The 144,179-nt window shown below is 42.6% G+C and overlaps 3 protein-coding genes across 4 annotated transcripts; 2 read left to right on the top strand and 1 right to left on the bottom strand.

Annotated features, from left to right (window-relative positions):
- The first annotated feature begins 9,254 nt into the window (after positions 1 to 9,254).
- Positions 9,255 to 15,508, top strand: C21H2orf50 (chromosome 21 C2orf50 homolog). The gene is made up of 5 exons (XM_036171328.1): positions 9,255 to 9,334; positions 9,426 to 9,646; positions 12,438 to 12,477; positions 13,207 to 13,422; positions 14,676 to 15,508. The coding sequence occupies exons 2-4, from the start codon at positions 9,432 to 9,434 to the stop codon at positions 13,396 to 13,398; spliced, it is 447 nt and encodes a 148-aa protein (XP_036027221.1). The 5' UTR covers positions 9,255 to 9,334; positions 9,426 to 9,431; the 3' UTR covers positions 13,399 to 13,422; positions 14,676 to 15,508.
- Positions 15,509 to 20,412: 4,904 nt separating this feature from the next.
- Positions 20,413 to 30,822, top strand: Slc66a3 (solute carrier family 66 member 3). The gene is made up of 7 exons (XM_036171110.1): positions 20,413 to 20,718; positions 23,060 to 23,142; positions 23,228 to 23,297; positions 25,378 to 25,435; positions 27,388 to 27,508; positions 28,464 to 28,505; positions 30,407 to 30,822. Exons 1-7 carry the CDS (start codon positions 20,576 to 20,578, stop codon positions 30,496 to 30,498), a joined length of 609 nt encoding a protein of 202 aa, XP_036027003.1. The 5' UTR covers positions 20,413 to 20,575; the 3' UTR covers positions 30,499 to 30,822.
- Positions 30,823 to 35,528: 4,706 nt separating this feature from the next.
- Positions 35,529 to 134,062, bottom strand: Rock2 (Rho associated coiled-coil containing protein kinase 2). 2 transcript variants are annotated; one of them, XM_036170550.1, is made up of 33 exons: positions 133,697 to 134,062; positions 93,358 to 93,439; positions 91,360 to 91,460; positions 78,407 to 78,544; positions 76,325 to 76,585; positions 71,042 to 71,186; positions 69,029 to 69,167; positions 67,550 to 67,641; positions 66,705 to 66,864; positions 65,158 to 65,218; positions 64,311 to 64,322; positions 62,284 to 62,363; positions 62,115 to 62,163; positions 60,952 to 61,087; positions 60,771 to 60,862; positions 60,316 to 60,562; positions 59,492 to 59,598; positions 56,244 to 56,403; positions 52,952 to 53,112; positions 52,445 to 52,629; positions 51,456 to 51,525; positions 50,019 to 50,122; positions 49,578 to 49,764; positions 48,368 to 48,461; positions 48,193 to 48,287; positions 46,717 to 46,896; positions 46,322 to 46,490; positions 44,522 to 44,592; positions 43,842 to 43,930; positions 43,233 to 43,311; positions 41,600 to 41,861; positions 41,301 to 41,514; positions 35,529 to 35,648 (listed from the first exon to the last, which is right to left on the bottom strand). In XM_036170550.1, the coding sequence occupies exons 1-33, from the start codon at positions 133,835 to 133,837 to the stop codon at positions 35,645 to 35,647; spliced, it is 4,167 nt and encodes a 1,388-aa protein (XP_036026443.1). In that variant the 5' UTR covers positions 133,838 to 134,062; the 3' UTR covers positions 35,529 to 35,644. The 2 variants fall into 2 exon arrangements, with proteins under 2 accessions (XP_036026443.1, XP_036026445.1); XM_036170552.1 differs by lacking the exons at positions 91,360 to 91,460; positions 93,358 to 93,439.
- Positions 134,063 to 144,179: the final 10,117 nt, after the last annotated feature.

Genomic DNA, 144,179 nt, shown 5'->3' with positions numbered 1-144,179 from the left:
CCCCCCCCCCCCCCCCGGTCTCAGCATGCAGGCTGGAAAGGGCCTTGACCTGCACCAGCCTTAGACTCCAGCCTCCCTGTCCCCTGAACCTGAGAAAGTGAGCTTGTGTTCCCCAAACTGTGGCAACTCTGAAAACCAAGTATGCCCCCTTTTCTGAGCTCCTCCTCCCCCAGTTCCCATCCTTAAAGGTGACACCGTTCACGGTGGCTTTTGGGCACTGTCTCCTCTTGATTTGGAAAGATCAGGACTTAGCAGTTCACTGGGAGATGAACATGGCAGAGGGCTACCCCAGACCTGCCAGAGGACAGAATGTTTTCCCAGCGCGGAGGATTCCCTGGGCTCAGGATGGTGGAGTGGGGTGGGGGCGGGAGGGGGCGCAATAAGGAATTGGCTCAAGCGATCGTGGAGACTGAGAAACCCTCGCCCCAGATCCAAGGTTAGCAATCCCGAGGCCTGAGAAGGTCGGTGTGCAGCTCTAGTCTGAGTCATAACAAGCTCAATGTGGATGTGAACTGCATGTCAGAGTGGAACGGCCCCATCTCCTGCTTTCCAACCGGGGCAGGATCCTCAAATTACCCCCGCTAGCTCTCCCAGGAGTTAGCTCATCCCAGGCTGGGAGCAAACTGGAATGGAGCGGTCCTGAGAATTGGGCAGGGGCTCATTCATTCCCTTGACTGGAGCCAAAGTCACACTATCTCATCAGCAATCCCATGAGCCACCGGGAACCAGAAGGTGAACTAGAAGGAATCCTGCCAGCACCCAATGCAGGCAACCAGAGCCCTCACCCAGGCATTTGGCCTCTAAGTACCAATTCAGGTGTTAAAATCTTGACACCCCTCCATGTCAACTGATGAACAGCTGCTCCCCAGCCCGGCCCCTCGCACATGACGCTCCGGCATCCCTTAAGGGTAGCGGCTGGGCCTACCTGTCGGCAAATGTTTAGAATGCTTACTGATCCCCTGACAGCGAGGGCAATCCGTGACCCCCGCCCCCTGAAGTTAGTTCACCGCTGGCTCCATGTCCCCAGTCCTTCCCAGACACCTTCTCTGAACATTAAACCTGCGTGTTGTCTTGGATCAGAAATGGCCACAGTGGAATGGAAGAAAACAGTTAATTGCTCAAAGCCCCATGGAGGATACAAAGCCACCGGGCGCCCCCTGCTGCCCAAGGGATGAATTTGCAACCACTGCCTACTCAGCCATTCCCACTGATGGTCAGAAACATAATTTGGGGGAAATTAAAGAATAAAGGAAATGATGATGATAACCCAGGGTTTTTTTTTTTTCCAATGCGTAAAATGCCCTCAGTTCTTGCTAATAATCAAAGGAAAACTTCGGGTGCTCTTCCTCATCCGAGACAGAGATGAAGACGTGTGGATCTTGGCGACATCTTCCTTGACTGGAGTACCAAGATAGCGTGTGGTCTTCTGACCCCCAATGTCCACCCCAAAATGCCTATGTAACCAGCTGAACTTCACAAAGCAGTTAGCACAGTTTAGTGAGAAACACTAGCGAACACTCCCAACCTAGAGTATATTAAAACTGTTTGTTTTGTTTTGTTTTGTTTTGTTTTTGAGACAGGGTTTCTCTGTGTAGCACTGGCTATACTGGAACTCACTCTGTAGACCAGGCTGGCCTCGAACTCACAGAAATTCTCCTGCCTCTGCCTCCCGAGTGCTGGGATTAAAGGCGTGGGCCACCACTGCCCGGTAACCCTGGTGTAGTTAGAGTTTTCCTGCCTGGCCCAGTCAGGACAAATCTCTCTTACCCGCCAGTCCCACAGTCGCTCAGACCCAACCAAGAAAGCACACAGAAACTTACATTGTTTACAAACTGTATGGCTGTGGCAGGCTTCTTGTTATCTACTTTTTCTATCTTAAATTAACCCATTTCTGTTAGTCTATACTTTGCCACATGGCTTGTGGCTTACCGGTGTCTTTACATGTTGCTTTTCATGGCGGCGGCTGGCGGTGTCTCTCCCCAGCCTTCTACTTCCCAGAATTCTCTTCTCTCTCGTCCCGCCTATACTTCCTGCCTAGCCACTGGCCAAACAGCATTTTATTTGTACAGAGCGATATCCACAGCACCCTGGGGCCACCACTGCCCGGTAACCCTGAGCTTCTGATGCTCAGTCTCCGCCTCCCACGTGCTAAGTTTGCTGACTTGTGCCACCAAGTGCAGTTTATACACTGGGGACAGACCCTGGGCTTCATCCATGCTAGGATTCATCCACAGCTCTACCAACTGTTATTTTAATGTCATAGCTGTCGGGGAATTTTTTAACCATCTCCCAGATGTTTATTGGAATGAAATTGTACAATGTCCACTTGCTAAATGTGATCTGGGTGGTTCCTGGGGGGACATGACGGTTTTGGTTTAGTTTGTTTGATTTTGAAATGGTCTCCATAAATAGTCCAGGCTGGCTTAGACTCCACAATCCTCCTTCCTCGGCCTCCTAGGGCCTGGGATGAAATCTGAACCAAAGCAGACTAAGAGATGATCAAATTTATAATGGATCTCAGAAGTCTGACCAGAAAAGCAGGACAGCAAGTGGGATTCTATTACAGCAGGCTAGCAAACAGATTCATAACCCAAGAGAGATTTTAAGGGGTTATGTCTGCTATCTAGTAGTCCTTCACAATGGGCCTGATGGTTGTAGCCAAACCTAGGCTAACCCAGCTTTATGGACTCGCAATACCATGCTCTCTTCTACCCAATGAGGACCATTTTTCAGAAGTTAATTAAGATTCTCATGACGTGTTTAGCTTTAACTCATAGAGAAAAAGGCATCACAGTAGTTGGGTGAGGGGATTCATGCATGGGGGAGGGGTGTGCTGAGGCAGGGGGATCATGAATTGGAGGCCACCCTGAGGTATATAGCAAAAGCCTGTCTCTGAAAAAGAATAACATTAAGACTTGATTAAAATGTGTTGATCCAAACCAATTGTACCGAGAAGAAAAAACACAAGAGCGTATTTTGAATTATTAAATAATGTAGGTCTTGAAAAAATATTCGCATGCTTCACAGAAGCAGTGAAGGAAATGAGAGTCCTCCCACAATCCCAGTCCCTAGGGATACTCTCCAGATAAAGGCAGTCATAGATAAAGGCAGTCATAGATAAAGGCGGTCATCACTCCACCATCTCCCTGTACATTCAACATGTATGTATCAGAAACAAACACACATGTTAACAGAGACAGAGACATGGGAGCTGAAGAGGACCATTTTAATAAGTGAATGGAGTGTGTGGGCTGATTTTCTTTCTTGTGATGTTTTTATGTGCATGTGTGAGTGTTTAAATGAGTTTATGCATACCACATGTGTGTACGGGTACCCCAGGGACCAAAAGAAGGTTTGGATCCCCTGGAACTGGAGCTACAGGGTATGTGGGTTGCCTGATGTAAGTCTTGGGGACCAAACCTGAGTTCTCTGCAAGAACAGCAAATGCTCCTGACTGCTGAGCCGCCTCTCTGGCCCTTGCTTCCTTTTCTGCATTACTAATACAAATAACATTGCATAGAATGGTCTAAAAAGCTGCACATATGAATGAGTTTTTCTACAGAATAAATGCTTGAAAATACTAACACAAACAGAATCACTTGCCTGTGGTGGTTTTCAAGTATGTCTACAACTTACTTCACACTTGTCCCATCACAGGTGGATTATCAATATTATTAACTCTTCCTTGAATATTATGGTGTTTTGAATGAAAATGATCCCCATATGCACTCGGGGTGGGCTTTGAAGTTTCAGAAGCTCAAGCCAGGCCCAGTGGCTCGCAGTCTCTTCCTGCTGCCTACAGATGCAGATGCAGAACTCTCAGCTCCTTCTCCAGCAGCACATCTGCCTGCGTGCTGCCATGTCCCACCATGATGATAAAGGATGGAACCTCTGAAACCGTAAGCCAGCTCAACTAAATGTTTTCCTTTATGAGAGCAGCTGTGGTCATGGCATCTCTTCACAGAAATAGAAACCCTACCTGAGACAATTATGGTTTAAAGTACTGGTTTCCAAGGTATACAAGATGGTAGAAATGACCCAAAATGGCTGTTGTAGTTTAGTTAGAAAGGGTATATGTCTTCAGCTTGGCTCTTTCCTGCTCAAGTACTTGATGTCTTAATTGTCATCTTGACAGGTTCTGAGGTCACCTGGGAGAGACACCTCTGGCAATGTTGGTGAGGGCATTTCCAGAGAGGTTCTGGAGGGCAATGAGGAAGACACTTGTGCACTGAGCACAGTTCCCAGCAGCATGCTTAGTGCTAGGCTCCTCAGAACTCCATGACTTCCCTTCAATCACTGCACTTGGGAGGCACAGGCAGGGGATCCCTGTGAGTTCAAGGCCATCCTGGTCTACAGAGGGAGCTCCAGGACAGCCAGGACTGTTACACAGAGAAACTCTGTCTCGAAACAAACAAACAACTCCCTGATTCATTATTTACAATGACATGGATGGAACCAGAAGACACCCTGCTCAATGAGAAACACCAGGCACAAAAGACTAACACCACAGGATTTCACTTGTTTGTGGCATCAGAGAAGTGGAGAGCAGTGGGCAAGAGTTGCCAGGGGCTCAGGATGGGGAAAGCTGGGTGACATCAATCGAAGGTACCAAGGTGATTAGACAAAAAGAATTATTGTTGGTTTTGTGATCTATTATGTAACACAGGAAATAGCAAAATGTAAACTGTACATTTCAGAGTTGCAAACAGAGTAATTTTCAATGGTCTCATCACCAAAAAAAACGATGTGCTTGAAGCTCTGCTCTGATTCCTCATACCTACTCTGGCATGTGTGTGCTTACACCTCAAATAAATAATAAATAAATGTAGACTTTGTTAGTTATTTAGCGGTGCTCTTACCCCGCGAGGAACACGTCCCAAACACGACAAATCCACAGAAGAGCTGTTTATTAATAGAGGATAGAAGAGACGTGATAGGCCTGTGTGAAGCACACACATGAGTGAGGAGAGGAGAGAAGAGAAGAAGAGGAGAGAGAGGAGAGAGAGAAGAGAAGAGAGACCTGTGCAACATGGCGCCGGCTTTTTAAAGAGTGAGCCGCACATGCGTACAGGACCGCATATTGCTGTGGGATGTTCTGTATGTCAAATGTGTTGCTCTGATTGGTTAAAATAAATAAAGTGCTGATTGGCTAGTAGCCAGACAGGAAGGATAGGGTAGGCGGGACAAGGAGGAGGAAAAGGTGGGGAACAGAAAGGCTGGGAGGAGACGCTGCCAGCCACCGCCATGAGAAAAAAGACATAAGGTACTGGTAAGCCACGAGCTACGTGGCAAAGTATAGATTAATAAAAATGGGCTAAAAATAAGAGTAAAAGCTAGACAATGGTAGGCCTAAGCTAATGGCCAAGCAGTTTAAAAAATATAAGTGTCCATATGATTATTTTTTATGTGGCTTGTGGGACCACAGGGGCTTGGCGGCACCTGGAGAGAAGCTCTCCAACTACAGCATGTGGCTACTGCCATGGAGTCCTAGCCACGAGAGATGTTCTGACCTGGAAATGGCTATTTTGAACTGGAAATAACTAGGCGGTCCGCCGGGAAAGCCCAACCGTGTGGACATGTTGTGATTTTCTATCAGACTTAACAAAGAGCACCATTTGAGACGACGACGGACATGCTAATGTGTTCCCCATCCATGTAGAAGGCTTCAAGCCAGCTCTGGCCTGGCCTCAGCCCAGGCTCCCAGGAAGCTGTGGGTGTTTGCTCAGAGCTAACAAGCGTACATCTGGGAACTCTTCCAATAGACTTTAGAAATAGCTAAAACTCCCAAGTTGGGTTCATTCTGTGTGTCTTAGAGGAGACCCTAGCGAGCCCTCTTCACCTGGCCTTTGACTCTTCCTGACATGACCCTAGGATGAATTTTCCACAGCTGGCGCTGGGTGTCTCAGGGTAAGTGGCCTCCCGACTCCGCAGATCTCACCATGACCAGAGCTAATCACGGAAGACACGGTGCCCTTGGGTTCCGTGGGGCCACAATCAGCCATCAGGAAGCCAGGAACACAGAGCAAATCCATTCAGAAAGCAATCATGTTGAAAGTAGAGGAATTTGACTGTAAAATAGCTAGTATTCAGAGAAGAACCCATCAGCTGGCTTAAGAGCACATTCCTTGGCTTTAAACGTTAACTTCCATGGAAATAGCCTCCATACTCGCTAGCAATCTGGCCATGAGAGCTAATCTAACTGCCTGACCAGCCACTTTAGTGAGTACTGTTGCACTTCCTGTCGCTAGAGAACATGGACAAGGGACCAGAGCCGAAGCATCCAAGCAAACTCGCTGCCCCTAACTGCTGAGTGCCATGGCCCACGTCAGCCTGATAAGGACTTCCCTCAGCACACAGAAAGGACCTTCTAGGGGGCAACAGCTTCCATTCTCTTCAAGAAAGAAAAAAAAAATCCTTGGCCTCCAAGTTCAAGGCCAGCCTGGGCTGCAGAAGGAGTTCCAGGACAGCCAGGGCTACACAGAGAAACCTTGTCTCCACAGGAAAGAAAGAAAGAAAGAAAGAAAGAAAGAAAGAAAGAAAGAAAGAAAGAAAGGAAGGAAGGAAAGAAAGAAAGAAAGAAGGAAAGAAAGAAAGAAAGAAGGAAGGAAGGAAAGAAAGAAAGAAAGAAGGAAGGAAGGAAAGAAAGAAAGAAAGAAGGAAGGAAAGAAAAGAAAGAAAGAAAGAAGGAAAGAAAGAAAGAAGGAAAGAAAGAAAGAAGGAAAGAAAGAAAGAAGGAAAGAAAGAAAGAAGGAAAGAAAGAAAGAAGGAAAGAAAAAGAATGAAGGAAAGAAAGAAAGAACAAAGGAAAGAAAGAAGGAAGGAAGGAAAGAAAGAAAGAAAGAAGGAAAGAAGGTAAGAAAGAAAGAAAGAAGGAAAAAAGGTAAGAAAGAAAGAAAGAAAGAAAGAAGGAAAGAAAGAAAGAAAGAAGGAAAGAAGGAAGGAAGGAAGGAAGGAAGGAAGGAAGGAAGGAAGCAGAAAGCTCCCGGCTGCTATGGGAACATGCGGTTCCCAGATGCACTCTTGACATCTAACATGGTGAGGACCCATCTTCACAACACCGTGCAAGGACACAGCTGGCACCCCAGACTCAAGAGCATCCATGAAAACCTGCGCAGTTATGGGAGGAAAGACAAATGGCAAGTGTCATAAATCATCACTCTATTTAAACCCATGTGTAAGCATCACAGCTCTGAGAGGAAAGGGATCCTGGCGGTCCAGAGCCAAGAAATACCACAAAGCCCCACTGCACAACAAACCTCACACAAGGTTTATTGGGAAAAACACAGGAGGGTGGCTACCTCTGCTCAGGAGAGAAGCAGTAGAGAACTGAGTGGGAGGCAGGCTTATACAGGGTTTCTTGGGGGAGAATTTTTTCCAGGGTGGAGATTTCCAGGGTAGGAACTGGTGGGATTTCAAGTCCTGAGTCTGGGTTGAGCTCAGGGATTGGTTGGATTTTGAGCTCAGGGATTGGTGGGATTTCAAGTCCTGAGTCGGGGGAGCTCAGGGATTGGTTGGATTTTGAGCTCAGGGATTGGTGGGATTTCAAGCCCCAGAACTGAGCTCAGGCTTTTTACCCTACACCGTGCTCCCAAGAACACCACACTTGCCTCAGCCTCTTCCTCATACCAACACCAAAAGACAATGTGTAAGATCCTTCTGGAAAGGAAAAGTATCAGCCCAGGACCCCCAAGACCACATTCTCAGCACAAAGATTTATTTGTCCCAAAGGGACAGAGACAGGAGACAGAGGACAAGGGTGAACAGGAAGGGAAGAGGGGACAGAGGGGAATGGATATTTGTCTTTGTGGGACAAAGGACTGCCTCTGGATAGAGAGGAGACAGATGTGGCCCATAGGAAAACGGCAGTTTATAAGGGGAAAGGGGAAATCCAGTGTTAGGATGAGGGGTCTAATTTTAACTGTGCGTGTTAATTAGGTGAGCCAAAGGAGAGCTTTTGATTCCTGGACTTCAATAGTTTGATAGCTGATGTTGGTAGTCAGTCCCAGGAGGAAGTAGCCAAATAGGGAATCTAAGAGATTTTAGCAAGGCAGAGGGTATGCCGAGAAGGACAAAGCCTGCCAGAGCCATGCTTGCCTGCCCCAGTTGGCTAGAGTCCCTTCACTTCCTGGGTCTATCAACAAACCCTTCCAGGAAGCACCGTGCCGGTGAGGAAGAAGGGCACCATGTCTGGACCAGAAGAGACGGGAGTGGCTGAGCGTGGCTGAGTTGGGAAAAAAGCTGCTGGTGCCACTGGGGAAGCTGGACTTCTTAGAGTAAGAGGAGAAACTGAAGTGGGATCCACACCAGGACTCCTACCCTTAAGTCCTCAGTGTTCCCTTTATGACGAGCTAAACTCAAGGCCACCTGGACCGTCGCTGTTGGATTCTTACCTGCAGGCTGGGCTTTGGAAAGCCTTCCTTCTGGACTGGAGTGTGACTCTGTGGTAGAGCATATGCCTACAAGTGCTGCCCTGGGGTGGTTGGCCAGATCAATGATAAGGCTCCGTGGGCTCTCTGGGCTTTCAGAAGGAACATACATTGGTGTCCTGCCTAGTTTTATGTCAATTTGACACAAGCTAGAGTCATAGGAAAGGAGGGAACCTCTACTGAGAAAAATGTCACCATAAGATCCAGCTGTAAGGCATTTTCTAATTAGTGATTGATGGGGGAGGGCCAGCCCATGGTGGGTGGTGCCATCCCTAGGCTGCTGGTCCTGGGTTCTGTAAGAAAGCAGGCTGAGCAAGCCCCTCTCCATGGCCTCTGCATCAGCTCCCATCTACAAGTTTTGCGTTCCTATCCTGCCTTCCTTCAGTGATAGACTATCATATGGAAGTGTAAGCCAAATAAACCCTTTCCTCCTCAAGTTACTTTGGATATGGTGTTTAATCGCAGCAATAGAAATCCTAACTATGACAATTGAAAAGATGTCTTTCCCCCTCTCGCCTCACCTCCCTTGTCTGTCAGTCAAGGGGCCGCCTCCCCGGGAGCCTGCGGTGTCCACCAGGAGGCAGCACAGGATCGTGCTCCCGCTCACCTGCTGCACGCAGCTCTCTGGAGCACCGCCTACTGGGGGGGACCCAGCGACACGGTCCCGCCCTCCGGCCCAGGGGAGGAGCTGGACAAAAGCACAAGCCGGTCAACACCCCACCGAGGGGCTCAGATGTCCTCAGCAAGTACGCAGCGGGTCCGCCCCTTCCCGTGTGCACTCGGGAGCCGCCTGTTCCCTGGGCGACAGTCAACAACAGGCAGGAAGGACCGGAAAACACAGCTGGGCGCAGATGCTGCCCCAGCCTGGAGAGTTTCTGTCCCATCTGTCACTCTGAGCTCGGGACGAGGTAGGAGGACCTCGTGCAGGCTTTCCTGGGTTAAGACGAGAATCTCCACCAGTCCCTTTTCTCTCTTTTCTTCCTCTCCCGCTCATTCCAGTCCCCCATGGACAGCCAACACGCTGGGCTCCCCAAAACCACATCATCCGGGTACCGATTGCCCCCTACCAGGCCGCTTGCCTCAGTTTCCAGGGCCCGAGATGGCCCCACAGCAAGCAGGGGTCTTGCTGGTGGCTGCCAGGGTACCGCAGTCCTGGGTGTGCAGCAGGACCAGCTGTGGAGAGAGCTCGTGGAAGCCGAGGAGCGAGGCCAGCGGCGTTGGTGAGTGTCTTGCCCCGCCTCCCTTCTCCCCTTGCTTTCCACACCTCCACCTGCCTTGGAGTCTGAAAAGGTGCTGGGCAAAGGGAGAGTCACGCCCAGACTGGGTCTGAAGCAGCCGCAAGACCCCAGGGCCTCAGTCCCAGCAGGGGGCTGGGGATATAGCCGGTGAGAGGGCTCTGGTCCCACCTCCCATCTCACAGCAATCTCTCCAGCTGACATGGCAGGCTAGATGGGAGGGATGCTGGCCTGGGGGTGGGGGTGGAGGGCCTCCTTCATGCCTTCGGTCAAGGAAGGATACCCATGAGCCTTTGTGGGCAGCCAGGGGAAGCTGGGTAGGTTTGGCCAGGGTGCAAGGGGGCCCCCCTTCCAGGACTCCAAGAGAAGCAGGTAAGCTACACAAGGACGGCCTCTGAGCTGTATGCCCAGTGTGAGTTTGGAGTTCGGAAGACAAAGTATGTGGAAGGAAGATGGCCGAGAACGACCACCCGAGCAGCTGGGAAAATCTAGATGAAGGTTTTCCAAAGGCGCGCGCTGTCCTGAGCTTTGCACACGGTCGCTCTCCAGTTTCTTTTCTTCCCTCTTTTAGTCTGGCCATCAAACTCAAGGCTTTGTATAGGCAGCAGGCACTCTGCCACGGAATTCGTCCACATAAGCAAACGTCAGAATTCCCTTCTTCTTCGAGGCAGAGCAATATTCTATTGCATGGATATACCACATTTTTTAAAATCCATTTCGCCTCTCATGGTTTCCACATTTTGACTGTTGTTACATGTGTCCCAGCAAACATGGGAGAGCAGATTTCTCTTCAAGATCTGGCTTCCCGCCTGGCAGTGGTGGCGCACACCTTTAATCCCAGCACTCGGGAGGCAGAGGCAGGCGGATCTCTGTGAGTTCGAGGCCAGCCTGGGCTACAGAGTGAGTTCCAGGAAAGGCGCGAAGCTACACAGAGAAACCCTGTCTCGAAAACAACAACAACAACAACAAAAAGATCTGGCTTCCCATCTTTCAGATACATATTCAGAAAGTGGAATCAGAAAGCAGTTCTATTTTTGTCCAGAGGGACTACCACACTGTTTTTCAGAATGGCGGCACTACTTTGCATTTTCATTAACAGTGTGCCAGGATTCCAGTTTCTCCACAGCCCTGCTGATGCTCATTGGTTGTTTTTGGTGCCTCCCTGCACCCCTCATTAGGTGGTCAGAAGCACAGGCCTAGGCTGGCAACTGGCAGTAGTATTGGAGGTAGCTCCCCCAAAACTGTACAATCTGCCGCAGTCTCTAGGCAGATGGAAACGGGATTGGAGCGTGCTCAACTGTGCCTGACGTTACAGAGTTATAGAACTGCTTTCAGGCTACCCGGGGTTTCCCTGTGACTACCTGACATCACCTGTCTTCTGCATTGGTTGCTGTGTGGGAGCAGAGGAGAAGCACAGATACAGGCCATTCACCTCTCCACCTCCCCCAATGTGGCCTGAAAACAGGAAGTGAGGTAAAAGTCTGCGTGGAGCAGGCAACTTGAAAAAAACACTCCCCACCCCTCTGAACCCCCCAAAATGACTTCATTAAAATATATGTAGACTTAGCTGGGCAGTGTGATGCACACCTTTAATCCCAAAACTCGGGAGGCAGAGGCAGGCAGATCTCTGAGTTCAAAGACAGCCTGATCTACAGAGCGCATTCCAGGACAGCCAGGGCTACACAGAGAAACCCCATCTTGAAAAACCAAAAATGAATAAAGAAAAAGAAAGAAAAACAAAAATAAAAAGACAGAAGTAAACTTGATACTGGAGAGATGCCTCAATGGTTAGCATCACTTGGTCTTCTTGCAGAAGACCCAGGTTCAGTTCCCAGCACCCACGTGGTGACTCACAACCTCCTATAATGAGATCTGGTGCCCTCTTCTGGCCTGCAAGAACATGTGTGGGCAGAACACTGTATACACAATAAATAAATCTTTAAAAACAAAACAAAACACCATAACTAAGGCAGCTTATAAAAGAGTGTTTGATTTGGGGCTCATGGTTCCAGAGGGCTACAGTCTATGACCATCATGACAGAGAGCATGGCAACAGGCAGACAGGGATGGCATTGGAGTAGCAGCGGAGAGCTCACATCCACATTCAAAAGCCAACTGGGAATGGCATGAGTCTTTTAAGCCTCAACGCCTGACCCACTGACACACCTCCTCCAATGGGTCCATATGTCCTAATCCTTTCCAAAGAGTTCTACCAACTAGGAATCAGGTATTCAAATACATAAACCTATAGGGCCATTCTCATGCAGACCATCACAAATGGGGAAGGCTCAAGCCTGTGATCCCAGCGCTGGCAAGGTAGAGACAGGAGGATCAGAAGTTCAAGGTTGCCAAGGGTGGCAGTGTACAGCTTGAATCCCAGCACTCAGAGGCAAAGGCAGGCAGATCTCTGTGAGTTCAAAGCCAGCCTGGTCTACATAGAAAGTTCCAGGCCAAGGCAAGGTCATCTTCAGCTACATAATGAGTTCTAAACTAACCTGGACTAAAACAGACAAATAAGAAACTTGAAGTGTTAAACACATTTGCAGTAAGAAGAATTTGTGGAAATTACAAAAACAAGATAGAAAAGGCCACGGGTCACTCTGTGGACTGCTCCATAAATACAACAAGGGACTTGGCATGGATCATGGCTACATAGCATTTGAACTCCTCCATGGCAATATAAAGACTTAAAGAGATGGTGAAAGTCAATCTTCAGAATATTCCAGAAAAAAAAGAAAGAGAAAACTCACTCACATTCCTGTGTTTTCCTTTCCAGGGCTGAGAACTGGGGTTTCCTGAAAGACTACGACCCTTTGGTAAGGCAGCATCCGCCCTCCAGAAAACTGCTTGCAGCATGAATATCTTCCTTCATTTAACTGAATTTATTGAGTACCTACTCTTTGCTCTGTGCTGGAGTGAGGAGCAGAACAGAATTGTTTAAGTAATTCAAGGTCTAATGGAAAAGGAAATATTTATATAGAACATTTAGAAAAAACAATTGTATATGCAGTTGTAGGAGAGAAAGGGGAAGCTGGAGGGTTGGTTGTTCATGAAGTGGGAGCTGAGAACTGAATGCTTGATATTCAGAGGCTAAGCCACCTCTCCAGCCCTCCGAGTTTTACTAAAAATAAACCAGGAGCCGGCTGCTGCACACATTTACTCCCAGCACTCTGGAGTATCGTCCAGACCAGCCTGATCCTTACAGCAAGTAGTAGGCCAGCCAGGGCTTCAGAGTGAGGCCTTGTCTCAAAAACAAAGCAACAAGAACAAGTGACTTCTTGCCTAGTCGAGGAGTCTGCTCAACTTGGAGGGATGTGTGCCCCAAGTGCCCTGAGGAGAACAGACTTGAGTAAACGCTCTGAGTCAGCATCTCCAGTTGACCCTCCGCCCTGCCCGAAGGAGATGTTGTCAAGACCCTACCTAGCTCCCATTCTGGGTTCCAGCTCCAAACTGGGATGTGAGCATCCCAAGAACACCTCAAACACAGTGCACAGGTTCTTCATTTTCCCATGGCGCCTGTGACCTGCAATGTCTCCTCTCCTCAGGGAAATAAGAAGGAGCCTGAGGAGCTACCTGCAGATGTACCCTTCTTCTCAGACACGCTCCCCAGCTCCACGAGCCGGGAGGTGGGCAGCAGGGTGGACACGCCCCTGGGGAGAGCCCTTTCGCACATGAACTTCTTCTTCATGGAAGGCACTCGGAAGAAGAAGCCAGAGGATGAGCTGCAGCCAGTGTAGAGATCTCATTGTGGACTGCAGCAGGTGGGTATGGAGTGGATCAAGCCCAGGCAGCCCTCAGCGTGGGTACTCTTGGCTCAGTCCCACATGGGACAGGAGGAGCATTCCAGAAACATTCCAGGATCACAGAACCTCCAGCTTAGGACCCAGGGATTCTGGAAAGAGAACCCAGGTCAGACCATGTCTGGCAGGTTCAGTCTAACCTTATAACCATGAGGTTGCTCACAGCTTCTGCCTGCCTGCCTGCCTGTCTGTCTGTCTGTCTGGGGCAACTCCACCTGACTTCATGCATTGGAAGGAAGCAAGGTGAGCTGGTAGCACACAGCCTTGGGATCTGACCGGAAGGCTCCAGCCTTCTTTCTGGGAGTCTAAGGTCAAAGTGGGGTGTCCTGACCAATCTGAGATCACAGAGCTAGGCCCAAAAGTCACCAGTGAGTGCAGTCAGGAGTCAAGGTCATACTGTGGCAGTATCACATGACCTTGAGTTGGACGGGTACAGAAGGAAATATTAGGGGCTCAGTACAGGTGCAGCCTGTGTTTCTGGTATGAGCATGCTATATGTCACTCTACCCATCACCACCCACCTCCCAGAGAGATATTTCTGTCCAAGTGAGAGTCTAGGAGCGAGAAAGAGAAGTCAAGACTGGGCCTGGAGAGATGGCTCAGCCGCTGAAAGCACTCGCAGGGGACCTAGGTTCCATGCCCAGCACTCACGTGGCCACCTGTAACTCTAGCTCCAAGGAATCCAGTGCCCTCTCTGGTCTCCACAGGCACCTGAATGCATATATATGCAGACACATACACATAATTAAAACTAAAACCAAAAACTAAGTACAGCTGCAGGTGGCTTCACTTGTGCACACTGGAGAGACTCATAAAGACTCCTCTAACCTGTCTCCTGGGACATGGGACCGGGGGCCCTGAACTGGTCCCCAAGCCTACAAGCACAACCACTTACAGACGGTGCAGCATTGAAGCCCATACCCCCCCTCTTCGTGGGTATTTTTCTCGCTATCCAAGAAGCCTGAATGCCAAAGCAAACAGTTGGGGCAGCCTGGTCAATTCCCTGTAATGTCTGACTCAGGGCAGTGGTTCCTCTCCAAGCCTCCATCTCCACAGTTAGAGGATGGGCAGGAAATGGGGGGAGACAGATCTCAAGGCTATCACAGGGGGCTGTTCTCCAGAGCACACTGATCAGCAAGAATCATAAAGTACCAGAGTGTATTGGCCAGCAGGGACCATACAATGCACCTCACCAACTCCTTTCCCATCCACAGACCTTGGCTGGAACACCACACTGGAAAAAGATCTTGTCTACATATCGCTCAGTTTTTTGGACCAACAGGTTCCTGGGGTACAGGGGTCCCTCTGCTCATCTCCAGAGTGCCAAGGGCAGCTGAACCAAGAAAACCTGAAGGAGAGTATGGCATGCCGTGTCTGCATGACTCTGCAGGTCACAGCCAGCCCCTCCACCCCACGTACCACCACCCCCCCGGTCACATCTTTAGGCTCTTCAGGAAGGTGCCTGCTTTGGACCATCACTGTCTCACCCATGGGCTGAGGAAATGGAGATGGAGGATCCAGCCACCAGCATCTTCTCTCTTTGAGACCAGAACAAAGAAGGCTGGATGAGTCAGGCCGCCTCCAGACCTAGGCATGGAGAAGTGGCACCACTCCACGGCATCACTGGAACACCCCAGGGAGCTTTGTCTAGACAGCCACCCAGGGCATCTCAGAGCCCAAAGTCTGGGCAGCACCAGGGGTCCAGAAGGGATGAGGCTGGGGAGCTGAGGACCACAGCAGGGCAGCAGGAGCCCTTCACCCCGACCACTGCATCTCTGAGCATCTCTGCCTCCATCCGCTCCGTGGTAGAAGCTACCTCTACTTCCAGTGACAGGAATGGCCGCCAGCCGTGGAGGCACGGAGTGACCGTAGGGCATCTTCCTGTGCTAGACATGATGAGGTCATGTAAAGGGACACATGAGCCAGCCCGAGAGGTGCCAATCCACCAGTGTGGACACCAAACAATATGGTCACCAAAATGAAGGAGAGTAGAAGGCCAACCCTGGGTACACCCCTGACTCGTGTGTGTGTGTGTGTGTGTGTGTGTGTGTGTGTGTGTGTGTGTGTGCATACGCGCACGCGCGCGCGCGCGCACACACACACACACACACACACACACACACACACACATGTTATTACAAATAATTACATTTTTTTTTAAAGTACTGAACTCTTGAGGATTGTAGAATAAAGAATAGAAATAGACCTAACACTCAGAGCTAATTTAGGTATGAATTAATAAAGGCCATAGAAACCTTTAGTTAGAAATTCATAGTGAGCCCCATCAGTACAAGGGCAGCTGACACGATGCACCACCTCCCAAAATGACACTCTGGAGACACGAGCTGTGTCACCAAGTAGCCCTCCCTGGAGACAGAGGATGTGTGACGTGAGAGCTGCCAGGGAAGGACAGAGACATCCTTGTCAGTCTGTGACAGACCAAGGGAGCGGAGTACAGTCCAAAACCTCAGTCCATTCCTAGGTCTTTAGGGAATGCTATGGGGAGTAAATGCAGATGACAGACAGATGGACAGGGAGCTGCATCGGTGTCATAACCTGTCAATCACGCTGTGGTGGCGTAGAACCCAGAACCCAGCTCTGAAACTGAGCTGGGGTCCGGTAACTGCGTGTGAGGTCTACAAAAACCTGGTCACAGTATGTGTTTTGGACATGCAGTGACCAAAAATTAATTCAAAGTCCAACACAAAATGGACTCCAGATGTTTCTGGCAGTGCTGGCCAGTTGTTGTATCATGTGACTTCACCATAGCTGTGGCTCTGAACATACAGTGTATGTGATTTGTACTGAGCAGTCTGTCACACCACACGACTTTAAAGAAACTCACAGGCTCATGCACACATCTGTGCACACACACACACACACACACACACACACACACAAATTGCTGCTCTACTTGACTCAAGTTTCATTTAAAAAAAAAAAAGATTTTTGGCCTGCGGTTAGAACATTTTCCAACAATTTCTAAAATAGCCTTAAACAGACTGTGCCATTTGGTGTTAGTTATTTATATAAAGGGCAGTCTCTGTTTTGGCAGTTATAAAATCAAAATATCAGAGGGTTGCAGAGATGGCTCAGAGGTAAAGAGTACTGGTTGCTCTTCCAAAGGACCAGGGTTTGGTCCCTGGCACTCTCATGGCAGCTCCTGATTGTAACTCCAGTTCCAGGGGATCCAGTGTCCTCTTCTGGCCTCCATGGGCATCAGGTATGTTTGTGGTACACAGACATATATACAGGCAAAATACCCACAGACATAAAATAAAATAGAATTTTTTTGTAAAGATTTATTTATTTATTATGTATACAGAAGAGGGTGCCAGATCTCATTACAGATGGTTGTGAACCACCATGTGGTTGCTGGAAATTGAACTCAGGTCCTCTGGAAGAACAGTCAGTGCTCTTAACCACTGAACCATCTCTCCAGCCCCTCAAATTTTTTAAAAAGTTTAAAAATTAAATAAAAATATCAGTCAACTCTGAAAATGTTGAAAATGTTCTACTTTCTGTCCTATCAAATATTCAGCCAAGATTTAATTCTTTTTCTTTTTCTTTTTTTTTTTTGGTTTTTCGAGACAGGGTTTCTATGTAGCTTTGGTGCCTGTCCTGGAACTTGCTTTGGAGACCAGGCTGGCCTTGAACCCATAGAGATTCACCTACCTCTGCCTTTCCAGTGCTGGGATTACAGGTATGCGCCAACACCCCCCAGCAAGATTTAATTCTTTATGTAAAAATAAACACAATCACCTCAGTATGCAAATTGACTTTCATTTGTAATAAATTCTAAAATTATGTGTAAACCAAAGAATTATTTTAAAATAAATTTGATTTGCAATCAGCTTGTGTTTGATTTATACAGTTTTTTTTTTTTAATTCAAGGATGTTTTTTTATTAGAGATTGAGAAAAGCAGAGAGCAGGCAAACTGTAAATCTTGGTAAAAAGGAACCATGTCCTTTATTTAGTAAGTAGCCGCATGGCTGCCAAGCAGCCACGTGGTGCAAAAAGTGGGTGAGGGGTGGTGTCTGGGAAAGGGGGGACCCAGTGTCTGGGAAAGCATCCTTCAGAAGGAAAGAGAGGAAGAGATCCCAGTGTCTGGGGAAACATGCTTCAGATGGAGACAAAGGGAAGCTGCCCAGGCTGGCTCTGAACTTGGCTGCCTGATCACACACTGTACGTACATCCTCATCCAGGGTCACAGAGAGCTAGCTGTCTCAGGTGAGAGGGGCAGAGAATGGAAGGAGTTTAAGAAGCCCTGATGTAGACACCTCTGTTCCCAGGATCCACGCTGACCAGCTTAGCCACATGGCATGATGTCTACAGCACACTGGCCAGTAGCTTCTGTGTAGGACATAAATAAGCCACATGCAGATGGAAATGTCAGATATTGCTTAGCCTATGTGACATCCCCAAAAGGACTTAGAGGTCCTTTTGCCTTAGAGTTCACCCTCAAAATGGGACACACGGCTACTTTGTAAAATGGAGTTACTCAGGGTAAGGGCCGAGCTAGGAGGCTGTTTGCTTTACAGGATATGGAGTAACTCAGAGAAGAGCTGGCTGGATCGGATCTCCATCCTCCACTTTTCTTAGGAGCAGAGTTCTCTACTGACAAGCGATATAGTGGACAGACAGACAGACAGAAGACAGACACACACACACACACAGACACACCCTTCAAAGATCTCTCTCTTGGGAGAGAATCCAGAGAGCTTTTTGGCTTCTTCCACGGGAAGGGTGAGGGTTTTGGTGAGGTCTGAGGCAAGGCGGAAGGTATGGCTTACAGCACAAAATTACCATGGACGGAGTGTGTGTGTGTGTGTGTGTGTGTGTGTGTGTGTGTGTGTGTTCAGTCTTATAGCCTAGCGATCTCCAGAGGAGGGAAAATGACCCCCTCTTCCAATCTTGTACCTAAAGGGCGGTGTCCATATTCTCTCCCGTTATGTTCTTTCTCCTGGGGAGACACAGGGAGGCACCAACTCACCTCAGGCAGGTGACAGAGTAGGAATCTACCCCATCCAGGTCCACCTGGTCACTCAGTGAGTTTACTGGGATTGCTTACAGGAATATAATTGAAGCGAGCACCTGCCCCATGTAACATGGGTGCACCACGTAACTCAAGACAATGGCAGGGGCTGAAGAGGTGGCTCAGAGGTTAAGAGCACTGACTGCTCTTCCAGAGGTCCTGAGTTCAATTCCCAGCAACCACATGGTGGCTCACAACCATCTGTAATGAGATCTGGTGCCCTCTTCTGGCCTGCAGGCATATATTCAGACAGAACACTGTATACATAATAAATAAATCTACAAATCTACACAGAGAAACCCTGTCTCGAAAAGCAAAGAAAAAAAAAGAAAAAGACAATGACATCACTCGCTGGACTCAGGTTGTCCCTGCTCCCCCCATAAAACTTGGGGACAACTACTGTTTACAGTTTATAAACACTGGAGAGGAGGGGGTCCTTGTAACACCACCCATCCACCCCAACTTCCCAAGGGACTGCTCCAGCAGGCGATCTCCGTAGCCCTCACTCCAGAGAGCAGGGATCCAATCTGGAGGAAACAGCACGCACCATAACACCCCCTTCTCAAGAGTTACCTGTTAACTCTTTGGAGGACCCGAGTTAGATCCCAGGACCCACCTAAAAAAATTGGCCATGTGGGTTTGTATTCTCAGCGGTGGGGAGGTTGGAAAAAAAAAAAAAGAGGATTCCCTGGGGTCTCCTGGACAGTCAGCCTAGCCTGTTTGGTGAGTTCGAAACCAGTGAGGGTGGACAGTACTCGAGGAATGACAGGTGAGGTTGTCCATTGGCTTGCGGAAGCACAGGTTCAAGCGCGTGCTCACGCGCACACAACAACAAAGCCCTAAGAATCAAACTAAAAAGAGAAGGGAAGGAAGGGAAGAGCGGGCTCTCAGATGGTATGATGGAACAAGCTTGTAATCCCAGCGTTTGCCAATAGGCGGAGGGAGGGAAGGAGGGAGGGAGGGAGGGAGGGAGGGAGGGAGGGAGAGAGAGAGAGAGAGAGAGAGAGAGAGAGAGAGAGATTGATTCAAAGCCAGTCTGGGTCACGTGACCCCACCTCAACCCACACACTATGGTGCCTCGGCACACATTTGCAATCCTAGCCCTTGGAAAGCGGAAGCCGAGGGATCCGAAGTTGAAAGCTGGCTTAGGCTACACACTGAGTTCAAGGCCAGTCAGTCAGCATTGTATGAGACCTTGTTTCAACAAAACAAAACAGAAAAACCAGCCTCCGGGTTTAGGGAGCAAGCTCACTAAAGAGATTAGCCTCCTCCGCTGTGGACGTCTTTCGCCAACAGAAGGCTGGCTAGCTCCGTGTGACTGGGTTTCAGGGGCCTCGGCGCCCTCTGGCTTCTTCAGGCCTGTAAGACGGGGAGGATGCTGACAAGGTTGGCCCAAAGGCTTTAAAAGTTTTCATCTCTGAGAGGTTTAGAGCAAAAAGATAACTTGTAGAGAGTGGAAAACACACAGAATGGCCTATGGCCTGAGAAGTAGGCCCTGTGCCCGCCCACCCGACCCCTGGTGGGGCTGGTTTGTCCGGGCGTTTCCATTCCGCTAGGAAGAGCATCCGTGGGTGGAACCCGAAAAGTGAATCAGCAGCTGCCAGAACCCGGCAGGGCAGGGTAGAGCCACCACCCCAGGGACGGGAGCACCCGGAGCAGAGCAGACACGGGGCAGGGCGCACCCAGAGTGGAGCAGACACCGGGCAGGGAGCACCCTGAGTCGGAGCCGGCTCTGGGCGGAGTGCACCCGGAGTGGAGCAAACACAGGGCAGGGCGCACCCAGAGTGGAGCAGACTCAGGGCAGGGTGCACGGGGATCAGATCAGACCTGGGGTGGGAGTGTCCCCACAGCGCAATAAACCCAGGGCGGGGCGGGGCACACCCAGAGCAGTCTGGGCCGGGAGCATCCTGAGTCCAGCCGACATGGGGCGGGGCGCCCTCGGAGTGCAGCAGCTCGGGGCGTGGTCGGGGCGTGGCCCGGCCGGCGGGAAGGCGGAAGGACTCCTTTGGACCGTGAGCTCCTAGTTCTCACTTACAAGATCCCGCAGCCCCTGACCCCTGTACACCCGGGGCTGCAGCATGGAGGCCGGGCTGCTGTGGTTCTGCAACTGGAGCACGCTGGCCGTGTGCGCCGCACTCAAGCTGCCGCAGATCTACGCGCAGCTGGCGGCGCGCAGCGCGCGGGGCATCAGCCTCCCTAGTTTACTTTTGGAGCTGGCGGGGTAAGGCCCCGGGAGGCCTGCGAGTCCGGGAGGCCAAGGGTTAACTCGGGGGACGCGGGGCTGGGAGGCGCTTTCCCGGGCGCTCCCACACACCTCCCTTGCTTCTTCTCCCCAAATCCCGGGAGATACGAATTGCCTGTGAACGCCCATCTTGGAGATTCAGCGGAGTCACCCTCCACCCAGTCTTTATAGATAACCAGCAGGCCGCGGGCGAAGCCATTGGCACCTGCAGTCCCTTAACGTCCCTAACATCACCCGGCACCACCCACATTTTTTTTCTCCAGCCCCGAGACCCCCTGCCTGTAAACCAGTGGTTGGGCTGAGATCTGAGTTACAAGATTTGATGATTCCATGTAAGGGAGGAGGGAAGGGGAACTTGGGTCCGCGCTTGAAAGTTGGGCTGGGGTCCAGCACGCAGGATTGGGCAGTGACTGTTGCAGGAGCCAAGTTCTCTGTGCCCTTGGCTAAGTAGTTAAAGAGTAAGAAGTAAAGTTGTGAAACTTTGGTTGGGAAGAGCAAATAGGAAACACGTCCCTGAGTCGCGCGATCTTGCGCCAGGCAGAGCCCTCTCGGTTTGTCTCCAGCGCCACCCCGCTGGCACCCACCCGGAGGAGCGCGCCCATCTGATGGGGTGGGCTTCCAGGTGCACCTTTCCAGAGAGGCTCGGCGGGCGGGCAGGAGGGTCCCTGGTCCGATGGCCGCATAGAACTAGAGTATGTGTATTGTAGAGAGAGAGAGAGGCTGGCAGGGTGAGGGGTGAGGCACCAGACGGAAGGATGCAGAAATGACAACCTGGCTGGGGCCGAAGATGCGGGTGTTTGAAGTCCGGAGCGCTATTTGGCCTCTGGCTCGCGAAGTCTTTCGCGAGCATGAGGCGGAGGCTTCGGGGTGCAGACTGAAGAGAAAGTTCACGGGTGCCTACAGAGCGCCAAACCCACATTTCCTAACCTGCACGTAGCTCCCTCTTTGCAGCCTGGCTTTAAACACGCAAACCCAATCAGGAATCTTCTCAACCCCAACAGCTGACTCCAGCAGAAAACAGCTCTCTGGCCATGGAATGTTCCCTGGGACCCGGATGGGTCTTGCAGTCTTATCGCGATACAGATAAAGTAGGCTCTTTCTGGAAGTCTGAACCGCCTCTCTCCCTTCGGGGCAGTGGGCGGGCAGCCACGGCAGGTTTCTGGAATTAGGTTTGGCAGGGTTAAGACCAGCTCTGAGGCCAGAAGGCGCGGGTATGCTCCACCACTGAAATCCAATAGTTATTTATCCCTACTTCCGCCAGCCAGCAGTTGATTATAATAGTTCTCAGTTCGCGAGAACTTTCCGAAGGTCCTCCGGGGGCCCTCCACGCATTCCTTCTCTAATCCTCATTGCAGCTTTAGGTGAGAGTTGTTTGAATCCTGAGGTAGGAACAATAGGAACAGGCGAGCAACCCTGCCTGGTCCCTTCTGTTTACATTCTGGCTCCTCCCCCCGCCCCGCCCTCCTCCCGCTCCCTTCCTTCTCCCGGCTCGGTGGTCACTTCAATTCTGCTTTCCTCTGGGCCTTGCCTGGCTGCCTGCCTGACCCTCACCAGTCAGATAAGCTCTGAGGTTATCAGGAAGACCCTAAAGGCAGCGGCCACCAGACAGCCTGCATCCTCCAGGGCCTGGACTCCTGCCTCGGAGGCATGGACCCTCCTTGGATTTCGACCTCAGAGCTCAAACTCTAAAATTCTGATGTGAGGGGATTGGATCTTGGCCAGAGGCTATTTTAATGACACCAGAGACTCCATGCCTGGTTGATGACCGCTGTATACAGATTCCTGAGGCAAAGCCAGGCAGATCTCTCTGTGAGTTCGAGGCCAGCCTGGTCTACAGAGCGAGATCCAAGGCAGGCACCAAAATTACACAGAAAAACCCTGTCTTGAAAAACAAAAAAAAAGAAAAAAAAAAGAAAGAAAAGGAAAAGCACTCACATATCATCCCCAGGGCACAGGATGTGTGGGATGTTTGGGTCCCCCTAAAAATCACAGAAGCCAGATATAGGGCAACACCTCAGGGTGAGACCCTCCCTCTTATCCTTGAGTTCTCACATGGTCTTGTCTTCTTTGGATCTCAGTTCCCCCAAGTGATCTTTACGATGTGACAGGCAGTGTAGGTGACCCCTGAGGGTGTTTAGCAAAGTGCTGACTTCAAGGTCTCTTGGACCTGCCATATGGGTCTCTGATCACATTCCTGACCGTCTGTCCTCAGGTCGGTCACGAGTACGGTGAAGACCACATGCTCTACTGTTGGGTAAATGTGTCTGAGGTCTGGCGGGTCGCTGGGTGGGCTGTGAATATCTACATGTCCTGTCTCCAGGTTCCTGGTCTTCTTTCGCTACCAATGTTACTATGGGAACCCGCTGCTCACTTACCTGGAATACCCCATTCTCATCGCACAAGGTAACGGACACCGCCCTCTCTCCGCCCCATCCCCATTCCCAGCCTGCCCTCCTACAGCCCTGCCCATCTCAGCCTCTCCTTTCAGACATCCTACTCCTGTTATTTGTCTTTCACTTCAACGGAAACGTGAAGCAGGCCTTGCCCTACGCGGCCGTGTATCCTTCCTGCATCTGAGCTGGAGGTGGAGGTAGAGGGGCCAAGGAAGGGGGCTCAGTGGTGGCATGCAAGACGCTCTGGACTCTGTCCTCAGCACCAAAAACGGGGTGAGGGGTCTGGGGTGTTATTTGCCGATATTATGCATTGTGAAACAGGGTCATTTTTACCTAAACAAGGATCATACAATTCAAGTCTTTACACAAGCCGTAGGTTAGTGGTTGCTGCCAGTGGCATCCCTGTAACAGGGTGCCCCACTGACATCCAAGACCACGTGGGGTATAGATTTGCTGTGTTCCCACTGCACTTGTGAGGTGTGCAGTCACCCCGCTAAGAACAACACGCTCCACCTGTGCTTATCTCAGGCACTCCTTCCTTCGGTGAGCACGTCCCCAGGGGATTAATAACATGAGAGTGGCTGGCACCAAGTCCACGCAGGATGCACCTGGCAGGTGCCTGGCAATATAGGCATGGGCCAGATGGGGGCAGTTTTCCGCTGATCACACACCTATGCAAAACTGTAATTTAGAGGCTGAGCCTTGTCTGGGTGGCTGTTGTGGTTTGGAGGCTTACACAGTGGTATTTGCTCCTCCACTCATGACCTTGGGCTATATGGCCCAAAGGAGGTGGTGCTTCCTGCCATTGTGTGTGACCTCTTTTAAAAGGAAAGAGGCTTGTGACCCTTCTCCCTGCTTTTGCCTTTAAGGTGGATTCGCTCCCAGTCAGATCAGAGGACAACTTCTGCTGTACTCTGTTCTCTAATCGCGAGTTTTATTTCCTCAACTTACATCTTAATAAATTCTGTCATGTGGATTGTTGGTAATAATGGTCAGCCATCAGACTGCCCCATTTGGTGGCATCTTCTATGCAGAGGGTGAGATTTCATGTCAGCCTTTTTTCCCTATGGACCCGGTGTCCCTTTTCTTAAACTCCATGTGTCTTAAAAGGCCAAGAGAGTGTTTGCATGGAGGTAGCAGTCAGTTAATCCTGCTGCTTCCGTGACATGGCCACACACCCTTTTTACAGTGAGAGGCCCAAGGGTTTGGGTAAGTCTGGACCACACAACCCTGTCTCAGATTGCTGTTAGCATCCTGGCTCAAGTTCCCCTCTCCGTAGGAAGAGGAAGAGCATAGCTGTGGTTGCCTTCATCTTCCCATGTAGCCGAGGATGACTTGAACTTTGGATCCTCCATTCTCCACCTCCCAAATACTGAGATGACAGGCATGCAACACTACACTTTGCACAGAGAACGCTTTAGTAACAGTTCAGTGCAGCTGGATGCCCGCCACGGCTGTGACCCACACTATGGTCAGTTCTGCTGCCTCCTGGCATGGGACATCTCTAGTTTAATCCCTTACCTAGTTAACGTAAGCATATTTTTCGGCCACCTTTGGGGTTCTTCTGTATGCTGATGGCATGTGGGAGGTAGACAGTGCAGGGAAATGGCACCCATGACAAAACAGTGGGAAGTGACTTGTTCCTACCAGCCACTCCTGCCCTGACTATGACTCCCCTCAACCCTCATAACTTGATCTTTCTGCCCCGGTTGGGCTCTTTTGTTTCAAGTAGTCAGTCACTGAGCCCCTGAGTCCTGCACAAGAGAGACGGAAAATGGTTCCTCCTTGCCTACCACCGCACACCCCAACTTCTGTGCTTTTACAACAGAATTAGGGGGAAGGGGTGTGGATTCTCAAAAGTTCACACACAGCACACCAGGCTTGCGGAGCATCTCTCCTTGAACCTTTCTTGTAAGTGCTTAATTTTGAAGGATTAGAGATGTCTACATGGGTCAGGAAAGCAGCATGCAGCTACAGCCTCAGGTTACAGTCCGTGGACACGGATCTGTACCTTCTTCCATAATTTCCTTCCGTTCTTTTGAGCTCAGAGTTTATATTCATTTGCATGCAACCCCTAGCATCTTTTCCAAGCTGGGCATTGTCCAGAACAGTCCCCCCCCTCCTCCCACTTGGGCTTCTGTATCACCCTCTGGGGTGAGGTCTGGCTTGGTTTGCACAGAACAAGAAGGGAGGGGTGGGTGGGGCTGCCAGTGACTCACTGCCCAGTCCCTTAGCACGCGTCCAGATTTGTGTCTTCTTGGTTCGTCCTCAGCCTGCAGAAATGGATCATCGACCTGGCCATGGTGAGTGGTGCCCCTAACGGAGAGAGGCTGAAGAAAATGGATACCTTCCTTTTGCGCCTACATCGCTTTAGAGCAGTGGTTCTCATCCTTCCTAACGCTGCGACCCTTTAACAGTTCCTCACGTCGTGGTGACCTTCAATCATAAAATGATTTTCATTGCTACTTCGGAACTGGCACGTTGCTACTGTTACGAATTGTAAACATCTGTGTTTTCTGATGGTCTTAGGCGACCCCTGTGAAAGGGTCATTAGACACACCCTCTAAGGGGTCTAGACCCATAGGCTGAGAACCGCTGCTTTAGAGCCTGGGGTTTCATCCACCCTTTGCAGCTGTGCTGAGGAGGATGAAAAGGCACAGAGGCCAACTATTAAGACATTATTCTTGAAAGGTTTGGGGCTCAAAGGGAACACTAAGATGGGCTCCCCCCACCTTTGTGTATGGGGGTGGGGATACACACAGAGACTTGTGACAGTTATCTCCTCCCATCTTGTGGGTTTCAGGGATTGAACTTGGGTCCTCAGGCCCCTCAGCAATCTTCCCCACCCACCGATCCATCTTGCCATCTCCAACAGCGTAACTTTTAAAAGGTTAACTTTCCCATTTTCCTCCCTCTCTGTGACTCCTCCTCAGTCTCCCTACAAGCACTTAACTGCTCTCTGGCAGACTTGAGGACTGGTACTTTTCATGCCCACATTCAGCTCATTCACATCTCTGCTTGCCAGTCCCCTGCCTGCACTGGACCGTTTTGTGAGATAACAGGGTGCTCTCCCTTGAGTGTGTGTGGACACTACTGGAGTTCTCTTATGGCCTGGTCCCAGACTACCTCTTGATCTCAAAGTTGGCTTTTTCTGGAAAAGGAAACATGCTAATAACTTGTCCGTTTGGGCTATGCCATAACCCACTTTTGGCGTCCCCCCTTTTTTTGGCCCTCCCCACCACACTAAGCTGACCCTGCCACCTTCCTTTGCTTTATCCAGCACCCCAATTTCTCAAAAGCTTCTTTTCCCACCGGTTTCCTTACTTGGGTTCAGCCTTCCTGCGGGCCTTCTGTGCCTGACTTTTGTCTGTTTAAGTCATGGTACAGTTCCGTCCTCTGCCCAGACACACTCCCCAACACCCTTCGCTCCGGGATTCTTCCCTGGGGAGCCTCCTCTCTCACCCACAGGGACTTCTGGTGGCCAGCCAAGTGCCCCTGCCATGCAAGTCCTGTTGCCACAGCAGGAAGCAGAGCTTCTCAAGGGCCCTGTGACTGTCACTCAAGTGAAAGCCAGCTGTCAGTCCCCATCCCACTCATCACTGAAGTTTCACTACAGATCAGGATCTTGGTACCATACACTTGCTCCCCTCGGCTGACTTCCAAACACACCACTCTCTGTGGGCCTTTCTAACTTCATCTCCCTGACCATGCCATCCTGCTCAGCCTAGGTGACTGTAGTAGTCTCTCTCTGGTCTGAGCTTGGCAGCTGCTGTGGAGATAGAGCTTGATGGGTTGATAGCCAATCTGTAAGGTTTTCTTGTCTGAGAGATAACACAGGACAGTGCTCAGGATGAGGAATAGTTTGGAAGTTGATCAATTTAGTGACAGGCCACGGTACACCATCCCTACTCTGGGAGTGGGGGGAGCAGACAGGGTGGGTCTGCAGCAGGCCCTAGACTAGGTCTGGCCAGTTCACTCTCTACCACAGAGGCAGCTGAGGGTCATTCTTCACCACACTGAAGTTTCAAACCTTGGCAGGTTGGAGACTGTTAGACTCGAAAGTTTGGCTTAAACAAGCACTGTATCTGGGCTGACGCAATGACTCAGTGGTTAACGGTGCTTGCTTGCTGCTCAGACTGAGGACCCGAGTTCAATCCCGGAACCACTATTCTCCAGAGAATAATACGTAAAAGAAAAAAAAGCACTATATCCAGTCCTCGATCTTTCTAGACTGACTCTATTTTTTCCACCCCAGAACTTATGCACAGTCATCAGCGCAGCCAGTAAGTTTGCCCAGCTCCAGTATCTGTGGAAGTTAAAGGACTCAGAAACCGTGAGCGCATTGACCTGGGGCCTCTCTGCCTACACCTGTGCAAGTAAGGTCACCTCTGTCCAGGGACTGGGTTCCATCAATGTCAGGGGCTTCTCTTGCACACTAATACTTTCTAATTAACTACTCAACAGAACCTGCTAAGGAAGGGGACCCCTGTGTTCAAGGTTGTAATGCAGACTGTGGCTTCAGCTGTTACGCAGGGTCCTTTCACTACAGAGGGCTGTTAACTGAGACAGGGGCGAAATAACAGAACTCTAGTTAGACAGGAAGAGCATGTCTTCTCCTTGCCAAGTGTGGTGGCGCACACCTTTAATCCCAGTGCTCAGTAAACAGAGGCAGGTGGATCTCTGGGATTTCAAGGTCAGCTAGTGATACATAGTAAGACCCTGTCTCAAAAACATATAATTTTTAAAACATTATTTTTGTTTAATTTTATGTATATGGGTATTTTACCTAAATGTATGTATGTGCACTACTTGCATGCCTGGTGCCCTCAGAAGCCAAAGGAGGGGGTCAGATTCTCTGGGACTAGAGTTATGTGCTCTCATACAGGTGCTGGGAAGTGATCCCAGGTTCTTGAAAGAGCAGTCAGGGCTCTTAACCACTGAGCCATCTCTCTAGTTTGTCTATCCCCCACCCACTTTTTAATTAGTGAATTAGTGGGAGCCTTTCTTCAAATTAAATACTTAGAAGCTCAATATGCAAATGACTTTTTTCCCCTGAGGATGAGCACAGGGAGGGATGGAAGGCCTCCCCGGCAGTGCTGAGCCACTGTTAGAAACCACTTCTGCTTTCTCAAGCAGTTCCTGCATGCCTGGGCCAGGGTCAGGGTGCATGGCTGCACATTTGATGGTCACACAATCCAGCACTAACGAAGGTCCCATATCAAGGCCATTCAAGAAGCTAGCATATGTTACTATAGTAAAAGAGAAAGGCACGAGCTAAATACATATCACAATGTGTGAAAAGCTATTTATTCTATGAATTTCCTTTTCCAGCAAGGATAATAACAACTTTATTGACCACCAATGATCTGACAAGTAAGCAAAAACTTTTTTCACTTGCTGTTTGTGGGTTTGTTTTCTGTTTGTTTTTGTGGGACTTGGGTCTAACATGGAACCCATCATAAGGCATAACAGATTCATTTAGTTTGATTGGGCCATGGATTCACAGGACAAAAGAATGTAATTTAGTCTTCAACGGTGACAATCTCTATTTAGCATCCACTCCTTGCAGTCCGTGGGAGAAATACACCCAAGGGAGCCAATTCTCATCCTGGAGTTCCTACCTCAACAAGGAAATTGGACAGGAGTCCCACTATTTACTGTTGAAGTATGCCATGAAGGGGGTTTTCAGAGTAGGGCATACTTAATCCCGTATACTTAAGCAGTTAAGGCAAAAGAGCCAGTACAGTCTGGGAGACCAGCAGGGTGGGTAGCTGAGGTACCCTGCCTACTCTGTGGGAGCAGAGAGAGTAATCTGCAAAGTGAGGTCTTAAAAGCTGAATAAAGATTTGATCAGAGGAGCAACCCACATGACCAGGAGCAAAGAAAGCACCATGGCTGGCCACACTGAGTGCAGGTGCTGGAGGCAGGAGGCTGGGGGAGAGGAAAGGGGAGGAGGGAAGGGTGTATGTATGTGTGCGCGTGCACGTGCTGAGAGAAGAAAATACTTTGGGTTAACTGGACGAGAATTCATCCCTTACGCTGCTTTCAACTTCCAACACAGCTTCTTTGGAAAGTGGAAAAACAGAAACCTATCTGATGACAATTAGCACATGTCCTCAACACTAGACCTTTCATGGAGAAAGCAAGCTTCAGGAGTCCCTTTCGGGAGGCTGTATTTTTGTCAGCTCTGACTTTAGTGATGGGATGGAAAAGGAGACAGACCTAGCTCTCCTCCGTGGGACTTGAGTCCTCAGGAGGGAAAGGAATGTAATTAAACAGCAAAGAGCCCACATACAAAAAGCTTGTATTTAAAAGACCAAAAATGTTCCCACTGCAGTGTTTCCTATCTGTCACCACTGTTGTGACTGGCTAGCTTTTAAAAACAGTGCGACCAGCCTGGTGTGGTGGCGCACACCTGTGATCCCAGCACACAGGAGGCAGAGGCAGCCTGATCTCTGTGAGTTTGAGGCCAGCCTGATTACATAAAAAGTTCCAGGACAGCCAGGACTACATAAAGAGAACCTGTCCAAAATAAAGTGTGGCTAGTATGCTGTATGTGTTTTTACCACTACAAAGACATCTCAGAAGTCAGGTGGGACTGTAGTTCATTTGGTAAAGTGGCTCACCATGCATGTGAGGAGAGCTGGCTTCAATCCTCAACACTTCCTAAAATTGTAATCCCAGCACTTGGGAGGCAGAAGCAGGAGCATCAGGAGTTTAAAGTCACCCTCAGCTACACAGAGTGAGCCAGCAAAACCCTGTTATAAAACAAGCCTTCCTGTCTTACAGGGTAAGTTAGGTTGCTGTTCTCCTGGTCTACTGGTCACATCTTTTCATGGTCACTTTATGATACAACATGTACTGACACAGGGCTGATTGCTCAGAAATACTTTCGTGTGACATGGAGTCTTTGCTGTGCCGCCCAAGTTGGCTTTTCCCTTGGGCCTCAAGCCTTCCTCACGGGTTCACAGGCAGAGTCCACCACACTTGTCTTCGTAGACAGCAGCGTTCTGAGACACCCATGTCCTGAGACATAAGCAGAAGGGTCTTAGCTGCACCTCTTGACCAGAGCCACATCTCTTCAGTGATGCTAGAGGGTGCATGGCCAAGCTTCTACAGGGAAGTCCTTTCCCAGGAAATGTCTGAAAGCAATGCCGTGCTGAGTCTCATGATCTTGTTTTGTTTGGGGTTGGGGGGTGAAATCTCACGTAGGCTTCTACTAAAAGCAGGATAGTGTCCAGCTTTTGAATGTTGGAACTTTATGTTTATTTCAGTTCTTACACGTTTTGTGATCATGCTGGCTTTAAATATATGGGTAACAGCAACAGTACTGCACTACCGGAAGCCTGTCACCAAAGTGGAATGATGGATGTATTCTCTGTACACACAGTGGACTTCAATGACTGAACCAGGGGATGCAGCATTGCTTTCCATTGCTACATTTAAAGTCTTTTACTAGTCAATTATTTCAGAAACTGTAAATCAGGTTTGTTAGACTTGAAAAGCCTCTTAGCTGGATATGAAGGTGCAAACCTACAATTCCAGCACTTGGGAGTCTGAGGTAGCCTGGGCTACACAACAGACTCAGAGAAGGAAAAAGCCACTTGTTTAAAATTGCCCACTTCCTTCCCCCACTCCCATAGGTTGTGGTAGGGCCTTATACACTAGGGTTTTTTGGTGTGTGTGTGTGTGTGTGTGCACGCGCGTGCGTACGTGTGTGTGTGTGTGTGTGTGTGTGTGAGAGAGAGAGAGAGAGAGAGAGAGAGAGAGAGAGAGAGAGAGAGAGTCAGAGAGAGAGAGAGTCAGAGTCCAAGCTCTCCTTCCTTGGCCTTCTGAACCCTGGGAGTGCTGGACTAGAGTGCACCACCACACCTGGCTTGACACCTGCAACAATGGGAGCTGCCCAAGAAACCATTTTGACCCTTGAAGTCATGACTAATTCCTCTCTAAAGGGCCAGCTATGTCTGTACTGCAGCTTTCAGAACCTTAAGTAGTCTTCCCACAAGGAGTGGGGTCTGCTCAGTCACGCCCTGGGCAGTTTAGCCCTTCCCTGACCAAGGCCTTGAATGTCATAATGCAGCATAACATCTGCTCAAGGCTATCAGAGCACACACAGATGTTGCTGGGTCTACACACTAAGCAGTGCGCCAACACTTCACAGTATGCCTTATAGAGTTCCTAACTGAAGCCTGATCTGTTTAGATGAGGAAATCCTAACAGCCTTCCCAATTTAAGCACAATGCAGACTTTTTAAAAAAGGGCTGTACCTCAGATATACTGCTGGAACTCTGTAGGTTTTAGCTGCTGGAAGGTATGCAGTAAAGAGTATTGCTAAGTCCTACCCGACTCCTGGGGATTTTATTCTTATTAAATATCCTAAGCACTGTCCACAGTACTTCCTCTGATGTTTTATAACCCTAACACTTAAAAGCGCACTTGCTTCTTCTATGTGCATGCTATTATTCTGGCATATTGTAAGTAATAAATGATGTTTACTGGAAAATGTCTAGTTTCCTATATAAAATAAACTTTCACTTGCTGAACTCCACTGAGTCTTAACTGTCATGAATTTTCAGTTATGTAAGTACAGCCCCTTAGCAAGCTAGCCGATCTTGTTAGGACTGCCCTGGACCCAGGAGAGAGAACTGCTCCATCTAAACATAACCCATTCTATGGTTATTTCAACCGGTGCCAGAAAACAAAACCCAAGTTCATCTTTCCTCACATACACTGGCAATCAGACCATTAGTTTAATATAAATTATGCTCTTTATCCCAACAAGTGTTTTAGATTTATTCCATCAAGGACTTTTACTTTACCACTGCTTAGAGCACTAATTTGAAATAGAAAACTTCCCCTTTTGTAGCCCAAGCTGGCTTCAAACTCCTCTTTCTGCCTCCACCTCTTCAGCTAATTCTACCGGCATGCCTCACCACAACTGGCCATTCCCCCTTCTGGAGGGAACATCTGGGTGACTGCCACCATCACACATGCACTGCCATAGTTAAAACAACAGTCCCCGAAAGGCAGATACAGTCTCTACTTTACAGATGAATGTATTCAGAGAATACCCAACCCAAGAACAGAGGATGGCCACTGCTTACCAGTAAAGCACCTTCTAGAAGATAGCCATCACACTATTTTTCAGACAGAAAGGCACTCTGTGCCGTCTACCCTCCCCACCTGGAACCAGATGTGTAAGTCTGCAAGCCCCGAGTGACTTGGAGGCAGACTCCAGAACTTAAGGCAGAAGGGTTTCTCTATGTTCCCACCCTGCCTTCTGTCCGCCCCCTTTAGGGAGACAGGTTAAGAAGCTGCAGCACACTGCACAACTACTTCACAGGAAAAGATGCTTACATCTTAGGTTCTTTTATTTATTTTTCTTAAACAAAAAGCAGGCATAAAAATACAATTACATTACTACAAAGATGCAACAAAATAAAAAATCAATCAAGAGGGTGTGATTTCTTTTGTTCAGGGGGACAGCTGATCCAGGATGACTCTCTAAATCATGCAGTTTATAACTTATTACAGTTCCAAACAAAAGTCACCACAGGGAAGGGAACAAGGCGAGGCCCCAGGGCACAGCCCTCACACAGCGCTGTCACACAGCGCTGTCAAAGTGCTCTCTAACAGTGGCTGTGGCACCTCCACAGCCGGGGAGCTGAAGCCACCTTCAGGCAGGAAAGGAGAATCAGTAGCAGTCAAAGGGCCTGAGAAGCTCGGAAGCTACTTGCTCTATACTTGGGGTTTCAACGTGCTGCTCAAAACATCTCTGTGAGGTTAATTAGTGTCTGGGTTTCTCCATGTCACCCGGGATCCTAACAGACTGAGGGCAGCAGCATGGACATGAGCACTTTATCTAGATCTAACAGGAGCTGATGCAAAGCCTCCTCAGGGTCCACGGCCTCTCAAAGGCCGGCCAGAACCACCAGCCTTTCCTGGGGATTACTAGCTCACTTATCCTTTAGCTAGCTAGGGCATTTGAAACTTTCAACTCAACTTTTTTTAAACCTTGCTTTTCTAAAAGCAACACTGAAAGTTAACTTTACATTAATTTTCATCAGAACACCGGAACTTAGTTTTCCTTTTACTTCTGTCTTTTTTACTTCCACAAAGCAAAAGTATCCAACTAAGGAAACCCAGCATTCCTTCTAGGTCCCGATTGGAGGTAATTATGGCTCTGGTAATCTTTCATCTGAAGGTTGGGAGCGAGAAAAAGTGGAACTGGCAGAGATCAGGTTGCTCTTGTGATGACTGCTGGGTGGGAGTGATGCAGGTGTGTGTGTACATCGCATACAAGCAGGTGATGGGGAGAAGCAAATAATTCCTTTAGGTCAGTGTCTACTGGAAATTCTGTTAGTTGGACAAATGACCTTATAAATCCCTGTTAAACCATATGTGAAGAAGCTCCATGAGATTTTTCACCCCTCAGAATGTTTTACTCCCCTGAACCCTTCACATTAGTTGCCTCGTACAGTTGCAACACACCATGATTCTCCAAACTCTAATACATATATACACACACAGCATCCAAAATTTAAACTTTTGCCTTTTTTACTCAAATACTTCAATTATTTATGTGTAAACTTGACATTATTTCACCTTAATAAAATTTATTAAAAATATATATATATATATATACTCTCCAATTCAGAATAGGATAGAACCTCCCATAGTGTAACAAAATCTTTATATAAAATATTAATTCAGTCTCCTTTTAAACAACTCTAATGAATGGAAATAGTTCTTCTATATAAATCTTATATATTTTCATTTTTAAATCTGAAGGAAGGAGGGAGGGAGGGAAGGAAGGAAGCAAGCTGTGTTCTGAAGCAGAACTACAGAGCACAGCTGCTTCCGGGGAAATGGCATGCACATCTAGTCTTAACAGACACAATGAAAGATGCAGCCAGGCCATCTGAAGGTCGCAGGATTGGGATTTAGTATACCAGTAGGCCAAAGGCCACTATTTCCACAACAGAATCTATAATGAGGATCAGACTTTGTACAACATCTCTACACTGACCCCAGAGGGAAGCAATGAAAAATGTCTACTGGCTTCACTGAAATACTAGGCAAACATTTCAGCATCATATTAAACTTTGCATATGTACAGAGCCTGATGCTGCCCACTGCTGCACTCCACTGTGGGGTGGAGCACACTTACCCAGGATAGGTCCCGCCCATTCTCTAACCTCGGCAGCATTTAACAACGAGAATCAAAGTAAGCACTTCTGAGGCTGCCTCTTCCCAGATATCAAAGCTGATATTCCACCATACAGTTGTTTGTTTCAGGATCACATTTAAATATTAAAATATATCTACAGTACGTTAATTTTCTTTATATTTGAGATAATTTTTGAATCTTGAATGAAAACTGTGAAAAATTGCCTTTATCATAAATAAAAACACATCTAGGGTAACCAGCAAGTTCAAAGCAAAGGAAATATTTTGTAGTTACAGACTAGCTGACGTCTGTAAAAAGGGCTGAAGAACTAACAGAAGTCCATCACACACACTGGTTTCAATATAATCCGTTACTGTTCTATGGCCCAATACAATTTTACAGCTGTCCTACACCAAACAGGCTATCACTGACACACGCTGCAGGTAAAGAGCGCACTACCTTCCCCACAAAGCAAGCTGCATCCTAAGAGCTGGTAAACACTTGCTCTTTCTCTTCTTAAATACAGAAAAGGGTTGAGATTTGGGGGGAAAGAAAATTAAATTAAGGCATTCAAAATGGGTAAAGTTGGCTACCACAAGCATTAGGAACTGGAGTAATTAACTGCAAACTTCTTGTTACAGTTCCTGTTTACACAAACATGCATCTCCTGTCAGGTACATGAATGAAGGATATAAGCGCCAACACATGGCTTCATACAAGTGCATAGTTGCAACTGAAGTAATGATATCTTATTCATGTGTATAAAAATAAAACGGTAAGTTAAAAATACCTTCTTGCAATATTACAGTACACTGTGTTCTTATGTGTGGTGTGTGTATATATATGAGGCTCAACTCCTATGTACAGACATACATGGATACAACATCATGGTCACTTTTAAAGATGTAGTCAGCATCACTGCAGTGGGATCCACTCCCCATTCTTCTGGCTAATGTGCAGGTAGAAACGTTCTGTTGAAACCCAAATGTGATCTCTTTAAACTCTTCTCGGTTCTTCTGGTCAATGCAGGGTGACCGCCAAGGGCTCTAGGAAGGAAGTCTTGAAGAGTCGCACAACACCTTTACTCACCAATCACCGCTGTCCAACTTGTTTCAAAGCAGCCCAGAAAAATTCTCCATGATTTAAAATTATTTGAGGGGAAAGGAACCGTGTTTTTTTTTTTGTTTGTTTGTTTTTGTTTGTTTTTTTTTTTTTGTGTGTGTGTGTGTGTGTGTGTGTGTGTGTGTATGAGTCTCTCAGTAGAATACAGCTTTTTAGTTAAGTTTTGAAACATCATATTTCAGTCTTGTGGCTGAAGAATAACTGCTTTCACAGAAGGCAGTTAGCTAGAAAGGAAGGAGAATAATGTTAGTTGATACAGTCAAGTAAGAGACTGTTACATTCCCTGAAAAGGCATTTTACTTTTATCATTAAACTACATTTCCTCTGTATTCTAACACTCAATTCATGCATTAACATACTCAATTTTATTACTTTTCTTAGTTTGAGGTACATGCAATTTACATTCTTTCTAAATACAACAATGGACTTCCTAAGTCCCATACTGGCCAAAAATATTTAATGCGGTTAATCAGCTATATTAGGGGTAAATGATATGCTAAAGCAGCAGTTCTCAACTGTGGGTAATGACTCCTTTGGCAAACCTCTATCTCCGAAAACAGTTACATTTCTATTCATAACAGTAGCAAAACTACAGTTAGGAAGTAGCCAGGAAAATAACTTTATGATTGGGGGTCACCACAGCATGAGGAGCTGTATTAAAGGGCTGCATCATGAGAAGCTTGAGAACCACTGGGCTACAGGGTCTTTCTTGTTTGAGCACTGATCTACTAACTGCCTTATGTAGCCAAAACAGCAGGATTTATGGCTAGGTTTTATGTAGCCAGAGGAACTCAAGCCACGTTTTTCCTATCTATAAAATAGGAATAAAAGACTAGACTCTAGCCACTAGAGTATAGCTCAAGGCCCTGGGTTCCATCCTCCTTTACCATAAAATAAGACAAAGACACTAAAAGAGGTGTGTGTATATATATATATATATATATATATATATATATATATATATATATATATATAGACAGTCACAGCCTGTATAGAGGTCACAGTGTCACATGATAAAGTGTACGATGTCACAACATGCTCAGTTGATACAGATTACTTGAGTGTCTACTCTACATGAAGATTTAAAGTTGTGAGGCCTAACTTTCATTCAGTCTTGTTATTGAGCAAACCATTCTACACTCTTTTCTGTCCTTAGGGTCTCACTACCCAGGCTGCACTGGTATGGACCTCACAAGCCTCCTCTTGCCTGTTGTGTGGGAACTGCAGCCTTGCATGTTGCAATGACAGGGTCTCATGTAGCCTAGACTAGCCTCAAATTCACCATGGAGCTGGAAGATGACCTTGAACTCTCCATGTCTTTACCTCTTAAGTGCTGGGATTACAAGTATGCCACAAAGCCTGGCTTTACGTTTCTTAAAAGCACTGAACTGTTCATAGCATGTCACTCACAGTCTTTCTGGCAAGGGTAGCATCAAATTCTTGTAAAATTTCACTGCGTCACAGAAACAAATCAGAAAGATACTTCACTGAACTTAATAGATTCATAGTTTTTATGGCTTTAATTCTTGCAAGTTAGAAAGGACAAAGAATAGAGGGAGAAAGAAGTCCATGCTATGTTCACAAACTAGTCTGAGACAGAAAACACTTAAGTTTTAATTCTCTGTATACAGCTTCTCTGGAATGAAATCAAAAGTATCCAAGTTTTTTCCTTTTCTTATTTCTACATGTTTAATTTCTAAGATAAAATATTTTAATTTCAAAAACACTTAAAATTGATAGCCAATAAAGAATCTGAACATAGCATTTTACTTTTACATTTGCCACAGAAATTCTAGTTAGAAGTATTTCTGAAAACTACTCTTTAAACACATCCTATTAAAAACATTGTAAAATTTCAAAACTAGTCCAAAAAAGAGAAAAGAAAGTCCAAGTGCAAACCACATGCACTACATGGAAGAACTAAAAACTCATTCATTTTTTGATTTACCCATTTATTTCTTCAGAAATCAAAAACATCGTCATCATCCTCACCATCACCATCATCAAATGACCAATCCCAGTCTTTAAATGCCAAATCAAGCAATCTGTAACAGGAGGTTCGCAAGTTTATATACTCTGTTCTTTATAGACTGCAGAATGTAGAGAAGCACTATGGCTGGAAGGTGATGAGTGCTGTTACGTTTCCCTTCTGTGGTAGCAGCGCACACCCTTGATCCCAGCACTTGAGAGGCAGAGGCAGGAAAATCTCTGTGAGTTCCAGGACAGCCAGGGCTACACAGGGAAGCCCTGTCTTGGGTGGGAATGGGGTTCCCTTCAGGAGCAGCAACAAAAGCACCTAGTGAAGTTTCTTGGGGGTGTGCAGGTGTGACCACGCTGGCTGGACACAATGCAGAAAGGCTCTCTGGGGAACCCAAGACAGATGCTATCTGGGCTAAGAATATAAGTTGCTCCTCACACTCATTCCTACTGTCCAGATAAAGATTTAGCTACCCTGACTTTCAGTTTGAGAAGTACAAAAAGAACTACACTATCAATTTACAATTGTTTGTTGTTGTTAATAAATAACATCATAAAAGATACACTTTGAAGGAAGCAACAAGAGGAACCCAGATTTCTCAGTTTTTTTGTTTTTTTTTTTTTTAGCATGAGACTCTTTTTTTAAAAAATGTATTTATTATTCTTTTATACACATTGGTGTTTTGCCTGCATGTATGTCTGTGTGAGGGTGTCAGATCTTGGAGTTACAGACAGTTGTCAGCTGCCATGTGGGTGCTGGGAATTGAACACGTGTCCTCTGGAAGAGTAGTCAGTGTTCTTAACTGCTGAGCCATCTCTCCAGCCCCAAATAATTATTTATTTTGTTTTTGTTTTTCAGACAAAGTCTTACAGAGCTTGAACTCCTGGTCCTCTCGCCTCTGCTTCACAAACCCTAGGGCTATGGGCACGCACCTCCACACCCAGTTTTACTTGGTCCTCGTGCTTGTGCAAGTGCTCTTACCCACCGGGCATTTCCCTGCCCCAGTGTGGCAAACTTCTACTTAACTATAGACACTAGGTTATTAATGCAGATATTCAAGACTTCCTCCCTCCCCTTAAAGTCTCCCTCACTCTCTTCCACTTAGTCACCTGATTCTAGTTACTTCAACTGAAAATCTTTCTAAGTTCAGTTTTCTCTTTACTGTCAGTACTCATTGTACACGCTGGTAGGTCACTGAGAAACTGGTATTAAAACAATCAAGTCAAAGGTCTTTAAAACACCTCCCTATTCTTTTTAGTTGGCTTCAGGCTTCCTCTCCAGCACCACACTGCCACTGTCTACCAGCTGTCACTCTGCCTTTCCCAGTCTCAGCACAGCATAACACTACAAATGCAAAGTACACCTTTAATTCAACCTCAGTTAAACTCAGTAAGGCCAAGCCTTTGCTTGTTTGTTTGATAAAGACAGAGTCTCACTATGTAACCCTTGAACTTCAGAGATCTGCCTGCCTCTGCCTCCCAAGTGCTGGAATTAAAAATGTGTGCCACCTGACCAGGAAAACACTCTAGAAGTAGCACTTCCAAACCCATCTTTCATCTGTCAATTTCTGCTTACATCATTGTCAAACAGTGGAATTTACAGCTAAGAGCGCAGACTCTGAAACTAGATTATTTGGACCTAAACACCTAGTCCTTGGACACACAATCTCTCTATGCACTTAGGAGGTAGAAACAAGCTCTCTCTGGATCTGACCCCTAGATTTACTTGTTAGAAATTGAACCCCAGGTGGCAATGTTAAAGACCCTCAGGAGATAATTTCAGTCATTTCAGAGATAAGTGAGTTCCTTGGAGATAGTTCTGTATACAAGCAAGCTTTCTAGGGCAACCTTACTGTGTCTTAGCACAGAAAGCCTTCTGCCAAGGTATGGTGCAAGAAGCCTTCACTGGATGCCAGTGCCATGCTGTTTAGACGTCCTAGTCTCAAGGGCCAGGCGGTGATGGTGGTCTACACCTTTAGTGCCAGAACTTGGGAGGCAGAGGCAGGTGGATCTCTGTGAGTTCAAGGCCAGCCTGGTCTACAGAGTGAGTTCCGGGACAATGAAGGCTGTAGCACAGAGAAACCTTGTCTCAATTTAAAAAAAAAAAAAAAAAAGCTCCAAACACATAGATGTCCTAGCTTCCAGAACCATGAACTAAATAAACCTATACTTTTTAGTGATAGCTAATCTGACTATGAGCCACAGAAGACAGAGATCAAGTATTGAAACAGCATTTATGCATTAACAGTTGTACAATATTGATAATAGAAACTTAATTTTCAGACAATTTGCACAAGGCACACACAAAATGGCCTTCAGTGTTTGTCTCTCAATGAAGACTTTTTAAAAGATTCATTTTTTTTTTAAATTGTGTGTGTGTGTGTGTGTGTGTGTGTGTGTGTGTTTATTTGTGTACAGGTGAGTGTAGTTGTGCAAGTCCAGAAGAGGGTGTTGGATACCCTGGACTTAAGGTCATATGCAGTTGTAAGCCATCTGAAGCAGGTGCTACAGACTAACTGCATCCTCTCCAAGAGTAGTAGTAGATTAATAAACTTACTTTTAATGTTGTGCAACCTCTCTACCCTCCTTTGGAGACATTTTTTGGCCTCTTTTAATTGTTGTTACCTAACCTCCCCCGACTCTGTGTCTATATTCATATTCCTAATCCCAACCTGCTCCGTACATACCTTTTGAGAGCCTTTAGCTTAATTACTATCATGTAGTCACTATTTTACATTAATTTTACCATATTTCTTTTGTTTTGAGACAAGATCTTACTATATAGCTCTGGCTGTCCTGGAACTCAGTATATAGACTAGGCTGGCCTCAAACTCACAGAGATCCTCCTGCCTCTGCCTCCCCAGTGCTGGCATTAAAGAAGTGCACTACCACACCCGGCTACTTTTATCATATTTTGCACACGTAAAATATCCAACTATTTTGGTACTAAAACACCAAGTCTACCTTTGTCATTTTAAATTATTTCCTGGAGATATTACTTCCAGAAAGTTTCATATGATAAGTGTGTTGTCTGATAACACAGGCAAAGCATATTATCACTCATATACTAAAGGTCCTATCCATCAGCTAACCAAACCTTCACATTCAATGGAAAACAATGTTTATAAGTGTCTAGCACCTAATAAGCCAAGAAATGGCTCTTCTAAATCCAAACATATAATGAAATGATGTCACTGAAGCCATTGGCTTCAGCATTTCTCTATATCAAGATCACCCGACACTTCAGTTCCAAGCAATGCTCACATCACTCAGCATGTTCACCTCAAGCTGAACTGTATTGCTCTTTAAATCCCAAGCATTGTTTTGCACTTAGCGACATAAATTAAAACTGAAGCTGCTTTCAGTTCTGCCTCTCAGATCACCTAACTAAAAGAAGTTTGCAATATGTGTTTACACTTGACACGTGAACATCTGTTCTGTGTGTGATCTTCATGCCACCATCTTCCAAATCACTAATTAGTCCATGTGCTTACTAAAGATGAAAATAGTATGATTAAATTTTGGTTGAATTTCATGTGTAACTTCTAAAATACATTTTTTTACCCACATCAGAGAATAAGACTTGCATACCATAAATTCAAAATATTTGGTTTCCAATGACTCAATAAAATATCAAGCAAAGGAAAATCATAATTATCCAAGTTTTTAGTATGAATATAAAGCAACTTTCAAGAAAGCAGCTTTGGGCCAGGCAGTGGTGCACGCCTGTAATCCCAGCACTCGGGAGACAGAGGCAGGTGGATCTCTGTGAGTTTGAGGCCAGCCTGGTCTACAGAGCTAGTCCAGGACAGGCTCCAAAGCTACAGAGAAACCCTGTCTTGGGGGGGAGAGAAAGTAGCTTCAATTTTTTTGTTTGTTTACCATATTTTATTTATTACCTTGGTTTGTTTGGAGCAAGCTGTCTACTGGGCCGCCGGATGGACTGGTTTTGTTGTATTTTCATTGAGGTCCTAGGAGATGATCGGGCAAAAGGGTCCGGAGCCGGAGGCTTCTTAGGTATTTTTTTCACCAACCGACTAACCCACTTCTGCTGTTCTTCTGTTGAATTTGCTAATAATAATAGATTCTTTGCCGATGATATATCATAATAAACTACAAAAAGAATTATTTGAAATGAATTAATGTGCTTTAAATGCCCAAGCCCAGGAAAGAGCACAGCAAGCACTTCTCTGCTCACCTTTGCAAGGTGCTATGATCTCCTCCTTCTTGTCCATGTGATCTTTATGACATTTAATGTGGCACCGACGACACTCTAGAGCAGGAGGAGGTTTAAACATGTGCCACAATGGCTTCATACACGCCTCACAGTTAGTTGGGAAGTGATAAAGAGTAGGAATAAACTCATGTCCTTTGTGGCAAATATAATTAGATTTTTCTCCCACAGGCTCCACCGGAAATTCTGGCTCCTTCTTACTTTCTCCTTCATTGGCATACAGGATCTATAAACACCAAGAGGACAGGAGTGACTGCTACACTTTAAGGATTTATTTTATTAATATTTTGCCTACATGTATGTATGTGCACTGCATGTACGCCTAGTGCTTTCAGAGGTCAGAAGAGGGCATCAAATCCCCTAGAACTGGAATACAGATGGTTGTGAACACCACACAAGTGCTGGGAACTAAACCCAGGTCTTGTTCTTAACTTCGGAGTCATTTCTCCAGGCCCTGCATTATGCTATTTTTATATGGAAACATTTCTGATAAATTACTCTTGCTTCACACTAAAAAGAACTGATCTGTTTAAAGAGGACCTCCTTATTTTTGCTTTAGTATCTTACTTTGCTAGAGCAAAACTAGCAAAAGAACAGACCAACAAAAGGCAAATTTACGCTTCATTAGGTGGGTTTTTCCTTTCCTCTTCTGGGAGGGACATTTAGGGCTAAGAAGTACAATTCAGTGGAAGGTGCAAGCTCTGCACCCAGCCTCAGTATCCCTCCTCTACAAACAACGGAAGTCCAATATGACAACTACAGTAATGGCTTACATTTCTCAGTAACAAGAAAGTGGGTGAACTATAAGCACATTTTCATTTTGAAAGAGATTTGGAGAGTTGAGGGATAAAAGAAAAGAAGATATGCAAATAAATGCCCAAATAAAAGAGCATAAGCACAGGGACGGACGGACACACACACACACACACACACACACACACACACACACACACACACGACAACTCCCCTACAGTGGATCAGGCACAATGGTTTTTATAGAGCTTTAATACTTTTTTAAAAGGGGTGTGTGTGTGTGTGTGTGTGTGTGTGCGCGCGCGCGCGCGCACGCACATCAGAAGGGGACAATGGGTCCCATGGAGCTGGGGTAACAGGTGTTTGTGAGCTGTCTGCTGTGAACACTGTCCTCTGATGGAGCTGTAAGAGTTCTGAACCATCACGCCATCTCCCCAACCCTTACCGTTTAAAAACTTTTCAAAAGGAAGCAGGAAAGTAATGCTTGCCTCCATTTTAAATAAGAAGTCAAAGTGCCACAGCTTTCACTTGATAGTGACTTTTTAAAATTTCCAGAGTTGAGAATAAAACCAAAACAGGACTAAGTTCACACTCTAAAAACCAAGCACCACCACTGACCTGTCTTGTGAAAGGCCAACAAAGCCCAGAAGCATAGCAGAGACCAACAAACACAAGCCCCAGGGCGGAGCTGTCCTAAACAGAAGCAGCACACTGTAAGAGCCAGCTGTCTCCAGCCAGCGGAGACACAGGAGAGGGTGAAGCAGCCTCAGGCCAGGGAAGAAAGGGATCTAAAACATCGTGTCACAAAAGAACCTCTAAGGGTGAAAACAAACACTATGTTTACCTGGAATATCCTCGGAATTTCTTTAGCATCTGCTCTGTACACATCTGTCTGGGTAACAGGTCGGACATGAAACAGCTTGCTATAGAAGATTTTTAAATAAAAGAATAAATGAAATATTACCCAAGGATTACATTACATTGGTCATCTTATACCAGGAGTTAAAAATCAGCTATTTTATTGGTTCATGTTAGAAGCTCATAGACTAGCTTGGTTTTTATTGGTGGTGGTGGCTTGTTTTCGTTTTATTGAGACATGGTCAGTCTCACCATGGCTGTCCTGAAACTCACTATTGTAGACCAGGCTGCCCTCAGAGATCCTCCTGCCTTTGCCCTTCAAGGGCCAGGAGTAAAGGCATGCACCTAGTTGACTAGTTTGTTTTATTGTTTCAAAAATTTTTAAGATAGAGAAATTTCCAAGTTGAACTTTCTTCAGAAAATAGTGTATTAAGGAGCCATGAAATACAGATGTCTTCCACAGCACACACTGCCAACTTTCATTTCTAGGAAGGAAATCAAAGGGAAGTTGTTACACTGTGGAGAGTGCTGCACTGTGACTGTTGTGAGGGACAAGTCCTACTGCTCTCCACAGGCTTTAACGCCAGACACTTACTCTATATCGAGAACCATGTAAGGGTTAGACTGCTCTTTATCTTGTTCGCTGTCGTAGAAGAGGATCTTCTTACTGCTTACAATCACATACTGTTAAAAAGAGGAAAGGAAGAGACTGATCAATTACTATGCACTGAATTTTCTTTTACAAGAAATTCTGTATTTATGGTAGTCATATGCTATGAAAGTAAATACAAAGCAGTAATGCAGCATTAGGGATGTTTTCCGTAAGGTAACAACAGATCTCCCTATAGATTTTTATTTATTTGTTTGTAGATATTTTAACTAAGTAAATGAGGGGAAGAAACAAATGAAACTGAAAGCAGATCTATTTTAAACTTTGGATCTACACACAGAATGAATGTGCATCACCCTGATCAAAATGAACAGCCATGGTAACACAAGTGTCAAGGGTCTTCTATCACATCTGGAGTAGTTTCCCACAGGACACAAACGCACTGGAGGAACAGGCCTCTACTTAATGACCTCAGAACCCATTTTAGTAACAACCAGAGAGTAAAATTCTTCCACATAGATAGCAAGTCACATCAGTCCACCCAGAAAGCATAAGCAGGCTTTTTGTATCCAGACATGAAGGCATGCCCACCCTACAACTCCAGAAGAAAAATGGCTACAGTTAAACCAGAATCCAAAAGAACCACATTCAAAAGCACTTATTACCTTTTTAACCCATCCAAACTTTTTAGTGTTGTTCCGCACAGGCAATGACAACCATCCTTCCAATCTTGATTCTGTAAGTAATCATAATATATGCATATAAATACAATGATTCTCCCTGACAAGAGAGAACTTAAGGTGTAAGTCACAAACCAATCAAATCTGCCCTTTAGAATTTAGACCATCTAGTACCTGGGCTACTATAATAACACATAATCAGTAGAAGCACATTCCACGATGCAAAATAAAAATCAAGTTCACATCACATCAGAAATAAATACTCCAAATTATAACATCAAGTACCCCATTGATTAAATTCATGCACTGGCAGAATTCAGAGAAAGCCACACCAGCGCCCCGAGCTCTTTTCACGGCACGTCTACATCAAACCTTCACTCTTCCTGTGGAGAATGAGCTGTCTAGAGGTGTGGTGTGCACTGCTGAGTAGAAAGCACTTCAGAGGAGGATGTGTTCAGAAAACGGGCTTTTAGAATGGCTATTCTGTGTACAACAAGATCAAATCTGTCTACCAAGCAACAATAATATAATCAGGATTTCTAGGCTCTAAAATATTAAATCAATTAAACAATCAACAAAACAAAGTATCTTAAGCCCTTAGACTCTTCTTATCAATTTGGTCAGATTTTTCAAATGAAATTAGCAAGGGGGATGGCATTTTAAGAGAATATTCCAATAATACAAGTTGTTACAGATTTTAACTATTATGCACCAACTGTACTAGAAGACTTATATAAGTTCTCTATCTCCTCACTACTCCACATAACAGAACTCTATCCTTCATGTAGATAAAGAGACTGGAGTCTAGAGAAATCAGTGAGAACGTCTGTGAGTTTAAAAGATGCTCTTGGATTCTTCATTTCACCTGTGAGGCTTTTCAGGGTAAGACCAAGGCCAGATTGTTTCATGTGCTCTTTTAAGGCTTAGCATACCATGAACATGTATGTACTCAGTGCAAACCTGAACACAGTCTCTGAAACAGGTCTCATGATTTTGTTCTTTTCTGTACTGTCACTCTTGATACAGAACTACAGAAAAGTCTGAAAACAGAGGAGGCCATGCACTTTCAAGGATATAGAACACACTGTTTTGTTTCCAGAAAGTTGGCAAAAGTCAAACGATCTAGCAAACACAATCACGAGCTATTTGAAAAATGCCTTAAAATCGGAATTACAGTTCATGCAGCAATTCATTGTTTACTGCATCTACACAGCATGTTGGAGTGAGTGGTGTTAGTTAATGTTATGAAAAGTTTTTTTTTCAAAAGGTAAAATTAAGTAGCCGGGAAAACTCCAAAGACAAAGATTTTCAGGATGTCACCTGCACCATTAGGGTCCGATGAAATGGGTAAGTAAGGCAAAGAATCTTCTTCAGAATCAGAGTCAAGAAGCGTGTGAGAACTGGAGGGCTTAGTGGCAATATTGAGAGAAGTAGAGGAGCGCTGGTAGGTGAAGGACATGGACTCCATAGTGTGTGACTGAGTGATATGGACTAAAGGCCCACAAGTCAGGAGCAAGGCAGAGTGGAGAGAGAAAAAGGAAAGCTTAAAAGACAGACAGCCACTATATAACATAAGAGTTAAACACCTAAACATTTAGAATTTATGTGTCTGTTTTTAAAGAAACAAGTCCAAAATGTCATGTGAATCCCCACTCTAAAAAGTAGGTTTTCCCTTAAAGAAATGCCCAATATTTTTCTCAAGAGCAAAGTCAGTCATGGACCTGAAAGTACGCAGCTGACTTACATTTCAGGCAAATAAATACAAGGCTGACCAAAAATGTGTACCTGGAAAACCATCGTCAGGCTCAACCTCTCCTGGTCCACTGCCTATACTGGAACTGTCCATACCAATATGCAAGGCCTGGAGCTGTGACCGCAGCTGCTCAATGTCACTGTCTTTACTGTCCAGGGTCATCTGGAGTTCAATTCGAATCTGGCTCTCTTCAGCTATTTGCTGTAAGAGAACATATAACAGATGAGATGGACACTGTAACTATGGGTTGTGGCTCAGTAATAATTAGAATAGAAATGTTCTGTAAGAGAACATCTAACAGATGAGACAGACACTGTAACTGCAGGCCATGGTTCAGTAATAATTAGAATAGAAATCTCCTGCCACCATACCGACACGGAAATAACTGTCTTTAACAGAGGTTTTCAATGTAAAAGAGTATTCTTACAGCCTGCATTTCATTCAGTTCCCTCTGGTACTTGATCATCTGCTGCGTCAACTTTTCACGTTCAGACTTAAGCTCCATATGGAGTTTCCTGTTCTCCTTCTCTTTCCTTCGCACATCGGTGTCACTACCACGCTTGACAGGTTCTTTGCGATTCATGATCTCCGCCAACTTATTCACAGCCTTAAAAAATAAGAATAAATAATTATGTTGATGTCTTCTCAGAAACTCACTTATTACAAGCTCCATGATCACCAGCAATTCCTCTCCTACAGACAGGGCTATGAAGAAATCCCTTGGAGCTTGGGCAGAGGCTCAGTCAGTAAAGTGTCCACTGTACGAGCAGAGGGACCTGAGTTCAGATCCTGACACCCACGTGTAAAGCCAGGCACAGTGGTGCTTGCTCTAACCGCAGTGCTGGGGTGGGGTGGGGTTGGAGACAGAAGGATCCCCCAGGTTCAGCTAGTCCTGCCCAATCTGTGAGCTCCAGACTTGGTAAGAGATCTTGTCTCAAAATATATGGTGGAAAGGGGCTGGAGAGACGGCTCAATGATTCAAATGCTGTCCAGTTTCTGGAAGAACCGAGTTCAGTTCCCAGCACCCATGTCAGGTACTTACAACCACTTGTAAATCCAGCTCCACTGGACCCAACACCCTCTTCTGCTTCCGTGGGCACAAGCACATAAACAAATGAAGGTTAAGTCCCTTTTTTAAAGGGGGGTGGGGGGAAGCAGACAGTAATAGAGGAAGACACCAGAAGCAGTATCTGGTCTCCACACACCACACACATATGTACACACTTCACATGTACACACATATGCACATACACACACCTATGACAAGCATACACAGAACTTTTACTTTAAATAATGCACTTCTTTTTACTAATATTCATCCCGTATCCTAAATAGTATTTTATTCTCATGATTTTTGAGAATGAAAATTTAATGTGTTTGAAGGGCTGTGAGCATAGCTTGGGCAGGATGCTTGCCTAGCGTATGCCAGGCCCTGGATGTGTTCCCCACTAAATTACACGCTTCATCTGATGTAATTTTCTACTAACTCAACTTTTCCTATAAGAGGTTTTAATAGGCAATTGTCCTCCTCCTATCTGGAGGAGGTAAATTCTGCCCTGGCACTAAAATGTACTTTGTCCTACAACAGAGAACAGGACTAGCACCCACATGTTCCGGTACAAATCCAGCTGTGGGAGCTGGCAGAGGGTGTCAACAGTCATATATGCCCTTTCAGAGCACCTGACTCTTTTCAGGCTATTAGCAAATAAGAAAAAGCTGCAAGAGAATGTGGGCCATACGAAGTTTCTTCTAACTGGACAGAAGTAAACAAGGAAACTATCTAAACACTGGTATTGCGATGAGCACAGCTATTGCCCTGGAGAGCCAGAGTGACAGGCGACAGGCGACAGGCGACAGGGATGAAAACCAAGTTCAAAAGCGCATTTGCACTCTGGTGGCATACTTGAGTCTTGAGTGTTCTCTCAGTCAGCAGCTGCTTCTCAAACTGCGCTTTAATAGATGCTGCGCTGATCTCTTCATCTTTCAACTTGGAGAGTTCTGAAAAGAGAGAGACCAATTACACCCACAGATCCAGCTCCAGGTGTGTTCATAGCAAGCTCCTTCCTGCTCATACGTACGTTCTTGAGTGTCTTTCAGCTTGTTGTTCAGCTCTTCTTTCTCATTTGCAAGATTCGCAACATCACTAGTTAGTGTCCTATTGGTTTCTTCAAGCTAAGAAACAAGTGAGGGGTGGGGGGAGAGGAACCATGTATCAATCTACACAACTTTAGTTGTCAAACAGTAGTCCAAACTGAGACCCCAGAACACTTCTCACCTCCTCACTTCCCCTTGTGTTACCACACACACTTGTCCTTAATAAAACTGCTGCTCCCTCAAAACTTGTTACATATCTCAAAAAGCCAAAACTTTGCCCTCTTTTCACAACTCCTTAGCATTTTTAAATGAGAAAACTATTTAATAAATCAAGAAAAGGGAAAACAAAGGTGTTCCAATCATGCAGATTAAGTTTAAAAACTAGTATTTTCCTCCCAATGTTACTTTAAAATAAAAAATGAGATTGTATTGAAAAAGCTGACATCCTTTTTCTATTGAATTCTATAGTTCTTTTGAGATTATATTCCTATCCTTCCTTCCTCAAGTTTTATTATAATTTATACATTCAACTTTCCCACCAAATACTTCAAATTTCTACTATGAATAACATATGTGATTTATTTAATACATGATGGTAGGGCACACCCCTCACTAAACACTCAGTGAACAAATGCAGGAGAATGCCTATGAATTCAAGGCCAGTCTGGTCTGCAGAGTGAAGCCCAGGCAGCCAGAGATAGTGAGAATTAAGATACCATGTGGGAATGGCAGGTAATGTTTCTAATCCCAGCACTTGGGAGGGTGAGGCAGGAAGAAGATTGTAAATTCTGGGCCATTTTGAGATCAAAATAAAGAACAACAAAATGTATTACCCTGCTGGTGTGTGTGTATGTGTGTGTGTGTGTGTGTGTGTGTGTGTGTGTGTGTGTGTGTGTCACATAGATGTTTTAGGTTCTAATTGCTTCAAATTTTTATTTTTCACATTTGGTCCTTAAGCTAGGTACAATTTACTTAGTAAGGCTCTAACTTTATTCCATTTGCACAAAAATCCCATGATTCCAAAACCATTTATTGACTGAGTCCCTTCCTGCTGGCCTTATTACTATCTAGGTTCAAACACTCTGAAGTATTCCTTTAGTTAGATTCGGTCACAGCTGACACAGCCCCAGATGTTCTTGAGACTTGCTGACCCAGCACTGGGACTCCGAGCCAGAGCACACGACTTGTACTTACAGACGCAATTGTGGCATCCTTCTCAGTGAGTTCTTGTTTGTGTCTAGCCATCATTTCCTTTATCTCCAGCTCTTTCATGATCTTCTCTTTTTCCAAATCAGAATACTGTTCCTCAGCAATGGAACGAGCCAGCTGCTCAGAATCTGCTTTGGTCAGGGTGATCTCTAGCTGGGCAGCCAAAGAGTCTCTGTATTTGAGAGACATATCATGAAAATGGAAGAATATGGTAATGGGATTGAACCAAGGCTTCATGTGTTCTAAGCACACAGTCTACCTAAGCTGAGTCCCAGATCCCTCGGAGATGGCTTTTGAATGATCAATTTTCATTAGGAAGTCAAAAGTCTTTCTCCACTTGATTCCCCATCAGATTTTTTACTTGATGGAAAGGAGGCTGAGCACGTGGCACGTATCCATGGACAAGGGACCAGGTCCTGACCTTACCTTTCATCCTGTAAATCCTGCTTCTTCTGCTGTAATTCTTTACAAAGCTTAGTCTTCTCTTCACTTTCCTCCTTAAGTTCTCGAACTTGTGTCTTATAGAGGGTCTAAGCAGCAAAACAGAAATGTGACCTTATCACCAAGAATATGACTTACATTCAAAACCTAGCCAGGCAAAAAGCTCAATATATATAAATATTTACTCAATGTTGAGTAATTTGGGGCTCCTGAAATATCAATAGTTTTGTGGGTTTTCCCATTTTCCAGTCACCAATTAATAAACAAATATTTGGCTAGCAACCAAAGTGCATTGTAGATTATGTATCCTACATTCAGTTCCTAGGATACTCAACACCTAAAAAAAAGCCAGTTAACAATGTATAAAGTATGACTTTCAACTAAATATTATAGCAATAATTCCAATTAAATGTACAGGCTGGCAGTATAAATGAAGAGGTAATGAAAACCACTGCTGGCTAAAATACTTCATATTGCTAGGCAGTCGTGGCAGACACCTTTAATTCTGGCACTCAAGAGGCAGAGGCAGGTGGATCTCTTGAGTTCGAGGCCAGCCTGGTCTACAGAACGAGTTCCAGGACAGCCAGGGCTACACAGAGAAACCCTGTGTCGAAAAACCCTCCCTCGAAAAACAAGGGAGGGGAAATACTTCGTATTTTTAAAGTGGTCTCAAAAAAAAAAAAAAAAACCCCACAAATATCAAAATGACAATTTTATTCCTTTCATTACAAAAGCACAATTCCCAAAAGGTGATGCTTTTAACCAGCTTCACAGATTGGTAATAGTTTATGCTTAGAATTATGCTCCAGCAACAACAACTGATTTGTTGTTTTAAGACAGTTGTCTTCCCTTTGGTTGCCCAGATTGACTTCAATGTTGTGGGATCAAGTAATCTGCCCACCTCAGCCTGCCTGGTAGCTGCAACTGTAGGCACATACTACCAAGCCAGTCTGATAAAGGATTCCGATAAAACAGGCCACAGTCTTTTGCCCAGCACTTTTTTTTCTTTTTTTGTGATATAGTGGGTACTGAACTCAGGACCTCCATGTTAGGCAAGTATTTTACCACTGAGCTACATCCCCAATCCCTGTCTGTTTTTTATGAGTTGTGTAAGACTCCACCGAAATCTCTGTCTGGTATGATGGTAAACTACTATAATCCCAGTACTCAGGAGGTGAAAGTTTGCACATTGGAGCCCAGCCTGGGATATACAGCAGGACTGTTAAAAAACCTAAAACCAAAGTAAGCCGAGGCAAACAAACCAAAGTTGTGCATCTACCCTCTTCTGACCTCCCAGGGTACCAGGCATGCACATGGTACAGATGCATGCCCACACCCAAAATACGGAAACACATCAAGTGAAACAAGTATGTGTTTCAATCAAGAGACAATCATTCTCTGGTTCTGTAGGAAGTGCCTTACTGAGAAATACTGCTCTGCTTCAAGCTGGTCTTGCAATTCCTTCATCTGCCCGTCTGCATCCTGCCGCTCTCTGTGAACAAGAAGAGACCAAGTCTTTAGTAAAGTATACACATTTAAACTCAGCTATTCTGCAGAGAATCCCTGCAATCATGTCACTTTCATGCTAGCACCAACTTTACCACACTGCCTTCCAAACTCTTGTCCCTGCAGGCCTGGTGGCAGGGTCTGTAATCCCAGCAACTGGGAGGCTGGGGCAGGAAGGACTGTGAGTTCAAAGCCAGCCTGGAGAATTTCAAGAGACCATGTATCAAAAAACAAAACAAGAGCTGGAGAAATGGCTCAGCAGTAATGAACATTGGCTGTTCTTCCAGAGGTCCTGAGTTCAATTCCCAGTAACCACATGGTGGTTCACAACCATCTGTAATGAGATCTGTCGCCCTCTTTTAGCATGCAGGCAGAACACTGTATACATAATAAATAAATCTTTAAAAAAACAAAACAAAACAAAACAAAAAAAACCCAAGAATCCAAACAACTGAAAGCTAGATGTGGTGACTAGTATGTGGAGTCCTAGTACTCTGGAGGCTGAAGAAGGAACATCCCTAGAAGGCTGTGGCCAGCCAGGGCTACACAGTGAAGACTATAAAATAGTTACAACAACAAAATACCAAAAACAACCCAAGAAACCACACACACACAAAGAAAACCAACTCCTTCAGTACTGTGCACAGGCTTTTCCTGAGGCTATATGTCATTATCATGTCATTAATCCCACAGCTAATGCCATGTGTGCCTGTATTTTAAGTTTTATTTTACTTTCATATTTCTATATAAATTGGCTCTAGAATTCCAATCTGTTTTCACACTCGCAAATGTTGGGATTATAGGAATTATCACATCTGGCTTTCATTTTAAATAAATACCATTGTATATGTAACACAAAACCTCTCAGAAGCCATCAATCAAACTGTCTGAACCAGTTAACTTACTTTCGAAGTTCAGCATTTTGCTTTTCCAAGTTCATTTTCATTTCCATGAGATGATTATTTTCCTGCTTTATCTGCTTTTCTGACATTTTTAGGGTGTTGACTTGCTGGGTCTGCATCTTCAGGTCATTTTGCATAAGGCAACGCTTCTGAGTTTCCTGTTCTATTTTTAATGTCAAATTTCTAACCTAAAAAGGTAAATTGTATACTGTGTATTTAAGTAAATTATTTTTATTTTTCTCAAGAATAATGCTTTTCTTACTCATATCACATTAAAATACAGATAATATTTCTAATATTTTTAAAGAAAATGTAATCTTTAAGGTATAAGAAACTCAAAATTTTTCAGTAATGGCTGACTTACTCTATCACCAAAATCCATTCAACCCAACAGATTGTACAGACTACTACAAGAAAAAGTTAAATAATGCCGTCACCATTCAATGTCCCCAATACAGCTAGTTTCTTATTGGTTCGTTAACTTTCACTTGGTATATAATTCACACTCACATCCTCACTTAGCACATCTTTCTGCTCCAGCAGCTCGCTGAGTTTCTGCTGTGACTGTTTGAGATCACAGTCCAATAGAGAGCATCTTTTCTCAGCTTCCAGGAGCAGGTTCTCCACCTTCTGCTTTAAAGACCTTTCTTCCAACAGCTTCTTCTCCATTTCTAGTACAATGAAAGTGGACACAACTGTGAGTCTGAAATGTAAGTATTTTAATTAAGAGCAAGTGGTACTGTCCTACATTGTTATTTGTTTCTAAATGAACATTTTATCACTTCAAATATATTTGAAATATTATGAATTTTAGGCTACTTGTGATACTACATTTATTCTAGTGGAAAAAAGATAATCCTGTCTTTGTAGTTCTGTAAGACACTGGCATCTTTCAATGAAACAGTGTAACTATTTTTACCCGAAAGCATTCCATGCAGATTTCATCACTTCTCTTCCCATAGTAATATATTATTACAAAGGTGCTGAAATTATGTTTGGGGAGACAGACTCAGGAACCAAACTTTCTTAGCTTAAATCTTGGCTCTGCTGCTTACTAATTATTTGAGTAGGTAAATTAACTTCTTTGGCCTTAACTCCCTTCCATCTAGGGGGGTAATGGTATTTAATCTCCAGCATACGGCAAGGAAGTTTTTAAGTTAATTCATATATGGGACTTAAAATACTGTCAGGCATATGGCAGGCATTAGCAAGTAAATGCTCATAAACACTTATAATGTATTTTTTTATTAGTAAAATGGTAGGAGAAAATGGAGTAAATCTATGAAGTATTATGTTTACTTAGTAGGAATGCAGGTAATCTTTGCTTTTTTTTTTTTTTTTTGATTTATTTATTTATTATGTATACAGCATATGTGCCTGCAGGCCAGAAGAGGGCACCAGATCTCATTACAGATGGTTGTGAGCTACTATGTGGTTGCTGGGAATTGAACTCAGGACCTCTGGAAGAGCAGCCAATGCTCTTAACCTCTGAGCCATCTCTCCAGCCCAATCTTTTTTCAGTTCATTTCCAAGGAAGATTCCTCTGCCCTCTCACACCTAATGTTTAACATCCAACCATCATTTATAAAGTTTCATTAGGGAAGAATGAACTACATTAATTTTCAGGTCTTTTTTAAGTGTACACGTGTTCACATGTACATAAAGACCTTGTTTGCTCTCCACTATATCCTGTGGCAGGGCCTCTTGGTGGGTTAACGTGGAACCTACTAACTCTGGCTTCTCTAGCTAGTGAGCTTGCCCCAGGGATATCATCCTTCCCCCAACCCCCCATTTCCTAAGTGCTAGGATTCCAGTGGCTGCTATGCCTGCCTGGATCTTATAAGGGCCCATCCATGTACAACAAGTACATCCATCAAACCACCTCCCTCCCTGACCAGAACTGAAAATATGTAGTGAAGGGTCTTCAAAACTGTACAGATAGATGAAACATTCTCTACATGCTACAAATAGAAAGTATTTCTAATTATTTTATATGTACAACTGCACTTGATTTCCACAACCTAACACCACCGTCTGTTCAAGCCATATTCTTAATCTATGGAGGGGATAACATGTAGACGAAAGAGCAAGAATTTAGATCTAGGCTTGAAAGATATCTATAGTATTTATTGTCTGCCTATGTGTAAAATATAAGGAAGTTATCACGTATCATGTATTAGTGTTCCAAGTAACCACTGGAAACAATTAAGTTATATTGAATTGTTTCACTTTTGTCAGTTTGGAAAATAATCAAAAAATAAATGCATTTGTTTACTCAATAAATAAATTAAAATATTCATTTAAAAAAACCACATCATATTGGTATAGAGAACAGAAAGAACCACAAGAAAACTTCCTGAGGTGGAAAACATATTCTACAAACTTGCTTTGGTGGTAGCTATATGAGTGTAACACAAACATCAAAACTATTCAACTTTACTGCATATAAATTATAGCCCCAAACAACTTAATTCTCTTCTAGACCACAGACAAGGAAATACACAGTCCATTAACTTCATCTCTTCAGATTAGACCTTTCTAAATAAAGTACCTGCTTCAGTTCTCTATCTTTTTTTTTTTTTTTTCCTGAGACAGGGTCTCACTGTGTAGCCCCTGCTGAGACCTACCTGCTTTGTCCTCCTGAGTGCTGGGATTAAAGGCATGTGCCACCATTTCATTTCTTATCACCCTGAATTACTGCTTTAAACTAAGTTGGCTGTGATAAGAAAATCTAAATGTTAATTATATTTAAAGAGTGAAAGGCTATTTCTTCTAAGCTATTCATAATAGTCTGCCTCAGTAAGAAGTTCTAAGACTTGGACAAAAATATTCTTAAGTACTGATTATTTCTGGAATTCCAAGTCTATTTTAATAATAAATAGGAAACAAACTATCCTAAGGTAACTCTAATGCAAAGACTGGTGGTCTATGGAAGCTAACTTTGGGATATATTAATATGATACGGCTTTAATAAAATCTGACTGGCAACTTTAGTATGTCAGAGTCCAAAATACTCAGTGAGCTAAATAGTTGAGCACAGTGGTTCTCAATCTGAGGGTCATGACCTTTTGGGATCAAATAACCCTTTCACATGGGTTGCCTAAGACCATAGGAAAACAGATATTTACATTCTGATTTAACACAGTAGCAAAATTACAGTTATGCAGTAGCAATAAAAATAATTTTATGGTTAGGGGTCACCACAACATGAACTGTATTAAAGGGTCACAGCATCAGGAAGGTTGAGAACCACTCCTCTAGCTGGGCTATTATGCAAGTTTTGGTCTTACGTAACTATTAATACTTTTGTAACACAGCTAGAAATCTCAAACTACAGTAAATATTAGGACAAAGGACGTATTTCCCAATTATCAGTATAGAGGACCACATAATACACCTTATGCCATCGATGCCACTGATGGATGGGAGATAATTTTGTATTTGGGCTTTAGTTTCTTAGAAACTATTGTAATGATACAAAGGTTTTTTAAAATATATGAAGTTTCCCTGGTACTTTTCTTCCTTTTAGTTCAGAATACTTGGAAATATAAATACATATTTTACTTTGTAAAAGTGAAGACTAACTCTTGGACAATGTTGCTGGGAGCACACCTCACAGTGCACACCTTTCATGGACAGTGTTGTTGGGAGCACACCTCACAGTGCACACCTTTCATGGACAGTGTTGTTGGGAGCACACCTCACAGTGCACACCTTTCATGGACAGTGTTACTGGGAGCACACCTCACAGTGCACACCTTTCATGGACAGTGTTGTTGGGAGCACACCTCACAGTGCATACCTTTCATGGCTTCTGATTTAGCTTCTTCAATGGATTCATAGATCTTGTTTTTATCTGCTAGACGTGCTTTTGTGGTCTTGTGTTCGGCTTCTTCTTGCTCTAAACTCTGCTGTATCACTTTCAGTTGATATGTCATATCTATTTCCATGTTGCTCTTTTCCTATGAAACATCATCAATGGTGATTATTAACAGAATTTCAAAAACTTTTAAACAGTCTCAGTAGGAATGTTCAGTATCTTCCTTCCCTTCTTCTTCTAAGTTTCTTGTGACATAATGACTGGCCTCTGCCACCCATCCACTGTTCTGAGATTGGAACTGAGCCTGTTTGAAGTGACCAGAGTGACATTCTCACCATACAATACTATTGGGCTCTCCTACTCTGTTTCTCTATCTGCAGCCCTGACACTGCCCACTGCTGCTGCTGACAATGTATCCCCTGGCTCTCCCTAACCAGCTCTCACACTTCCTGTGACTCTGAAGGTTCCCCAGCTGCCTCTCAAATGCTAGTTTTACTTTTTACAATTATCTATTTTATTTTAAATGTGTGTGTGAGTGCTTTGCTTCTGTATATGTGTGTTTACCACACGTGTGCCTGGTGCCCATGTAAGTCTGAAGAAGGTGACAGATCCCCTAGAATTGGAATTACAGATGGCTATGAGCCACCTTGTGAGTGCTGGGAACCAAACTTGGGTCCTCTGCAAGAAGAACAAGGCTCTTAACTGCTGAACCATCTCTCCAGCTGCAGGACTCTGGTATTCTTTAGATACAAGGTCTCTCTTTCAAAAGCACTATTTTTCAAACTTTAAAAATGTTATCTAGCAGCCATGCATGGTGGTCAGACCTTTAATCCCAGCACTCAGGAGACAAAGGCAGGCAGATCTCTCAAGTTTGAAGCCAGCCTGGTCTACATAGTGAGACTCTGTCTCAAACAAACAAACAAAAGAAGACATGTTTGCTGGTTTGAGGGTGGCGGCACATGCCTTTGATCCCAGCACTCAGGAGGAAGAGGCAGGTGGATCTCTGTAAGAAACTTTGAGACCAGCCTGGTCTACAGAGTGATTTCCAGGACAGCCAGGGCTGTTACACAGAGAAACCTGTCTCAGAATAACAAAAAACAAAAGCACAGACATGTTCTAAGTTTGAAAGTCTTGAATAATACAAGTCAGTCTATTTTCCACATATGCCCCAGGATTTTCAACACAGTATATAGCCAACAAAACCTGAAGTATATACTATCTTACCCTTAAAGGATAAGTTTGATGACTGACACCATACTCCAGAAATACTGACTAACCAAGCAAATCACAGCGTAAGTTACTTTACCCTATCTTACCCTCCAGCTAGAGTCTGCCTCTTTACCTGCCCAGCTCTGACAAAGCATGTCAGGGCTCATTTTCTACACCCAAAAGGCATACTACGTCCAAACAGCTAGCATTTTGTTTGCATACAAAGCATTAGAATTATCTAGGACAGTGGTTCTCAACCTTCCTAATGCTGAGACACTTTAGTACAGTTCCTCATGTGTGGTGACCCCCAACCATACAGTTATTTTCATTGCTACTTCATAACTGTAATTTTGCCACTGTTATGAATCATAATGTAAACATCTGTGTTTCTGATGGTCTTAGGTACGTGAAAGTGTCTTTCTTTCTTTCTTTCTCTCTCTCTCTCTCTCTCTCTCTCTCTCTCTCTTTCTTTCTTTCTTTCTTTCTTTCTTTACTTATTTACTTACTTACTTACTTACTTACTTATTTAGAGCCTGGGACTCACCAGGTGGCCTTGAGCTCAAAGAGATTCACCTGCCTCTGTTTCCCCAGGCTGGTATCAAAGGTTTGTATCATCATGACCAACTTATTCTCACTTTTAAAATTATCTATCAGCCGGGCGGTGGTGGTGCACGCCTGTAATCCCAGCATTCAGAAGGCAGAGGCAGGTGGATCTCTGCATTCGAGGCCAGCCTGGTCTACAGAGCTAGTCCAGGACATGTTCCAAAGCTACAGAGAAACCTTGTCTCGAAAAACCAAAAAAAAAAGAAAGAAAGAAAGAAAGAAAGAAAGAAAGAAAGAAAGAAAGAAAGAAAAGAAAATTATCTATCAGACTGTGATACTATTAAAAGCAACACTGCATCTTAATCTTTCCTAAAGAAAACATTAAATACTCAGATCAATGCATAAACAAATGAAAATATTAACTAGTAGCTGGGAGGTGGTGGTGGTGCACGCCTTTAATCCCAGCACTCGGGAGGCAGAGCCAGACGGATCTGTGAGTTCAAGGCCAGCCTGGGCTACCAAGTGAGTTACAGGAAAAGGTGCAAAGCTATGTAGAGAAACCCTGTCTTGAAAAAACCAAAGGAAGAAAAAAAGGAAAATATTAACTAGAAATAATCTCTGGCTCCATAGTATTTTTTTTTTTTTAAAATCTCTGAATGTCAGAAGTCATATATTTCTGCTTGGGTTTTTCAGAAAAGGGTTTCTCTGTTTAACAGTCCTGGCTGACCTGAAACTTGCTTCATAGACCAGGCTGGCCTCGAACTCAAGAGTTCGATCCACCTGCCTCTGCTTCCCATGTGCTGAGATTAAAAAACGTGTGTCACCACTGTCCGGCACAAGTCATATTTTAATTTTGTTATTGTATTAATTTTAATATATCCCAGTCAAAACTTGAATTTTTTCAAAACTACATCGTATGAGATTCTCATATATAAATTTTAATATATCCCAGTCAAAACTTGAATTTTTTCGAAAACTACATCGTATGAGATTCTCAAAGAATAAAATATTTATCTTAAAAAGTCTGAATTTCTGGGGCTGGAGAGATAGCTCAGTGGTTAAGAACATTGGCTGCTCTTTAGAGGACCTGAGTTCAATTCCCAGCACCCACATAGTAGCTCACAACCACGTATAACAGGATCTGATGCCCTCTTCTGGCATGTAGGTATACATGCAGAACACTCATGCATAAAATATAAATAGATAAAAAAATTTTAATTGTCTGAATTTCCTCTGGGTCTCTAAAGAATCATCATTATATACAATGAGTCCCTTCCTTCATATAATCTGGCACACCAAGGGCTACCTGTATGGTATTAAAGTTATAGTCCTTGTTCACATAGTCAAGTCCAAATAGAAAAGTGCATGCCTATGTGACAATACTCTACCTATCACCTAGTGACTAACTATTCATTACTCCTCATGGGTCATTTTTCTTATCCTTGTCTCACACACAAAGGGCAGTGTGCCGTGGTTACCTTCTCCAAGTCAGTGAGCTTCTCCTGCAGCTGTCTCTTCTCCAGCTCTACTTTTGCTAGTGAGACTTTACCAGTCTTCAAGTCTTCTTCCAGCCCAGATATTCTTCCTGAGAATTGAAACATTGTTTAAAACAACATACTCTGCATGCATTCAATTAAGAATTAAGAATTAACTACCTCAAATTTTGAGTTATTTGTGAGCAAGAGTTTTATAACTTGTCAGAAGAGTACTTTAAAAGTTAATTTAGCTAGAACTCAATTGACCACCTAAACCTAATAAATAAATAAATAAATACTGTTTGAAAGTATATCTTTTGTTCACAAATTCTTTATCAGTATACTTGTAATGTTGTAGTTTTTTGTGATTTTTATGTTAATCATGTGTATATATGTCTGTGTCTGAGGATGGGTTTGTGCATGTGAGTGCAGTGTCCAAAGAGGCCAGAAGAGGGCCCTGGAGTCCCTGGAGCTGGAGTTGGAGCCAGTGGTGAGCCTCCTGGCAGAAATGCTAAGAACTGAACTTCTAGCAATATGTGCTCTCAAACTAACAGAATACTATGTTAAAAAATGAAACAAATTGGGAGTGATGGCCCGCATCTTTAACCCCAGGTAGAAGCATGCAGATCTCTGAGTTCAAGGGCAGCCTGGTCTACATAGCAAGTTCCAGGACATCTGGGTTGACACAGAGAAATTCTGTCTTGAAAAACAAACAATAAGACAAACAAATAAAAAAAACCCCAGGTTACTGCAAAGCATTACTCATCTAAAGTTATTTCAAAATCATGAATTATCAAAAATCAAGTCAAATGCAACCACTTTTATACCTTGTAAATCATGAATTATCTCTGATCCATGAGTCCGGTCCCTCCTTTCAGATTCTAGAGCTGATTGAAGATTGATAAATTCCTTTTCAAGCTTTAACTTGGCAGTCTCAAGTAGGCAGTTCTTATCCTGTAGATCTCTATTGTTAGATTCCAGCTGCTGAATCTGTTTGGAACTTTCTGCCTGGGTTTTTCTTAACCGTGCTGCAGTATCAGACTCTGTTCGCAGCAAAGCATTAGCTTCATCCAGCTGTTACCCAATTAGAAAGCAAGCAGATAACCACAGTTGTAACAGGATGAATAACATAGTACATCAATTTATTATCTTGTTACAAAGTACTTAAATAAAAAACTCAAAGTATCATCCCCTTGAGTATTAGAACCAAGGGCTTAGCAACACTGCAATCAGCATTAATAGGCATGGATAAACTCAGCACTTTACACATAGACCAACCTACTTGTTTCTGGAGCTGATTGACCTTCTCAGTGGATATCTGAGAGCTCTGGTTCCTTTTCTTCAAATCTTCAAGTTGATCTTTTAAGCTGTTAACTATGAAACAAAGCATTTTAGCAGCAGGCTTCAATACAACACACACATTCAATATTTTTCTTAAACGTGTATTGTTTTCTATCACAAACCATCATTTTCTAGATTCCGTTTCTTGTCAGCTTCATGATCAGCTTTCCGTTGATATTCTGCATTTTTGTGCTGAAGAAGGGCCTTTTCTCTTTCCAACTGTCTCAGTGCTGATTCCACATTTTTCCTAAAAGTAATCTGAAATAACAATTAACATTATTATCAAAAGGAAATAGGCAGAGAAATCAGATCAAAACCCATCAGTAATCCCAAACACATAAAAGAGACCTGAAAAGCTGTCATTGTTTTGTTAAAAATTATAATGCTCCCCATGTTTGCAAAGCAGCATACTACAACAAAGTAATCAAGACCTTTGTACTGGCTGGTTCTGTGTCAACTCGACACAAGCTAGAGTCATCAGAGGAAGGAGCCTCAGCTGAGGAAATGCCTCAGTGAGCTCCAGCTGTAAGGCATTTTCTCAAGTAGTGATCAATGGGAGAGGGCTTAGTCCACTGTGGGTGGAGCCATCCTAGGCTGGTGGTTCTGGGTTCTGTAAGAAGTGGGCTGAGCAAGCCAGGGGGAGGGAACAATGCAATAATGAGCATCCCTCCATGGCCTCTGCATCAGGGCCGCTTCCCGAACCACTCGGAGTTCCTATCCTGACTTCCTTCAGTGATGAGCAGCAATGCTGAAGTGTACCCTTTCCTCCTCAACTTGCTTTCTGGTCGTGATGTTTTCGTGACAGCAACAGAAACCCTAAGACAACCCTGAATATTTAATTTATTATACTGTTAGCAGTCAAGCTCTCGGAAACTTTCTACAACTAATGAACCATCACTATTTAATCCCGTGGACCTAAAATGTTACTAATATCAACACTTTTTAAAAATTAACTACATCCTGTTTTTAAAGCATACCTGCCATTTTAATAATCATATAAAAGCAAGTTTCTTAAATTAATCAAGTAATAGTTTCATTATGGCATTTACATACATATATACTATCATACTTTAAAAAAAAAAAAAAAATGAAATGCCTACACTGAATTAACTCAAATTGGCAAGGCAAGCCTAGGTAACGGAAGTCACCATGAAGTGATTTCCATCTTATGACACAGGTAAGCTTTACTAATATGTATTGTATGGCACTCTAAGAACTCTGTAGCTAAGAGGGTATCAAAGATTTTTAGTAACAAAAATGTTAATGAAGCATAGGAAATGTTTACCTCTTCTTCTAGCTCCTTTGCTGTTTTCTCTAGGCGAGTACTGATAGATCTAAGGAATTGTAGAAAGACACAGTAAATAAAATAACTCTAGTTTACAGTACAAGTACAGTCTGTTCACTGAGAAAGCATGTATATAATGCTCCGGTTTAAATGCACTGCTGGCGCATACTTGCACTTCTGCTCCAGCTCCTCCTTGGCTTGCAGCTCACTGCTAAGGTGTTCTTCTAGGGCTGATAATTTTTTCTGAATCTGTCAAAAAATTGTAAGAAATTATAAGTTTGGGTCACAAAGATGAGCGAGCAGCATAAGACAACAATGATCCCTATTTCGCCTTCCCTTACAGACCCTCTGTAAGAGCACAGGATTGGCACTGCTCATGGGGCTGACTTAGAGAGAAAGGGCCCTCGCCTCCTGCTCTCTCCTACAGCACACATACAGGCGTGAACACACTTATGGGAATAAATTCTTACGTCATCCTACACGGTGATAGGAACACCACTATGAAGAAGGATTTAATGAGTCCTGAGTAAATGATAGCTAATTCTATTTCAAATCTTCTTGTTTTTATTAGTTGTTTTAAAGCAAGTTAAAACGATAAAAAATACTAAATAACACATTTGAAATATTCCTTTATTTACTATTATCATCTTTTTACATATATGCATGTGCCTGCATGAATTTAAGTGTACCACATCCATGCAGGAGCTCTTGGGGCCAGAAGAGGGCATCGGGTGCTGGGAATAGAACAAAAGCACTCTTAACTACCAAGTCATCTTCCAGCTCCAAAGAGTTTTTCTCTTCATTTGTGTGAGACAGGATCCCACTGTGTAGCCCTGAGTAGCCTGGAACTGCTATGCAGCCAAGCTGGCCTTCAACTCACAGATCCACCTGCTTCTGCTTCTGAGTGATAGAATTAAAGGTATGTCCATCCATGCCTTCCTTCTGTTTTTTGTTTTGTTTACAGGACTTAACTTTTTGAGATCCTATGGTGCCTTGGGCGCAATATCAGGCACTTTATAAGTGTTGTCTCATTAACAGGAACAAAATACATTAGACAATGTCTCCCAAGTGAGGTGGCATGTATCTTTAAACTACTTAGGAGGCAAAGGAAGGAGCACTTCTGAGAGTTCAAGGCTAGCCTACTCTATATACTTAGTTCCAGGCCTCCAAAGAACAACAATGGTAGTGGTGTTATATCCATTTGATTAACTGAAATTCAAAAAAGATGAATATTCAGGCCAAGGCAGAAATGATACACCTAAGCCAGGGTTCTAATGAGTATGTTCCCTGGAGGTTTCTCAAATACTCCATTCATCTTAAAAACAACAACAAACCATCAAGCAACTCCTCTATTGTAGCAAAACAAGTAGAGGCTAAGAGCTGGGGAGTCGGCTCAGCCAGTGAGCTGCTTATTGCACAAGCATGAGGATCTCAGTCTGGATCTCTACCATACACATCAAAGTCAAGGCATGTTAGTCCCCGGCACTGGAGAGGCTGAGGCAGGCAGAGGCCAACCGGGTCTAGAGGATGAGCTCCAGGTCAGCCAAGGCTACAAAGTGAGACTCATTTCCAAAACAAAACATTAACAAAATCAAGTCATGGAGGCTTGAGTCTCTAACTCCAGTACTGAAGGAGGGGGAGTTTGGGAAACTGTGAAGGGACAGGCAGGTCTCTGGGGTTTGCTGGCCAGTTTGGCTTCATCTCTGAGCTCCAGGTATGCTGAGACCCTCTTATAAATAAATAAAAATAAAAAGTGTGCAGAGTATTAAGGAAGATACTGACTACTGGCCTTCACACAACTGTATACATATAAACACATCCAGTCATGTTCACACACACTAAGAATGTAAGTAAAGTCAACTATCTTTATCCTCTTCAGTACATGTACACCAAACCACTTTCCAAACAACATTTAAAAAAAAAAAGAAAAGAAAATACAGCTAATGACTGAGTCAAGATAAGTACTTCTGGCTGCTGTAATATTCTAAACATACTATTACATGTCCTTGATAAATAAAAACAAAAAATTACACAACTCATTTTAAACAAAAGATTTGTAAGAAAAACAATAAAGGATACTTGGTAGAAAAAAGGTTGGGAAGCCTCTTGGGTAGACGCAGTACTCCAAATGGGAAGCAGACTACGACTAGATTAAAACATGTATTTTTCTCCTTTTCAGTGTATTTGACAACGTACCTCCTGACTTTCCTATTCAGAAAAGAAAAGAAAGAAAACATTCAGTGCTTGTTATATTTTATAAAAGTCCTATAATGTATATCATTCCAAAATTATCCAACAGGCTTTTCTACCTCTCGTTAAATTTGAAGAAAAAATAGCATTGTAACTTGTATTTATATGATTTAGCTTTGTATGCAGTTACACATTAATAAACAGGAAGTCAGAATCTGAATCACTCCCTTATCTCTACACCCCACTGTATGTATGTATGTATGTATGTATGTATGTATACTCTTTTACAGTACTAAGAGCATACCATCTTCTAACTGTATTAGAGCTATTGATAAATCTATTATTCTTGCTACTGAATGAAGCTGAAAGCACAGATTCACATGAATGAATTACTTCAAAGTTGTGCTGCACACAGCACTTTACAAAGAATAGTAGCTCATGATTCATCATAGAATAGCAAGTGAACTTTGAAAAAAATCAGTGGTATGATGGGGCTAGAGAGATGGTCTACTAGAGTACTGGCTACTCTGCAGAGGATCTGAATTCAGAGCCCACTTGTTAGAACTCTAACTCCAATCTCAGGGGCTCCAACCCCCACTTCTGGCCTCCACTAACATTGTATACACATAGCGAACAGACATAAAACAGGCAAAACACTCATATACAAAAAATAGAGGGTTGGGGATTTAGCTCAGTGGTAGAGCGCTTGCCTAGCAAGCACAAGGCCCTGGGTTTGATTCTTAGCTAAAAAAAAAAAAAGAAAGAAAGAAAATAGAAATAAATGTTTAAAAAAAAGTGGTATGAGTATCTGAACCTAACTAAAGTACATAAGTCAGTAAAAATGAACACATACTTCACTTCTCCTTGTTTGTATTGCATCATTTTCTCTACAAGATGGAGAGTCACTTAATAACCTGGAAAGACAGAAGACAAGGTTTTTTTGCATTCCACCTGAATCCATTTTGTCTTCTATAGTCGAGCTGTTCTCAGATCTCACTTGAACATTCTAGGTGAAGCACGTATTCTAGCGCTGGGCAGTCCCACCTCTCTACTCTGCAGGACTTTGTTAGGACCAGAGGCACAACACGGGCCTCTTCATCCCACCTGCACTTCTACAATGATTATATTCTATCTCTTTTGTTTGTTTGTTTTGTTTTGTTTTTGAGACAGGGTTTCTCTGTGTAGTTTTTGTGCCTTTCCTGGGACTCACTTGGTAGCCCAGGCTGGCCTCAGATCTGCCTGGCTCTGCCTCCTGAGTGCTGGGATTAAAGGCGTGCGCCACCACCGCCCAGCTCTATCTCTTCTTTTAGAAAGGAACATCTCTTTTTTTTTTTTTGCAAAGATAACATAAGTGCTTCATGTTGTAACTTACACATCATCTTTTAAAAAACAACTTGTCACACTCATTTATTGTGTGTGTTCATGTACACAAATGCCAGGAGCCGCATGGAGAGGTCAGAGGACAGTTTGTGGAAGTCGGTTCTCTCTCCACCGCAGGGTGTCATCAGGCTTGGCAGCACTCCCGCCTACTGAGCCACCATCTTTCAATTGTGTCCTTCCCACCACCTCTAAACATGGCTAAGTCTCTGGTACCCCGGACACTCGTTTTTAAAACATGTCTTCTTTAGTTTTGTGTGTGTTTCTTCTGAATGTTTGTTTATCTGTGCACCACACGTGTGCCTGGTGCCCACAGAGGCCAGAGGAGGGCACTGGATCCCCTGGAACTGGAATTACAGATGGTAGTAAGCTGCCATGCGGGTACTCAGAATCAAACCCAGGTCCTCTGGAAGAGCAGTCAGTGCTCTTAACTATTGAGCCATCCCTCCAGTCCAATACCCTTATTTTGTTCAGAACTTGAAAAGGTTTTAAAACAGTATTACTAGGAAGGTGACCAACTCATCTTCCCTCGCCTGAGCTTTCCCTGGTTTTGTGATCTCCTCCTGGGAAACACCTCAAACTTGAGCCAACGGTGACAGCTGTCACTCTCCTCATCACATGCGGGGTATCAAGAAGTCTTTCAAACACTTTTAACATCGGATTCCAATATTGAACAGTTTTCAGTGACTCCTCCTTGCTTACCAGTCAAAAATTCCTCAGCAGAACATCCACTGGGATAATCTTTTTAAAGGTAAATATCACATTCTACCTTTCTTTATAATTCTGTGATTCTCTTATATCCTTCATGAGATAATAAACTCCATCAAAATCAAGTATTTGTTCTTACTGCATATCTTCAAAAGAATATAGGATAGTGCCTTTCAATCATTTATAAATGAATAAAATGTAACATTCAAACATCAAATGATGAAATAAAGTTAAAAATAGTTTAGACATTCCATTGGGCAAAAGCCTTACAGCTAGGCTATGATAATAATAAAGTTTAATAAATAAATCACATACAAATTTTCTCTAAAGTAGGTGAACCCTATAAAAGGCAGCTGGTTCCCCACAAAAGCTTTAGGGATTGGGAAGGTCTCTGCATCTCCTTTGTCGTCCTCAATATCATCGAAGTTGCTGCTGTCTATGTCACTGCTGAGCTCAGGCACCACTGGAGCTGCCGCTGGGGAAGAAAACATTATTTCACTCACAGCCAAAATAGAAGACGAACTGATTTTTATAATAGATCATATTTTATACAAAAATCTAGTAATGTATCTCCCATCTGATATTTCATAGAAGTAACACACTGTAATTTATTACTCTATTAGATCAGCTTTAATATAGGCTAATACATCAAACAAGAAAAGTCTATTTTATTATTCTAGGAGCTAAAAATTACAAGTAGCAATAACAAACATACACCGTAGAGGATCCTGTTTTCTACACTTTTTAAGCAGAAATATTTCTTACTCTTAAAATGAATCAATAGTATATGCATAAAATACAAGTAAATTACTATGTCTTCTCAGAGTATGGTCTTAACAAACAACTATGAATTTACCAACGTAAGCACTCAAGTTAAAGGACTACACTCCTTGACTGAGATCCACAAAACTGCCAAATTAAGAAGTGTTATAATGTATATTACAAAAAGAATTGGGAAATGTCATTTAAAAAATGCACACTAGTTTAATAGAAGAGTGAGGAACTATTTAGTTACAAATTTTGCCACAAAAAAAGGATAATCTCTCAATTTAAAACTGAGTTATTACATACTCTAACAAACATGTGCTATTTCAGAAGAGGAAATCAATTCATAATATTCAAACTGTGATAAAATGGAACACATGGATTGACTGACTTACTCTCTCTTATATTTTCCCAATTCCACTGATCATTCTTAAAGAAAGGATGCTGTTTGATTTCTTCTACCCCATTTCTTCCAAGTCGTACCTCCCTAAACAATGCAGTTAAAGATTATATTATGAAAAATAAGAATATTAATATTCTACATTTTCACCAAAGGGTCATAAATTGAAATATTTTTACTAAGTTTCAGCTTAAATGCTTCTCAAAAATAAGCGATGTGTCTGCTCTCTGGACAGTTAAAGGGGCATAATGATGAGTTGTGTACAGTCAACTCTACAGGAAGTCAACTCCAACCCCACTGGCAGTCTGCTCTAAGTTAAAAGTACATAAAACAGTTAAAAATTCCCTGTGCACATGCCAAACTGCACAGCCCACTTCCCTCAGCTCATGACGACTTTGGGGAAAGCATTACTCCAGGCTGCTCAGAGAAGCACCAATCTTTCCTCTTCAAAAGAAGTATCCATATTTACTACTAGAAGCACTCCCTCCCCATCAATATTAAAAGCATCATTCTGGATAAAAGGGAAAAGGTTATTAAGAATTTCTTTAACTCCCTTGAAGCATTCCTCAAAACTGGATGGAAAGAGAAATCATCAAATGCGAGTGTGTTTCTAGTGAACGTCCAGTTTGCACTCCATGTCACAATGGAATCCTTCCCAACCCCAGAAAACATTATTCAGGTTATATTTTATTTTATCAACACTGGTTGTTCATCAATCATATAACTAACAAAACCTATGGTTCTTTTCAACAAGTGATTAGAGAGACCAAGAGAAAATCAAATAGCTTTCTCAATCTTTCTAAGGAAGCTTTCACATCTTTGTTCATCTATTTGTTTTTTTTTTTTTTTTTTTTAATCATAGAATTTCCAGCACAGATCTGGTCATATACAAATGCAAAACTAAAGAGTCAGAAGGAAGCACTTCCATACTAAACCAACAGTTCTTTTTGTGGGTGGGAGAGAGACAGGGTCTCACTATGTGGCCCTGGCTGTTCTGGAACTCACTATGTAGACCAGGATGGCCTTGAACTCAGAGATCTGCCTGCCTCTGAATGCTGGGATTAAAGGCATGCACAACCACAACTACCTTTAAACAAACAGTTCTTAAGATTATAAACTACCAAGTATTTATCTATAGAAACGGCTATCCTCTCAAAGTTATACAATCAAGAGTAATATGGATTACTACATAAGAGGGTAAAATGTGAATGACAAATTATATTCATTTATACATCTTTATAGACACAAGGATTAAGATATAGATGAGATGATAACTAGTTTGTATTAACAAAATGATGAAGGTAACCCAACACCAGGCTTAAGGTGTGTGTGGTGGGGATGCTAAACTAGAATGAAATGCAACCAGGGTAACAAAAGAGGCTGACCTCAAATGTATAGAAAGCAAGCACACTTTCACTTCTGCAAATTGTATAAGTAAAAAGGATTCTCTACAAAGAAACACTGCATATATTACCTGTCTGTTAAGAAGGCACAGATGAGATTCTTTGCGTGTTTAGAAATTTCTGTATCTTCAGGGAAACACAGTGAATTTTTATGATCCATAATTTTGCTGTAGGTTCCTACAAGTGAATCTGCGTAAAATGGAGTGTCCCCTAAATTTTAAAGAAAGACAGCAATGAGTGGAATAAAGAATTCAGATTAAATACTTTTCATTTAATATATAAGGAACTTAAATTTAAGTCCATCTTCTTGTATGGAAGAACAAATGGCCTATATGCCAAGAATAACAATGGAAATGGACAGACATATATAAATACATTTAAAATGCAACCACACCAAAGATCTTTCTACTCTTGAAAAAATAAATTTGCCTCTGAGTTTCCTCTAATTGAAATATTATATCTTGGGATCAGGCATAGTGGCACACACCTTTATTCCCAGCACTTGGGAGGCAGAAGCAGGCATATCTCTGTGAGTTCCAGGACAGCCAGGGCTACACAGTAGACCCTGTCTCAAAAAACAAACAAATAAAACCAAAACAAACAAACAAAAATTATATATTAACAACCTAACTGAAAATAATTTTGTAATTCATCACACTGTGATAAAATTAATCACATAGTGATTATAGACACCTTTAATCCCAGAACTCCAGAGGAAGAGGCAGGTAGATGGATCTTTTATAAATTCCAGGCCAGCCTGGTCTACATGAAAGAGTGTCTCATCAAAAGAAGAAAGAAGAAGGAAGAGAAGGAAGAGGAGGAAGAAGAGGGAGAAGAGGAGGAGGGAGAGGAGAAAGAAGAAGAGTATGTATTTGTTTATGTACTGAGTTCCAGGGCAGCCAAAGCTACATAGAGAGATGGTTTCTCTAACAAACAAAAACCTGAAAACATATACAAATAGTAAATAAAATAGTTTGCCATTCAATGTCATAACAAGATTACATGAATTAAAGAATGCTTTTAGTTCTCTCTAACTATTGGAACAAATACTAACATTTACTTAAACATTTACTTAACCATTTAAAATACTTACAATAAAAGGATTAGTAAGATGGGACTAGATAGGACTAGCAAGATGGCTTAAGTGGTTAAGCATGCAATGCTCTTGCAATGGGCCAAAATTCAGTTCCCAGCCAGCTCCAGGGGATTCAATGCCCTTTTGTGTTCTAACCATTTGTCTGTCTGTCTGTCTCTCTCTCTCTCTCTCTCTCTCTCTCTCTCTCTCTCTCTCTCTCTCTCACACACACACACACACACACACACACACACACACACACACAGTAAATAAATCTTTACAAACAACATCCTACTACTACTCAAACTACTCAAACAACATCAAACTACTGGGGCTGGAGCGATGGCGTGGCAGTTAAGAGCATTTGCTTGCTGTTAACTCTTTCCAGAGTTTGGTTCCCAGCACCCACGCCACAGCTGCCCAGAACTCCAGCTCCAGAGGATGTGATTAAAAGACCAGTGGAAGCCTACAAAAGCTGTAAATTTGTTCTTGCTCTAATATTGCTTTAATTTAAATAAGATCTAGTAATGTGTAGTGGCTCATCTGCAATTCCAGCATACAAGAGGCAGCGGATTTTGAGTTTGAGGTCAGCATTAGCTACGGAAAAAAACTTTACAAAAACACAAAAAGGATCTACTGAAGAAACCTTCCTAACAACATACAGCATACTTCTAATGCCTTTCCACAGTGGACTTTTTTTCAACCACTCTGCCAATCCTGTATCAGTCTCTTCCTTTACTTATTTACTGGCATGTGCACATGTAAGCATGCGCATATATGAACATGTCACATTCACAGGTACTGGTTCTCTTCTGCCCTACCCGAGTCCTAGAGCTCATGCGCAGATCGTCGGGCTCGGAAGCCAGTGCTTTTACCCCTTAAGCCACCCCACCTGCTCTACACCAGGCTGTAACTCAGTTTTCAGAAACTCTAATCCCCTCCTTGAGTAACCCAATTCCTTGACATCCTCCAACTCTTGACTGAACTTAAGGTGTTAATAGTGACTTACCCACTAGCATCTCAAAAAGGAAAACACCTACAGACCACCAATCACACTCTCGCCCATAGTATCCATCACCACCTTGTGATTTCAGAACCTCAGGTGATATGTAATCAGGGGTTCCAACTGCTGTATCGCAATGCACCATGCCTGTCTGGGAAAATAGCACAATTAAAACACAAAGCTAAACAACCAGCTAAAGGTGAATACACACAGACAACTGATTTATTATAGACAGTGACACTTATCACTTCCAATAGAACGTCACTGTGGACCTGGCTTCAGGACTCAGGAGATTCATACACCACCAAATACATAGAAAAGTCTGGATGAGGGAGACCAGAGAGAAGTTTTCATATATAGAAAAAGGGAAAGACAGTGGGCTCTCAAGATGATGGAAACAGACAATTTTGTATTTATTACATTAAAGCAGGGGTACAACATGTCATCTTAATGACACAACCTGGGGAAAACAAAGAATCATTAAGAAAAAAGCAGCTAAGCCCTTAGGATGGCAAAGCACCCTTAAGATGGCAAAGTTGGACGTGGGGTTAAGAAGTGGTTCACAGTTATCAAGAGCAGACTGAAGAAACACATTAAACATTTAAACTAAAAGACCATAAAGGTTTGGCGATTCTTAGCTTTATGTATTTCTAATTATGTAGCTGTGTCATCAACATATTTGGCAAAGTGATTCGACACCTTTACCTGTGTTTGTTTTGTTGACAGTAAGATACTTTCTGTTGTGCGCCTTCTTTTTAAGATTGTGCATGTATATAATGTGTACATGCTCATGTTTGTGTGCTTGTGTGTGTGTAAGCCAGAGGCCAATGCTGGGCACCTTCCTCTGTCATCCTATTGAGAGTCTCCCACTGAACCTTGACCTCAGTCACTGGCTAGACCAGAGCCAACACAGTCAGGGATCCTTCTACCACATACCACATACAGGTATGTGCCTCCATATTTGGCCTTTTGTGGGAGGTGGGGATCTGAACTCAGATCCTCATGCTTGAGAAGTGAGTATCTTACCCACTGAGCCATCTCACCTAGTTGCTCAGGTATTTATTTATTTATTTTTTGACAAAGATAAGAATCATAAGGGAGAGCTGAGTTTGAATCTCAGTGACTCCTTACAAAATACACACTTTTGTGCGACTATGATGAATGGCATTCTCCCTTTGAAAATCATGGCTCTTATCCACAATTTTTGGCTGGCATACTGTTTTCTTTAAAAAATAAACATTTGAAAAGGGTACTTAGTATTTTTAAACTGTCCGATGGAGATGTATTCAATTAAGTGGATATAGAACCAACATTTATAACAAGTCTCTGGCTTTGTTTAAAGAACTACTAAAAGATAAATTAGAAATAAAAAAATTGACTCACTCACCTTTAGGGAGAAATGGGAAGAGGGTGATAGGGATACGAAGTGAGCTACCCTGCCTTGACCATACACTTCACATAGTTAGAGCTCTCAAAACCAGAGGAAATTTCACATACAAAAAAGTGAAAAACTGACTCCCACACTCTACAACCACAGTGAAATTAATCCAAGGAGCTTTGGAAAACTAGACAAATCTTAGCAGGAATCTTCAAGTCAAAAAGCAATGTTAGCAAATCTAGTCATTTCCGTAGTGGGATCTAGCAAAACCATTTTAAATGCACGCTAGGGTTAAACAAGTAAAAACAAAACAAAAAGCCTCTAACTACCTAGTAAGAGCCAGAGTTTTACAAGGAAAGAGGGAGACTATCTCTGTGGTGTTAGACTTCAAGCAGATATCAATGTGGCACTTGATATACTATCTATAGAGACAAAGACAGACTCAATTGTAAACATGTGGCTTAATGCTGGGTGTCTATGACCCTAACCCTCCTGGCTCTCCCCACTGACTAAGCCTGAAAGGCCATGACTCTGCAAGAGCAATGAGCCCATCAAGGTTAAGTACCATACTCTAATAAAAGGAATCAGAGCTTCTTGGAATGGCTCTGAGGCTAAGGGGGAAAAAATCAAAACAAAACAAAACAAAAAACCCCAAAACCAAACAAATGAAAACCAGGCAAGTTTTTAATAGTCTGTAGTGTCAAAATCAAAGCAAGTAAACCAAAAGGGGGCTGCTGAAAGGATATGGAGTCAACCTCAAGAGCCTTCATAAAGTAGCCATCTTGGAGCCAAGTTTCCATGTGTAAACAGAAAATGGCCTGGGTCCAGCATATATAAAGTACATGAATCATTAAATAACATAAAAAACACACAACTTTGGAGTTCAAAGTACTGTCAGGTGACACAAGAAGAGTGTCTTAAGAGATGTCGTATCACAAGCTAAGGAGCTTGGACTTCAGTCAATCTGCTGCATCTACTGAAGAGGTCTGGGCTGGGGAACAAGGTTACTAGGCATTTATTTTCAAAAGGTTACTCAAAAGTACACTGATTGGGGCTGGGGAGGTTGGTAAAAGTGATTGATGTGCACAAGTGAGGACCTGGATTTGGATTCCTAGCAACTAAGTCAAAAGCCAGCCTAAAACGCCAGGCTGAAGGAGGGAAGTATAGTGGTGGAGACAGGAAGACCCCAGGGACTTACTGGCCAGCCAGTCTTGCCAAAAACAGTGAGCACCAAGTATAATGAGAGACCCTGTTCCAAAAACTGAAACAACATGGAAGGCTAGGGAGACAGCTCCGTAGGTAGGAGTACTTGTAGAACAAGTATAATGACCTGAGTTCAAATCTTCAACATTAACAAAAAAAAAAAAAAAAAAAAAAAAAAACAACAACAAAAAAGCTAGGCATGGCTATATATACTTTTAATCTCAGCAACTGGGGGTGGGGGCAGATTCTGGGAGCTCACTGGCCAACCAGTCTAGCTGAAATGGTTCAGTGAGAGACCCTGTCTCAAAATAATAAAGTAGTGAGAGAGGACACCTGACCTCCACCACTGGGCTCCTCACGGAAATGCACAGGTGTACACACACATAGATGCATACACACATATGCACACGCACACACACACACACACACACACACACACACACACACTTAAATAAAATAAAATAGTGCAGAGAGATAGAGGAAGACACCTGACATCCACCTCCAGCTTTCCACACGTCCTCATGGGCAAGTACACTTGCACACACATGTATATGCCACACATACACCCAAAAGTTACTTAAATGTATTAAATTAAATATTTTCTAAATATATTTGATGTTTTGTCATTGACAAAATAAAGATCAAAAGAGTTTACTGAAAACTTAAAATTGATCAATCAGAAGTCTTGGGGTTGGTCTTATTCAAAATGCCTCCTATGAAGGTAGAAAAAAATTAAACAAAATTTTTCAATTTTAACAGTATGAAAGGTCCTAGACTGATTTAAATAGGCAGCAGGCCTTCCAGTCCCTTTTGAGAATTTCACTGAGCACTGTGCCCCTGCAAAGGGCACCTACCTTTCCTGAGTCTCATGGCCAGCACTGCACAGGTGTTACACCATCCTTGTGTTCCAACTACACAGTCCAGGTGTTGAGACTCAAACCTTCATCTGCCCCTAACTGCACAACCCTGCCTGGCTAGATTCCCTTAGTCATCCCTTAGGTACTAACTATTTTCTAATAGTTACCTAGGTTCTTTCTGTCTGTCACCTTTATGACTGACTGACTGACTGACTGACGAGGGGCGGGAGGTGCACACACAAGCAGACAACTTGCAGGGGTTGGTTTTCTCCTTTCGCCACGTGAGTCTCAAGTAATAACTTCAGGTTCTTGGGCTTGGTGGCAAGTGCCTTCACCCATCAAGCCATCCCACTGGCCCAAGCTATGTAGTTTCTTAACGACATACTAGCATGGCTCCTAAATGCAGCAGCTAACACCATTTTCATTTTTAAATGTACAATTTGAGGAAAAGAGAACTTTTCACAAACACACACAAGAAGAAACAGCAGATATTAAAAATGGAAGCCAGCTCTTCCAGAGGGTTCAATTTCCAGCACCCACATGATGGTTCACAACCATCTTCCACCTCAAGAGGGTCCAATGCCTTCTTCGGGCCTCTGCAGGCACCTGGCTTTCTCTGACAAAATGTCAATGATTTTAGCATCTCCATCTATACTGCTGACAGACTCTAAGAACATGAAGGGGTACACAGTTTTAAACAATCTCTGAAACAAAAGCCACTCTTTTAGATGCACACCTCCAAGCCAGAAGCTCGATTTGGCCACTAAGAGCTTTCGTCTGCCTCCGATGGAGGAACAATAACAAAGGAAAGGCCAACGGTGATGGAACTCAAACCTACAGCCCATTATTTATCTAACAATGACTAAGACATTAACAGTTCTGTGTAATTAAAAAAATGTGTGCCTGAGGACACAGACGTGTCTGCGTGCACACATGGTGGTGGTGCCTGAGGACACATGAGTGTTTGCATTCATGCATGGAGGTGGTGATGGTAAGCATTCTGGAAGGTCATGAAAACCTTATCAAAGGTGTGAGTCATTCTCCTAGAAGAACAGATTACTTGCTAAATGGCTTCTAAATACAAGCCACTTTCTAGACAGCCCTGCTCCATCAGGAATTAACAGTACAGACAGGTAAGGACAAAATGTAGAATTACATAATCAAAACAAACTGGTATCATAATGAACTATGAAGCTAATGTTACTAAGCCAATTAATCATAAACTATTTAACAGCAAAATACCACATTAAATGATGACTCCATATTTACCCTATACAGAAGAGGGAGGTGGGAAGCAATGACTCATTTTTCCTTATTTTATATCACCTCCTTTCTCAAAAGGAAAAAAAAAATACGGAAATAATGATGGTAGAAATACCCCTGAATTTTGTGACCCAATTCTACATACTTAGACCATTACTTACTAGCTTTGATTCATAATAGACTCTTGTCAACATTCTATGAAGATGATAAATGAACTGAGGAGTGATTTTCTTGCATTCGGCAGACCACTAATAAAGTATTTTACACCTAGAGGATGATTTTGTCTTGAAGTTGTTTACACCATTATCAAAACACGGGGTGGGGTGGGGGAACATGGATGGATGGACCACAGACAGAGACAGAGAGAGAGAGAGCAGAAAACCAGGACTAGCAGGAAGGCTCACCAGGCAAACCTGGTGATCGGAGCTCATCTCCAGAAGCCATGTAATGATGGAAGGAGAGAACTGACTCCACATGTACACCATTGCATGTGCATGTACATTTTCTCTCTTTCATATACACAAATACAATAAATATGGGGAAAAAAAAACCTCTGAAAACTAGCATTTTGTTTACTGGCTTACTTACTTCATCCATTTTCATACAGGTGCCAAAATCTGCTAATTTGAGATGTCCATGCTTATCCAAGAGCATGTTATCAGGCTTCACGTCTCTGTGTATTAAGCCCATGGAGTGTATGGCGTCCAGTGCAAGCACTACTTCAGCAGTGTAAAACTTGGCCCACTTCTCAGGCACATCGTAATTACTCATAAGGTTGACCAGGTCTCCGCCTGGCATGTACTCCATCACCATGTACAGGTACCTGTCATCTTGAAAGGCACAAGAGAGCTGGAAAGGAGAAGGAATACAATTACACTACAAACAAAGCCACGAACAAAACAAAACCCCCAACTTATTATGACTACTTTATAAATAAAACAGAGTTAACTGGTGGTGGTGGCACACCTTTAATCCCAGCACTCAGGAGGCAGAGGCAGGCAGATCTCTGTGAGTTTGAGGCCAGCCTGGTCTACAGAGTGAGTTCCAGGACAAGCTCCAAAGCTACATAGAGAAACCCTGTTGGGGGGGGGGGGGGGGGGAGGGAGGGCAGAGTTAAAATTTATGACATCTTTTACTTCTGGGTCAGGCCCATTTAATGAGAAAACAACCACAGACCAATTTGACATGGGTACTTTTCTAGGCATACTATAAAATATGCATAAATGAATGTTTTCTTCTCATGGAAAACAGAATATAAGAAACTAAAAACCATTTTTAAAAGACATAAATAAGAACAAAGAAGGTAACAGCTTCCTGAAAACTAAATAAACTATGTCTCATACCTGACACAGAAGAGAGCTGGAGGTAGGGGCAGCTTAGAAACATCTAACAGATACCAATTTAACAGACAGAGAAGAAATAAGGCCCATTTCAATGAAAAGATGAGTAATCAGTAGCCACACTTGGAAGAGAACCAAGTCCTCTTTTCTAGTCTCCATCCTCTTTTTGTTCACAATAAGCAGCAAACTGCACTGTCATCTGCTCCCAGGCTACAGTGTGTTGATCGTAGACCCCAGAAAGATAGCATAACCACAACTACCAAGAAAGGGTGTCTGCACAGCAGCCCCCCCCCCCCCCGGAAGCAAACAAATAGAAAAAGCAGCACCCAGAGATTATTTCAATAATCAAGAGCTCCTTTCTTCCTCAGGAAGAATCTGCTCGGCAGAATTAAAGATCAAAAGATACCAACAGATGGAATGGTTAACTAGAAAATGCCAATGAACACACTAACAGGGAAGCAATTTAGAGTTAAAGCTGACAATGCGCCACTTCAGTGTCCTTCTCTTTTCCCTTCTGTGGATCCAACAGAATCCAAACTTAGAAAGAGCCTTCTTGTCCAGCCTCTCAAGTGCTGGGATGCAGCTGAGTCCACCACAGCAGCATTACAGTCATTCTTGACTCAAGCAATTATCAAGGCTCAAAATAAACAACAAAATCTCCACTCCGCCTCTTTCAAGCAAGGTGTGAAACTGCAGCTCATTTAAGCTCTTTAGAGCTTACACTGGCATACGGGTAATCTTACTCATCATCCTTGCTCAAAATCATTTGTAGATTTGAATGCTGAAGTTAAACTTAACAAAAAAGGAAGCAAATATCAAGTCAATTCTCTAATCCAGTTATGAGGTGGAATCAGAAGCACTAATACCATTGTATATTACAGAAAAATAGATAAAGGACTGTTGAATGTTTAAGTTGTTTACTGTAGAAAGCTTTTCTCCCATTTAAGATAGGCTGAGAATGTCATGTGATGTCTAACTAACTTCAGTATGTACAAATCCACTCAATGGCAGGATGAATTCATTATGCTCCTACTGTGTGAATCTCAAGGAAAGGGTAGTAGAGACCGCCATATTGGCTGATCAAGTCAAATCTTCCTATCAAGCAATTAATTAAGAAGGAAATAGTTTCTATAACCAACTTAAGTAATCACTGCAGGCCACTACTCTGCAGATCCACCAGCGATGAACACTAAACAGCATACGCCACAAGATCTAATAAAACAGTATTGCATTTTTACTTTGTGAACAAAGCACAGAATGTTTAACACAAAAAACACCCTTCTAAATAGACAGTAAAAAAAAAAAAAAAAAAAAAAGTTAGCATGCTTACCTGAACCACCCAGGGACTGTTTGCAAAAGCCATAATATCTCTTTCTTCCCAGAAAAAAGCAGAATCTGATCGCTTTATCATTTCAAACTTACTAAGAAGCTTCATTGCATAAACCTTCTGTGATGCCTTATGACGAACCTGTGGATTTTATAAAGCCAAAAATGAGCAATACTTTAATTGATGAGGATGACACTGCTGCAATGCTGTTATTAACATTGACTAGCTACAGAACAAACTAACCCATAGCCAAGTAAATGCATGTAAACCCTGTCTCAAAAACCAGCCCTAAAAGTAGAAGTGTAACACTTATGAGCAAGAACATTTATAAGAGCCAAATATTTCAGGAAATATACTTTTTAAATCTAGTCAATTAAGCAACTATCTCATTTCAGCTAAATAAAGCTTAATCCATAAAGCTCCATTCCCTCAGATTAATTAATCATTTTTTTTAAAAAAGATACTATTTAACAGGTAGTTTCCAAGAAATGTTTACTGAAGGGAAAAATATTTCTTTTAGTTTGAAACATCAGAGTGTGTGTCTTTGTGTGTATGGCGTGCACATACACATCACTCATTAAGTGAACATTAATAATCTATTAGATTAGTTTGTAACCTGATTTTAAGAACTTATTCTCATTTTTTCTAAGTATCCTATTTAAGAATAATTTCCAAGAAAAAAAACAGCCAACAATATAGTTATTTGATCAATTTCTATTTTGTTTAAAAAATTTCTTCAGAGTAAGAATGGCATTTATTTATAATCACTATTAATTCTCAGAACATATAAAGTATCACAAAGCCAAGCATTACACAGTCTAAAATGTAACAGCTAACACATACTAGATAACAATGTCTATAAAACTGAAATGTGGGGTTGGGGATTTAGCTCAGTGGTAGAGTGCTTGTCTAGCAAGTGCAAGGCCCTGGGTTCGGTCCTCAGCTGGGAGGGGGACCTCTGAAATCCCCAAGATTTATTCTTCTATCTATCTCTTTCCTACAGCAGTTCTCAAGTTGGTAAATGGCTGTTCCATCATTCAAGCTGCTGAGGCTAGCAACCCCTTTGTCAGAAAATCACACGGTACTGCCTCTCTCTAACCTGTTTCTACATCCAGCCATGTCTACCTACTCCCTTAATGGCAACCAAGTCCAATATCTTTTACTCCAATTGCCAGCAAAATCTCAGTAGCTTTTCTCTTCTCCATTCACTCAGTCTGACAAGTCACATAAAGCAATTCTGGTCACTCCTCAGCTTGTCTCTTCTGTATATGCTGCTCTCTGGAAAGTCCTTTCCCCCAGTTCAGTTCCTGACTCCTTCAGACCCCAGTTCAAATACTGCCTTCTCGGCAACACCTACTCTGACCAACTTTAACTCACTGTCTCCCTCTCCTGCTAGGATGCCCCTAATTCATTCTCTCTTCCTCACTTTTGCTCCATTGCACTTACTAATCTTACATCAAAAAACATAACTTGCCAGGAGGTGGAGGCACACACAAAGATGGCAAGTGGAGACTGAATGCACTCTGCATCCAGCGTCTACATGGGCTTACACCTGCAAACCTGCAGTCGGCATAACCCACTTCAAAGAGGCGGCTTCAAGACTTCATGCCCCAGTACCCTAGTCCACCTGCAGTTCTTTTTTTCCCTGAGAAGCTCACCAGCTTCTGGTCTTAGGGCTGGAGGAAGATGTCAAGAAGAGATGAAGCTCTTGACCACAGTGCTGACTAGCCTAGGGCATCTTTACAATTTAAACCTTGTCCTTTGTTCCTATTCATACTTTAAGCACAATTACCGTCTTTTAGTTCCACTAATAGAACAACATTTCTTCTTTATATATATTTTTCATTAGAAAACACATCACAGTCCCTGACTCCCCCACTCACCCAAGGACATTAGCTTCTTTTCCACTCAGCCTAAATAGGAAACTCCTCAAAGAGGCTCTCTCTGACGACCCAATCAAATTAAGATCCTTGACGAGGGTCGGTAGTATTTTCTTAAAAACTGTAAAGTATCTGCACGCTTCCTCACACCTCCACGTACTCTCTTCCTACAATCTGGGATGGTGGATGTTTGCTCCTTATTGCCGGCTCCCCAGAGGACAATGGGAACTCAGTAAGCTAGAGATTCTTCTGCCTGTTTTGTACCCCTTTAACCCCCAGGGACAAGTTCAGTGCCAGTGCTGGCAAAAATAAAACAGATATTCATAAGATACCTGAGGAGTGAGTATATAAAAACTAACTCTTTAACTTTAGGACTGATTGACTGAATTTTCAGGATTTTTTTGAGACAAAGTCTCACTGTATAGCCCTGGCTGGTCTGGTACTTGCTATGTAGACCAGGCTAATCTTGAACTTGAAGATCTGCCTGCCTCTGCCTCGTGGAGTGCTGGGATTAAAGATGGGGCCACCACATTTGCCAGCTGAATTTTCAGTTTTAAGAAAGATTCAATAGCACTATTCTAGTTAACTCTTACCAAATATTATCTACACCTAAAATCATACTTTTATTGATTAAAAAAAAGTAAATAAAAAAATGCTCACATCTTTCCCAGAGGAAACTGGGAAGAAAAGAGAATAATTTGTAACAAATGCTATATAAATATAATAAAATTTTAAAAATCATAAAAATGTTCTATTTAATACAGCAGGTTTTTCTCCTAACAAAACCAAGTAATTTTGAGTGATTTTAACAAATCTCTTATAAAAAACAGACAGTTCCTAGCACAATCAATATAAATAATCATCCCTTAGAATCTTATCCTTCTAGTTCTGATGGCACAACAGGAACCGGCTAGCCCTCTCACTGGAAACACCATCAAACAGTGTAAAGCGACCATTCCCACAGAAGCTCTGTAGAGTGAGGAGCACATGACTAACTCATCAGCAGACTCCATAACTGCCTAAAACAGTCTAAAAACTCTCAAGTGGTGCCCAGCAGGACTTTCCTAAGCAGAGTACAGTGATACTGCTGACATGGGGGGGGGGGGGTTTGGTTTGCGGGGCGGTGCACTAAGATTAGAATTCAAAAGAAATGAGGTGCTGGGTTCTGCTGCACAGGTAAACTACAGAAGTCACCTGAGAGAAAATACTCCAGGCTTACTAGAGCAACTATGCTAGGGTGGACAGCAGGACAGAAGCACTGAAGCAGCCTGAAGGACAGACACCCTGCCAATTTCCAGGGCATGCAGCTGACACATCTTAGAGGACAAAATACAACCCAGTGGCTCTCCACCTTCCTAATGCTGTGACCTTTAATACAGCTCCCCACGTTGTGGTGACCCCCAACTGTAACGTGATTGTCGTTACTACTTCGAAACTATAATTTTACTACTGTTAGGAGTCACAATGTAAATATCTGCTGTGATCCCCGTGAAAGGGTTGTCCAACTCCCAAAGGGTCACAACCTACAGGTTGAGAACTACTGGTCTAAAGTAAGGCCTGCTCTACTGCTACTTAACAAAACCTAAGAGCAAACTAACCGTCAAAAGGGGCAGTTTAGCTAGAGGCTGAGCCCTCCCAAGGTAAAAGGAGTTGATGGCAATACTTGCTCTTTGCACACACTGCTCTGACAAAGTATAAAACAGCCTGCACAAATTAAGGATTACCAACCAGTAAATCACTCAACAGACCTCCAGAATGAAGACCAACATTCTTCAAAGAGAAACTCAACTTCATATCCATAAGATCTGGCCAATAACTTAAAACTTATTGAAGAAATGATATTTTTATTAAGGAAAAAGTAGCCAAAAGAAATGATTCCCAAAGGTGTTAGGTTTAGCTTTAAGTTTTTCTGACAAATAAGTAAAAAGAAATGAAGTAAGTAAAAATAGCTCTTAGAAGTATGTTTAAATAAAAGAACACACGTAATGGAAATAAAAATCAATTAGAAATTATATAACTGAAAAATAAATACAGTAACAAATAAAAATTCAGAAGGGTTTAACAGAACGCTGATTTAAAAATGAGAAATTCAAGCCAGGCAGTGATGACACACGCCTTTAATCCCAACATTTGAGAAGCAAAGGCAGTCTTAGTGAGTTTAAGCCTAGTCTGGTCTACAGAGTGAGATCCAGGACAGCCAGGGCTTCACAGAGAAACCCTGTCTCAAAAAATTAGAAAAGAGACAGAAAGGAGGGAGGGAGAGGGAGAGGGAGAGGGAGAGGGAGGGGGAGAGGGAGAGAGAGAGAGAGACAGACAGAGACAGAGACAGAGACACACACTAGGTGTTTCTGAACACAAATGAATTTGAAAAACAAAGACAAAATAAAAGACATCAAACTTAGTGGCCTCCAAGGTAATTTCAAGCTGTCTAAAATATGTGTACATATAAAGGACTAAATATGCCCATCAATGAATTATCAAACAATTAAAAAGTAAGACAATCACTGATGTGGTTTAGATATAAATCAGACAGGCTGAAGAGTAAAGGAAAGGCAAGCATAGGTGCCCTGGAAAACAGCAAGGGTAAAGTGAAAATAGGAACATAAAGAGTAAAACAGACTTACAGCAAAGACAGTCTTTTATCTGAATAAAAGCAAAACCACATCAAGACACAAAAGAGCCAGGAGCAGTAACAGTTGCACCTCTAAACCCCAGTACTCTAGAGGCAGAGTGATCTTTAAGAGTTGCAGGTCAGCCTGCACTACATACATATTGAGTCCCACATTACTGGAGGGAGAGGGACATAATTCTAAATATGTGCATCTTAAATAAATGAATTTGAAAATTCATGAAATAAAAACTAACAGAATTAGAGAAAGAAAACTACAAATCTCTATTTTCAGATGAAAAATTAAATAATACTTCATATGTCAGTAATTTGATAGAACACATAAAACATTACTATATCATTTCCCCTTTTATGTTTTGAAATTTGAAGTATTTTGAAATACTGTAACATTAAATAAAAAATGGTAACTGCAAAGAGCCAAGCATGTGATAACAAGAACTGTAGCTTATATCCATCTTCTGTACCACATTTCTAGGCTGTAATAATAATTCCTTACTAAATCTGCATAGTCTTATAAAATTTATAGAACACTGAAAATAAATGCACCAGAAAGAACTATGAAAACACAGGGCAGAAGTCAGGGATAATGAATGACAGCCGAAAGCTAGAAAAATCTACCACAGCAGACATAGTTTTTTAACTGGCCTGTGTTCATTAACCAGATTATCTCAAGTAAATAACCATAAAAGCTATGAGCCAGGCGGTGGTGGCGCACGCCTGTAATCCCAGCACTCGGGAGGCAGAGGCAGGCGGATCTCAGTGAGTTCGAGGCCAGCCTGGTCTACAAAGTGAGTTCCAGGACAGGCACCAAAGCTACAGAGAAACCCTGTCTCGAGAACCCCAAAAAACAAGCAAACAAACAAAAGCTATGAACAAGTGTTTACAAGCTGCTAAGGCACTTTCTGCCATGCATACTTACACCATTCTTCAAGCTTTCACTTCCTCTAAAAACAAACTGAAATTTGAATGTTCTCTAACTTCATTAGAGAAAGAAGCACACAGAGCATTAAGACTCAATTAATTTGCTATTATTTTTATTATTTATACTTAAGACCATGACACACACACAGTTCACTGTATAGTGGAGCTAAAAACGGAGGTTAAAAGATATCTATCGACTGGTGGAAAGACGAAAATCATTCATCTGAATGACAGTATACACTGTAGCCCTAAGATGACTTCTGAATGGGAAAATGCTTCCTGACTTCATCTTTGGTGGTGCAGCTACTCTCCAGTCTACAGTCCCATGTGCTCTGATGGTCTCACAGATGTGCTGCTTGCTCCTTTCAACAGAATCATGATTACACTGTGAACTGTCCAATGCTTGGCACAATGCTAAACTGTCCAACTCAACAAATTCAACATTTGCTATCTCTATCCATGCAGTATCTACAAGACTTTGCATGAACACATTAAAATATTTTGGGGGGTTGGGGATTTAGCTCAGTGGTAGAGTGCCTGCCTAGCAAGCACAAGGCCCTGGGTTCAGTCCTCAGCTCCAAAAAAAAAAAAAAAAAAAAAACAATATTTTGGGCTGGGCGTGGTGGTGCACACCTTTAATCCCAGCACTTGAGAGGAAGAGGCAGGCGGATCTTTTTGAGTTAGAGACCAGCCTGGTCTACAGAGGGAGATCTAAGAAAGGCGTAAAGCTACCCAGAAAAACCCTGTCTCGAAAAACAAAAACAAACAAACAAAAAAGAGTATTTTGGTGATAAGGCTGAATTTCATTTAAACTCTTGACTAGGACAGTTGCTGGCTCACAGTCCAAGATGGGAACCACTAGCTTCTCAGTTCTGATATAACTCACAGACTAGTCTTATTCAGGCCAAATGTCTACAGCATACCTTTAAAATTCATTAGCAGTCATGTGACCAAGTCGCACATAAAGTGCAGTTACTTTAGGAAAGCTGGTTCCACTCATCTTCCTCTGAGGATGTCTCTGAGTTATTCTATCATAATCTCCCTCAGCATCTCTGTAGGTTCCCTTATTCTCCAGCTCCTTCTCCTCTAGTCAATACAGATGGACAAATACATGAACAGTCAGACACAGTGAACAGGGGAATGTTTAAAAACTTGGATTAAACAAACCTGGGCAGAGGCAGAGATATATATGAACTAGATGGCCAATTTACTCATTTCCTCTCAATTTCAAAGCAAAGACAAAATGAAAGATAATGACTATGAATTTAACATACAGAATACAGTCAATAAAAGCATTAGTTAACTCTACCATAGACAAACAGAATAAAGCTCATCCTACCATGAAGTGACCCATGTGTCCCATTACTAGTCTTAGTACTTAAAGGACAAAAATCACTTCTAACAGTTCTATTTGTGAAAGAGAAGACTGTCAAATTCCCCATTTTTAATTTTAAAAATACATGAGTACAAAACACCATCCAACTGAGTGCATATGTATGCAGGAGGAACAAAGACACACACACTCCAAAACAAGAAAGGGAGGGCCAAAACACTAATCATGGTTATACCCTAGCTGATGAAATTCAAGAAACCCCTCTTTCCTCCCCTCTTATACTTTCTATAGTTAAGATATATTTCTTTTTAGTAAAATACAGATAGACAGACTTAAATGCTTGAGACGTTCCTAAACAAAGCTTGAGAACATGCTTAGGATATTCTTGGAACCCTATGAACAACTTTGAAAATCATTCTACCTAGGACATATCATTTGAGGCTTTCAAATTTATTTTTTAGAAATAAAATAATATTTTACAAGAAAATCCAATGTGTATATTAGACTAATCTAGAGTAATGTCTGGTGTCAACGAAGCCTCCACTAAGTCTAAGTAAAACAATGTCCTCATGCTTTCTGTTATGGCAGCTAAGACTGAATAGCAGGCACAAGAACTACTGAAACATTAGAGGGAGAGACAAAATTTTTGCAGCTCAGAAATAGCCTTATAAACAGTAAAGACCTAACTTTACATTAAAAAAAAAAATCAAGAATCTGAGTTTACAAAAACAGTATTAGAAAATCAGACACACACATACTTGTGGAATATTATTTTAAGGTGTGCTACATTTTATGCTGCATTAGTTTAACTCTGTGAAGCTGTGTTACTTTGCCTGTCTAAAACACCTGATGGTCTAAAGAACTGAACAGTCCATAGCAAGGCAGGAGAAAGGATAGGCAGGGCTGGTAGGCAGAGAGAATAAATAGAAGGAGAAAAAGAGGGATCGGGAAGTAAGAGAAGATCAAGGAGCAAGAAAAGAAGGGGCCAGCCACCTAGCCAGACAATCAGACACAGAATAAGAAGCAAAGAAAAGATACAGAAACAGAGAAAGGTAAAAGGCCAGAGGCAAAAGATAGACAGGATAAGTTAAGCTGGCTAGAAGTTAGCCAAGTTAAGGCTGGGCATTCATAAGAAAGAAAAAGCTTCCATGTAGCCGGGTGGCAGGGCCCTCAAAAGAGCCAAGAGTAAAAACAACCAACAACACATACCCACACACACAATGCAAGAATGAACTGACAATGGCTATATGGTAAGGATTATTCTTGTCTCTCTGCTTCTCTTCTCTGTCTTCTTAGGCTGTGTACTTTACTAAAGAAGGCAATATCCCCAGGTGTGGATGAATATTTTGAGATGAAGAACTATCAATTACTGGCAAGAAGGTCAAAATATTTGAAAGGCATAGTTCTTAAAATAAATAAATAAATAAAGGATATAGTATAAGGAATCAAAATATCAATATACCAACTACAACCTAAGATATAATATGATAAATAAAGCAATATCAATTAAAGGGGCAGAGGAGAAATTTCACCCTGATAGAAGGTTAAAACAAAGTAAGTACCTAAGTTCTCTTTTTAAAAAGTGAACACTGAGACAGAGTCAAACTGTAGGAGTAAAAGGCATACAGGAAAACAGAGCATGCTCTGAGCAGCTGGCCTAGAATGAACAGCTAAGAAAGGAGGCATTTAAAGGAGCTTCTTTTTCCTTATCTCTGTGTATGGAGGGGTAGGTGTGATTGCAGTGCCTCCAGAGGCCAGAAGAGAGCATCTTGGGGCTGGAGTGACAGGTGCTTGTGAGTCAATAGGCATCCTCAACTTCACACATGCCACACTCTTACCAGCTAAGCCATCTCTCCAGCCCCATGACATTTCAAGAGATCCTAGCAGGCCACAATAAAGGAGTCATACTAATTTAGTCAACTAAGCAGTGAGGGGCCCATTTAGAAGCAGCTGTATTAGTTATATCAGATCTAAAATGGTCTTTCCTCAACACAGGGAGAGGCAGAAATAACGCCAACCAAACTTGTAAGATATAAAGCCCCTAAGCCTATTCAATGTGCCCACATCAGGAGTGGGAGTAGACGTGGTACCTGAGAATGTAAGGATATAAAAGTATGAGGATGTCTGCCAAATAGCAACATCAACCCAGTTGAGCATGCGCAGAAGGAGCACACAGACCATTTACCAAGCATGGTCTCAACAGTCTCTCCATGAGCACTTGACAACCTGAGATCATTAATTCAGTGAAACACTGAGCAGAAGTGGAGTAGACAGCAGGTATCCATATATGACCAAGTCATGGAAAAGTCAATGAAAGTAAAGGCAATGAACACTGCAAAAAGAAAGGTGCAGACTAAAGTGATATAAAGGCAGAAACTGTACGAACTTCTAAAGAAATTAAACATAAAGGATGAAAGAAAAGAGACGTTAATTATGACTCTGTGTCTTGAGAAACCTGGGATGAAGGGAAACAAATGCCCTTTTAACTGCTGAGCCATCTCTCTAGTCACTATTTTGTTTTAATTATTATTACTGTGTGTGTGTATGCACACATGATGTGTATGGGGAGTGTGCCAGAGCACACATGCAGAGATAAGAAGGCAACTTTATGGAGTAGCCTCTCTGCTTCCACCTTTATGCAAGTTCAAAAAACTGAATTTAGGTTACCAGCTTTACCTACTGAGCCATCTTACAAGCCAGGGAAGTTTTGTTTTGTTTTTTTCGAGACAGTTTCTTTGTGTAGCCTTGGCTGTTCTAGACATACTCTACAAACCAGGCTGGCCTCGAACTCAAGAGATCTGCTTGCCTCTGCCTCCCAAGAGCTGAGATGAAAGGTGTGTACCACAACTACCACTGGGCTGCCAGGAAGATTTTTAACTGACACTTTTGCAATAGTCTCAAATGTTTTTAATCATCAAAATAAAAAGGAAACCAATAAGCTGGTTCCCAAATGTCACAAGAACTGGTTGGTATGAAAATAAATTTCTGTTGTTTTTTTTTTTTTTCATGAAGCCTGCTGGTATTGCCATGGTGGTCCCATATAAGTAATATACCTATGCACATCTAGGGTGATATTTTATTTGTGCTGAAATGTGATTTTATTTGTATGTTAATAAATAAAGTTGCCTGGGGGTCAGAGCTAATAGCAAGCCATTTAGCAGAACTCTGGCAGTGGTAGCATACGCCCTTAATCCGATCACATGGCAGGCAGAGTCTGTGTGTTCAAGGACATAGCCAGCTTGCTGACACATGCCTTTAATCCAAATACCAACCATAGAGACCTGGAGGTCTGTATAGACAGGCAGTGACAAAGAAGTTATGTGGTTGGGTTTAGAACCAATGAGAAAGCAGAATAAAAAGTCAATAAAAAATACAGACACACAGGAAGTAGGTCTTTTTTCTCAGGGGAAGGATGGCAGCGGCTGGTAAGCTACAGGCTATTCGCTAGAGCTCTGACCTCTTAGGCTTTTAACTCTTTATTTGGCTCTGTGTTTCTTATTTAATAAGACTGTTTAGAATTATATCTACACACATCTAAAAAATCAGATAAGACCTGATTATTCCAAAGTAAAACCCGCTTAAGCACCTGGCAATCATCCCACTACTCAGAACCTGAACCACACTAAGAGACAGGTATTGCCAGGCGGTGGTAGCACATGCCTTTAATCCCAGCACTTGGGAGGCAGAGCCGGGTGGATCTCTGAGTTCGAGGCCAGCCTGGGCTACCAAGTGAGTTCCAGGAAAAGGCACAAAGATACACAGAGAAACCCTGTCTCAAAACCCCCACCACTACCACCAAAAAAAAAAAAAAAAAGAGAGAGACAGGTATGTGCCACCCAAGTTAGTACTCACAAAAATGTTCTAAAGGTAAGTTGTTACTAATGCTACTCCACGATAAGCGAGCTTTAGCCTGGGTGACAGGAAACCAATGTCTTGTAGGCTAGACCCAGAAGCAGTCAACACTGATTTTTCTTCCACAGGTTCCAGAAATTATACACAAAAAATGCCTATTAAAGTTTTATTACTGAGGTCAAAGGTCCTAGGTGCAGAAGCTACAGCGTTTTGTTGTCTATTCTTTTTAACTATAATGATTAAATTTTTATGTGTATGAGTGTTTTGCCTGCATGTATGTCTGTGTATCACATGCATTCGGTGCCCACAGAAGCCAGAAAAGTGTCAGATCCCTAGAAAGTGGAGTTACGGACAGCGTGAGCCACCTTAAGTGTTGGGACTCAAACCTGTGTCCTCTGGAAGAGCAGCCAATGCTCTTACTCACTTAGCTATTTCTCCAGCCTCCCCTCCCCTCCCCACAATGTTTTTTAAAAATTGACTTATCTCTATTTTACATATATGAGTGTTTTCCCTGCATGTATGTAATATGAACCATGTGTATGCAATGACTGTAGAAGGCAGAAGAGGGTACTGGATTCCCCTGGAATGGAAGTTACAGACAGTCATGAGACCCCCCTGCAATGCTGGAATTGAACCTGAGAGCTTCAGAAGAACAGCAAGTGATCCTAACTGCTGAGCCATCTCTCTAGTCCCACACTGCTGCTGACTCCAGAACCAATGCTCTTATATGCTATGGCATATCAGTGATATACCAAAGATACCCTTAGAATGAAACTTTATTTGTAGAAATTGGTTAACATTGTCCTTTGTGATAACCTAACCTCTACTTTCAACTTAACCAGAAAAAGATTTCATATGAAAAGAAAATATTGTGCTATTATGAAACTTCCTCCAATTAACTTGGAAAAACAAAATATCATAAAGATGTGTTAAATTGGAATATTGTCCCCCTATACCCACAATACTAATTTAGTATATACAAATCAATCTGGTGCCACGGACCCTTTAATCCATTACTCAGGAGTCAGAGGCAGGCAGACCTCTTTGAGTTGGGAGGTCAGTCTACACAGGAACACCCTGTCTCAAAATAAAACAAAACACAACCAGTTTGACTGGGATGTGGCTCAGCTGGTAAGTGTGCATATGTGCAGCCCTGGGCTAGGTCCCCAACAGCGAGAGCATGAGGATGCATGTCTGTAATTCCAGCACTTGGGAAGTGGAAGCAAGAGGATCATAAATTCAAAGTCATCCTCAACTACATACTGAATTTCAGGCCAGCCTAGAATATAGGAGTTCCTGTCTATTTAAAAAAAAAAAAAAAAAAAAAAAAAAAAAAAAAAAAAAAAAAAAAAAAAGGCAAACAACTAGAAGAAAAACAAGGATAAGTCAAGAACTATTCAAAATCCAACTCCAAGTCCAGTATTTCTTCAATAATTAGAGTAAATCGTAAGTATGCAGAAAACAATATACTTGTATGAAATGTGTGATATAATGAGCCAGTTAGCCCTTAGGGCGTACTCTAACTAGCATGCCTTATCTTATTAGTCCACTTAAGCATCATCCTTCACAATGACCTCACAAAGCAGGTACTCCTGTCTCTATTCTTCGGGTCAGAACTTGCAGAAGTTACACTTAAAGTGATCACTGTTTCTCATTGTCATCGCGAGGATAAATCACTGTAGGTTCAAAGAACAGAACTGGACTCTAAGAACAAATATTGGTGCCTCATGCTTAGGTATTAAAAACAGGAAAACCATTATAATGACTCATTTAAAATATAAATATACAATTTAATGTTAACAGTTATATTTACACTTTCACCTGCAAAGATAGTTTCTTCATTGTGATACATATGTGCGTGTACATATATATATATATATGATATACAAGTGTACATACACACACACACACACACACACACACACACACACACACCCCATAACTCACCATATGGCCAGGCTGGCCTTGAAATCAGAGATTGGCCTGCCTTAATATCCTGAATGCTAGAATTAAAGGCATCTGACATCATACCCAGCTTTAGTCTGATCTTTCTTAATGAAAATACAGCTCTCATACAGTGTAATGCCAGAGTATAATATACTATTGTATTAACTTCTAGGCAGATCACATGTAAAACCAAACTGGCATTATTCCAAATCACTGTGCTGTAAAGCTGGAATACTGTTAGTGACAGCTTACCCTTTTTTAAAGATGGGAACACTAAGGCTCTCAGAGATAGAATGACTTCATCGAAGACATAAAACCAATTCCTCAAATGGCTGAGAAGAGAATTTAGAATTATTCAGCTGCTATGAACAACAAAAAAAAAATCCTTTCTTACCAACTGAACTTCACCAAAAGCACCTCTTCCAATAACTTTTACAACATCGTAGTCTTCTGCTTTCATCTGTAAACCTCTAATCTTTTTCACAATTTTCTCATCTATAATAAAAAGATTACCATACTTAATAGCAATCATATATTAGAAATATTAAAAAATAGTCACCATATTTGTAAAAAATTTTAATTCTAGATATTAGAAATAATTTTCAGCTGATCCTCTTAATCTTTAAAGAATCCTATTTTAAAACTTTAAATGTGGGAATGGGTCTAGTACAGTGACAGCCTGCTTACTTAACACGTGAGGTCCTAGATTCCAGCCCCAGCACCAAAATAAACAAACACTCTCAGAGAGAGGTTATCTTTGCATCAAGGAACCAAAGCTGTCATCTGTTGGCACATGACCCCGAAGATCACTAACTGCCAAAGCAGTATCAAGCATTCTCACTCCTCCTGTGAAGGTGACATCAATGACTCAGGCAATCTTGATGCTTTATCAATCATGGCAGAAAGCAGTCACAAAGACAGGTGTGTAACCAGGACCAGTAGGCTAAACACAAGGACTATACACACTTTAAGCCAACCTAGGCCATATTGTTAGACGTTATCTCAAAAGAGAAGAGGAAGAGATGAAATTACTTGCAATTCCAAATTTAGTAATGAAGCTTAACCTGCTTCTTTAAAGGCAGCAATCACGTTTCAGATATATCAACTACTATAGTAATTATTGAAGGAAAAATAACCTAGCACTGACAATTCCAAAATAAAGGATTTGGCTGTGGGGATAAAGAGGATGCATTAATCATTCTGAAACTTCCTTTTCCCCTTTTGTAAGACATTTTTAGAATTTTAAGTTTTCTGCATTATGTGTTTAAGAGTGTGATTTTGGGTGAGTGTGGTGCCCTCAGAACCATATGAGGGCATCAGATTTCCCAGGAGTTAGTCACAGGTGGCTGTGAGCTTCCTCACTTGGGTGCTGGGAACTGAACTCAGGTTCTCTGCAAGAACAGTATGTGTTCTTAACGGCTGACTCACCTCTAGGCCCCTGGGATTAACTTTTCTTTTTCTATTTTTGGAGATTGTCTTGCTTTGTAGCCCAGGTTAGCCTTAAACCTGTAATAGTCCTCCTGTCTCAGCCTACTGGATTGCTACATACAAGCACAATTCACCATGCCCAACTCACTTTGAGAATATATTTTCAGAATCCACTTATTCCAACATAATGCTGACGAACATTAAGGATAATCATATACATGATACTAACTGCTATCAGATCATTTTTCCTTAACAAGACAATACACATAAATTACTGAAACAAAGCTTATTAAAGTCTACTGGGTAAATAAAAGCAAAGTCATAGAGTTACAATATTAACTCAAAATTTTGCTTAGATCAGCCATAACCAAGAGTTATATGGTCTTAATTCATATAAATTTTACCTACTTTACATAGTCTAACTTAGTTCAGCAAAGTTACTTTGAAATTACAAACTATTTTTAAATGAAACAAATAGCACACACTAAAAGCAAGTTTAATAAGTTAAATATGTTGTGGTGTCTAAGTAAGAATGGACCCATAGGCTCATACATTTGAATGCTTAGTCACCAGGGAGTGACATTATTTGAAAGGATTAGAGGGATTAGGAGGTGTGGCCTTGCTGGAGGAAGTACATCACTGGAGGTGGGCTTTGAGGTTTCAAAAGCACATGCCAAGCCCAGGGTCCCTCTTTTGACCTGCAGATCAGGATGTAGCTCTCAGCTACTACTCCAGCATCAAGTGTGTCACCTTGCTTCCTGCCATGATGACAATGGACTAAAAAAATCTCTGAAACTGTCATCAAGAGTCCTCTTGGTCAGTGTCTCTTCACATCGGTAGAACAGTGGCTAGGTCATAGGTTAACAAAGCTAACAGATTTAAGTTCCAAAAAGTTAACCAAACACATCTCATTTAAAGCTCAGCTATGTGTCCAAACATGAATAGTAAAAATAAATATACTTACATCTATTTAAGAAATTATCTATATTTTTATTTTTCCTCAAAGCAGGAAAATCCAAGTCAAGGACCAAGGAATTTAAGCCATCCTGTTAAAAAAATAAAGAATAAAAAGCAAGTTTGTAAAATTCTGAAGCCTTCAAAAATCTTTAAATATTATATATGCTGTTTCCACTGAGTAAATACAAACGCACATTGATATATTATGGAGACTCTCCAGGCCCAAGAGCTCGAACAAGTTTCCTAACCTGAGAATGTTAGCTGAGAAGCTGAGAGGATACACAAGGCCAGAGTCTGATACCCAGCAAAACAAAGAAAGAAAAATGCAGCTTACAAGTTTCCGCTCATTTAAAAATCAATACTTTTGTGTCAATGCATATGGAAGAACCAAACGTAAGTTACATGACAGGTAAATGGATAGAACCAGAAAGAATCACAATAAGTAAGGTAACCCAGGCTGACAAACACTACGTGTTCTCTCATTGGCAGCTGTTAGCCCCAAATCTTCAGATGGGAGCACATATCCCGAAACAAATACAGATGATTTAAAAGGCCAGCCTAGGGCTGGAGAGATGGCTCAGCGGTTAAGTGCACCGACTGTTCTTCCAGAGGTCCTGAGTTCAATTCCCAGCAACCACATGGTGGCTCACAAACATCTGTAATGAGATCTGGTGCCCTCTTCTGGCCTGCAAGGACACATGCAGGCAGAACACTGTATACATAATCAATCAATCAATCAATTAATAAGTGAATAAATAAATAGATGAATAAATAGATAAGTGAATGAATAAATAGATAAATAAATTTTAAAGAAAGAGGCCAGCCTAGGCTTATATTGTCTCACAAAAAATAAAATGTCTTCTATTTCACCTGCTGTCATTTATCACTAAGAGCCGAACATAAGCTATTTATAATACTGTATGGTTTGTAGGTACTGGAGGATTTTCAAGCCCAATAGTATGACGGACTAACTTTATCCCCTCTTCAACAGCAAGAGTTCTATTACCTAGTAAAAGAGATGTTTGCCTGAAGACAAGACTGACCAAGGAATGTAAGAAATAAGAGTGAATTAAAAGTTTACCAGCTGTGGGCTGCTGGAATGGCTCAGCAGGTAAAGCACTCACCAGCCTGATGACCTCAACTTTACCCCAGAACCTACCCAGGGTAAAAAGCCTGACAGAGAGAAATTTTCCTGGAATCCCTAGCCTGTGACCTCAGAGGAATCAAGAGATCTTGCCTCAACAAGGTGGAAGGGGAGAACCAACTCCTGACAGTTGTATGACCTCTACACAAACACCATGGTACACACATGCCTGCACTCACACATATACATCATCTAAACCTATTAATAATGATAGGTAAATAAAATAAAAAAACTTTAAGGTGAAAATGAACCATATATTTTGCCGCATGGATTAAGTTGATTGTAAAAGCCTGAGGCACTGGCTCAACAGAGCATAAAAACAGCATTCCTATTTCCTCTAATGAACTCTTACCTACAACTACAGAAAAACCATCTGGTTATCTCTTGAGATCCCCCAAAGATGCCTTTAATCCCGGAACTCAGGACACAGAGGCAGGTGGATCTTTAAGAGTTCAAGGCCATCCTAGTCTACATAGTGAGTTCCAGACAAACCAGAGCTGTATAGAGAGACAGTGTATGGGGGGCGGGCGGGGGGGGGGGGGGGGGGCGATTCCCTGATGCCTTGGAATGCAGGGAGTACACTGAGGAAATAGTGGGTATCTTCCACACTTAGGGCACTGAAAGAGTGATCGATCATATGCATTCTGAACTGTGGGGAGGTCCTGAGTGAGGAACACACATCCAGCTGGTCTCAATGTTGTGCCCTTCATCTGCTCTTCTCTGGAAGGAGGCACTCTTCTTTTTATCTGCCTGAACCTTATTTAGTTTCCACATGGGATCTAGAGACCTTTCTCAGTTCTTGGACTAAAAGTGTTGTTTCTGAACTACCCCAGAAAAGTATTTTCATTTTGCACTGAAATATTCATTAAGCACACAGTAGCCATAAAAAATTATTTTTTCCCCTACATAGGGTTTCTCTGTGTAGCTCTGGCTGTTCTGGAACTTGCTCTGTAGAAAAGGCAGGCCTCGAACTCAGAGATCCACCTGCCTCTGGAGTCCTGAGACTAAAGGCATGTGCCACCATGCCTGGATTCTGTATAGTTTTATATCCATTTTTAATATTACATTAAAAATACTTACTTTAATTACTGTGGGGTGTGGATACCTTCTTAAATTTTGTGCCTAGTGCAAGTGCCTCGCTGGCTCTCCCCCAGCTCTGGCCCTGAGAGACTGACTGCTGTTGTATGCTTTGTTTGTGATATAACGAATAAAGCTGGCCTGAAGATCAGAGGGCGGAGTAGCCACTAGTCAACCATAGAGGCCAGGCAGTGGTAGTACACACCTTTAATCCCAGCACTCAGAAGAGGCAGATCTCTATGAGTTCAAGGCTGGCATGGCCTATGAAGTAAGTTCTGGGCCAGCCAGGGCTAACCATATCAAGACCTTTATTTTTCCTTTTTCTATCTTACATAAAAAGTCACAGAAGGAGGTTGGAGAGTTGGCCAAGGAAACACTTTGAGGGTCAAATAAATCAAATACATGCCTCATTGTCTTTTTTTTTTTTTGGTTTTTCGAGACAGGGTTTCTCTGTGGCTTTGGAGCCTGTCCTGCAACTTGCTCTGTAGACCAGGCTGGCCTCGAACTCTAAGAAATCTGCCTCCCTTGCCTCCCGAGTACTGGGATTACAGCCACCGCCGCCTGGCTCCTTATCTTCTTTTAATACTTGTAGGTTTGTACGCATGAGTATAGAACCCTCGGTAAGTCAGATCTCCAGAACCTGGAGCTATAGATGGTTATGAATAACCTGCTGGAACCAAACCTGGGTCCTCTACAATACCAATATGTGCTCTTAACCACTGAGCCATCTCTCCAGATCCAAGTCACTTTTTAATTTAATTTTTAATAAAAGAAAAAAAACCCACACTGGAAAAGGAATACATGAAACAAGCAGTGTTCTCTCTCTCTCTCTCTCTCTCTCTCTCTCTCTCTCTCTCTCTCTCTGTATCATCGCTGAGCAGAAAGCAGCTGGTAGCAGCTGTTCTAAAACATGAACTCTTTATTTTTTGTCTTTTCTCCTTCTAATTTCGTATGTAAATATGAGCTACAACAGCCTGCCTCATTTTAATGAAAAAGTAAAAACATACTTTCTTTTTAAAGATTTACTTCCAATATTTTAATTTATGTGTATGCATGTGTCTACATGTGGCTATGAGCATTTGAGCATAGGTGTCCCCAGAACCCAGAAGAAAATAGCAGATCCCCTAGAGTTAGAAAGAGTTAAGGTGGTCTGAGCCACTTCATGTGGGTGCTGGGAACTGAACTCAGGCCATCTGGAAGAGCAGCAGACAGACATTCCTAACTTTCTTAACCACTAAACCATCTCACCAGGCCCCCAAATCTTCTCAACAGAAGCTTCAGATGCAAAAGTACACCTCATCTTTACCCAAGAGGCTATGGTTTGACACATCCAGGAACTTTTGGGGTTTTTTCTTTCTTGTTTGTTTTAACATACATGTGTTGGTCTATGGAAGAGGCACATGCCACAGAACACATGCAGAAGTTGGAGGACAGCCTGTAGGAGTGAGCTCATTCTACTACATGGGTCCCAGGAGATGAACTCACAGAGCCAGTCTTGGCAGCAGGCGCCTTCACAGACTGAACCAGCTCACCGGCCTTCAGGGATTTTTTTTTAAGTAAACACTTTGGGGAGGAAGAATCAAATATCTGCCTTACCTGTGTACTTATCTTAAGGGTGGGGTAGGGGTGGTGGATAAGTGTTACGGGTAAGGACAGTTAAAGGAAATCTAATTCTTATTTCTCTGTTCTACTTTACATTTGGTAGCACATAATATTTTATTTGAAAAGGGGAATTCCCACTATTAGAAAGCAATACAAGGGCTGGAGAGATAGCTCAGGGGTTGAAAGCATTGACTGCTCTTCCAGAGGACCCAGGTTCAATTCCTAGCACCCACATGGCAGCTTACAACTGTCTGTAACTCCAATTCCTGGGACCTAACACCCTCACACAGAAATACAGCAGGCAAAACACCAATGCACATAAAAATAAACAAATCTTTTGTTTTAAATGAGGTTTAAACAAAAAGCCACACAAAAGCCAATTACTATGTGCAAATGTAGCTTTGAAAGTACAGTTTGTAGCCATTACCACCTAGAACTCCTATTTACTGTGCCTTCATTTCTGGCACTACCTTGAGCAGGACTAAGAATTTCTTGCCCATCAAGTACATATTAGCAACTCATTAAACAAAACAGAACTGTTCCTGCCGGGCGGGTGGTGGCAACACCTTTAATCCCAGCACTTGGGAGGCAGAGGCAGGCAGATCTCTGTGACTTTCCAAGCCAGCCTACTCTACAGAGTGAGTTTCAGGACAACCAGAGCTCCACAGAGAAACCCTGTCTCAAAAAAACCAAAACCAAAACTAAAATAAAAACAAATAAAAAAACAAACTATTCCAAAGACATTGAACCTCAATTTTCCTTTAATTTTAACCCACAAATAGCCACAACCTTTCTTTCATTTAAAGGGAAAAGCAACAAAACACATGCATGAATGAACTTTGTCTATGAACTATCTTCTAGGCTTGAAAAATGATTTCTGTAAGTCACACTGCAGCCCAGATTTATTTGCAGGCATTCACCAGATGGCCAACAGTCCCGACAATCTCCTAAATTAGAAACTTGCACTCCATAGGATGTACAAAATGATCTGCTGAGCCATAGGAATGAGAGGTTTGGTTGTTACAGTGCTACTGTTTTAGATGCTAGGGATCAAGCCTAGGGCCACTGCAAGCTCAGGTATGTGGTATTGTGTTCCCCCAAAATATTGTATGCTCCCCAAAATAAATTTATCTGGGGTCAGAGAACAGACAGCCACTAGAACAGAGCCAGAAATGGTGGCTAGAAAACGGGACAGAGCAAGCCAAAGCAGAAGTTGGGCGGTGGTGGTGCTTGCCTTTAATCCCAGCACTTGGGAGGCAGAGCCAGGTGGATCTCTGTGTGTTCAAGGCCACTTTAGAAACAGCTAAACATGGTGATCCACGCTTTTCATCGCAGAAACCCAGCCTTTAATCCCAGGGAGTAAATGCAGAAAGTAGAAAGATACATAAGACGTGAAAACCAGGCACCAGAATGAGTTAGGCATTTAGTTAGTTAAGCATTGGGCTGGTTTAGCATTCAGGCTTTGGAGCAGCACAGTTCAGCTGAGAGCCATTGGGATGAGGACATAAAGCTTGCAGTCTGAGGAAACAAGACCAGCTGAGGAACTGGCGAGATGAGGAAGCTGTGGCTTGTTCTGCTTCTCTGATCTTCCAGCATTCACCCCGATATTCGGCTCGGGTTTGATTTTATTAATAAGAACTTTTAAGATTCATGCTACACAGGTAAGTGCTCTGTCACAGAGCTACAGCCACACAAGGTAAAATTTAACACAATAGTTTTCAGGAATGTTTCATTCTTGGCAACATTTAACTAACTGCGATATAATGCAATATACATGTATTTTCTCATGATTATTCTTGCATTTTGTCTAATTTTTAAACTCCTTACCTAACCTCAGATTACAATTGTGTCATTTTGGAGAACAGACATGTCAAAATGTAGCAAACTACAAAATTTAAATATGCATAATGGCCATTATACTGAAACTATTTAAAAATTGATGTACACATCACAGGTGTAAATTAAAACAAAATGCAAGTAGTAACAACAAAAAGGAAAATGGTACAGTTGGCCCTTCACCTCTTCCACATATTAAGCTCTTATAACAAAAACTATGAGGCAAAAAAGAACAAGGCTGTAGCAACATCGACCATCAATAACGCTCAAGATCACCATGAGCCTATCTGAAACAGAGACTGAGTTCACAATTTCTAATGATGAAACCTTCAATAAAGGAACTAACAATTAAGTGAACATTACTTCCTCTAGTATGTTGATGTTTTTAAATAATGATGAGCAAGTTTTCTCAAATTAAAGAGAAAGTTTCATCGGTATTATACAGAGCATTAAGGAAAAAGCCAGAAGCCAGGCAGAAATACCTTCCTAAAGCAGAGACTCCTAGGGCCCTACTCCTGCTCCTGTTCAAGACATCACACTGTCTCCAAGACAAAAACTCAAGCCTTGGAGAGATGCAGCCAAGGCTACGGGTGCAGACATGTCTGTGATGTTGGGCACAACTACCAAGAGACTTACAATGATCACAATTTTATTTTAACCATTACAAATTTTCTTACTCTTTTGGTTAAAAGTCTGATACTATTCTAATTTTGCCAATATTCAAGAACACATATTTGGGGGCTGGCAGGATAGCCAGACGGGTAAAGGTATCTACCAGCAAGCCTGACAACCTGGTCCAATCTCTAAGCCCCACATGGTAGGAGAGAGAATTCCCAAGTTGTTCTCTGACTTCCTCTTGTGCACACACACAAATACCCACACATTAAAAACAAATCATCCTCCAAGAAGCCATTTAAGACCTAGACAACGATGTTACTGTCCTGAATTGCATCGAGCATTGAACTAATTAAATGTAATGATAATGATGTGGAAAATCTCTTTAGCTTTTCTGCTTTGTTCTATTTCTTTTTGTTGTTGTTGTTCCATTTCTTTAATATCGAAGGATCTATTCTAAAAATCCAGACACTCAGAAAACATCAGTTCTTCCTGTCTTTTGCTTTGTTTTAACTGACATATACCAGAAACAATTGATGAAAAATGCCTTAGAAGGCACTGAAGAATAAGAAACAACCCAGAGAAGCGTAAGGAAATTGTGCAGTGGGAGACTTACTGGACCCCTGGAAAGACGTATCCCCATGTTCTAATTGATCTGTTACGTACATGCTGGACACTGCTGTAACAGAAACAACCTAAGAAGGCAAATGTATCTTCAGTATCAAATTACTTCAACACTAATGCTAAAGCTTTTCTGATGGTCACTAGGGGCAGAGGTGATGATGCTGTGGCCAAAACACAAAACTCTTGAACTCCACATACTTTTAAGATACGTCCTCTATCAGAAAACACAGAAACTTACAGACAGCGTTACACACATTCAAAGAGCAAGCTTTTACAACTAAGGGCACAGAGCACTGTAAGACATCATCTCACCAAGATTAAAATTTGTAAAAATAAGAATGTGAAAGTTTAAGAAAATATTTTCAATCCTTTGTGGTGAGATGAAAAACTACCATGAAAGCTTATAGTTTTATACAAAAGTTTACAACATACATTTCAAAAAGTCATTGAGCTTACAGATGAATTATATATTCATCTATAAAAAGCTAAATTGCTCTAAACTTAAGTGTTTTTGTCTCACTATAGCAAGTTATTAACAACAGTATCCTGGTGAATACTTTAGAAGAAATATTTTGAAAAGAGATGTCTGGAAATGTCACCAGGCATATGTGAGTACTACTGAATAACATGCTTTGCATCTTGGGATGAATAAACTATGTTAACTTGCATGCTTAAAACCTTTCAACTATATTCTGAGGCTGGAGAAATGGCTCAGCAGCTGAGAACACTGGCTGTTCTTCCAGAGGACCCGGGTTCAATTCCCAGCACCTACATAGCAGCACACAGCTGTCTGTAGCTCCTGTTTCAGGGGATCCGATGACCTCACACAGACATACATGGAGGCAAAACACCAGTGCATATGAAATAAAAATTAAAATAAAAAAACCTTCAAACATATGCTAAGCCAGCTAAAACTAAAAGTAGTTGCATGTATTTCTGCTACTCTGCACATCACTGCTGCTGCTCACTGTTAGGTCATCCACGTTCAGGAACCACTGTTAAACCGCCTCAGAGCTCCAGAGCCACCTTTACGTAGTGATGTCTCTCTTCATCTCGGATGGGAATGCTCTGCTGTGCACCGGGCCTAATGTTAATAAATGTTATTCTTAGTGTTTATTTGTAGATTTATCTTTCATTTTAAAGCTCCTATTTTTATGTATAACACATTATATAAATAACCAAACATCTATTTGCAAATATTTTCAAAATTTTCTTCCAAGCAGGGTCACAAGATTAGAAATTTAACAACTACAAATTCCTTAAAGGCAAGAAATGTTTCATTATCTTCCTTACAGACTAGATAGTTACAGTTAAGATCATTTCATATCTTAGCTAAGAGCATATTAGGTACTAGATTTAGATTCTTCAGGCTAGGACAGCTATTGGAGTAATCTCTGTAATTTGCCATTTACCTATGATCTGGACACTTAGTATGTTTCTTACTTGGCGTTGTTCTTGTTGGTTATAGTTTCACTTTTATTTATGTTATTACCCTGTCTTTCTCCTGGACAATACTTGGTAATCATTCTTATTGTATATAGTTTTGTAGTAGGTTTAGAACCTTCTTATTCAGACAAAAAGGGGGAGTGTAATGGGAATTAGCTCCACCCATGACCTTAGGCTATCTGGCCTGATAGAGGTGGTGCTTCTTGCTAACTGATCTCTTAAAAGGGAAGGGGGAGGGGGTCATGAGCTCTCTCTAGGACACGGAAGGCTTCCTTCCTGGTGCATGGTTGAGAGACCTGGAGCTTTCCCCATCTTTCCCTGGGAGACAAAGAGGCAATAGCATCACTTCATTTTGTATCAGTGAGGCTTTTTTCCCCCACAAAAATCCTTAATAAATTGATATATATACATAAAATTGAGGCTCTCATTACACTTTTATTTCTATATTCTAAAACCACACACACACACACACACACACACACACACACACACACACACACACGCCAAACTATTAAGTAAATAAGGGCTTACCCAATACATTGATGTCAATACATGAGTCACCACCCTGCATAAGGCCAACTACTCCATCTAGGCCCAGCAGTGCCATCCCATCACCATCAGATTGAAAATGCCTTCCCTCTGCCCCCTGAGGTCATTCCCTCTGTACCGGGGACACATCCTCCATTCCCTATTGTTTCTCAGTTCTCATGACCTCCATGTGTCCTCTCCCCTCCTGCTTCAGACTACTCCTGTTCTAATGCTGAGGAAAATCAATTCTGATATTGGTCCCTCATCAAAATTATTCAATAGCTTCTACACTATATCTAGACGATGAAACACCAAGATGACAAGTAGCCCTCTCACCTGTCACTTCCTGCAGCTTTACTGCCCTTCATTCACACTTGTGTAGATTCCTACTGTCCGTTATAGAAGTCAGAAGCCTTGGGAAACTAATGAGCACTTGAATCATGGATGGCCTGAATTGAGAAGCATTCTAAACATAAAATACATGTCAGACTTCAAAGATTTAGGACAAAAATAAGAGTGTAAACCATACCATTCACATTTTAAAATATCAATCACATGTTGAAATGATCACATTTTGATTATGAGGTTAAATGAAACTATTATTGAAATTCATTTATTTCTACTTTCAAAATATGTGTAAAGATGTTTTCTACATATATCTGTGGTGATTATTTTGTTTGTGCTCTAACAAATAAAGCTTGCCTGAAGATCATAGGGTAGGGCTGGCCATTAGCTAACCATAGAGATCTGGAGGTCTGTACAGACAATGGACAGGAAGTGATATGGTGGGCAAGAGAGAAAGTGATAAAGCGGCGCATAGATAGGAGCTCAGCCCTTTTTCAGTCTGAGAAGTCATGGAGGAAAGAGGTGATTTTGGCTAGCTGCTTAACTTCTCTGATCTTTCAGCATTTACCCAGATATCTGGCTCCAGGTTTTTATTATTAAGACCAATTAGAGTTTATATATATGCCTGGTGGTCATGGAGACCAAAAGAGTGCATTAGATCCCCTGAACTGGAGTTACAGACAGATGGTTGTGAGCCAACATGTGGGTGCCAAAAATCAAACATGTGTCCTCTGAAAGAACAGCCTTAATTGCTCTTAATTTCTGAGTCCCCCTCCCCCGTTTCTACTTCTTAAAACGAGACTACTAGAAAAATATAAACTACATATGTGGCTCACATCATTACCTACTGCACAGGATTGCCTAGACAATGATCTTTCACAGTGATCTGTGTACTCTGTAACTGCTCAAATCAGTCTCTGACTGCTTCATCAGCCAACACCCCTCTGAGGAAAGCCATGTTGCATCAGTGTGAGTAACAAAGTGTTCTTTGGTCTGCTCTACTGGCCCACATCTTACCTACTCTCTTCCAAACAGAGCTCAAAGGAAATAGTTCCAGGACATCTTCTTTCTTGAGCCCTCAGGCATTAAAACCTGTCTTACTATAAACTTCTACACATTACATGTTCTTCAAGGAGGATGTCATTCTATGTTTACAAGTTATTACTGCACATAATTTTTCAAGTCTATTAGCCATAAGTTCTTCAAGTACAAAATCCTCCAAATTCAATTTGTCTCCTCTAATGCTTCTATCCTAATATCTTAGTTTTCCCTCAAATATTAACAAGAGGACCAGCAACACAATCGTTAAAGATTAAATGTTACATTTAGCATTACATATTACATTTTATACACACACACACACACAAAATACTTTAAATATTTTCATACAAATCAACAATTCATTTACTCCTGAACCTTTAAAATGACTTTTCTTTCACATCCATGCTCTAGCTGGAACCCTGCTCTCCCTTGATGCCATTCATGACTTACCTTATTCTACAATTGTTCTGTATGATGTATGGGTGTTTCTCCTTGTTCCCCAGCTCCCCATAACTAATCATTCTTCCTCCTCCCTTCCTGAGAACTCAGCTTTGCATCAGATCACCTGCAACTCACTACCACTTCTTAAGTCACCTGCTACCCCCTAGGCTCACTAATCTCAGTCTCTATAATGCCTTGGCTCATTGTGCAGTTATACTCTCCAAGACTAATCTCATCAGAACTAAACACTCATGCCTGTGGTAACATCACCAATAACTGCAACACCTCCATAATTTCAATTTTAAATACTTTGTACTTTCAGCACCATCTTATCTTTCCAGCTTACTCTAATGCAATGGTTCTCAACATATGGGTCGCAAACCCTTTCAGGATTGAATGGCCCTTTCACAGGGGTCACATATCAGATACCCTGCATATCAGATATTTACATTACGATTCATAACAGTAGCAAAATTACAGTTATGAAGTAGCACCAAAAAAATTTATAGTTTGGGGTCACCACACAGGAGGAACTGTATTAAAGGGTCACAGCCTTAGAAAGGTTGAGAACTGCTCCAATGCCTCTGACTTAATTAGGGTTTCTAGTGTTGTGAAGAGATACCATGATCAAGACAACTCTTATAAGGAAAACATTGGGGTGGCTCACTTACAGTTTCAGAAGTTCAGTCCATTATCATAATGGCAAGAAGCATGGTGGTGTGCAGGCAGACATGGTGCTGGCTACATCTTGATCAGGCCACAGGAAATGACCGTAACACTGAGTGAAGCTTAAGCAAAACAGACCTCAAAGCCTGTCCTCACAGTGACACACTTCTTTCAACAAGGCCACATCAACTTCAACAAGGCCACAATTCCAATATTCCTTTGATCCAACAGACCTTCAATCCAGAGTCTTGTCTTTTCCCACTCTGCTTCATCCTCTTCCTTCCCATAGTCTTCACAGAACTTAAATTTCACAGTCAATTCAATCATCACAATCACACCCTTCCACTTGTGTCCAGCTGGTCTCCCAACCCTACTGTTCTGACTGACAACCTTGATAGCCTATTCCTTCTCTACTCAACTCTCATTCACTCATTCACTCATTCTCTCTTTTGCCCCCTCTTTATTATTAAAATATACTATTCCTTGTACAGTAGGCAAACAAAGGCTCTTGAAAGCACTTCCCGCACAGTCATCATTCCCTTTATATTTATAAGAAAATTCTTTGAAAAAAATATTTACAACACCTGTCTATTAGCTTTGATGCTCCCATTATCATTAGACTTCAATCCAATGAGCTCTACCACCACCTACTACAATAACAAAATAGTTCACGCTCATCAAGGACCTACACACCATCCAATGACCAAATCTGTTCCCCCGGGAATGTCTTTCTGTATGCTGTGAATGTGTTGCTCTGATTGACTGACAAATAAAACGCTGGTTGGCCAGTAGTCAGGCAGGAAGTATAGTACAGGCAGGATAAGCGGAAGGGAGAATTCTGGAAAGTGGAAGGCTGAGTCAGGAGACGCTGCCAGCCACCGCCATGAGAAGCAAAATGTACAGATACCGGTAAGCCATGAGCCACATGGCAAGGTATAGATTTATAAATATGGGTTAATTTAAGATACAAAAACTAGATAGCAAGAAGCCTGCCACGGCCATACAGTCCATAAGTAATATTAAGTCTCTGTGTGTTTACTCCAGCAATAGGCCGGAGTGGGGCCAAAGAAAACTCCAACTACAGTTCCCATCTGTGGGCAGTCTCGGTGCACTTCTTGGGAATCTTTCTTCAGTTGGCTTTGGTGAATATATATGGTTTTCTAGTATCTTCCTGAGTGTTCCATCTGTCTCCTTCACTGGCTGTTTCCTGTGTTGGCCTCTTGCATTTTAAACTCACTTGCTCTACAGCATTCATTCTGTTTCATGTCTATAAATGCCATCTGTGTGCTGATGGGTTCTACATTCATTATGTCTTTCCCAACAACAGCAACAATAGAAAACAAGCCTCAAATTCAAGACAAGTCTCTCAAACAACATCCAAAGCTGTGCCCTATCCCTTCTCACTACAACCACATCTACTTCAGTCTTCTACATCTCAGTTAGTAGCAATCCCACCCTTCCCAATACTCAGACCAATCATTCGGGTATCCAGCTGGACCTCTCTCTTAAGCTCAAATTTAACACACACAAATCCTGTTTGCATGGCCTTCAAAGTGAATCCAGAGTCCTCCAGTTTTCCCACCCCTACAAGTCACCATCACTTTGCAAGCTTGAGTTTTTGTAAACACCCACTACCAGGTTCTTGTTTGTGGTCTTACCCTCCCCCTCCTTTCAGATTACTTAACAGAATGCCAAGGATGCTTCTGTCACTTTGCTACTCAGAATATCCAATAGCTTCCTATTTCATTGAGAGTAAAGCACAAACTCCCAGTTATGAATTAACTTCATCTCCTATTACTTTGACTCATTCTGCTGCAGCCACACTGACCTGTTTAAAGTTTCAAAGTCACCAAAGGAATCTCCTACATGGGGTGAGTAAAACTGCAATAGGTAGGTAGGTAGGCAGATAGGTAGGTCAGACAGACAGACAGACAGATAGATAGATAGACAGACAGACATATCAATAGCAACCAGGGCCTTAACAAGAAGGGACATCTGAGCAGCACCCAAACAAATTAGAGAGAAACCAGACAAATTAGTTAACCATAAAATAACAGGAGTCTACTTCACGTCATCAGCAGAAGCACAAACTCAGAAGAAGGGGTTGGAATAAAGAGCAGTGCTGGAGTGAAACAGGGAATCAATGTGATTAATTTAGATCTCAAGTCTAAAGAGAGGCAAGGAAATATGAACCCAGTTGTTTGTGGAGGCCTGCCTCCTCTCTCCCTCACTCTTTCTCCCTCCCCATTTCCCGGATCTATATCCAGATCTTTTCCCTGGATTTGGCTTTTTGAAGCAAATGTTCTCAACCTATGGGTCGCAACCCCTTTGGAGGTTGAACAACCCTTCCATAGCAGTCACCTAACACCATTCTGCATATCAGATACTTAGAATGTGATTCATAACAGTATCAAAATTGAAGTTATGAATTATCAACAAAAAATAATTTTATGTCGGGGGGGGGTCACAAGAACTGTATTAAAAGGTCACAGCGTTAGGAAGGCTGACAACCACTGGTTTAAAGGGTCTCAGTACAGAGATACTCCAAAAGCCATGTGCCCACTTAGCTTGGCTTTGAAATACTACTCCCAACAAGGAGAAAGTCCTTATGGAAAAGGCTGATTTCAAGGCTGAAACAAGAAAATGACAAGATGATCCCATGGAATCTTACCAAAAGGAAAAGTATAGAGGTCATAAAATGGCATTATCTACTCACATGCGCTGTTATCATAGTCCTGCTTTTAAAATCCAACATAGTTTTATAAAATTAAGGGCATTCGAGTGAAAAACACATAAGACCCTTCCTTACTATTTCTACAAGCTGAGACTTTAAAATTATTTGAGGCTTTTTGGGGGGAGGGGGGAACAGAGTTTCGCTATTGTAAGAGCCCTAGCTGTCTTGGAAATCACGCTGTAAACCAAGCTGGCCTCAAACTCACAGAGATCTGCCTGCCTCTGCCTTCCAAATGCTGGGATTAAAGGCGTGAGCCATCACTGCCCAGCTTACTTGAAGCATTTTTGAAAATGTTTTAATTTAAATAAAATGACATCACTTTCTTCCCTCCAGCCCCTCCCAGTTAGCTCTCCCAGCCAGATTTCTACTTTTCAAGAAGACTTTACTCTCTAAACTTTAAACACTGTGGTTCTTGTCCTTTTTCTTCTTACCTCTTACTTTATATACTAACTACTATCATATGGCTCCCATTAAAATGTAAACTGGCATGAAGGGAATGCTGATGTTTTGGTCACTGCTACATCTCCAAGACCCAATTCTACAGCTAAGCTGGGGTTAGAAGGAATAAATAGGAACTCATATTCTTGGGATATAAAATTAACACACAATCACAAAAATAGGCTCACTTTCTCAATAAATGAAATGAAATATGAAACAGGTAAACTAAACCTACTGACACTCTGGTATATCTTTTCAACAGAGATCTACAGAAGGGAATGAATAATATTCTCACTCAAAGGAGCTTAGTGAGCAAACCTACCTCCATCTGAAAGCTAGTACTGAAACCAGCTAATACAGCAAGAGAATATCAGCATCATATGAACATTCAGTATTAAAACACTAGACATGGTAGTGCATTCTAACTACTAGTAGGTTGAGGGAAAAACTAATGAGCTCTTGAACCAAAATAAAGTTTTAAAAAGGAAACAGGGTACGGTAGTACACCCTGTAATACTGGAAGTAGAGGCAAGAGTCCAAGGCCAGGCTAGGCTACACAGGGAGTTTCAAGGCTAGAATGGGCTACATGAAAGCCTATCCAAAGACAAATGAATAGTGCAGAGAATGTAGCTCTGTGGCTTGCTGGCATGTATGAATCCCTGGGTTCAATTCCCAGCACTGGAAAAAAACAAAAACAAAAAACAAAAAACAAGAATTAATTACATCAGACTTGATTAGAAAATACAAGTACATGCAGGTAGAAATTCCTCAACAGAGAACAGGATGACGTGAAAACTGCCAAGGTTAATTAAAATAACCACAATGGTTTCCATTAGTTTTAGTATTATAACTAAATAATCTGCATTTAACGGGGGTGGATCCAAAACTGGGAAAATGCTATGGCTTCTAAACACAAACTAAAGTGTTCACATCAGTAGCATTTCATTTCACAAATGCTCATTTCTCATGATCTGCCAGGTAATAATGTGTGTCTTCATTTGCATAACTGTCAGAATCACAATAGAAAAAAAATGTAAGCCAGGTAAGGGGGTGCACACCTGTAGACCTAGTCACCCAAATATCTGAGACAGGAGAATCTATTTAACACATGAGTTCAAGGCCAGCTTGGGCAGCAGCACAATAAAATGGGGATGCAGGGGTAACAACACTAAAGCAAAACAACTTTTTAAAATACAAAAGCTCTGTACTTTTAAAAGTATAAGAATCTGAAAACCAAATAACATGTCTAGAGAAATCAGTAAAATAAAGAAGATGTATAATAAGCAAAACCGTAGGGGGATAAAAATAATCATAAATAAATAATCCCAAGCACAATAAGAAACACACACACACACACCACAGAACCAACTTTTAAAAAGTAAATACTAAAATGTTAAGTTAAAACCCCAATAATTAGATTTGTTATGAATAGAAAAAGTAACCAATTAAAATAAGAGCAAACATCAAACAAAGCAGACCTTAAGGAAATGAATAAAAGAAAATGTCACAATACAATGACTCTGCTAAACACAGCTCCTTAAACACACAAGCAGAACTGCAGAAGCAAAGAGAAACAAACTAACAATGACAACAACAAAAACCTAAGGAATGACAGACAAACATAATAAGCCTTTCCTGGCCAAAGAAACAGTAGACAAAAAGAGCAAAGAAAGACAAGTAAAAATCATCAACAAGGCGGGCCATGCTGGCGCACGCCTTTAGTCCCAGCACTCGGGAGGCAGAGGCAGGCGGATCTCTGCGAGTTCGAGGCCAGCCTGCGCTACAGAGTGAGTTCCAGGAAAGGCACAAAGCTACACAGAGAAGCTGTCTGGAAAAAAAAAAAAAACAACAAAAAACAAAACAAAACAAAACCATCAACAATCTGATGAGACTTGATCTGACTGAGACCACCGTGCTTCACAAACTGTTAGACATATTTTAAGATTTATTTTTATTTTCTTATTTACAAGTGTGTATGCTAGTGTATGTTGGGTACACGGCACCTGTGTGAGCGTGCCTACAAAAAGGCCCGAAGGCGGCATGGGAGCCCCTAAAGCAGGTTAAGGTGGTTGTGAGCTGCCTGACATTGGTGCTAGGATCTGAAAAGTGCTCTTAACCACTGAACCATCTCTTCAGACAAAACGTACTGGTTTTCATTGTTGTTGTTTTGTTTTTTGAGACAGTCTCACTATTTAGCCATGGCTGGCCTGGAAGTTGGCCTGTAGACCAGAGTGGCCTTATCCTCAGAGATCTGCCTGTCTCTACCTCTGTACAGGGAGTAAAAGTACTGAGATTACTGAGCAACCGCCACCAAACCTAGCCTTCCAGGCATACTTTTTTTTTTTTTTTTTTTAAAGATTTCATAGAACATGTACAAAAGTGACTGGAGAAATGGCTCAGTGGTTAAGAGAACTTGCTGCTCTTTCAGAGGACCTGATTTTGGTACCCAACATCCATGTCTGGCAGTTTCATAACCTCCTGTAACTCTAGCTCCAAGGGATCCCACATGCTCCTCTAGTCTCAGAGGGTATGTGTGTATACATACACACACACACACACACATACACACACACACACACACACACACACACACACACACACAGAGAGAGAGAGAGAGAGAGAGAGAGAGAGAGAGAGAGAGAGAGAGAGGGAGGGAGGGAGAGGAAGAGGGAGAGGGAATCTTTTTTTTAAGAACATGTACAGAAAATGATCATACACGGAGCCATAAATTTCAAGTTTTAAAGGACTAGATACATGAGTTTCCTTATAAAAGCAAATGGAGCAAAAACAGTAGTGAAGAGCTGACTCTCTTACCTATTTCATGTACTTTTACAAACAGCACAACCCAAGTTCAATGCTCTGTAACACAATGCATTCATCTGCATGATTCTTTTAACACACTGGGAACCAATGACTATGGCTGCTACTGTCCCCAAGGTTAATAATGCCATGTCTTCTGCCAGAATTGATAAAATGCTTCACTTACTTCTTATCCCCTGCACAAGTCTGACAAACAAATCCAATAATATGAATCAATTGTAAAAAAAAAAAATATATGCAAAATAAGATACATAAAAATATATGCTTTTATAGTACAGGTTTTAATAGTAAGAAATTCTAAAAGAAAACATTTTACTATGAAAAAAATATTAAGCTCTTAGAGGACATGGGAGACTGGACTGACAATAAAAGAAAATCAGGAAAACTTTTTGGAGTGAGAAAACCATATCTTGGTTGTGATGGTTAACTGATATATTAATTAATAGAAAAAATGGTAGATTGTTGAATGAATAAAGCATTATGACACATACACAAAGGCAAATGGCCTTTGCATTTCACAACAGTGAGTGTCTCCCGGTTGAGATCTCCCTACAGTAACTGTGAATAATCTATGCGCTCTCTACATGTCCTACAAAGGTGATTCCAACTTTGCATGTACTACCTTTCCCGTTAGCATTATTCACTCATTTTTTATTATTCACTCAAACACAATATTTATTAAATTCACTGAAAATACCATTATGAATGGTTTAAAATTTCATATACTGGAAAGTACACTTGTGGGAACCAACACATTATAACTTCCAACATACCACAGATCATACTTAAATGTGTAAAGTGAGGTCTAATATCTGCCATACTTTACATACCATCAAATTTAGTAAGTTTAGAAAAAAAATTCAAGCTGTATATATCATTCATTTTTCCTTCCAAGGTTCCAATAACAAATCACTGCTGAAATAAGCAGCATTCAGTCAACCCATAAACAGTCACTGAAAGCCAAAGAGTGGGAAATTAACACACTGAACAGAGTAGGAAGGATGAAAGCGGTGGGGAAATAAGATGGCACAAACAATGATTAAGAAGAGTAAAGATATATTCCTTACATACAGGGGACATGGAACAAGAAGAGGAAGCCAAGTGGTGGTACACACCCTTAACCCCAGCACTTGGGAGACAGAAACAGGAGAAGCTCTGAGTTCGAGGCCAGTCTGGTCTACAGAGAGTTCCAGGACAGCCAGGGCTGTTACACAGAGAAACCCTGTCTCAAGAAACAAACAAAAAGAGTAATATAAATGGATGTAATACTCGAAATAAACTAGACACAAAGGCAAACACTGAATGATTCCATGGGAACAATTTACAGAGAAGTATAGCAAAGGTTACAGAGCAGTCAGGGAGTTGCTGCTCAATAGGATTTATTTATATTTTAGGTAATGAAGTTTTAAAAAGAGATCATGCTGATGGTTGCACAATACTATGAATGTGTGTTGTGCCACTGAATTGCACATTTAAAATGACAAAAATGAAAAATTCTATGTTATATGTATCTGACCACAATACTTTTTTTTTTTTTTAAGTTCAAGAAACACTTGGAATGTCCAGTAGAAACATATAATACAGGGTACAGGACACAGATCAAAATTTTAGAGAAAAACGCCGGGCAGTGGTGGCGCATGCCTTTAATCCCAGCACTCGGGAGGCAGAGGCAGGCGGATCTCTGTGAATTCGAGGCCAGCCTGGTCTACAAAGCGAGTTCCAGGAAAGGCGCAAAGCTACACAGAGAAACCCTGTCTCAGGGAGAAAAAAAAAAATTTAGAGAAAAACACTATGTATGCGACACACACAGTACAATAGATGTAACTAATAGAAGACTAGAGACCGGAGAAGACAATAAGGGAACCTGATACAGAGCAGCAAACACCATGAAACAAAGCGGAAGCACCATCTTTCAGGAATATGCCAATCTGATCACCACAAAGGAAGACAGTGGCATCTGCTGCTTGTTTTCCACACCTTTTAGAAAAGGCAATTTTCTTTGGTACACTCATGCAAATCTACAAAAAAAGGTGGGAGGGGGCACTGGAGACCCAAGAATAGGCACTGTTCAAAAAAGAATGCTGAAAAATGGTATGGCAAAACCAGAAATTACTTGCATGCTTGTGTGAACCTAACAAGCTAAGAGAATACCCTTTCCAAGAAAAGTAATGTTCACATCAAGCATAGTAAGCCCTCCAAGAGCTGACAGCTAAGTATGAAGGAAAATGATTAGGAAAGAGAAGAAGCAAGATACAGGAACCACGCTGGGTGGTGGTGGCACATGCCTTTAATCCCAGCACTCCAGGATTAACCCTGTCACAAACAAACAAACAAAATACAAGAACCTGGATCTACTTGAAGTGCCAGCCTACTCTGGCCAAAGAAACACGCTTAACTTTCCCTAAATGAGCAGATGGGAAATTCATCATTTCAGTATTTTAGGTTAAGACTTGCATTTTAGAACAAGTACTTTATCTGGTGAATAGAAAACTGTAGGACTATAAAAACTGGAGAAAAGACCACTGGTGAAGAAAATGCTGTGCTGATACAGAAATAAGAGGATGGTCATTTGAGCAGGAGAGGAGTAAGCAGGGCAGCAGGAGAGAGAGATGAACTAGGCTTAGGAGGTGCACTAGCAGGACTGGCCCAGGAGAAATGAGAGAGGAAATAATCACTGAGTCTAAGACTAAAGAGAAGCAGATTTGCAAGTGGAGGGGAAGGAATACTTCTGTGATCTAATCTCTGGGAGACTCTAGTGAACCAAGTAGAGATGCAGGCAGATAAATGCATCTCAGTCTAAAGCACCAACACAAATGTGCAGGTGGATAAAACAGAAGTCATCAACACATAAACACCAAGCTCCTGGAAATACACAGATCTGAGAGACAAGCTATAGTAGCAATTGAGGTTTCTTTCTAAGGGCACTTGGTTACTTATTTTGTTTGTGAGACATTTGGACATCGTTAGCAAAATCAGAAATAAGAATTAAGAGAAATTAGAATCAATGAGTTTATCAGCTAGAAAGAAAGAGAAATCCAAAGCACAGCTGAGGAATCTTTCTGATAAGCAGAGCATCGGGCGAAACAGAAGGAAAGGAAGAACAAACAGTACTAAGATTAACCGGTGTGTCAAGTGACAGGACATTTAAGGGCTCTCCTTTTCCATGACTTCTATTTTCCAGGAAACAGGAACCCCATCTGTGGAGGAGACTTTGTTCCTAAGCTGAAAGAAATGAAAGCCCTAAGGAGAAGGAAAGAATTACCCTACGGCCTAGACAGTCTCAGGGACTGGAGTCATCCAGTTAGTTGCCTCACTGTCCTCCATCACTACTCAACAAACACCTTTTGTATAGACTGAGAGACAACCCTAGCTGGAACCTAGACTGTGCCAGATGCATCTAGTAGAGAGTCAATGGTGCAAGGAAACAAGAGTTGTAGCAAGAGATTTCAATCGATGGACACTGCACTCTTGCCTCCTAGTGAAGGAAGCATTAGGGATGCTCAGTGCCTTACATCTCAGAAGTCTGAAGAGTACGTCAGTGAAGGAAGCAGCTGAGAGCAGGACCAGGAGCATGATCTAAAGAGCAAAGTGGATCTCAGGTAATGGTGAGATCCAGAAAGTTCATGGGATTCAGTGAGGGGTGATAGAATTAGGAGACAAAACTAAGTACTCTATCCACATAAACACTAAAGAGCAGTGACAAACTCTTGTGGAAAAGCCTGTGCCTAAATGGGGCCAGATGCCTAAACCTTCAACAAATAAAATACAGACAAGAAGGTCACCAACAAGTGATAAACACAAGGAGAGGTACCAGATGTAGGACCCAGGTACATGAGACCAAGCAGGAATTCTAAGAGAAAGGTATCATGGCTACTGCAATGAAACATGGAAAGAAGGACCCTATACACACACTGGGAGAAGCTGCAAGTTCTGCAAGAGGGCTCTCCCTAAGAGAAACAGAGGTGCTCACGGCAATGGGAAAGGTAGTATTTAGGAAAGAATCTAAAGATGCAAGCAAGTATGTCAACCCCAGAGAAAAGGAGAAAAGACTTTGTTGTAGAAGGAAGAACAGCAAGGGAAAAGCCTGACCACAGAAGTGTCCTGCTGTCCGACAGAAATAGGCAGCTAGGAAATGAGGCTGGTGATTCAGACAACAAGTCCCAAGAGCTCTCTGGAAGAGAAGACACCAGGCATCTCAGCAATCAGCCAGTGCCTGGAACAATTGCAATTAGGAAAGGGTCTGTCTGTTTCTAGTGTGAAAAGAAAAGGAAAAAAAAAAAAAATTCAGTCCTCTCTGGCAAGAGCCAAATTAAATTTAGATGAATTCCGTTGGCTAATGAATATGTGCTGGCGGGGATGGAGAGATGGCTCAATGGTTGCTCTTCCAGAGGATCAGGATTAGATTCCCAGAACCCACAAAGTGGCTCACAACCACCTGTAACTCCAGTACCAGAGGACCCAATGCTTTCTTCTGGCCTTCATGGGCACCAGGCAGGCACAAGATTCAGAATACATAAAAGCAAAACATCTACACATATAAAATAAAGTCAGAAAAAAACAGAAGCCAACAAGTTCAGAGTCAATTCCCACACTTCCTTCCTATCCAGAGGGCCCCAGACTTTAACTGTGTAAATTATAGTGTTTCAAATATTAATAAATTTACACAATAAATGGAGATTTAAGAGACTGTTCTGAGGCTGGTGGGATGGCTCAGAAAGTAAAAGTCCTTGTGCCACACAAAGCCTGACAACCTTAGTTCAACCCAGAGGGTGGAAAGAAAAATTGACTCTCACAAGTTGTTCTGTGGACTTCAAACACATGCTGTAACTCATGTGAACCTTCAAGCACGCGCGCGCGCGCACACACACACACCAAGTTAATAAACGCTCTTTAAAAAACTACATGCTGAGACTATCTGGAAAAGCAATCATCATTCTATATGCATGAGATCAAAAGGAAAATAATGCCTTATGCTATTAAATGCAAACAGCAAGAAGAATGGGCTGGCATCACAGGTTGTTGCCTCATTAACACAGGCCACAGAGAAAAGGCTGGGGGCTTATATATTACATCTCTTATAATTTTTAAAATACACACTGAGGGAGTTTGAATGTAATTGACCCCCATAATCCCAAAGGTAGTGGCACTATTAGAAGGTGGGGCCCTGAGGAATAGGTGTGGTCTTGTTGGAGAAAGTGTGTCACTGTGGAGGTGTGCTGTGGATATCGCTCTGTGTAAATAAAGTTCTGATTGGCCAGTGGCCAGGCAGGAAGTATAGGCGGGACAAGAGAGTAGAGAATTCTGGGAAGTAGAAGGTTGGAGAGAGACACCGCCAGCTGCCGCCATGAAAAGCAACATGTAAAGACACTGGTAAGCTCCAAGCCATGTGGCAAAGTACAGACTAACAGAAATGGGTTAATTTAAGATAGAAGAAGTAGCTAACAAGCAACCTGCCACAGCCATACAGTTTATAAGCAATATAAGTTCCTGTGTGCTTTCTTGGTTGGGTCTGAGCGACTGTGGGACTGGCGGGTAAGAGAGATTTGTCCTGACTGGGCCAGGCAGGAAAACTCTTAACTACAGAGGTGGGTTTTGAGGTCTAATATATGCTCAAGATACTGCCCAGTGTTACAGGCCACTTCTGTTGCCTTCTGATCAAGATGTAACCAGTACTATGTCTGCCTCCATGCCATCATGCTCCCACCATGATGACAATAGTCATAACCTCTGAAACTGTAAGCCTCCACCTCAATTAAATGTTTTCCTTTATAAGAATTGCCATGGTCATGGTGGTGTCTCTTCACAGCAATAGAAACCCTAGTTAAGACAGGCATGTATTACTTTTGTAATTTTTTTAAATGTTATTTATTTTGCTTTTGAGGTTTTGCTGAATCAAACTGAATAAGTCTGTTCCTAAGAACATTAGAACACTGTGCCAAGAGGCTGGCATACTCACAGCATCTTAGCATCTTGAGAGACAAAACTTCCAACTCCTCCTCCCTCCACCCCCCACTCAAAAAAGGGGTAATTTCTTAAAATTATAATATTCTATAACTTTTCTCAGAAAAAAAGACTATCATAAATCAATTTTGAGCTGGTTTTTCTTAGCTCTAAATTTGGCTTTATTTTTATAATCTGCTTTCCTACTATGGAAATGTCTTAAATATGGAAAACAACTTGTTTTCCAGAAGTCTCCAAACTTCATGGCTTTACAGTCTTTTATTTTTTTCCAAAATCATATTTTTCTTTATTCTATTTTATTTTATTGATTTATTTTTGAGACAGGTCTTACTATGTAGTCCTAGCTAACCTAAAACTCTATAGACCAGGCTATAAAAATAAATAGTTAAATATTTAAGGCTTTATTACTTGTTTTGTCTTTTGAGACAGCATCTCATACAGTACAATCTGACCTCAAACTTGCTACAGAGCCAAGAATAACTTTGAACTTCTCATCTTCCTACCTCTGCTGAGGTTTACCACCCTCTGCTGATTTTATGTGGTGTGGGGGTTTAAGCCCAGAGCATGCTAGACAAACACTCTACCCAGTCAGCTGCCTCCTCTGCACCGACCATTAGGACTCTACAGATTCTTTTACTATGCCACCTCAGCATTTCATAAATACTAATTACACACTGGCCAGGAGTGTTTGCAGTTCTATTCACCATGCTAACTCAAATATGAAAGAAAAAATCATGCTGCAATTCTACAAGTTATATAATTATTGTCTCAAAAATCAATAAACACAGGCTGGAGATGGCTCAACTATTAAGAGTACTGACTATTCTTCCATGGGACCCAGGTTTGATGTCCAGAACCTAAACAGCAGGTCAGAGCCACCTGTAACTCTTGTTCCAGGGGATGCAATATCCTCTATTGAACTCCAAGGGCAGCAGGGGCACATATGATACACAGACATACTTGCACACGAAACACTCATAAACATTTGAAAAAAAAATCAATAAACACAATTTTACAAATTTCTATAATTTTTCAAATTTCTACAAGACAATATACACATATTCCTTAATAACCAAAAACTATAGAGTCACCCAGCAAAAAACCTGATATTAAAAGCACTTCAAAGAGCTAGGTGGTGGTGGTGCATGCTTTTAATCCCAGCACTTGGGAAGCAGAGGCAGGCAGATCTTTGGGAGTTCGAGGCCAGCTTGTTACAGAGAATCTTTGTCTCAAAAAACTACACACACACAAAAAGTACTTGAAAGAATAGAAAACACGGGTTTCAGATCAGCTACTGATGAATTGTTTATTTTCTCTAATTTTCTATGGAGAAAATAAATTTACTTATTTATTTTGGGTTTTGGTTTTTGGGACAGGGTTTCTCTGTACAGCTCTGGCAGGCCTAGAACTTGCTTTGTAGATGGAGATAGCCTCTAACTCATAGAGAGCCGCTTGCCTCTGCCTCCCAAGTACTGGGATTAAAGACATGAACCACCATGCCTAGCTGAGAACATAATTTCAGACACACATTTAAAATTCTAAACAGTACTCTCAGTATTGCTTGTCATAACCAATAACTTGAAAGCTGCTTTGTATGTAAAATTTCAAAATTGTTTTAAAAATAAGGATTGTATTTACACTTTATTTTTGTTTTCTTTTTGTTTGTTTGTTTGTTGAGACAGGTTTTCTTTGTGCAGTCCTGGCTCTCCTGGAACATGCTCTGTAGACCAGGCTGGCCTCAATTCAGAGATCTGCCTGCCTCTGCCACCACAAAAGAATGTTTGAATGCTTCTGCTTTTTAAACACAGGCATGATCACAGGATAGACACAGAACACCCTGCATCAGGAGCTATAATCTGAAGGAACACACATTCAACTTTAATTTTCTAGTTAAGTTTTTTCTCATGAATTAAGCTGACTCCATAACTGTGACTATCACTATTTTTCACTTTCCTATTCATTAAATGTGAAATGTCAAAATAAAACCTGTTTTGGGCTGAGGCTGTGGTCCAGTTAGTAGAATACTGTCTTCACAAACCCAAAGCCCTGGCTTCAATCTCTAGCACTGCATATATGGGGCACGTGGCACAGGTCTATAATCCCAAGGCCTGAGGAAGGTAGAGGTGAGAAGAACAAACGTTCAGGTCACCCTTTGCTACACTGCAAGTTTAGGCCAGCCTGAGATACATGAAATTTTGTCTCAAAAGGAAAAAATATAAACAGCTTAAAAAAAAAAAAAAGAACTTCAAGGTCATTCTCTATCACAAAGCCAAATTATACATTTGAGGCCAGTGAGATGGCTTACCCAGTGAAGGCACTGGCCACCAACCTGAGACCTGAGTTCCATCCCTGGGGCTCATACAGTGGAAAGAAGACAGCCAACTCCCAAAAGTTGTTCTCTGACTTCTATAAATGCACTGTGGCATGTATTCACCCACACGGGCACACACACACACACACACACACTAATATAAGTTTCTAACTTATTACAAGTAAGGTTTTATACACGCTATTTTTAACCTAGGGTAAGGTGTAACATTAACTTTTTTTCATGTACACTTTATCACAATATATTTCTTTTTCTTTTTACATGTATTCTCCCTTTAGGAGTGTAGCAAATTAAGGGAGAGAAGGAGACAGAGAGAGAAGGCAGAGAAGCTGGCTGGCCTTGACTAATCCAACTTGTATGGAGTCCTAAAAGAGAAAAGGTGACGGTCCTGGCACCCTTAGCTATGTCAGCCTTTTCTACACACAGTTCTGTTTTCTGAAAAGATCATGAGCATCTGGGTCTGGTTTTCACTTAGTACAAGAAAAACTATATCCACAGTGCTTCTCATCTTCTTCCTGAAGACTTCTTGCACCACTGTTCCAGAAATGCTCCTTCAATGCCCAGCCCTGGCTCCCTCAGCGCACCTACTTGAGGAGACCTGACAGGCGGGTCTCCATAGAACGACTCCTACAGGAGCACCCCTCAATTAATACCTAAAGAGCTCCTGTAAGAATTTCAACATGCCAAAATTCATTTTCAGTAGCTTTTGAAAGAATTAGTTCAAGACAACTATGCTTATAAGACGAATTGCTAAATGGTCTTATGAATTAAAAAACAAACAAACAAACAAACAAAAAAACCCAGAGCCAAATATCGGGGTAAAAACTGAGAGATCAGAAAAGCAGAAAGGGCTGGAGAGATGGCTCAGTGGTTAAGAGCACTGACTGTTCTTCCAGAGGTCCTGAGTTCAATTCCCAGCAACCACATGGTGGCTCACAGCCATCTGTAAGTGATCTGGTGCCCTCTTCTGGCCTGCAGGACACATGCAGGCAGAATACTGTATACACAATGAATGAATGAATGAATGAATGAATGAATGAATGAATGTTTAACCAAATAAATAAATAAATAAAAGCCAGGAGGTGGTGGCGCACGCCTTTAATCCCAGCGCTTGGGGGAAGGCAGAGCCAGGCAGATCTCTGTGAGTTCAAGGCCAGCCCGGGTACCAAGTGAGCTCCAGGAAAAGGTGCAAAGCTACACAGGAAAACCCTGTCTCGAAAAACCAAAAAGAAAAGAAAAGAAAAGAAAAGCAGAAAGAAACCAGCCATGTTCTTATCACTTGGAAATCCTCAGCCAAAGAAAGCTACTTCTTGTATATCCACGCCTATATACCTTTCTGTTCTGCATCTCACTTCCTCTCTCCGTCCAGCTATATCACTTCCTGTCTGTCTGTCCAGACCTCCAGATCTCTATAGTTAGTGATAGGATTAAAGGCATGTGTCACCATGCCTGACTCTGTTCCGGGTGTGGCCTTGAACTCACAGAAATCTAGATGGATCTCTACCTCCTGAATGATAGGATTAAAGGCATGTGCTACCATTGCCTGACTTCTATGATTAATATGGTGGCTGGCTTTTTCCTCTGATCTTCAGATAAGCTTTATTAGGGTGCACAATATATTGGGGACAAACTATATCACCACATGTGCTACTGTATTTTACATATTTAAGATATTATACCTCCCACACGCGCACACACACAAACCAAGGTAGTGTAATAGCACAGTCCTTTAAATATAGCACTTGGGAGGCAGAGGATATCTGAGTAGTAGTCGTCTCAAAGAAAAAAAAAAAAACAACCAAAAATAATTTTAATTTATCTTTAACATAAATTTAACATGAAAAAAATCTAAATAAAGAATTCTTTGCTAAAACTTCCCTCTGATTCTTAATAAAGCCAAGGGTTATATTTAATGAAAACCTGAAACAATTACAATCATCTAAGTTAAAGCTAAATGGGTAAACTGGAATTTCAATAAATATGTGTGGCTTCTAGATAAGAAATGCTTAATACTAGTGCAAAATACTAATGTCCTATGCAGACAGAGAATCCTCAAATAAGGCAGTATCTGAGGAAAAACCCTCTATCCTGAAAAGACCCCAAAATGTGCAGATACCATAACCCCACAAATCAGCATACAATGCCACCTGCAAACAAGAAAAGCTGTGTAATCTGTAGGCTAATTTGCACAGTCTTCAATGATAAAGACAAAGACAATGAACAGTTATGTCCTGGCAGGTGCCATTCCACAGGAGACTAGTTACTAAAGTAACAGAAGAAGAAGTGTTTTAATCTTTACATAGACAACAAAGGTATGGCACTCTACCTGGGGTCAAGATGACAGAATGTGTATCGTCTTATTCCCAACACAGTTAAAATAACATTAAAAAGTGAACCTGAAACAGAATCAAATGAGTGGGAAGGTCATGCTTAGCCCAAGTCCTCAACATGTGTTGTTTAAAAATAACTAAATAAACTATGTTGGTACGGGCCTGTAATCCTCCTGGGGAGGCTGAGGCAGGAGGAAAGACAATTTGGGACCAGCCTGGGCTAAACATGAAACCCTGTCTCAAAAGAGAGAGAGAAGAGAATGGGAAAGAGCCCAACAAGCTGAGTCTACCTTTTGAGTACTTGAATGTACACAGTTCAACAAGACTTACTCATTGCTCAGAAGTAAAAGGGCCTATAACAAAGTTGATTAAAAAACAAAACAAAGGGGTTGGGGATTTAGTTCAGTGGTAGAGCGCTTGCCTAGCAAGTGCAAGGCCCTGGGTTCGGTCCTCAGCTCTGAAAAAAAAAAACAACTTTCTTCATTATTTGATTAGCCTCTCCTTCCATAAAAACAACTTAAATATATTGATTAAATATACTGATTCAAACTAGACCACATTCACAGCACGCTAGTAAAATTCAGAAGAAAAAGCAAGCGAGACATGGTAGAGCATGCCTGTTGTCCTGGCTGAACCACGGGCTGAGGCCAGAGGATAGCTTGAGCCCAGGAGTTCATAGGCAACAGAGGAAGAAACTTTTTTCTTTTTAAAGAAAGAATACAACTGAAATTCACTTGTTACTAGTAAAGTGCAATGCAAGTACTATCATTTACTGATGGAAAGAATGTGAAATTGCATAGCCATTCTAGAAAATATTGGCAGTTTCTCAAAATTAAGCATAAGCTACCACATGACTCCACAATCTCACTCTTTGGAATCTATCCAAGAGAAATAAAAACATGTCCTCACATATTATAAATCCATAAGCAAAATGTAATATATAGTTCATAAAATAGCATTCAGCAATAATAAAGAACAAAAATACTAACACATGCTACAATACAAATGAATCTCAAAACATTATGCTGGGGAAAGAAGCCAGATGCAATGACAGCATATGTGCGTGGTAGTTTAAAAGAGAAGTGTCCCTCACAAGTGTGGATATTTGAACAACCCCAGGTGGTAGTGCTGTTTGGGAAACTGTAAACCTTTAGGAGGTGCAGCCTTGCTGGAGGAAGTATGTTACTGGAGTAGGCTTTGAGAGTAAAAAGCCTCCCTCACTTCCAGTTTGTTGTTACTACCTGCTTGTGGTTGGGGAGATGAGCTCTCTCACCTTCCTGCTTCCATGCCTGCTGCTTACTGATACACCACTTCTCCATGATGGCTCTTATTCCCTGGGATTGTAAGCCAAAATAAACGTTCTTCTACAAGTTGCCTTGGCCGTAGTGTTTTATCACAGCGACAGAAAAGTAACTAATAGACTATATGATACTATTTATGTAGAATTTACAAAAAAAGATAAACTTATAGAAGCAGATCTGGAGATGGAACTGGAGTCAGGAGTGACTGAGAACCTACACAATACAATTTTAGGGGTAATGAGAACATGAGGTGGTAACAGTTTAATTAAATTACAAACTTAAAATGTATTAATTTATAGGATATAAAGTATACCTCAATGAAGCTGATGAGCCAGGTGTAGTAACACACTCTTTTATTCCCAGCACTCAGGAGGCACAGGCAGGTGGGTTGAGTTCAAGGCCAGCCTGGTCTACAAAGCAAGTGCCAGGACAGCCAGAGTTACATAATAGAGATCCTGTCCCAAACAAAACAAAACAGCTTGATGAAAATAAAAAGCTAGTAAACAATCAGCCAGGATTTGGTTTAAGACCTAGTCTAAGAACAATAAGAGATAGAAGCATGCACACTGTCTATACCTGCAAATTATATTTATATATCCAACCAATTATTAGGAAGGATTTATAGCAAATACAGTACTATATATTACTCCCTTTCTCTAACTGCACACCACCAGTAGATATATAATAACTCTAACTCAAAATTCATTTCTGTACTACTGTAAATATGGCATACACATGTACATTTATTAGAAAAAGAAATATAAACATTAGTTAAAAGCCAAATAAAAAAATGTTAGTAATCATGGAGTTGGCAAAATGGCTCAGTAGGTGAAAGTACTGCTGCCATGTCTGATACCCTGAGTTGAATCCCTTAGGAGGAGGAGAGACTCCCAAAAATTGTCCTCTGACTTTCTAATGGCATCTACAGACACATACACACAAATAAATGTAACATGTAATAAAAGTTGTTCTAAAATAATAGTAAACAGATTTCTGTCTTAAAGTTTTTATTGTAAGGACATCTGAATTTTTCCCCCTATTTTTTTCAAGATAAGTTCTCTCTGTGTAGCCCTAGCTACAGAGATCTGTCTATCTCTACCTCCCAAGTGCTGGGAGACATCTGGTTTCTTGTTCAAAATCTCTCATGCCCTTTGAGACTTTTTTTCCCCAAATTTTGCTAATAAGCAAATATCACTGTATTACTAACAGCCAATATGCTCTTTAAAGGGTTAACCTGAAAGACACCACCAGCATTTCACCTGTTCTTGAACAAGAAGGCTGACTTAACCCAGGAATCACCTGACTCCACAGGGAACTAGATGTGATTAACTAGAAGCTAGTGCAGGGGAACAGATGACAAATTATTAAAGGCTGTTCAGACCACATGCTGTCTTTACTTCACGCAGAACACAGAATAGGATTAGTTTTTATTTCTCTAGACACAGTTTCAGTACAACCTAGAAAATGCCTACATGACAATTGACTTTTCCTACAAGACCAACAGTTCCACCTGACCAAACCTGGATCCTCTCAGCATACAGATGTTTACCTACCTTCCTTCTTGTGGACAGACCAGAGCCAAATGACAGGAACATATCAAAATGTTTACTAGAGGGAATACACCTCTAAAGATATCACTTCTATTACTTAAAAATGAATTACTGTTTAATTCAACAATTAGCTAAAGAACATAACAGGAAGACAAAAACATCTATATACCCTAATTGTTTACATTCTATGCATTAGATTAAAAATAAACTCACTAGCAAAGTGTTGTCCCCTAAGCCCATAGCCCCAAGCACTCAAGAGGCTGAGGCAGGAGGTTCTTGAGTTCAGGGACAGCCTGGGCTAGAAAGGGAGTTCTAGACTACATGGTGAGCTCTTGTGTTCAACAACAACAATAAATAACCACGAAGGCCAGGAAGTATTAAAAAAAACAAACAAAAAAAAAAATCCAACAACTTTAATACTGTAAGAATTCCTCAGCAAAATGACCCAAGCATTAAGTTGGCTTGTTTCTATCAAAAGAAGGTAACTAACCTCAATAATGAAGTATTAGAAACTAATTCCCAATTTATAATCCCTTAAATTTTCTATCACTTATATCATAGCTAAAATTGCCCAAAAATCTTTTGCAGAATAAAGTAAACTAGGGTATTAAATATAAAATGATCAATTGTAAAGCACTCTGGTACCTGGAAAACAAGCCATAAAGTCCCCTTGAACTTAGAAATATTCAAGAGTTAACACCAAGGAACAAAAAAGCAATCCTAACATCCCAGAGAAAGAAAAAGAGAATATGAGAATGGGGAGAACAGAACATTTTCCAAAAAGGTAAATGAAGGTCATTTATAACAAGGCAACTGAAGACCTGCCCAAGAACATCTACAAATGTAATCATATCTTGAAGAAGCTGGAAAGCACAGAGGTAAGGAGAGTGGCTCCAGCAAGGGCAAAGGATAAAGAACGGCAGCCACCATGACTCGATTCTAACTTGCATAGTAAGCTGCATATAATAAACAAGCTCACTAATGGTAAGTGTCCTTTTGTGGATTGTGGGTTTTGTTTTTTTACACTTATTGTGTATGTGCCACAGTGCACACGTAGAGATCAGAAGACAATTTGTGGGAGTCAATTCCTTTTAGCCTACCATGTGGGTTCCAGTGATCAAACTCAAGGTCACCAGGCTTGGCAGCTAGGATCAACTGAGGCACCCCCATCAACTTTCTGGATGTTCCGTGACATGTCATCCTAGGCTATCAATGTTCTCTTCCCCAATAAATCTCATCACAAACAGCCAGTACAGAATAATTTTAAGTACAAGATGCATCCTGTCTTACCAGCCATTTCTAGAGAAAAACTAAAAAGAAATGGGTTTTAAACAAAGCTTAGTTAGACAACATAACCATGACTAAGGACTTGAAGATGATTATTAAGAAAACACAAAAGTCTATTAGTAAACTGATTTTTAGCAAAGATGCTAAAGCAACTCAGCAAAAAAGGAAAAACTTTTCTCAAAAAAAAAAAAAAAAATGCTGAGTAGTCTGAGGTAGTTCTGTGAAGGAAAAGAAACTCAACTTTGATTCCTAACGTGCACCACACACTAAGCATGGTGAAATGTACCGTAGACCTATGTATAAATGTTAAATCATACAACTTCTAGAATGAAAGCCAAAGAGTATTTCCATGCCATAAGGCTAGGTAACAATTACCTGGACAGAAAAAGCAGAAACCCTTTTGAACTGGTTAAAAACATACATACCACAGACTGAGAAAAAAAACATTCACAAAACAAATTTCACAGCATTCTCTTTATACACAAAATCATTTCTATGTCTAGCACATAAAAACATGTATGATGACAACCCAACTTTTCAAAAGGGCAGATGAATCTCATTCTCTCTCTCTCTCTCTCTCTCTCTCTCTCTCTCTCTCTCTCTCTCTCTCCTTCCCTCCCTCCCTCCCTCCCTCCCTCCCTCAATAATGTAACCATTTAAAAAAGATCTGGCCATTTCCTAAATAGCAAATATATATATACCCTGTGACACAGCAATTCTACCTCAACATCAACACAAGAGAAATAAAAAATAAGCCTTACAAAGGCTTAGAAACTCATCACAATTTTATTTGTTTGTTTACTTACTTATTTATTTATTTTGGTTTTTCAAGACAGGTTTCTCTGTGTAACAGTCCTGGCTGTCCTGTAACTCACTCTGTAGACCAGGCTGGCCTTGAACTCACAGAGATCCACCTGTCTCTGCCCCCCAAGTGCTGGGATTAAAGGTGTGTGCCACTACCACCCAGCCTCACAATATATATATATTTTTTTAAAGGCAGGATCTTGCTATGTAGCTGTGGTTGGCCTGGAACTCAATGTTTAGACCAGGCTGGCCTCAAAGTCATAGAGCTCTGCCAACCTGTACCTCTCGAGTGCTGGGATTAAAGGTGTGCACCACCATGCCCCAGCTTATAATGTTTATTAAATTCTTTTAGAATATATTATAAATTTATATTTATATCACATATTATTAAATTTAAAATCTGTGTTTTAATGTTTGTATTACTGACTATTATATTAATAAACTTTAATATTATATAAATCTTACAAATGTAAATTTACATTATGTTTATGTAATATATATAAATTTATAATATTTATTAAAAAACAAACCAGAAGTAGATGTGGTAGACCACACCTGTAACCCTAGCATTCAGGTAGCCGAGGCAGGTGAATCACAAATTTGAGCCCTGCCTAGGCTAATGAGCTAGACTCTTTCTCAATAAAACTAACACCCCTGTTAGTTAACAAAAAACAGCTGAATGAGTGTGATTTATATATACAACAAATTTTAATCTGCAATAAACAGATATTGTGCTAGTACACAAAATACCATGCATTAATCTCAAAACATCTGCTAAGGTAAAGAAGCCAGACAAAGCCAGGAAAGCATGTACTATACAAGCTCATTTGTATCAAGTATTAGAAAAGATAAAAGTAACGTTTAGTTCAAAAACAAAAAATATCACACAAACAGAGGGAGGGGATAGAATGTGAAGTTGGTTGAAAAGGTACATGGGTTGGATATAATGCTGTGTATTTTTAAAGATTTGAATCACAGTACATTTTTTTTTTCAAAATCATCTATGTATATTTAAGAGTTGTGCACTTCACTTTGTCCAAATTTAATCTTCTTTTTCCTCCTTATTTTGGTTTTGTAGGTAGCTCAGGCTGGCCCTTCTCACCATGTAGCTGTTGTCAGCCTTGAACTCATAACAGTCCTCCTGCTTCATCCTCTGGTGCTGGGTTACAATCACGCACCAGCTGAATTCTGACCTAATAAAATACATGCTGAAATATAAGGTCCTACATTAAGCCTCTAACTTAAAGTGGACCAAAACCAAGAGCTGTAGTGGTAAATGGGTAAAGAGATAATTGAGAAGATTTGGTAAAGAAGGAATTGAGAAGATTCGGTAAAGTGGTACACGGCTGTCCATTGTCAATGTTTACAACTCCATTCCCAATACAAGTTTGTGGAAACTCTTCGAATGAGTTCCAGGAACCCATAACAGCAAAACATATAAAACTATCTAAATATCCTTCAAATAGGGTGGTGCTATGGAACAATCTTTGTACACTGTAAATATGTATTACTCTCACTGGTTAATAAAAGAGCTGACCGGCCTATAGTGGGCAGGAAGAGATTAGGCAGGAGAGCCAGACTAGGTGGATGCTGGGAAGAAGGGCAGAGTCTCCAGAGTCTAGAACAAGAGGCAGAGGAAGGAAGAGATGTACATGCTGTCGTGAGATAAGGTACCGGCTACGTGGTAGAACACAGACAAAAATATGGATTAATTTAAGTTGTAAGATCTGGTTAGTAACAAGACTAAGCTATTGGCTGTGCATGTATAATTAATATTAAATGTCTGTGTGGTTATTTGGGAGTGATCTGCAGTGCCAATGGAAAAAATCCATCAACAGAGTGGAGCTACACTTTAACTTATTATGGCAAATGAAAATGAATTAAACAACAGGTGAGACAGCTCTCAGAATCACACAACTGAAAACCAGAGTCAGTATGAGAACATACAGGCTGAGGATAGCTCAGTGTAGACACCTTGCCCAGCATGTGTGATGTCCTAGCTTCAACCCCCAACACTCACCATAAAGCAAAAATGAAAATATAGAAATGGTAACATAAGTTTAGAAGACAAGCAAAACTAAGCAGTATTATTTAGAGATACCCATAAAGTAGTAATCTAAAAGGTGGAACATGGAACAATCAAGCTCAAGAACTGTGGAAAAGAAAACACAAGGGCTGAATCCTCCAACAACACTGCTGGAAGTGACTATGATGTAAGATGCTTCAAAATTCACATTTTCATGCTATATCTTTTAATATTGACAAATTCAATAGGGAAAGTAACATTCAGCAAAAATAAAATATTCAGGCTTTACCAATGATTGTTCTTTTGTATTTGCTTGTGGCAGGGTCGTAACATGTATACCTAGCTGACCTAGCACTTGTTCTATAACCCAGGCTGGCCTCAAACTCACTACAATCCTCCTGCCCTCAGCCACCAGAAGGCTGGGATTTCAAGCATGCACCATCTCATCCAGATTTGCACTATTCTTTGGAACTATTCAAGGGCACACATGTACGTAGTTACGTTTCCTTAGTTTGTGTACACTACCAGCCTTACTCTGGGGCCAAGATTCTTCAAACTACAATTTTTTTTTTTTAACTTTAAATGGTAATACAGTACACATGCTGTAAATTCCCTAGAACCTTCTTGGGGATATGACAGCATCCTGAAACCAAGGTACTAATATTTCTCCAGTGAAATCCATTATGATTTACAAAAAGAGCAGTGCACAGACTGCAAATACTCTAAAAAAAAAAAAAAAAAAAAAAAAAAAAGGATCATTTCAGAAGCTGCCATTAAATAAATAAATTTTAGTAAGAATTTATTTTCAGAGCTGTTTATGTACCAAAATTATAGTTAAAGGATTAAAAAGAGGTTCAACTTGGTCTACACAGTAAATTTCACATACCACTAAAAGCCAATTCATTTTTTCTATGGTTTGCAGGTTTTAGGGAGAGTGGAAAAAGCACACTGCCTAGTCTAAAAAACCTGAGTTAGATCTCAAGACTCAAACAGTAGGAGAGAATCAACTCCTTAAGAGTTTCCCTCAGCTCTCCACACACTACTCACCAAAAAATAAATAAATGTTAAAAACAGCAAAAATGTAAGTTTTAAATTAATCTGTATATTCTAAATGTCCACCTCTACTTCATAAATGAACATGTACAAAATAATTTTTCATCTTTTATTCTATTTAATTTTTAATCACATCTTTAAAATAGTTTCAGTTATTACTTGTAGGGAGGGGTGAACACATGTAATTGTATTTTATTGGGTGAAGGGCCAGCACTAAATGGAATGATCCTAAGCACTGTGATAAGTATTTTCATGGAGCTGGGACCACAGTCCAGAGGCAGACACTCACCTAGATGTGTATGGCCTTGAGGTCAATACTCAGAACTACCAGAAATAAAATTTCGGTACAGTAATATTTTCATATCATTGCAGGTACCAGTTCTAATTAGGTGTTTGGGGGCCAGCCAGATGGCTCAGCAGTTCCAGGCACTTGCTGCCAAGCCTGACAGCTTCCGTTTGATTACTGGAATCCCCGAGGTGAAGGAGAGAACTGAACCTACAAACTGTCCTCTGACCTCCACACCTGTGCATGACACACAACACCCCACCCAAAAACACAATCAATAAGTAAAATGTAAAGTTAAACAGTTTTAATGGGTATTTGGTTTTTCAACCCATTGAAATTGTAAATAAATATCTGATCAACTTTACCCATTCACAAAAACCTAGGTACTACAGGTTACTATGACTTCATACTCTCTGAAAGAACAAAATAAAATCCCAAAGCACAAACCTTAAGACCTTTCTCCAGTACATTTGTTAGTTAATTAAAACACATCAGGCAAGCAATGTGAGGATTCCCGACAGCACAGCACACGTATTTTCCCAAAGGTTTCAAACACTACAAGAGTTATCACCTAAGGTCCTTCCTTAAAAATATTTCAACACTGACCTTCAAAAGAGGCTCCATGAATAAAGGTACTTCCCATCCAGCCTGACAATCCCATGACCTGAGTTTGGTCCCTAGAACCCACATGATAGGAGGTGAGAACTGACTCCATCAAGTTGTCCTCTGACCTCCACATGGGTGCCATGGCAGGGCACACACCCTTAATCACACACAAAATAATTTTTTTTTTAAATTACAGAAGCAAATCTCTCTAAAAACTATTTTTATATAACACCAAGCAGCTCACAATCTGCAACTTCAAAAGAGCTGCTGATTTTAGAGCAAAATAAAGCAACTAGCCTCTAAAAGAAACAAGATAATTTAGTCTGTATCCTGATAGTGTCCTGGAATCCAGCCCTATAGATGCACAGCAGTGATAGTACTCATGATGTCAAACTCAAAATGATAATGGCAGGCATCTAAAACCGAGTAACAAAAAATATCTGTTAAAAAAAAAAAAGATCATTTCCTGCCTCAAAGAAAACATCAAACATAAATGCACAAAGGAGACATGAAATGAGTGTGAACACATCATGTACCAGGCACTAGGCTAATATTTTACATGCTACCCTGTGCAACTCCTTTTCCTATGGATGGTCTGCCTAGCCTACTGAAAACAATTTACAGAAAATTCTAGTATACTTTATCATCTCTTGCCATTTTTAGCAATATAAAGCTTTCAATAGTACTTTATAAGGTTCTGAATATAGTAACCAAATTCCATACTGTGTTTGTATCAGACTATTAAAAATATTTTTTCTAGGCTGGGCAGTGGTGGTGCTTGCCTTTAACCCCAGCACATGGGAGGCAGAGTCAAGCCTATCTCTGTGAGTTCAAAACGAGCCTGCTCTACTGAGCAAGTTCCAGTACACCAAAGTTACACAACGGAAGCCTGTCTCAAAAGACAAAAAAAATAAATAAATAAAATTTTAAAAAGATATATTTTCTAGAATAAAACCAAAAGAAAAGCAATGATTAATTATGAAATAAAGCTCATAGTACTATTTCAAATCTTCAAAGCGATAACAGCTATTATGTCATGAGCATTTAAAAAAATTCTACAATATTGGCTTAAAGACTAATTTACAGAGTTACACTATGGAGAGATGGAAAGGTTGAGGATGAATGAAGTGATGGTTGGTCCAATGTGAATGTACTTGACATCACCCAACTGTGTACTTACACATGGTTTAAATAGCAAATTTTATGTATGCTACCATCACAATTAAAACGTTACTTTGTCTTAGTCAGAGTTACCATTGCTGTGATGAAACACCATGATGACAGCAAGTTGGGGAGGGAAGGGTTTATTTGGCTTACACTTCCAAACACTGTTCATCATCAAAGGAAGTCAAGACAGGAACTCACACAGGGCAGGAGCTGATGCAGAGGCCATGGAGGGGTGCTGCTTACTGGCTTGCCCCCCATGGCTTGCTCAGCCTGCTTTCTTATAGAACCCAGGACCACCAGCCCAGGGATGGCCCCACCTACTATGGGCTGGGCCCTCCCCATCAATCACTAACTAAGAAAACGCCTTACAGCTAGATCTTATGGTGACATTTTTCTCAGTTGAGGCTCCCTCCTTTCAGATGACTCTAGCTTGTGCCAAGCTGACATAAAACTAGGCAGCACATAACTCATTCTGGTATTTCATGACAAAATATATGTAACAGATACAATTACTGTAACTTTAAGTTTTCAGTGTACAACAGAGGCACCAGGACCCTCACTCCCAAGGTTAGTAACATTTGCTGCACTCCGGAGTCATACCTGTACTGATTCTCAATGACATGTAACCAACTAAAAGCAGCAGTAAGCTTGTTGTCACATCAGCACCTGGTGTCAACCCTCATGACAGTGATATGTCACCTTAACAAATGTGGCCTTGACTGTATTAAACACTCAAGAAGGGAACTAAACTGGTCCTGACCACGTGCAACAATTTAGGAAATATTTTAATAAAAACAAAATGGTCATGTCAACAGGTCTAAACAGCTTAGTTCCAAGTTCAGAATAACTCTAATAATGAGTAACGTCACAAGAAACGAATGTGAAATGTAAAACATTTCTATGTGGGATTGAGGATGAACCTGGTGAATCCTTGAGATTTACAGTTACTATTTTTAATCCAACTTTCTGGCCTAGGATCAAAGTTTTGCTAGCAAAATACCAAAGTGAAAACGCTGTCAGTGACGCCCGAGGAGCTTTGCTTTATCTACGGAAAGGCTATGACCTCCATGCAACTAATCCTACCCTGAACTAAAGAATTCCAAAACTGTCCCACAAGTACACACGAACCCACTACCAAGCAAAATAAAATACCCCCTAGAGCCAAAATCTCGACACTCTACATATCTGATAGAAAGATATCCACTCTCTAGTCGGTTCCTGCACTGTGGCCAAACAGGACTGAGTCACTGCAAGTGATTCCAGAAACCTCAAAGGACAACCAACGGCCTCAGAAGAAAAGTTAGTCAGTGGAAAGGGAGGAGACAGTTTTTCTCATCACAGAGTCAATAGGCTTCTCTGAGTAGGGCCCAGAACTGGCACGCTTTTTGGCACCGAATGCCAGATCACCCACCCTAAATCTAGCCCTCCAGCGCTAATAGCCAGAGTATCTTCTTCGACTTCTCCTCCTCAGGATACATGTCCACACCACTTTTTTTCCCCATAAATGCATCTCTAGCTGCACACTAACCAAATGTGTTTGCCAAACATAATTGCTTCCCCCAAGACCAGAAATATGCCAGCGTTCTATGAGGCGTTTATTGTAAAACTTGTTCTTTTCTTCATCAAGCTCCAGTCTTAATCAACCTAGCAGCCTTCCCAAGACTGTTAATTTGGATTTTGAATGCTATGGCAAAGACAAGATGAAGGGGAGAGATTTATTCTATTCTACAATTCAGACTCGTTTCTTGGCTTCGGAGCAACAATCTCCGGAAATTTAATTTACATAAATTCAAATGCACTAAATAGCTACTATGGAATGTCCAAGAGCAACTGAAAAACAGCAAACTTGAGCTGTGCCTCCCCAGATTCCTGACGAAGAGGACCGAGGGCGGGCAGCTCTTTGTCATGTACCCCAGGTGGCAGCTCCCAACAGGGAGAGAGCATCGGGTTTCTTTCTCCCTCGACTTCACCCAAGCTCCCACGCTGCGTGACACTTTCAAATGGGCTAGTCTGGGGTAGGAAGCACAGCCAATCCTCCACCTTTCCGCCCCAAACCGACTGGGTAGGCGGGAAGGAGCCCAGGGGTGTTTCCTCCCTGCGCGCTCCAAGAAAGGGGGCGGCCGGGATGACACCCGCTCCCGTGGGAGGGGGACCGGAGGAATCCCAGGTGGGGTCTCCACTCCGGAACCTGACTCTCCAGCCCCCCGAGCAGCCGGAAGCTGGGCGGGAGGGCCAAGAGAGGGGGGGGACCAGGCAGGGCGGGGAGCTCCCTCCTTAGCCGGCACCTACCAGCAAGCTCTCCACGTTGATGGGCGAGCGAGGGTCTCGGATGAGCGCCTCCAGCTTCCTCTGGCGGCTCGCGGCCGCCCCGTCCCCCGGCGCGGCCTCAGGGGCGCCGGGCATTTTCCCCGTCGGCGGGGGCCGGCTCATGCCGCTTCGCCGGGCCTAGCGCCGCCCGCGGAAACCTCCGCCCGGGCCCGCCGCGCGCCGCTGCTGTCTCTGAGGAGCCGCCCGGCCCGGGCCGGGAGCAGCGAGAGGCACACGGCGTCCCCGCCCCTCAGCCGCACGCGCGCCGCCCGGCCCGTCGCGAGCTCGCCAGGACCCGGCGGGCGGGAGCGGGGAAGGGGCGCCCGCGCCGCGCCGCCCCGCCCTCGGGGCTCGGGCCGCTAGGGCCGCCGCCCGGCCGCCCGCATGTCGCCGCCGGCCGCCTCGCGCGCCCACAAGCCCGCTCCCCCTCACACACTCACACACGGTCCGCCCCGCGGCCCTGCTCGGCCGCGCGCCGCCGCTACCCACAAGCCCCTCCGCCCGCGGCCGGCCGCGCGCGCGCGTGCGCGCGCGTGTCCATCCGCCCCCCCCCCCCCCGCCTCGCCCCGCCCACCCTGGCCTGCGGCCCCGCCCCTCCCTCCCTCCGGCGAGCTGAGCTACGCCGCGGTGCAAAGCTTCCTTTCCGTTCCCCCTCGCCCCGGCCGATCTCGCTTCCTCGTCTGCCCGGTTTGTCCGGGCAGTGAGGCGGGACGGGTCGCAGCGCCGTCGTCCTCCCGCCACCACCACCACCACCACCCCCCCTCCCCTGCGTAGTCCCCGCCGCGTATCCCGCGTCCCCCGGCCGGACCCCGCGGCCTAGCTGACGTCCTCGCCCCCCGCCCGCCGGGTCCCGCTGACTCAGCGCGCAGCTATGCAAGCCGCGCCGAACTCCAGCGCCCCGGGGCCGTGGCCTGGGGCTTCAGGGGGCGGGGAGGCCGCGCCCCTCGCCTGAGTTTAGTGTCTGTGTCTCGCTCGAATCTGAGTCCCCAGGCAGGGAGACCTGGAGGAGTTGCTCCCGCCTCCTGGGCACTAATCCTGGGCTCTCGGAAACCTTTGAGCTCTTCCCAGGCCCTGGTGTCCGCCTGGCCTTAGACCTTAGACACTGGCCGGGCGGAGGGAACGGGATGGCAATGGGGAAGCGCTTCTGCATTCATGGGGGCCTTGCTTTGGGAGTGAAAGAGGGGCTGCTTCTCCGCATTCCTGCCTTCTCGCTGCCCCCGAGCCATTGGTCAGATCCTCTCAAGGCGCAATCTGAAAACTATGTGCCAAGAGCCATAAAACTGTTCGCCGAGCCCCTTTGACCCAGTAAGCCCATTTAAGGAAGTCCAAGTGTAAGGAAATGATCCAAAGAGGGGAGGACTTTGCGTGAAGATGTTTACAGCTGGGCTATCCAGAATGTTCGTAATGACCAAAGTCCTGGGAGTGGACCCAGTCGTACTGCAACTGAATAATCCAAACAAGCTCTGTCACATTCAGGGAAGGCTCTTGAAGGTATTGCTGGCCGATTAAGAAGGAGGGAAAACGTACCGGAAATGAAAAATGCAAAGAGGATTGTGAATACCCTAAAATGAGCAGCTAAACAAATGAAAATGCACTTGTTCTTCGGTGGGATTTTTTTTCCCCCTTCTAAAGATGCTAAGGAGGGCGGTGGTGGCAGAGGCAGTCGGATCTCTGAGTTCGAGGCCAGCTTGGTCTACAGAACAAGTTCCAGGACAGCAGGGCTACATAGAGAAACCCTGTCTCGAAGAAAACCAAAAAGATGTTAAGAAGTGTATTGAATTTCAAAACTTGAAAAACTATACTTATTGATGGGTCACTCTAAGAGAAGCTCCAAGTGTAATACCCCTAAATAGTGAGACTGTCATCCTCTAGTGGGTGTCAAAGCTATATTTGCAGATAGGCTCCAGCCCTGGTATTGTCAAACCGCACTTCACCCAGCATGCGCTCTAGGAACATCTCTCCATTTTATGTAAAGTCACTCTGACTTGGACTAAGGCAGGAAGAGGCCCTGGATGACTCAAAAGAGCCCTTTCTATTGCAGATAATAGAACTGCCCTCTGGTCAAAAAAGTAGAATTTCAAGCCTATAGATGAATTTACTCCTTTGTGCCTCCACAGACCCAAAGCAAGGAGGGTAGAGCCGGCTAACCACTACTCCCACTAATGCACTGGAGCAAAATAGTTAGCTATTCATGATTACAGCTCTTATAGGTCCTTTTCCTGGTGATCGTATCATAGGCTCTCAAAAGGAACACTGTGATCTTTAGGTTACAAATTAATTTTTGAAATGACTGGCTGTATGTTTTTATGGACTTTGGTGGAGTAGCCACGGTCGCCAGCCTTGCAAACCTTGTTTTAAAAGAATGGTAGTACCCAGGTATGGTGGTGCACATCTGTAATCCCTGCACTCCAGAGGTAAAGGCAAGAGGATCAAGAGGTAAAGGCTATCTTTAGCTACATATCAAGTCTGAGGTCATCCAGGACGACAGGAGATCCTATCTCAAACAAAACAAAATAAACCTAAAATAGGAAGCTGAGCCAATGGCTCGATGAGTAAAGGGTTTATCTTGCAAGCGTGAGGACCTGAGTTCAAGCCCCAGCACCTATGTTAAAAAGTCTGCCGCATACCTGTAGTCTCAGTTCTGGGAAGGTAGACACAGCAAGATCCCTGAGGCTTGCTGGCCAGCCTGCCTAGTCAAGTGAGAGACCCTGTCTCAAATAAATGAATAAATAAGGTGTAAAGCAATTAAGAAAGACACACAATATCAATCTCTGACCTCCACACGTACCAGCACACACACACACACACACACACACACACACACACACACACACATATGTGCACCTGAATATGTGCATACACACGAAACACAAAAAAGTAAATAAACAAAGGAACACTAGTGATCAACAAGATGAGCATGCTTTTATGGATAGCCGTTTGGTTAAGAAGTCTTGGGGGCCGTTGTGATGTCTCAGCAGGTAAAGATGCTTACTAGGCAAGCCTAGCGATTTGAGTTCCATCTCAGGAACCCACTTAAAGGTGGAAGGGGAGAACCAACCCCACAAAGTTGTCCTCTGAGTTCCACACATGCACCCACACCCACATACCGTACACAGACACACACCGTTGCCTGCCTGGAAGAAAAGACTTGTCTTGTGATTAAGTATTCAACCACCCTCCTCTGTCTGTTTCTCTTCCAATTCACTTTTGGTCAGCAGGATCATTCCTACTTACAAAAGGAATGCATGCATGAATTCTAGTTGAAAGTTCAAACAAGCCAGAAGTATATAGAATATAACCTGAAGTTTTGTCTTTTAGTGTTTACCCTCACACTCCTTTGCATTTTTATTTTATTTTATTTTTTTTAGACAGGATGTCACTTAGAAATCCATGTTGTCGAGGAACTTACTATGTAGTCCAGGATAGTCTCTAACTCATGGCCATTCCCTACCTAACATCGACCACCCAGGAGTGCCTTCTAGACCTTCTGACCCTTTGTGGTACAAATTAAGGGTCCAGGGGTCCCCCTTTTTTTTAATCTATTGGAGAACATGCCCTCATTTCTAGTTGTTTAATTTTCATTTAAAAAGTTGGTACAATATACTCTGATCATGTTTTTCCTTTCCTCTCATTTCTAATTTTTAACCCAAAGGATCTGTCTCTTCCCAGGAATAAATCCTCCTGCCTCAGCCTCCCAAATGCTGGTTTTACAGATGTGAACCACCACCATGTCTGGTGCTGGCTCTTCTTTCACATGCATTATTTTATCACTCAAGGTTGATAGACATTCTCATAGATAATTACCTGCATGTATATCCTTCATGTACATAGAATGGCACCATACCATAGTATTCTGCAACTTTATAATCCATCCCCCATTTATTGTATCCTGGAATATGCCCACATGTGTAGACAGAGAAATCTTGCTTTTCTAACTGCTGTACTCTAGCCTACGATATGAGAATACCATACTAGAGTTACTGTGTTCGGTAACATAACAGTCGAGGACAGACCATGGGGGACAACCGCCTGAGCTACCTGCCACTACTACATGCTCTCTCCTTTGCACCTGCTCCTCTCTAGGGGAGTCTGCTTCCTGTTGCGCCCCAACTGTTACACTCTGTCCCCTTCTTAAGACCAAGTTTCAGGTGTCCTGACAAAGATAGTTGTTCTCAGGAAGAACAATGGGGAAATAAAGACAGGCCTGGGAGTGGCTAGGGCTTTATAATTCACTCTTCCAGGACATTAAAGCCCCACCCCAATTCTGTCCTCTGTCTCCCCATTTCTGCCCATTTTAAGTGGTTCATGCCAATTTAATTATTGTCTTCCCAATCCTTCTGACATTTCACGCTCTAAAGTGAGCATCTAGGACTCACCCTCTCTTGTTTACTGAAGGGCCATGTCCTCATTTCTTGTTTCTTAATTTGAGACATCTGTCTATGCCCCAGGAATTAACTCCCTTTCAACTGCAACTTTGCCCTGTCCATCCTACAAAGGGCTGTTCAAGGACTCATTTGTGTATATGTGTGTTGATATGTCTCTTGTAATTACTTGTTTAATGATAATAATTACCTAAAGGGTTTACCATATGTTAGGCAGTGTGCTTCATAGAAATTATCTTAATTTCCAAAACAGCCTTTGCCAATGGTAATATCACTCTGCCTGTTTTACAGGTGATGTCATAGAGACTGAGATGGGTATTACTGGAATGAGTTACCAAGTGATGGATGGATGGGTAGGTAGATGAAAACAATGAGTGGTCCAGGCATTGCCCATAAAACACACAACTTTCCCCACCTTGCTTCATATGGAAGGCTTCAAGCTGGACGATTGTACTGAGGTGGGGATGCTTATGCCCCACCTGAGCCAGACTTAATAACAGAACAAAGGCGTGAGTTCTCAGTGCAGAGGGGTCATTATTTTTGTAAACTCCATGACTATAAAGGGTTCAGGTTTAAAGGTTTATGAAGTAGAGTTTCACCCTGGGTCCCATTCATGGTTCAGGTAATAACTCCCATCATGAATGAGAAACTCGCCAGAGCCCTGTGTGAGTCAGTGTCCTCATCCACGAAGCCGGGATAATGAAGCGTGGCTGTTATTAAGGCTCCTTAAGATCTCTAGATGAAAGACACAGTGCTCATCCAAGACAGCTTCTTCCCCGGCGGACTGTGAAATTACTCCCAGGGGAGAAGGGTCTGCTCGGAGCTCACATCTGTCCTTCAAGGGAAATGGCGGGTCACTCTGAAAACACGGACCTGTAGAGATGGAGAATTAATCACGGTGTCAAGGAATGGCTGGAGTCCTGGGAAGCTCAGCTGGCGGAAGAGTCCAGCCCTGCCCGTTGGCAGCAGATCTTGATGCCATTGCTGACAATCCCTTCGTCCCCATTAGTGACATAGCCATGGGTCCAGGATGTTTCTCGTTGAGTTCACTGCCCTCAACCCAATGTTTGGTTGGCTGGGATCGCGGAGGAAATCTTCAGCCTGGATTTGGGGCTTCCTGCCAGGGGTCACGACCTTTCACATTTCCCCTAGTCCTCTTAGTTTTTCCTCAGAATGGAACAGATTTGCTTCTTCCCTCTCCGGTGAAGCTGATTCCCATAGACAACAGAGGGCAGCTCCTTCCGTTCTGGTTTCACCTGTCAAGCCCTTAGCGCCCCTCCCCCCCAGCACCCCCCCTCCTGGCCCCTGCTCCTCCTCCATAACACCTCCTGTTCTTCAGATGAAGGACTTGGCTTTACTGGCTCCTCAAGTTCTTATCCCCCTGTAGCTCTTAAAAGGCTACTCGAGCAGGTGCTCCGGTTCACCAGTGAGACCACGGAGTGCCCTTTCTTCTCAGCAGATGCCAGAGTTGCCTGGGTATCTACCGGGATTTCCGGGGTCTTGTGCCCCAGAACAAGAAATTAGATTGGGAAACCTGAGTAGTAAAAGAAGTAGGGACATTTTTTGTTTGTTTTGGTTTTGGTTTTTTGAGACAGGGTTTCTCTGTGTAGCCCTGGCTCTCCTGGAACTTACTCTGTAGACCAGGCTGTCCTCGAACTCACAGAGATCCACCTGCCTCTGCCTCCTAAGTGCTGAGATTAAAGGCGTGGGCCACCACCACCTGGCTTCAGGGACAGTTTCTTAAGGAGTGCACTGCCAAGGGGAAAGATGATCAACGACACCTGGGCAGGCCCGATTGCATGGGACACTCAGGTCACTTGTACAGCATGTACTTTTTCTGCTTGTGCTGTGATGTGACGGTCGTGGGGAGGAGTTCAGGGTATGGGGCGGAGACTTGGAGAATGCCCTAACCTTTATCTCTTCAAACTGGGTCTTTCGTGTGGTCATTTTTAAAAACCATTATTTCTATGTGTCTGGGTGTTTAGCCTAAATGAACATCTGTGTGCTGTGTGTGTGTGCAGTGCTCTTAGAGGCCAGAAGAGGGCGTTGGATTTCCCGGAAATGGGCTGCAGACAGTTGTGAGCCACCATGTAGGTGCTGGGAATGGAACCCTGGTTCTCTAGAGGAGCAGCCCGTGCAGAACCCTTGCTCCAGCCTTCATGTGCTCCGTTTGGCTGACCTCCTATCCTGTTCTCTTGTCTCACCTCCTATGCAGCTTTGCTGATGCTGTTCTTCCTGTGTTCCCCCTCCAGCCAGATCCTTCCCAGGCTTCAGGACAGAGATGGGAAAATAGGAAGTGAATAAAAGGAAACATAATATAATTTTTATTAAAAATAAAAAATACAGCCGGGAAGTGGTGGTGGTGCACACCTTTAATCCCAGCACTCGGGAGGTAGAGGCAGGTGGCTCTCTGTGAGTTTGAGGCCAGCCTGGTGTACAGAGTGAGTTCCAGGAAAGGTGCAAAGCTACATAGAGAAACCCTGTCTCAGAAAAAAAAAAAAAAAAAAAAAAAAAAAAACCCATATAATAAAGGTAATGACTAGTGAGAGCAGTTTGCTATTGGTTAGAGGGTAAATGGAAAGGAATCCAAAGACATCTTGGAGCTGTCTTGGGGTCAGGGAAGTCCTACTGACGCCATGCAGGTCTCTCCGGCTATACCTCCCACTGACCCTACCTGTCTGCAGGAAGAGTCCTGGACATGACTGGATACACAACGTGGGAATGGATCCTCAGAAGTAGGGCGTCAGGACAAGGCGGAAGAAGTCATTTAAGGACGAGTTTACTAATACACAGACCACCGTTCATGATGAAGTGGTTTGGAGCGTGATCAATTAAAAGCCTACAAAGCATGCAAAGGGGGTAAGGCCCCGTAGGTGAAGGAGAGGCTTCTTCCTACACAGGGATGTACTCGGTTGCCTGGAAAGCCTGTCCTGTTACGCCACAAGGAGCCACTTCATACTTCCAATCTTCAGAGCGACACTTTGAGGGCGGAAGCTGCCCTTGTGGTAGTCCATTGACTGCTTTGGCCTCCAATGAGTGAGCATAGAAGAAGCCAGGCTGCTGGTAACCCAGCCTTGCTAATGAGGGCATGGCCAGGCCACTTCTCTAGCCGTAGGGGCGAAGGTCCTTTAGGTAGAATCACAAAAACTTCATTTCAGCCCCCACTTGGCCCTTGCTGGCTCTGTCAATTAACTTACTTCTGTGATCTCTCTCTCTCTCTCTCTCTCTCTCTCTCTCTCTCTCTTCCTCTCCCTCTCCCACCCCTCCCCTCCCCACCATGTTCGTGGAGGACACACAGGAGAAAGTTCATACAACATTTAGTGTGTTGAGTCCAAGCTCAGTGAAGACAAGCTCACACCTCACAGCAGCTCACGGGTCCTCAGCAGTGTGTCTGCCATGGACTCTTTCACTTAGACTCGGAGGCTGATTGTGTAGTGATGGCAACTGAGCAAATTCTCTCCGGGTCTTTATTAGGCTCGGGATCCAAGAGAGGGACAGGTATTCATTGCTGATGACCTCTCAGCCGAGCAACCGTGAGTGGAACCTTGTTGAGCTTTGCTTCCTGGTCTGCAGAAGTAATGTTAGAATTCCAATCAGCAAACACAGAAGAAGGGGCCGTGCAAAATATCCAAGTGTCAAGTCATGGTGTGTGTGTGTGTGTGTGTGTGTGTGTGTGTGTGTGTGTGTGTGTAGACAGAAGAGAGAAAGAACCACAGACACATAGGAGAGAGACAGACAGACGCACACACAAAGAGAGGAGAGACAGACAGACAGAGAAAAGACAGACAGAGAGACACAAACACAGACACACACAGAGAAGAGAGAGACAGACGCATACACAGAGAAAAGACACACACACACACACACACACACACACACACACACACACACAGAGCCTGTGACAGTCTTCTCTGTCTTCTCACAGCCTGTGACAGTTCTGTCTGGTTCCAGTTCTGGTCATGTCCTGAACCTGGCAGGGAGAGGAGAAAGGCATCGGGATGGCCTGAGACTTCCCCAGTCTCTGGCAGTGAAGGCGAGCAACCTTTACTTATTGTTGAAGTAAAGTGGTTCCTGGCCCTTTCTATACGTATGTTGTGGCAACTACTGCACAGCTGAGAGCCAGTGGCCATGATCTCTGAACACCCAGATTTCTTGCCAGCATGCCCACTGGTGGAGTTAGACAGCTGTGGGCCACACAGCTGTGAGACACTCACTGTCACTTACCATTGCCATTAGACCCTTCTAGGAAAGACACTTCAAATCTCAGTGTTTCTCTCCCTGCATGGCAGGTGAGAGACATGCCTATGAAGGAGAGGGTTAATTGTTTTCATCAGCTTTGACACACAGTGCTCAAAGCAGCAGCAGGGTCTTGGCAGGCAAGAGCTGAGAGCAGCCAGCCAGAGACACCAGTTGAGGGCATTATGCCATGACTTTCAGAAACCCCAGCCCTCCTGATGATCCCACATGTACACCCAAAGATGACACAAAGGTGGTTCAGTGGTGAGCCCACCAGCACTCCCTCCTAGCCTCCTGGGGGTGACCTCCGCAGCAGCCCGGTTTACCAAAGGTCATTGTGGTGCTCCATGGAGCTACTGATTAATGGTCAAAGATGGGTCCAGTGCTTCTGAGCATAGAAGACCATGGCCGGCGTTAAAAGAACTTTCAAGATAAGAAAGTCAAGGTCATGGGCTTTGAGATTTGGGATGGGCAGTGAGATGCACAGATGTGTCGGGGAGTGAGTGCAAGCTCAGAGTATCTGTTTCCTGAAGAAGGGCTGACTAGGCAGTGAGCGTAAGAACTCAAACCCATCCAGCCCCATAGTACACTAGAAAGGCCCTGGATGGAGGTCTACAGGGAGAGCAAGCATCCCAACTCCCCTGCTTTCTAGCTGGGAACGTCACCTCATGGTCTATTTGCTCCGACGGGAGCTGTTCACCTGTTCTGTGACCAGGATGACTTCCATAGCCTGTCTTCCTGAGCTCCTAGTGACCTGTCTTCTGGTTGGGCCCACTGAGGGGACTCCTGGGAAAGGGGCTGAGGGACACATTTTTCCCCCTCCACTCTGGTTTGTCTTCTACAGCAAGTCTGCTCTCCCCACAGGTCCACTTCTTTCTCCTCGGGTCACGCCCTGCATCCTCCCTCCCCAGTATGCTTGTCATTGTCTCTGAGATCTGAGGGTCTCCACACTCAAGCTGTCTCCCTTTAATCTTGTCCATGTTGCTGGATAGTCCACCACAGAAGCCACTTCTACCCTGTAAGTTGATTCTACCCTCTCTCTTAGAACCCAACTCACAGACGTCAGTTCCTGGACCATGAGGAAATGGAAGTAATAGCACCACCTGACATCTTTGCTGCTTGCTTGTTTTGTTCAGACCAGGTCTTCATGTAGGTAAGGCTTGCTGGAACTCAGTATATAGCCCAGGCTGGCTTTGAATTCTTGCTTTGTTTTGTTTTGTTTTTGGGGGGACCAGGTTTCTCTGTGTATCCCTGGCTCTCCTAGAACTCAGTCTGTAGCCCAGGCTGGCCTCAAACTCAGAGATCCGCCTGCCTCTGCTTCCTGAGTGCTGGGATTAAAGACGTGCCACCACACTCAGCTCAAGGCTTTGAATTCTTAATTTCCTACCTCAGCCTTCCCAGTGCTGGGATAAGCTACTGTGGCCATGGGGAAGTTATTTTCCCACTCTGTGTCTCTCTGGACCTTGTGGAAATTAGCTTCCTGTTCTGGGCGTCTCTTTTGTTGCCTAGGAAACTGGTACTAATCTCCTGTAAGGGCCACCCACCAAGGACGTATGGAGAGAACACTAAGCATTCAAGAGAACCATGCAGCAATTCCAGAGAGGCTGAGGACACCTGGTCTTACAGAATAGACCCAAAACTGGACCAGTAGAAGCCATTTGGAAGGAGCAAGACCAGAGAGAAGAAGACAGGAAACTGGTGAGCAGGAAGAAATGTGGCTGGAGCCAAAGTTGTCCGGAAGGGAAGCGGCTGGGATTCTAGGGTGAAGACACATCTGAAGGATCTTAACCACCAGATGGATGAACCTGATGCCACAGAGGGAAGAGCCCACCTCCTTCAAGGCCCAG

This window comes from Onychomys torridus, chromosome 21 (genome assembly GCF_903995425.1).
Source record: "Onychomys torridus chromosome 21, mOncTor1.1, whole genome shotgun sequence".
Lineage (NCBI taxonomy): Eukaryota > Metazoa > Chordata > Mammalia > Rodentia > Cricetidae > Onychomys > Onychomys torridus.
Note: the sequence above shows the minus strand (reverse complement) of the source record. Positions and strands in the feature narration are given on the sequence as shown.

Bases quoted from the DNA above. Each gene is read 5' to 3' on its own strand.
- Rock2 (XM_036170550.1), bottom strand. From the start codon at position 133,837: ATGAGCCGGCCCCCGCCGACGGGGAAAATGCCCGGCGCCCCTGAGGCC. The intron at 76,586-78,406 runs GTAAGCATGCTA...TCTCCTTTCCAG, and splicing joins ACAGTCCCTGGGTGGTTCAG to CTCTCTTGTGCCTTTCAAGA. The intron at 51,526-52,444 runs GTAAGTTAACTG...TCTTGTTCACAG, and splicing joins CAAAATGCTGAACTTCGAAA to AGAGCGGCAGGATGCAGACG.
- Slc66a3 (XM_036171110.1), top strand. From the start codon at position 20,576: ATGGAGGCCGGGCTGCTGTGGTTCTGCAACTGGAGCACGCTGGCCGTG. The intron at 23,298-25,377 runs GTATCCTTCCTG...GCACGCGTCCAG, and splicing joins GCCTTGCCCTACGCGGCCGT to ATTTGTGTCTTCTTGGTTCG. The intron at 25,436-27,387 runs GTGAGTGGTGCC...TTTCCACCCCAG, and splicing joins GGATCATCGACCTGGCCATG to AACTTATGCACAGTCATCAG.
- C21H2orf50 (XM_036171328.1), top strand. From the start codon at position 9,432: ATGGACAGCCAACACGCTGGGCTCCCCAAAACCACATCATCCGGGTAC. The intron at 9,647-12,437 runs GTGAGTGTCTTG...TTTCCTTTCCAG, and splicing joins GAGCGAGGCCAGCGGCGTTG to GGCTGAGAACTGGGGTTTCC. The intron at 12,478-13,206 runs GTAAGGCAGCAT...TCCTCTCCTCAG, and splicing joins TGAAAGACTACGACCCTTTG to GGAAATAAGAAGGAGCCTGA.